Source organism: Molothrus ater, chromosome 3 (assembly GCF_012460135.2).
Source record: "Molothrus ater isolate BHLD 08-10-18 breed brown headed cowbird chromosome 3, BPBGC_Mater_1.1, whole genome shotgun sequence".
Lineage (NCBI taxonomy): Eukaryota > Metazoa > Chordata > Aves > Passeriformes > Icteridae > Molothrus > Molothrus ater.
Window position 1 is genome coordinate 11,924,288 of NC_050480.2, and position 144,179 is coordinate 12,068,466.

At 41.7% G+C, this 144,179-nt stretch overlaps 1 protein-coding gene across 1 annotated transcript; it reads left to right on the plus strand.

Annotated features, from left to right (window-relative positions):
* The first annotated feature begins 2,358 nt into the window (after positions 1–2,358).
* FSHR (follicle stimulating hormone receptor) lies at positions 2,359–82,680 on the plus strand. Its single transcript, XM_036380588.2, has 10 exons — positions 2,359–2,531; positions 32,154–32,225; positions 56,142–56,216; positions 56,607–56,681; positions 64,721–64,792; positions 66,977–67,054; positions 70,469–70,537; positions 70,645–70,719; positions 75,517–75,702; positions 81,453–82,680. The coding sequence occupies exons 1-10, from the start codon at positions 2,374–2,376 to the stop codon at positions 82,678–82,680; spliced, it is 2,088 nt and encodes a 695-aa protein (XP_036236481.1). The 5' UTR covers positions 2,359–2,373.
* The last annotated feature ends 61,499 nt before the right edge of the window (positions 82,681–144,179 follow it).

The following is a 144,179-nucleotide window of genomic DNA, read 5'->3' on the forward strand; positions in this document are numbered from 1 at the left end:
ACTTATTATAGTTTTGGTTTCCACTAATTAATTGGAAAAATCCCTTGTAATCATTGTGATATTTTTTGATCTCCTGACTTTTGCATATAGAAGAATTATTGCTATCATTTGAAACAACTTTCATGGTTTGATATATGAATCCCAAAGTTAAGCAAATTATGATGTCTTCATATCAGTGAAAATTGTTTTGACATTCAGAGAATGTTACCACTTTTTCAACCATGTCATAAATATTACTATCCATTTCATCAGTATACCATGACCATTTATACTGATGTATTTCAGTATGAAGAGATACAGCTTAAATTCCTTTTTATCCAAATACTCTTGTACCTTTTATATGCCTGAAACTTCACATTTCGTATTTTGGGGATTTTTTCAGCCTGCTTTTAGTCTATGACCGCAGGAGTTAAGGACTTTGTATTGAAAAGACAAAACCTCAAAAGCCTCAAATGATTTGTCTTCCTGGCATTTGTTTAAATCCTGAAGTGTGTCATTATTCCAACTTTCAGTGGGCCACAGCAGAAATTTAAATAGGAATTTGTTTGATCATAGGGTGCAATTCTGCAGTTTTCATCCCATTGAGGATGAAGGTGACTGAAGGTTTTACTTATTTCAGAAGACCTTGTAGGTTTAAGATCTTTCAAAGGAAAGGGAAGACAGAGAGATAAGGAAAAAGTCGGTCAGTAAGGTTTTAGAAATTCTTTTTTTCCTGGCAGTCACAGTCTTTCTCATGAAACTTAGAAAAATGGACTCTGTTTTACACATACAACTAAAAGAATACTCTTGCAACTTGCTTTAAGCCTACCATTGTTAGAAAATGATTGTCATGATTTTTTTTTACTTTTTTTTCTATGTGAATCTAAATTCTCGTCTTGAGTAGGCTTAAATGACTGGGGGGAAAATAACAAATATTTGGTGCAACTGGGGTAAGTCTTAAGTTTAAGAATTATTGTAATTATTTTAAAAAATATTAATTAGTTCCCTTAAGAAACATCTATATTATGAAGCTTGTTTTAAAAATGAGAATGATGGAAACTTTTGGTCACACAGTTCAGAGAAAACAGGCTGTCTTTTGTCTCATTATGTTTGTTAATGCTTTTTTATTATGAAAGAAAAGAAAAAAAAAACAGCCATTTAAAAAACTATGACAAACAAGCTAACAGCAGCTTTTAACAAGATTAAGAAATCCTTCCAAGCAATGGGAAGGATTAAAGGTGAGTCAGGTTCAACAGAATCACCCATAGCTCCCTCACTTATTTAAAATGCACATGATTTATAAGCTCTGTGTGTCTGAAACAGCTATTTATAGTTTAAAAGAAAAACAAACAAACAAAACACTCAAAAAAAGCAAACAAAAACAAAATCACCACAAAAAATAACCCTTTATGTCAAAATGCTCATTTCAGGTGTCTTGTAGAGAAGTTCTGGTTCCAGGCAATGGCCTGGTGCAGCTTGACTCAGTGACAGCAAAGAGTTCACAGGGCCCCTTCCTCAAGGATTAATATTTGTAGTGAGATAATTTAGCGCAGTCAAAAAAAGTAAAAAAAAATAAATATGGACTCAAAGACAAGATTCAACATCCAAGCCTTCTGATGATATTCTTGAGGCTGTTTTCCTCCTGTTGTGCCACAGATAGTCATCTGGCAATATTTCTAGGATTTCTGTTCTAGATGATGAAATTAGTTTACCAGTCCACAGGGACAATTTGGATTGTGGAGTTTTCTTCTGTTTGGATTCCAATAAAGGTGCCAAAGGGAAAAAGGAGATGAATCAGCAACTGCATGAAAAATAATCACAGCTGTGAGAAATAAGGCATTATTTAGCTCTGGCTCCAGGTCTGTAGAGCTCTTACCCCATGAAGTAGACTATATAAAATACTACCACCTTACTTTTGCCTAGGAGAAATACAAAAGCAGGGGTCCTTGGATCTATGGGAGCATAAATAGTGCTATAAATAGAGTGCTTCTCCTTCAGGGACAAAAAGGGTCTGGGCTGTAGAAAGTAAAAATGCTTTGTTGTCCCTTGGTCTCACGAAGGAAGACATGAAAAATAGTGTAGCTGAGAAGGAAGAACCTTTCCCCAGCATGTTAAAAGAGCCCTGGTTAGTACAGCTGGGCCCCCTGATTTCAACACCACTTGAAATACAAAATACTCACGCCATGAAAAATCAGCATTTCCCATCTCTGTCCCCACTCCAGCGCCATAAGGAATGTGGGGTCACAAAGTGAAACTTGCTGAGAAGTCATCCCCTAAGAGCCACATGGTTTGTCCCAGCTTTTGGGGCGGATCTTCCACCCAGGGAGCTGGCCTGGGAGGTCTCTACGTCCTTCCCTTCCCAATAAAGGGACGGGCACAGATGTGAAGGCAGAGATGTGTCCAGCCCTCTCCTGCCTGCTGCTGCTGCTGCTCCTGGCAGGCTGCCTGGGATGCCAGCACCACTCCTGCTGCTGCCTGGGCAGGGTCTTCATCTGCCAGGAGAGCCAGGTGGTCCAGGTTCCCCGGGACATCCCTGCCAACACCACCGAGCTGTAAGTAGGGAGAGGGAGCGGTTGGGAGCAGCAGCCTTGTGGTTGGGAGCAGCAGCCTTGTGGCTGGCTCTCCAAAGGAGCTGCTGCTTGGCCAGCCAAAGGTCAGGTTTGAAGGGAGTCACTTGGGAGACTCCAAGCCCGCTGCTTGCAGAACACAGCCGTTCCTCTGATGCTCACTCAGCTACACCTTGAAACTCCTCTCCATCTCTCTGATCGTGCTCATTTTAAGGTCTCTGTTAAGAAAGGATTTTGTACGTTATAATATGAAGTGCAGGCTAAATTTGAAACAAGCATCCTTGGTGCTGTGACAGTAATTTGAAGCATAAAGTCTAAGCTTTCTTTACAGCTTTGCTTTTAGCGTTGTCGGAACGTGCAGAGCAACTTGTCTGCCCCAAACATGTCGATGATGAGTGTTTGTTTGTACTGCAGGAGCTTTCCAAAGGTTTGTGCTTGTTTGCCAAGAAGCAACTTAATGTTTTCCCTTTGAAATCTCAAAGGCATTGCAGAAAGGACTCTGATAAACATTCAGAGAGGGATCCTCCTCCACCAGAGGAGCGGCGTGGCTGTGGTTGGAGAGAGTGAACAATGTGAAGATAGAGGAGGGGTTTTTTCTGTCTTAAAGATTTTCATTATTTTTCATAAAAGTAATGTGAGCAATAAAAAAATAATGTGTGGCAGCTTTTTTCTGGGTCAGTAGCACAGGCAGGCAAAGGAGCTTGAGCAATGGCAAGTATCTAACTGCAAGTGATTGTTTTCATTTTAATAGTTTGAAGGCAAATATCACCCTTTGCCAACACCCCCACAGACATCTGGCATTGTTACAACCTAAAGCAAAACCAAAAGGAGTAATCCTGGATAAAGCCTTTGGTTAATAAGTGGCGTGGCAAGTTTGAAGGGAGGATACAATGAAGAATGATGTGTCACTGGTAAAAAAATATACCCCCATCCCAGTTTCATACACCACAGTATATCCATGGTTATTATGCCACAGTTTTCTTAGGGTAGAAGTTTTGTTTTCTTCAGAAGGAGGGGTTGTTATGCTCACTGACTAAGTAGACTGCAGTGAAAACTTGAGAGAAATGTCTGAATTAACCACGAAAGGTCAGTAAAAGTTTAAATCATTCTCACAACTAGAGGAAAAACTAATCCATCTGTGATTTAGGTCATCTAAATCTTGAGTGCACCCTGCTCCAGGCATGTACAGCTAATTTTGTTTAATTTTGCTTTGATTGTTTCTTTAGATTACACAGTTAAGGTCTGCCTTCTAGGGATTAAGCAAAAGCATTTTTAATTATTTCTGCAAAGAAGTAGAGTATCACTGAAAAGCACCTGTTAGTAAAATGGGATTTGTTTTCTCCTTGTTAACTTCTCGAGAGTTTGTTGAGGATGCTAATTTGTGTGTTCTTAGCACGAGTGCTATTCTCTGAAACAGGCAGAATACAACATTAGTGTGACAGAAAACAGCAAACAAATCCTTTCTTCTGCCAGTGCTGTGCAAATACTGGACTTAGAATCTCTCAACTTGACTCTCTTCTCACTTTCTCAAAATAAACCAGCTTTTGGTTTCTCAGGAAGTAATTCAGGTCCCGTTCCATTAGTATAACCCTGGGACCGATTTCAGCATGCCTTAAAAATTTGAAAACTGCCTAGAGTAGCTTTGAATATACCAAACCTTAGCATTACCAAAGGCAGATACATTAGCTGAAGAGCTATCAAGTGTCAAATAAATCTTAGATTTTTCCTTCAGGAGCAAAGGGGAACTCTTAGAAAAGTGCTTTCCTCTGCATCTCTCCACTGAGTGCCCAGTGGGGTGATTCAGGTGACTAAAATAGGTTTTACTGCTCCAGATGACACTGCAGGTACACTCCTGGTAGCAGGAAAATCTTGCTTTATGTTTTCTTAGTGTTAATGGGTGAAAAGAGTTTTTTTGATTAGTGTACCAACTTAAGCACAGAAGGCCATGGTGTCTAAGAACCCTGTACAGGACACAAGCAGAGACTTCTTGCTGCATACAGATCCTACAAGGTACTTTTTTCACCTAAGAGCTCATTCTGGGAGTCTGGATGCAGCCTGGTTTATTTAATATAAAGGAGAGGGGTTCAGTACACTTACAGCTCTTCACCTTCCCTTATGTGATCTTGATAGCTTTCCTAAGTTATCTTAGAGTCCTTCCCTCGTGCCTTTAAAATGTTGAACAGCATGCTGGTGAATGCTTTAGAGTGAGAACAGGAGCCTGATCAGCCTCAAGCACTTCTCCCTTTGCTGTGTGTTTCTATTTCACTACAGCTGTGTCTGAAGTTGGGACACTGGCATGTGGCAGCCAGCTCAGACACTTGGTAGGAAAACTCATGATAAAGGTAAAAATAGGGCCCTCCCTAACAATTATCTCTTTGCCATTGCTGAATTGCTTTTAATTGTTATTATTTTTTAGTGTTTGAGAGTTGGTCCTGAGCACATGCTGCTATGAGGGATTTCTTTGTGGCTGGCTTCCCAACAGAGAGAGCTTGGGCTCCAAGGGAAACTCAAGCTCTGCAGTGTGGTGCATGAGACAGGGGTTTGTTCCTGCCTGGATTAACATCCGCTGTAGCAAGGGTGCTGCAGAGGGAAGGCTGGTAGCCTCTCAAGGTGATTTCATTTTGTACTTACCTCATGGAAACAGAGCAGGCATCAGAATCCACATGCTTCCATCACTCTAATTTCTGCCACTTCTACTTTTTCACTTACAGGCCAAAATCTCATGATAGGATAATTACAGCTTGGTTTGTCCATTGCTTTTTGCAGATTTCCAAGCATTCTGCAGCTGGCATGTTCTGAGTGTTTACAGGGGAGCCTGTGGTTATTAGCTGCTTTGCTTTATAATCTTTGCCTGGATAGAAGAATTTTTGGTATTTTTTTATACATACCAAAATGCCTGAGAGATGGCTCTGACTTACAGTTTTGGAGTCAATCCATTAGAAACCAGGGACCAGCAGTTCAGATGGGAAATGTAGGCTTACCTGTGTCAAGTATTAACAATTATTTGTCTCTAGGGAAGAGAGGAGGGAGTGACTCAGTAGCAATTGCAGGCAGTTTGCTGCTTGAAGATCTATTCCAGCCTTAAAATCCAGTGTCAAGTTTTGTAATCCATCATCAGTATTCAGTAGGATTTCATTTATTCATAAGAGGTCTTGCTTTGTAATGCAAACAAAAATAACATTCTCAGAAGGGATCCTTCTTAAGATTTAACAAACTAAGTAGAAACATTTGGATAACACCAAGTAACAGGAAAACAGGAAATGGTCTCAAGCTATGCCAAGGGCTTATTAGGTTCAATATTAGGAAAAATTTCTTCCCTGAAAGGGTCATCAGGCATTGGAATGGGCTGCCCAGGGAAGTGGTGGAATCACTGTGGCTGTGGCACTTGGGGACACGGTTGAGTGGTGAACAAGGTGGTGCTGGCTTCACGGTTGGACTCAATTATCTGGGAGTTCTTTTGCAGCCATAATGATTCCATGATTCTAGGAGGCAGTTTAGCCATTGTCAGAGCAGTTTAGAGCTATGTTATATAGAGTGTTTTCTCCCAAGCATCTGCAAACTATAAACAGCAGGGTTTTTTACTTGCTCTCTGCATAGGTGTTTTTTTTTACAATTGCTCAAGGATATTTACTTTAGACTATCAAGTCAAGGCTGAGTAGATGTCTGAGCACTAAAACATCAGCTGCCTAGAAATAGCAAGTCCTGTGTTGTGTACTGAGTGAGTCAGATGTGCTTCCCAGCGACAGAAGCTGCAAATTATGTGAATTGTAGCTGCAACACTGTTATTGACAGATGCAATTAGGATGTTTCTTTATTCTTTCACACTTAGAGTTGAAATTACACTGAAACCTGCAAACAGCTACACTTCTTGCTTGGCTGTTTATACTGATGGACTGACCTTAACCTAAGAAAGGCAAGGTGTGAGAGGATAAAGTAAACTCGCAAAATTAAGACCTATGAAGCTTTGAACTCTCTGTGTTGTGGTGGTTAATCTTACAGTCAATCAATAAACCCACATTTTTTCAGGAATGAGATGAGAATGTTTTCACAGCAGACCATATTGAGAACGTATTACATGCTGACTAAAGCCTTTTTAATTATTTTAGTTTTTAATTCAAACCAACTTTGCATCTGTTAGAGTTACGTTCTTCTCTTCCTGAATTTATGATCAGTTCCTACTTTGAAACAGAAAACAACAGAGTTGCTGTAAGATTGCTGTCTGTATATCAGTGCAGTTGTCCAATCCTTAGGCTGGATTCTTATTTAACATTTTAATTGGGAGGATAAAAAGAAATGGGCAGATCATAAAAGAGGAAGAGAAAGAAACAGAGGAAATTTTCACAAAAGGATAATAAACTCAGCAGGACCAAAGATACATATATTTACACAAACATTCCATTTCTAAACCTCCAGGAGCTTTTGAACACAAGGAGTTGTGCTGCACACAATGGAAACTGCTTTACAGGGCAGTACTCTGCTGGCTTACTCCTGATGCTATATATAAATTTTTGCACGTGGCTCCCACCTTACTTATAGGGTCTGCAGCTTGATGCATGTATGAGAGAGGGATGGCCAAGTCTGAAGATGTATAATTATCTATATATATATATATATATGTATATACACACACACATGTATGTATGTGTAAAATATATCTTTGGAATGAAAGTGCATTCGCTTAAAATTTAATGACTTGCTAAACCACTGAGCTTTTGGCAGGGAAACAGATGAAAGCCAAGACTTGATTTTGTTTGCATGCAGCATTGGGAGGGTACCAAGCTGATGCCCTTCACTGGGGTCAGCTACAGAGAGATTCTCTCAGTGTATAAATTCTGTTTTTTCCAGCAGTCTCTGTTATACACATGCACACACACACACATAAACCAGCCTGTGTCACATCCCCACACATCTGAAACCAGGCAAAATGGGCTCCTGGGCTGATGAGCTGAAATAAAGCCTCTCTGTTAGACATTTTAGATATGTTCTGGTTCAGTTCCTACAAAGAATCAAAACGTGCCTAGTGAATGAGATAATAATAAATGTTTTTCTAAAGTATTTGGAAGATTAAAGTAGTCATTTGTGAGGGTTACATTTTCTTGTCTCAAATATGGTGTCTTCATCTTGTGTGCCTCCCCATTCAAGTCATTAATATAGTTAAAAACCCAGGAGAGTTTGACAGTAATGTTATTCATGAGATGGGATCTGGTAAATCTGAAGTTAGTGTTGAGGCACAGCAGGAAAAACAAAAGCTCTACTAAGATCTGAAATTAGTAGTTTTAAACTAAAATGTGGCAAAAATGGGGAAGCTAGTTAGCCTAGGGGACTCTGCAAAGTAGGATGGAAGTCTGTCTTTTGCTTCTCCAACAAGAACACTAATAACTAGAGCAGATTTGAGGAGTCATGAATTCACTGGTGTCATGCAGCAGTTAATTTCCTTTGCTCTGAATGGTGTGTTAGGCTAAACACTTCAACAGTATGGATGATTTCCTGGCTTCATTTACTCCCCTTACGACAGTTTCTCACAACTCATCAGTTTTCACTCGGCAGAAGTAAAACACTGTATTTCAGACTTTGTTGCCTTCTCGTGTCTAATACTGCGATGTATTAACTCCATCTCTCATCCCATGCAGGGACACTTTGGCACAGGGAATCCTATTGAGTATCACTCAAAGATGACTGCTGCTAGCTGGGAGAGCAGAGCATACTCAGGGCTCTAGGGAAATGCTTTCACAAGTTTGAGTGACATTAAAGTGCTTATGTGGCTCAGTCTCAGCTTCAATGAGCTGCCTTTCCATCCCTCACATGGGGAGCTGAGGGTATTTATGAAGAGAGGGATGCAGACAGGGCTATGTGTGGGTGCCACTGATGCTCTGACCCAGCTGCTGTACTGTAAGAGCTACCAAGCCAGGCCAGTTCTCGTGTTATCCTTGTATTTGTCCATGCAGTTGTGCTTTCAACTCCTCAGTCAGGTTTATACATAGCATCTTGGGAATTTGAGTTAATTTTCTAGATCAGACACTTAGCAGATTCATATCAGCATTGCAGTTTTGAAGAGTAAAGCTTATTATCTTCCTCAATATCCCAGGCCATGCCACTTAAATTAAAAAAAAAAAATAAAAATTAAAAAAAGCTTCTCAAATACTTGATAATCCCAGATAAATTTCTGAGATGATTTCTGGAGAAGAGATCCCCAGTGGGACAGTGCCTTTAAAAGCTGCAAATCACATTCCTCTGGAAGAGTGTCACACATAAAATGTGTCACCTGATAAGCCAGCCAGAGCCAGTCTGCTGTGCACCTCCAGGGTTTTCTTTGCAGATGCTGAGGGGGTCTCATCAGGCTGACATGTCACTGGAAACACTGCTTGTGTGAGAGTTTAACAAGGGTGGCAGGAGAGAGTGGATGAGGAATGCCACAAAAACAGGAAAAGAGTTGCCCAGAGGAGAGATTATAAGTAAAAATATACATCCCAAAGGGAGATGTGTTCTAACTGCCAGCAGTGTGTGTGCAGGAGGGGGTCCTGCAGAGGCAAGCAGAGTTATCTACCAACAAAAAATAAGCAAACCTGTGAGACGTGCAGCTGAGGAGCCAAAGAAACCCATGCAGAGTTCAACATGCCTCACTGTCTCCTCTCCTGCAGGCAGTTTAGTTTAGTTAGTTCTGCTTAACTTTCCCAAGTCCTTGTGCAGGCAAGTTAACAGATAATTGGGGTAGGCTCACAGTTAATTTAAATTGTCATAGCTTCATTAGCTTCAGTGGAAAGAACGCCATTCATTTTCACCATCTGGCAGTGGGGAGGTCTCTCAGCCATGTGCTGTTCGTTTTGGCAGCAGCTGATTGGGAATGAGCGTGTTTGTCTCTGTGTGTGTGTGTGTGTGTGTGTGTCCAGTAAACAAGATAGTTTAGGCACAAAAGGCAGGTATTATTTTTCATAGCAGTCTATTAGTTTTACACAGTGAGGGGCAAGCACTCTGGTAGAAAAAGCCACTTTTCTTTGTTTAAGACCTTGACCTTTTTAGACAAAATCTGTAAATTATTTCACACACTTTGCCTGTGGTTTGATTGGGCTGCTCTTATTAGCAGTGAAATTTAAGTCATTAAAATGAAGCTTATTTCAAATTATAGGTCAGACCAAGCATGGATTTCATGTAAAAGTATAGAAAATTATTTCTTGTAATTGTCTCACGTACACTATAATAAGGAGCCTGATTTCTGCCTTTTACTCAGGTGTAATTTCTTTGATCTTGAGGGTCTAAGGTCAGAAAAGCTTGTGGTTTGTTTACTTTTGCTCAATGTTTTCCTCCAACTATCCTTAGGTCTTTCAGGAGCTCAGCCTGGAAGGTAGGGATGCTTTTTATCTCCCATTACCTTATCAAGCCACCTACAATCATTTGCTCCTGGGTAGCTGGAGGAGAACTTACAGACTGTTATTATATGCAGAGGGAGATATGTGTCTCAGTGAAATGAAAACAGCCTCCAACCCAACTCAGCTGAACAAATCCTTGCTTCTCATAAGTATATTGAGCTTGCTGAGCCTCCCTCTTTGCCTGGACTAACTAAATAATGCTGTATCCTTAAAAGTAACATACTCAGATCTTCCTGTAGATAGGACAGCCTCATTTTAAGCATATACCCACTAGGTGAGCTGCAGGCTGAAGCTTTCAGCTCTGCTCACTCTCTTATCATCCAAGAATGATATTACTGGTCAGCATTTTAACGTATTTGCCTGGAAATTCTGGTTTGTGAATGCCTATGGAGCATGATTCTGAGAATGGTCCTATTGGCACAAAGTTTCCCCATATCCACATACATGAGGATGTACTTTCTGATATGAATCCTTGCCCAAATACAGCCAGTTAATTGGAATTTATTTGTAAATATTTATTAGTCAGGAATCTGTGAATCTTCAGTGATTTTCCAAAAACACTCTGTGCATAAACATGCAGTGGGGAAAAATTCCAAGTTTTCAGTGTTTCATTCATCTTTTGTTTGAGAGTGGAGCAAGGGGGGAATATACTTTCAAATGAAGATCAGAAGATTCTATTTTTTTAAATTTGAAATACTAGCATGCAATGAAGGACTGGATGGACTGTGTGAAGATTGGAAAGGAAAGCGGTGCTTGTTTTCTCAGGAGATTTTTCTGCTGTCCTATATTTTTGTTCCAAAATTTTGGGATACCATGGTATACTTATAAAGACATCTTCCCTCCCTCTTACCCCAAAACCAAATCCTACCCCAAGAAGTGTGTCCACACACCTGTGTATGTGCACAGGGTGTCTGTGTTTTTCTTCCTACGTCAGTTTGGCCCTGGGCAAAGAGGATCAGATTGGAAAACACCAGCGTGGATCTATAGCTGTAACTCCTAAAATGGCCCAGGCTGAGATGAGAGTAACAATGGTAGGAGGGACCCTCTGCCTGTCCCTTTTCCCCAAAACCAGGAGCATGGGATGGGAAGAACTTATATGTGGTTATTTGAGATTGGTTTTCTTCACTGAAAAGGATGTCACAAAGGCAGGGTAAGAATTACAATGGTTTTCTTTTGGACACACCTTTGGGAGCCTTTTAATGGTTTTATATTCTGTGCTATGTCTTGTGCTTAGAAATAATCTCTGGTGTAACAGCCCTGCCTACACTTGGCTTTGAGAGGTTTGGATTTCAGGGCTTACCTTCAGGGTAAGCTTTGATTTCTTTTTTTCACCATCACATGGTATAACCACATTAGGCTACTGCCTTTAGTAGCCCAATAGGCATTTTTGAGGGCCAGACCCTTTGTAAAAGGGAATCCTATTCTGTGGAATTCATACCTGTGACAGCCACAGACATTCACTGAGATAAGAAAGGACATCTGTCTCCAGCAGTGGAAGCACCACCTGTGCTGCTTCCTCTGGCATCTCCAGTCTCTCCACAGCTTTAAAAAAAGAACACCAACAGCCAAATCCATTTTTTGCTTCTTGACAACTGCTGGGAAGCAATCAATTCTGAAGAGTCTTTCCTTGGAGTCCAGTCTCCCAGCAAGAATATTTGTAGACACACATAAATTTCTGAGCAGGGAAGGTATAAGTAGAGGGGCTATAAACCCATGGAAAGACAGTGGCTTGATGCTAAAAAACTTCTCTTGTCCCCAAAGTTTTCTTTGGCCAACAGCGCTGCTATGGAAATTTTTGCTTTTCGTTTTTGGCAAGTAAGGAGTCATAAAAGCAGCACAGGCTGTGCTAGGAAATAACAGCAGACCAAGAGCTGCCTTGGCAGAACAACTTTCTAGGTGGAATTACTGGTTTGGGGAAATACTCGCTGCATCCGAATCCCACGAGCTGCAATTTCCTATCTGCAGTATATTGTTGCCATGGCAGATGAAGCCCAGACCTCATTCTCCAGTCCTTTGAAATCAGCATTAGTGGCCCCTGTGAGGGAATACCCTACAAGAAAATCCAGGGTCTGATTCCACAGGCATTCATACACATCCTAATTGCTTGCCCAGGCTGCTCCACTGCTTCCCGGTGGGACAAATCGCAGGTGCAAAAGTACCTGTCTTCACTGATTTGCAGATTCAGGACTTTGTGCTATTGCAGTAGGCAGGAAACCACTGTGGGGAAAAATAAAATGGGCATTGAACACACAAATGAAATAATTTTTTAAAAGTTTGCATTTGTTTTAAATTATTAGGGGAGATTTTAATTGTTTTAATGGGCCATGTGGAATTGGTAAAACTGTCTTAGGGCTCACAAAGTTTTCTATCTTAACAGATTTCACAACATTCCTGGTAAGTATGTAAACACAATTTTATCCTTTACAGTAACAGCAAAGCTATGGGTTGCAAGAGACGAGCAATTTCCCAAGAGTACAGGGTTTAACCCAGTGGCTTAGCCTCACCTTATTCACCAGACTGTTCTCCTATAGCAATATGTTTCCCTTTTCCAAATAGCAAACAAAAAGAAATTACCTCTTGCATATTTGTATTTCTTTCTAATAACTATTTCTCAGCAGAGAAAGTTATAACTCTACTATTTTTTAATATAAAGTGAGGTGTAAAGTTTCAAGGCTTTTTCCCTCAAAGGCATCTTTATTAACTTGGTACATCTGCATCATCACCTTTTCCACTTTCTTCCTTTCTGTATTTTCTTGTGTCTGTTTCTGTCACTGTATTAGAAGAGCAGCATTTCACAGCAGTGTTACAGCCAGTAATTTAAAGAGAGCTGAGGTGGAGATTTTGTGAGTATTTCAATTATGGCTAACGGTTGGCTCCGTTATGGTCAGTAGGGCTGCCTATGGAGCACTAATTGGAAGGTTCTCACCCTTTTATGAGTTTAATTGCTCTCTGTATATTTCCCCTTAGCTAAAGATCTTCATAAATGCATGAATGTTGCATCCACAGGAATTTTTTAGTATATGTTTACAGTATTCATATAACAAACAAACAATATTTCTTTGACTTCATTTCTCTACATGTTATGCTGCGTTATGTCAGCATAACACAGCATAACATAGAGAAATGAAGGAAGTCAAGGAATATTGTTTGCTTGTTATATGAATATGGGCCTACACTCCAGAAATCATGTTGGTTATATGAATATGGGCCCACACCCCAGAAATCATGTTGGTTTTTGAACACTTTAAAAATTGGAGCATGTCCATCCTGAGCTTAACAGAGCACTGTACAGGCTGGACAAGGAGCCAGCAGTATCCATGAAGTTCCCACTGAGGAGTGGATTGATTCCCATTCCCTTGCATGTACTGATGTCCTGGTCTGGTGGGGACAGTGTGTAGCCTCAGGGCTGTGATCCAGCGCCAGCTCAGGCTTTGCCATTTTGTTTGTCTGTTGAGAGGTGTGGACGCTGTCTGGAAGAGACGCTCTGGCGACACTGGGAATCAGGGAAACTGGGTCTTTGTTCAAGGCTTTGAAAGCCTTTGCCTTTTTTTCACCCTGGGTGTCAGGCTGCCAAGAGCTGGCCTTGGTTCTAGGTGTGGATTCATCTCTCGAGTGTCCTCCAGGCTGAGGTGGTTATCAGCTGAAACAGGCAATGAGGCAAGGGGCGCCTCAGGAGTTCCTGCTTGCGTCTCCTTGAAGATTTTCTGCATTCCACAGAAAGCTTGTTAACCTCTGATCTGGTGGGGTGGCAGACTGCTATTTTTATTAGGCTGGCTTGCCAGCCAGCTAGAGTACATCTCTACAATGTCCATTGTGTAAAGGAGTTTATAGATTTCTGTAAAACACCACATGCTGGTATCCTGCTTTTATGAACAGCTTTGGGCTCCAGCCTGTGTTGCATAGCAACACTCAGGGTTTTGTTACTCTGAACTCAGATGATTCAGGATGGCTCTCGATCCTAGAAGCCCAAAAGTCCCAGAAACCTTGAGCTTCAATAAGATGCCAACCGCTTTTCTAAAAATGGCCCAAAGAAGGAAAAAGGTACACCCAGACTATGTGGAGGTCTAAATTTCACCTTCAACATCAAGTATAACATCGGTGTAGGAGTTTCCATGGCTTTGAGCTCCTCCCTAGTGGAAGGTCTTTTTCCAACCTCAGTATCTGTATTTCAGCAGCTGCCTAATAGAAGCCCCTGCCCATGTTTCCACTGCCAGCCTGCCTAGGAGCATGCTTTCCAAGCTATGCCCAGCTTGCATGGTCATCTGAATTGTCTTTGCCCTTGCTGATCTTATTGAAGAAGAGGTGATGGAAAATATTGCCCAGAAAGAAAACAGTGTCAAACCAATCACTAATCATTCCCTGCTATCTCCATGCTGAAATAGCAATACTCACTCTGAGGCTACTTCTGCCAGATAAAGGATAATCACCTAAAACATCTGTGTGCCTTGGAACATTACCCTTGAGTGAAGGAGATAGGAAAATCAAAAAGCATAAGCACAGGCAGAAAATATTTTGGTTGTGGCTTTCTATATTTTCAATGCTTCCTATATAGAAGAGGCTGTGATGCTTAATTTCTTTTTTGCCTCCTTGACAGTAAGACCAGTTTTCCTCAGGGTAACCAGCCCCCTGAGCTGGTAGACCAAGGTGAGAGAAAATAGACCCCCTGTAATCTAGGAGGAAGTAATTAGTGATATGCTGGGCCACCTGAAAACTCACAAGACCATGGCACCAGATGTGATTCACTCAAAGGCACCAAGGGAGCTGGTGGAAGGGCTCACCAAGCCACTCTCCCTCATTTACCATCAGTCCTGCTTAACCAGGGAAGTCCCAGACAGCTGGAGGTTGGACAATGTCACATCCATCCACAGGAAGAGCTAGAAGGAGCATCCAGGAGACTACAGGCCTGTCAGCCTGATCTTGGTGCCAGGGAAGGTTATGGGAGAGATCACCTTGAGTGTGATCACAAGTGCTCACAGTGTGAGCACATACAGGAGAGCTAAGGAACCAGGCCCAGTCAGCAGGGCTTTAGGAAAGGCATGTCCTGTCTGCCCCAGCTTGGTTGTTATGACCCATGGGGGATGAGGGAAAGCCTGTGGATATAGTCTGCCTAGACTTCAGTAGAGTCTTTAATGCTGTCTCCCGTGGCATTCTTCCAGAAAAGCTGGCAGCCCACAGCTTGGATGGGTGCACTCTTGGCTGGGTAAGAGCAGGCTGGACCCAGGGAGTGGTGGTAAACAAGGTGCCCAGTGGTGTCCCCCAGGGCTCAGTACGGGGGCCAGTCCTGTTCAATATCCTTATTAATGATCTGGATGAGGGTATCAAGAGCACCCTCAATGAGAGACAACACCAAGCTGGGTGGGAGTGTTGATCTGATGGAGGGCAGGAAGCTCTACAAAGGGATCTGTACAGGCAGGATAGATGGGCTGAGACCAACAGTGTGAGGTTAAGCAAGACCAGGTTCTGGTCCTCCTCTTAGACCACAACAACCCCATGAAGTGCTAAAGAGTGGGGGCAGCGTGGCTGAAAACTGCCCCGCAGAAAAGGACCTGGGGGTGCTGGTTGGCAGCACTGAACATGAGCCAGGTGTGCCCAGGTGGCCAGGAAGGCCAATGGCATCCTGGCCTGTCTCAGGAATGGCGTGGCCAGCAGGACCAGGGCAGGGATTGTCCCCCTGTACTTGGCACTGGTGAGGCCACACCTGAAGTGCTGTGTCCAGTTCTGGGCCCCTCACTACACAGAGACATTGAGGGGCTGGAGAGACTCCAGAGAAGGGCAATGGAGAGGGAGTCCAAAACCAGCAGAGAATTTTCTTTTAAACAATGCAGCCTTGTAAACAAAGCCCTGGGAAATAAACATCCTTTACAACTGTCAAACTCAGAGCAAATGTTCATTTTCTCATTGCCAGAAGCATTTCTTAATCTGAGAAAGTGAGACAGAATGGCTGTGATCATACCTACTCTTTGAGCAATCCATTTGCAAGAATAGATATGAATGTCACACTGAAAAAAAAAAAAAAAGAAATAGTTGGCTATTGAGGTGAATAATCAAAAGGGGTGAAATAACAAGCACTGAATCTAACCCAACAGGTCAAAGGGTATAAATTAGCAGCACATTTTCTTGACAAAGTAATCAGCTACAAAATCCATGCATTCTCACATTTTTTTCCAAGGCCAACTTGTCTTTGAAACTTAAAAGACTTTTTGCCATGTAAAACAGAGGGAAAGGATAGGAGATTCTGCAAGGAAGCTGCAATTAGAGTAGAGTAATGTTGCAGACCTTTGAAATAAATCTGAGGGAACACATAATGGTTCTCGAAGGGTGAGTGTGAAACTTCACAGGGACGTTTCAGGTTCAGTGGTTGATGCTGACTGTCATTTTTTCTTGCCCTTAAGCTAAGCCAAACATGGTTAACCAAGCCTCTTGCAGCAAATTCTATCAGCTAGATAAGATGTGCAGCACTTAATGTACAGAACGTTGGCTGATTGTGGATGTCGCCGGAGAAGAATGTGAGGCCAACTCATTTTTTTGTTAGAAACTCTGATTGGGACAATTCCATGTCAGCATGAAGAGATTATCACTGCACCACTGATTGGTCAACCTCTGTTCCCATTATTCAGGTTTCTGCATGCAATAAATTGTCTGTCCAGTACATATTGAAAAATCAGTGGAAGAATTCCTATTGATTTCCCTAGGATTGTGTCATAATATTGGGCCCAGTCTTTTACTGCATTGCTTTAGCACTTGGTCATCAGCACTGAAGTGTCAGCTAACAGAAGCCAAGGACTTGTGGCAATGTTTTTCTCATGTGACTCATGAATGGATGTTTAGAATAAAATGAGATCATTAGAAATAGCCAACTTCTTATACAACTTATACCCTTTAATTACCTTCTGTCACAGCAAGTTATCATTGTTTTTAATTTAGCAGATGCCCTCAGACTGGAAAAATGTGCTGTTTCATCCCTGCCAGAAATGTTGGTTTGGTTTTGTTTTTTTTTTAATTTTAATATGAGACATCAAGGAGATGGAAGGAGAGCAGGGGTTTCAAGCACCCTGACATCCAGTACTGTATCTTATGTTTCCCTAACTCTCTCTTCAAGGTGAGCAGTCAAGATAAGCCAATGATCTGCAGGCCATCTAATTTGTTTTTCCATCATTTTCTTAAGTTGTCTTATGTGCAATAATCATTACAGTGTAAGTGACTCTGCTGGGAAAATCAATTCTTCCTCACTGAATAGAAAATAAATTACACTATGCTTGAATCATAATTTGTATTTTGTTTATTTTGTTGGACTTGAAGTTAACCACTGGGTACTTTGCCCAGGAAAGTTCTGTGTCATCTGGCAAAGGCACTATAAACATTAAGGAATCTACTTCCGATCGAAATGTAATAAAAAATCTTCATGGATTTACACTGAATTTTCTGTCAGATGTTCAATATTACGTCCTTGAACACTATAGTCTCTGAATATTTATTAGCAAGATGGAAGTCTATTCCAGATAGGCTTTGAACCACGCTCACCACTGGAGCATGTGAATGACTTTCAGTAGTACATCTGTCATAAATTCTATTATTACAAGATTACTATTCCTCTTCTGCTGTTTATCTATAATTCAACCACAACAATGAAAAAGACTCTTATGTGCTATTCATGAGCACAAATCCCACATAACTGATGCCAGCTTTTCAACCTGAGGATGAATGGGAGTCAGCAGAGGTTATCAGCACCTTGCATTGTTCTCACACATCCAGGGCGTTATCCCATAGTGTGCCAAAAACCTCTTCAGTTTTACTATGTATGATAAAATAAATTCAGGACTGCTGGTTTGTACTTTGCTTAAATTAAACAAGAAGTTTCATTGGAGGGGAAGAAAAGGGGGCTGGGGTTGTTTAAGTGCTTTAATTTTCTGTGTGGCATTTATTCCTCAGAGCAGGTGCTCAGGGTGTTCAGGATAAAACCCCTGTGATCAAAGGGGAGTGCTCCTCAGTGACCAGGTCCTCCCATTAATAAGACACTGCAGCTTCCCAGGAGCAAAGTCCCTTTGGAAAAAAGAATCCAACAAAACAAACAACAAAGGATAAAAGGGAAAACAAGGTGCCTGTGTGCACCTATCCCCTCCCATTGCCCAAAGCCTGATTGAAGTTAATTCACCGTCCCTTGTTCCTCTCCAATGGATAACCCTTGGCTGAGCACTGGGGTTAGAGAAAACTTCCGTGGTGATCTCCAGCACCCTTTCCTAACCTACTCCATGGAAATAGACTTTTCCAGTGATCTGACCAAGAATCTCTTCACCTGAGCATTAAATCCCATGTATAATGCAGGATACTTGGTGCTTGCTTATCTATTTAGTTCTGTCCTCCCTGTAAATTCCTACATTTATCTTCAGGGAAAAAAAAATTATTTTTGGGTTTTATTTATTATTTTGTTTTTGTTTTTTTTTCCTTCTGGGGAAAAGGAAAGGGAGTCTGTGTTTATGTTTGGATAACCTGGAGTATTTTCAGTATCCAGCTCTGTGTACAGCTGTTCTGGGAGAGATACTGAAAAGCTGCAAGTGGATTCTTTTGCCATCTTATCACATTCAGACAAGAGAAGACACCCCTTGGCTTATAATGATAAGCTACAGCCTTGATCGATTTGATCTGTGCTTTTGTTCTTCTTCATAATCTGAGCTATTGATTCTATTTATTAAAACTAATTTAAAAAACACAAGCCCTGAGTGCTCTGCTGTTCCAGATCAGGCTGCTCCAGGCAGTCTGATCTGAAGCTAATCCATTCACTGCTGATTTATTTTCACTTTGTTTTCAAGCAGAGTTCTGTTCTGTTTCTTTTTTTCTTTTTCTTTTTTTTTTTTTTTTCTTGGTTCTCTGTTTGTCTCTGAGAAAAAAGGCATTTTGTGTCACACCTCTAGTGCAAGCAGGGACACTTAGATTCCTTTTTCTGATATATGGACTGAATTCAGCAAAGTTTACCTGACTCTTTTTCACACAGGTTTTTGTTCAGAAGGTGGCCTACTGTGTATTGTTCTCTGTGGTCTTAAATCAAAGCACTACCTTTATGCTAGAAAAAAAAAATATTTCCTTAAAACCACTCAATCTTGCCATCTTGAAGTTCATGGGAATCACCATGTTCCTAAACTAAGGGCCAGCAAGGGAAATCTTTTCCCTGTACTTCCTGGGAAGCACAGGTTTGTCTAAGGGCTGGTTGATAGTTCTCTAAAAATAAATACCTTTATTCAGACTTAGATAAACAGAATGAAGCCCTTATTATTCCAAACAGATTAAAAGAGGAATCTTAAGGAGACTGACACTTTTCAGCACCAAGTTGGCTTTGAGTTTCTGGGCAAAGATCAGCACTTAGTGACTTTGTGGCATTTTATTTACTGTAGGGGCATTTTGTTAGTGATGCAATTGGGCCTTTTTCCCCCAGTTTTAACACAATTATTTAAATCTTTAACCTCCAAATTATTTGGCTGGTTCAAAGCTCTCTGAGTGTCCAGCTTGTGCAGGGACTGCATATTGTGCCTACTGCATCTTTCAGTGTTTGCTGCTGTAATGTATTCTTTCCACAGTAAAAAAAAAACAACTCATATTCAGTTCCTAATTCATGCTGAGGTCTGCTTGGTCATCCTCACAGTCTAAAGTCTGCAATCTCTTTTGCAGCATGTCAGAATTATCAGCTGGAATCAATCAGGCAAAACATAAGCCTTGATATTGTCATGAAGGAAACAGGCACAAGGTAATATAGAGTAATATCCTCTGAAGCCTTGGTCTGGCTTTGAAAACACTGGGCTTTACTTCAGAATCAATTTGGACACAGCAAGATGGAGTCAGTGTTGCTGAATATATCTCTGCAGGTCAGAAATGCCTTATGTAGTGCATTAGGAAGTTATCTTTGTTTTGACTTGGGAGCCACAGGTAGATTATTGACGGGATACTTGCTATAACCAATATTTAAGCAAAACCACAGCTGTTCAGATGCAGTAAGAAAGAAACTCCCCACAGCTTGTTTACAACATGATCTTGCCCCAAACCTTCACAGTTGTTGTATAGCCCAGAGAGCATCTTCTGCAAGGGGTCAGCAACTCAAATTTGACCCACCAGCTCCAGCTGAGGCCATGCTATTCCCAGTTTCCACTTCCTTGTCCAGGGTCTCCAGGCAGGGTTACAGCCCAGCAAAGGCAGATCATGGTAAGTTTTTCCTTCTGTAGGAAGGGTCCCCCTCCTTTGCCTGCTCTCTCCCTGCAATATCAGCTGTGGCTGTATGTGAATCAAGCATCCTATGCACTACAGGGAGTCTTGGGAACTGCTAAGGGTAGCTTAAGAATAAGAGAAGCATTCAAGATACTTTAACACAGTACTCCTCCAGCCTCCAAATAATTTCATCCCAGGGGGTTGCCTGGAATTTGTGTTGAAGCATCAGTCCTTGCCCACCCTCTCCAGGACGTCTGTGGACCTCTAAGCTTTCCATGCCAAAAAGTAAATTGGTTATTCCTCTTGCAAAAGTCATATCATGTCTTTGGTCAGCATTAGTGCCCTCCTCTTTACCTTTCCCAATAATCAAATACACTTTATGAGATGGAAGGGATCAGAACTGCACCCTCTGTTTTAACAGAGAAGTGCACCTTCTGTTTTACAGAGAAGGGAGAGGAAAGTTTTAGAAAAAGAGTGCAGCAAACAAGTGACACAAAACCCTTAAGCATTTAGACTATTATGAGCTTCAATTTGCTTTCTAGTCCACCTCCCAAAGAGGGCCTGGGAGAAGAGTAAGGGGCAACCTGAGACTTTGCACTGGCAGTTCAACTGGCCTGATTTTACAAAGATTATCAAAATTACCTAGGAAAAGAATTTGTGGAGAGCTGAAACATTCTTTTAATATTTCCATTATTAGGGTATGCTGAACTGTTCTTGTCACATTTATTTTTGGTTGTGTCTCGTGGAGCCAGTTCTGTGCAGTTAAATAGGAGTCTGAATGAGGTGCTGAAAGCATTAAATCCTATCAGCAAGTGCCACATCCACATGCCTTTTTTTACCCTGTTTTATGCAAGGAGATGCCTATCAGAGTCATTTAGAGAGCTGATGTCACAGTCAAATCAAGAAATATGATGGAAGGGTGTGTAGGAAGGGGGCAGAAGTCTCATCCACTGAGGTTAGATGTTGCAAAGAATATATATTTTCCCAGGCATAACTGCTAAACTCTTTCTTAGAGGTCTTCCATAATCTGCAGCTGTGCCACGAGCAGGTCAAGTTTCTCCCATCTCTATTTCACTCTTCTATCACCCTTTTTAGGAGGACCATGTATGTTTATTATTTTCAAGTGCTCTATGGAGGGTTCATGTTTGAGAAGCAGTCTGAAGGGGAAAGCAGGAAACGCATCTTTATTCTGAACACAACCTAGCATTCAGTTGCCAGTGTGGTCAAGGTGGCCTCTTTCTGAAACAATACTGCTCACCTTCAAATACAATAAAGATCCATGCTTGACAACAGTGCAGGCTTTGTCCTGTGTATTACTGAGAAGAGGCCTGTCAGTCTTAAAGGAAATAGTACAATTAGTATTTTTAAGGATAGTGGCACACTAGCTGCCATGCTATATTTAGTCAGGAGCATCATCTTAATATGGAAAAATAAATCCATGGCTAATGGAAGGTAGATAGATAAATTCAGCTTTTTGCAGTGGCAAGGTAATTCCTGCTAAAATAATAGGAAAATGTAATTATTCATTTTGTTTTGTACAAGGAGAAGTAAGGAGAATTCCTTGCTTTTTCATTCCCTATCAAATTGATGATGTCTATGGGGAAGGGACCTCAATAACAGAGAAGGACTGTGAGGCAGAAGAGACACTCTCAGGAGAGTGCAGGACAATATTGGCAGAGTCCAGGCACCTGCAGTTGATATCCCTGTGATTGTTTCCCTCAGCAATCTCCATGAGATGAGCTGAGAAAGGTTCTTGACATGGAGTTCTGTGACTGGGAAGAGGACCAGTGATATGGGAGTGTGTGGTGAGCAATGGCAGTGAGCAGGAATTTTTACAGGACTTGAATAAAATGTGCAAAGTGCATTAAATTGAGAGGACTGTGAGCTCTTTTACAATTACAGGAACCCGTTGCTCACTTTAATGTCATGGCTACTCCCATTCTCGGTGTGCTTTGTGGCTCACCCCCTTTCACATGCAGCAGCAATTCCAAGAGCAAGCCCCTGAAAGATGCAGCAGAGATTCAGATTAGAGGAAGGCATGACCAGAGGAGATTTCCTTTTTCTGCATGGTGTTGGAGTGACCAAAGTTGAGGATTTTTTCCGCTTTGTCACTTTAGTGTTATTTCAAAACTTAAGCATTTAAAATTTAAATGTGTGCTTTGGTAGTTAAAAAGAAGTAAACTCTCCCCTTGCCATGGTGCTGGAGAAGCAGGAGCATGGGGCACAGGCCCAGTATATTTCTGCATTTCAGGATAGCTGTGTCAGCACAAGTCTGGTGCCCTGGGAAGAGCAGAGTAGGTGCTGTTTGCCTCTGGGACCCCTCCTTCCAGAGAAGCTGTTTTCCCAAGAATTCCAGTTGAGTTAGTTGTGTTTGACACTCACACTGCTCTTTGGAAAATACAGCACGTAGTAGATAGCAGAGAGAATATTTACTTTTGCAAAGCTTATATTCAGATAGGAAAGAGGAGTTCAGTGTCTCAGTGCTGTTTCTTAAATGGTTTCTGACTGCTCTGGCACTGGGAGTATCTGATGTCTCATTACAACTTCAAACAAGCCTTTGCATGTATCCAAATTAATCCAAATATTTGGTGGGGACCCTGCTACTTCTTAGACTGTGTGCTAAGTAGGGAATGTAACAGTGAGTGTCTTTCTTTTTATTTCATTAATATTCTGGGATATTTGTTTCATTAATATTCTGGGATATGTTCAGCTGTGTCCCATGAAGCAGCACAGGTATAGTGCCTATGAAGATATGGATGGGAAAGGAGATAAAAGCACTCTAGTTGTTTCTAATGAATTTATCAAGATAAAGTGACACAGGTACAAATAATTAATTTGGTGTTTTTCCTATCCAGTGATGGTTCAGCAGGAAGTTCTGCAGAAAAGCTTCCTTTTCTCTTTTACCTTTCCTAAGGCACCCAGCTCAGAACTGAAGTCTCGGGTTGCTGTTGATAATTGCAGCCCCGAGATGCGTAGGGTGTCTCTGTTTCGGCCCGCGCTGTTGAAGAATGACTCTGGACTCTTCACTTTTCAGTCTTGAAGTTGTTTATTAATTCTTATCTATAAAATTTTCTTTCTGCCCAGCCGAGATCTGCTCAGCAGGGCAGCCATGAGCACTCTGACCACCCCCGAGGCGGTGTCGTCCTTTTATACTAAAAACTATGTATAACACATTTACACTTAATTCCCAATACCTATCACTGTGTTAGACAGTGCACTTCTACTCTAAACCAATCCCAAAGTGCCAACATCACTGCAGAAAATGGAGACCAAGAAGAAGAAGAAGGAAGGCTAGACACACCCAAGTTCTCCATCTTTGTCCCTATAACTCCCATACCAAAAATCCTAAAATCTACATTTTCACCCTGTGATAAAATTATTATTCTTATACTATTCAAACCTCTGTGACTTTCAGATCCTCATACAAAGCTGGCAACTTGCTCCAGGGGTCAAAATCAAATCCCCAGGTGTTCTGGGCTGCATGCCAGGGTCTCTGAGCCCCCCGGCGGTGTCCTCAGCAACTCTGGACACCTGGAGGGATGTGCTGAGTTCTGACACTGAAGGGATTTTGTCCCTGGAGGATTTGTCTCAGTCCACGAAAATAACATCATGTATGGTGGCCCTGCCAACATAGAAAGTCCCGAAGTTTTAGAGGCAGAAACACTACACACAAAGAACACTTGTCACCTTTCAGGTATGACCTCAGACAATGAACAAACCCCACTTCTCTCCCTGCTGTGAAGTAAGATCTTTTTTGACTCATTCTTGGGACAGGAAGAGTCTAAGTGACTGGCTGTGTGTGAGCAGGATGGCTATTCTTGGACTGAATCAAAAGAGGGGAAGAAAGTTGTGAAGACAATACCTAAAAAGCTTCTCATCTATTGGACTGTGGACACTTTCCAGAACTGTATTTGCCTTGACAAGCTGCCCATGGGAAAGAACACAAAGTGAAACATTCTTTTTGCAAGAACACAATACCCAGTACTTGTACAATGCTCCTTTTGTTAGGAAAATATGCAGAGATATTAATTTAGAGCTATTAACATAAATAGATGTATCACCAAGAATGTTGCTCAGAGTGAATGAATTTTTCATGGCTCCTCCTCACCATAAAGATGGTTGCAGATATCAAGGTCAGGTTTTAAGGAAGCTGTACATTCATCACATGCTGTACATTTCTCAAAGGCCCCCTGTAAGTAAGCTGTGAGGAACAAGGATGTGCTCTTCTAAAAGTAACATAGTGTCTTACAGGATAATCAAAACTAATAAAAGTACAGCTATTTGTAAAAATAAAGCAATCTCTATTTCCTGGCTCTCTGTAACCAAGACAGGATAACTTCATTCACTGGTGTTATTTGTCTTGCACAGAACACTTTTCACAGCATGCCTTTGACATTAATAGAAGCAATTTTAGCTGTGCTTTCAAGCTTACTGCTGGTCTTTTTTGTGGTAACTCATTCCAAGCAGTTAAACTCTTCCCAGATGCAAACATGATAACTGTGATTCTGCTCAGAGGCCTAAAGAGGACTTGTTTGTTGCAATTTGTGCTCAGCAGCAAACCCTTCTTCTCTCTGAGTGTATATACTGTAGAGGAATCCAGAGCTCCAGCTTTGCTTTGCTACAGCTCTGGGGAAGCTTAAAGCAGGGAGGAGATCCTTCCTGCCAAGACAACGTTGCTTTGCCTGCTTTACCTGATGTCATTGTGTAGCTACTGCTACTTGCACCTAAATCTTCAACAGAATTGATTGTCAGGGACTTTACAAAGTCAGTTAACACACACAGGCAGCTGGTCTGAATAATCACAACTCTTGTGCATGTCCAGCTTTGCCTCAGTGTAAATCAACACAAGCTAAATACACTGAAATAACTACGATATGTGTAGACCATTAATGAGTAAAAGTCTTGGTGTTGCATTCCTTTTTCTGATTAGGAGTTTTGCCATCTCCCCCTTTTTTTTTTTCCTGTTCCTCCATATCCAGATTCCTCCCACCTTATTCGAGCAGAGCTATTTAAAAGCATCTTGGAACTTTATTTTTAACTGGCTGCACGTGTGACCTCAGAAGGAAGCTATCTGCTGTGCCCTGGGGGATGAGGCAGCGCTACTGAGGACAGTGTGTGCTTTGTCCAGAAATGAAAAGGCTATCAGTGCTGAGACTAAACATGCCTTGGCTTTGGAAAACTAGCCCAGGGAGGAGGGAGAGTAAGCTTTACAGGCCCGTTGCTTGACCACTTTTACAGTCTTTTAGATGCTTGGTTGTTTTGTTGGTTTTTTTGTGGGTTTCTTTTTTTTTTTTCTCAACAGTTTTCTGCTTCCTTATCTCTCCTTATCAGCTGTTAGCTGCCTACTGGCACTGTGGGCAATTAATTAGCTGACCTAAGCAAGGTCCTCGGGGAAAAACAAATCCCACAGCAAATTTGCTGTGTGCCTGTGGGAGCAGCATCACAGCTCTGCTGAGAAAACAGACCTGTTGTTATCCAAGTGAAAAGGGCATTGGGGGTGTGATCTTGAAATGCTTCCCTGCAGCTTTTTGTGGCTGGGGGGCATTATTACACTGGGTAAGTGTTAACTAAATTTAGAATAGGAATGCAATCAGTACTGTTGATTATCCTTTTAATCTAATTCCAAGAAGAAAAGGAAATTGATTTTTATGGGAGGCCTGATAAAGATTAAGAAGTGATTTTTCATCAGCTGCTGCACTTATTCCTTTTAGACTCAGACCTGCAAAGCAGATGGACATCACTAATAATTTTATCAACACAGTTCTAATTGTATTTACTTTCTCTGTACAATACTTTATTTAATTGCTCACAAACCAAAATATTTTATTTTTCATAGACGCCCTTTACATCTCTCCCAGACCTGAAGAGATTGCCAAGTAGCCTTCCTGAAAGGAGGACACGTTCCCTCCCAGATTAACCCTACATTTTCTGTCTTCTTCATAAAATGTGCACTGCCTAGATTTTCCTTGGAATACTCACCTTTACCAGCTTTTATTATCCCACAAGAGGAATAAAACAGCTGCACTGTCTAGATAACTTCTTCCTCAAGCATTCAAAAGGGATGAGGCGCTGACTTAAGCACATTAGGTGGATGCAGTGATCAGATGCTTCAATCCAGATTGTGCATGTTAGCAAGCGATTATGCTCTTTCTCTCATAAATCCATTTACATGTGTATGAAGTAGGGCCTCTCAGACACTCAAATCCATAGATCATGTCTCAGTTGAACAAATGAATTGCAAAGCTCTTCCTCCGTTATTCAAGTGTGCCTGAGCTATCAGGGTCCACTCTTTGAAATGAATCTGTAGTTACACGAAGAGTCATTATTAGAGAAATATTCTGCTTGGCTTTGGGTTTCTCTTAAGATAATGCCATATCTCTCTGAAAAGATGAGCCAGCAGGGTGGTGAGAGATGTTTTTTGTCACTACCTGTGCCATTCCTCACGATCCTGCTTTACTCAGCTTTACAAAGTCCCTACTTCAGAATCCCATGGAATTGAGGTGACTAATACAAATCTTTTCCCATTCTTAAATTAAAGCCTCATGAGTGTTGGAAATAGCTTAGCAGCATGATATGAATGCACTCTAAAGACTTTAAAACTAAAAAGCAAATAAACCCAAGCTTTTTGCATTTAGCTTGATGGGGTTTGAAGCCTGATGTTTAGCATCCAATTTATGACTTTTGTAATTCTCTCTGCCTGCTGTTAAGAAAGGGAAAACATAGCTTTGTCTGAAAGCACCTACAGGCTACTTAATAGATACCAGAGATTTTCCACCTAGGCAGCTGAGTAAGAGAAATACTTCAATGTTCATACATATCTACATATGCCCCTTCCCTGTGAGATGTTCACTAGAACCAGGCCTCCCCAGTCACAGTGAAGTCAGATGACAGTGTGAACCCATTTCAGTGAGCTGGAGGCTTACAAATGTTCTTCATAAATTTAAATTAAATCACATTCCACTCTAAGGAATCTCATTATTCATTCTGGTGAGAATTAGGACAGAAGTTTAGGGCCAAAGTGGCACAGATCAATTGATTTACACCATCTGGGATGTGGTCTGCAGTATCTATTTGTCTCCTATTATACAACATGAAAAGCAAAATAGTCCTTCACTGTTGTATTGACTAATCAAGCAAAAACAGAAAAAAACCCACCCCACCAGGATGCAGGATCTTGTTGATTTGTGCATTTAATCAAGAGCACGTTAAATAGGTCATAGAATCATTTTGCCTTCCCCTGATGTAAAGCAAAAATTCTTCTGTTGCCTGTGAAGGAACCTCCAAAGCAAGAAGAAAAAACAAAGAAACAACAAAGAAACAACCAAAAAGAATTACAGAGAGTAAATTAAATTTCACTGTAAATCTTTGTTTGACAAAATGCACATTGCAGCAGAGGATTAGAAGGTGATAGCATCAGTCTATTAGCTCAGAGATTAAAGTAAAAATGTTCTTCAAAATCCTATCACATTTAATTCTTTGGAACCAAAGTTGGTGATTTAGCATTATGGTCACTGAATCTTTCTGGCTTTTTCTTTTATTTTCCTTTGGTCTTTAAGTTATAAAGTTTATAGTATCTGCTTGATATCGTTCATTTTAACGTCAAGAATTTGCAATTTACATGAGGCAGAGAAGATAATTCTACAATGCACACACTTTTCTGATTAACTGTGTGTGACTTAAGTAGATCTAAGAAATGTGTTTTAACGAGTGTTTTGAAAGACCTAAATTCAGCCAGGCTTTATGATGCAGAAATTGTTTTATTTTTTTTAAACCAGTCTAATTTCTGATAATCAGTGCAGTTCTTTGTTGTGCAAGGTTATTGCCAGTGGCAGGGACAAGGAAGGGAGCTGGGAGGAGGGGACACAAAAGCAATGTGGGAGCAAGTTCTGGTGGAAAATTTGTGCCAAAGAGCACCTTATTAATTGCTCAAGAAAAACTTGTGGGACCAGGGTCTGAGAATTCTTTTGATGAATATGTCAAATGCACCATTCTGAACACAAATGGCTAACCTCACAAACACAGTGTAGCTACATTGGCTTCACTCCACAGGTTTCCTTTGCACTTTTTTTTCAGAGACAATTAGCAGAAATTACCTGTATAGGTCCACTTTTTTAATCTTCTGATTTTACAAGCCTTTTAATCACCCGTACCTTGAGCATCAAGTATTTGAATAAGGATATCCAGTCCTCCATCCTTTCATTAAGAGGTCAATCTCCTTTCTATCACTGGAATCATGTGGGGCTGCATGAGAGAACATTAATTTTTTTGAAGATTTTTTTTCCTTTGTGTCTTATGCTCCTCCTGTCTGAACTACTTCAGCTGAAGAAGACTCTATTTTAAGAAAAGATCAATAAATCTCTTCATAACTGGAAATGTTAGAGGGTTATTCCAGAACATTTTAGCAGTACCTGCTAATTTCTGTTCTTTGCATTATGTCCTCTACAGGCTTTGAGATTAATTTGTCACTGTGATATTTCTGTGGTACTGGACACAGCCATACAGAAACAAGATGCATTTCTATTGTTTGTTCTTCATAGTGGTATAAAGTGCAAGTCATCTGTGTCAGTGGCTTCATATTAACCAAGATGCTACTGTTTTAAACATCAGGTTAAAATGTCCTATATAAATAAACAAATCTATAGGAGATCTGTCCTCATCTTGACAGGTCTAGCTTTAAGTTGTAACATTTTTTTTAGTAGCTTTATAATAGAGGAGTTTACTCAAACCCATTCATGGGACAAATGAAAGTGATACAATAGAGATATGTAAAACAATTAAAAATGAGAAATGGAAAGAAGCTGTGGGAATTTTGTATGTTCAGTCCAGAGAAATATAGAAAGTATGAGTGTGATTGTAAAACTGGAGCAGATAGCTTCAGTTCCTACCTGTGAGGGACTCTTGAGGAGTTTTTCTCAATAATCACTTTCAACAGATATTTAAGTCAGGATTTAGAAACCTCTTCTGGATATCATTGAAGCAATGGGCCAGACTGAAATCTATCCTTTTACCTAGTTAATAACAGTGACTAATATTGCCATTTTTATATTTCCAGCTATGAATATTGCCTTCACACAATGCAGGATAACCATGTGACCATTTGGGGCTTATTTCCATTTCCATGCTTCCTGCTGTGTCATTTATTAAGTTTTTGGTGGCGCCAACACTGGAGTTTCTCACTGGGACTTTCTCATGCCTTGCGTTGGGCACCTGGCTCTGGGTTTTCAATTCCACACCAGTCACTGAATGTTTAGGTCTTTCAATGATTTCCTTGCTGGTAACTAAGTGCCAACATAAATTTTTAGGACCAAACACTGCATTTCTGTCTCAAGTACACATTTTTTTAAAGGAAGCTTTTCTTTACTTGCTTCTCTTGACATGAAACATGCTTGAGCAAAGGTGGGCTGTATTCATTTATTTGACCCTAAAATAGTGCCAGAAACAAAACCTAGGAAATGCTTTCCATTTATTTTCTCCATGTAGCTCAGAAAGAATTGGTACTGAACAGCCAGTATCTCATGTTAAGTACAGATTGATTCTTGGAGACTAATTGGTGAGATTTATTGACACTAAAGGATTTGGCTAGTTATAATAGATTCTATTCATTATACAGTTGATAATTCAATGAGTAGCTGATTCTAATTTTCACTGTTAGTTATGCCTTTAAGTCTGACTTTCTACAGCTCACGCAGAGAAGTTTAAAAACAATTAACCTTAATTTTTTTTTTTTAAGTGGAATATGAGATTTCAGCTATTAAACTTCAATTCTGTTTTAACTGCTTCAGGGCATTAGACACGTGGATCCTGAATTCTGGCACCTTATTAACACAGGATATCAGGATCCTCAACAAAGAAACTCAAGGTCTGATTTTTAGTTTTATGCAGATGAGGCTTTTCTCATATCAGTAACCCCATCCATGAATGAGGCTCCCTCCTTTTCATTAGTTTCTGCATCAGACTATAACTTCTTGTTGTGGTGAAGCACAGCATAGGCCAATGTTTAATTAAAAATTGCAAACGTCCTGATGACCTGTGACTGCAGAGAGAGGATTCATTTTAGCACATTGCCATAAAAAAAATGATTGGTGGCTTTTCAGACAAAGCCCTTTTTTTAGGGCTCGGAAATTAGGCGTGCATTTCGACAAAGCAGAGTTTGAGAGAGATTTCAAAGCAGATCAAAGTTAAAGGGTTTCCTGATGGTTCAGCTTTGTAGCACTAAGCCTGCTGGGTGTTCTGCAAGGATCCATTGTACCCATCCACTCTGAAAGCACAGCCACAGCTTTGCATGCATTACACCAGCCCCATTTTCAGTCAGGTTTTACAAATTGCCTAATCCAGGTTAGGCCTTTTCTGGAAGCTCTTTTATCCTTCTAACATTTGCATAATGATCTCAATACTGTAATTCTTGTGTGACAGTGTGTTGAAGCTCTTTCTGATTTACATTAACGATAGTACAAGAATAATGAAATACCAAATTGACTTCATCATCTTTCACAACTGAGAATACCATAAATTTCAATGTTTAAAAAGTGTGGGACCAAGTTCACTCCTGGTGTAATCACTATGACATCTCTGGAACTAGGTGAGGTATGCATTGACTTTTTCTGCTTAAGTAAATATTAACTCATAAGGGGGTAGATTCTATTAAAGACCTACAATTAAAAAATGTGAACTTGTCACGTAGGTACTCTGAGAGAACAATAGGTTTTCTCCCCTAAAATTTTGATTAAAACATGATAATCTCGCAGTAAAATTCTCAGCTAATTATCTGAAATAAAACATAGATGAGGATTGCATGAATACTTTATGTGAATGGTAAAGAAGTAAGTCTCTAGTTTTCAGGCATTGTGTTAAAATTTGCAGGACTGAACAGCAGGTAATAGCAGGCTGAGTTCTCATTTCTGTCCTCCTGCAGACCTTACAACCAAACAGCCATGCAAAGCCAGTTCTGAGATGATGAAAATTAGGGGTGGTCTGGCAGATATGCTCACTAAATAAAATAATTCCATAGTAATGCAGAAAAAAATTAATCTCCACTTCCACAGAAAAATAGACTATGAAACTAAATCCCAGGGGTGATGTAGGTATGTAACATGTTCATGTGTGTAGCTTGGGAGGGTGTTTTTTAAAATAAAGGAAAAAAAAACTTTTCAACGACTGTCTCTCAATGCAACCAATATTATCTGATGGCTTGTGAACAGCAGGTCAGGTTAACATATGCATTTGTTTGTGCTAGCTTCTTATCAATGATTAAACATGTGAAAGAAAACAATCATGCAGATGACACCTTATTTCTCTGAGTAGTAGAAACCCTATATATCATTTGCTGAGTTCTATCAGAATTTTTTCTAGTCCTTTTTGTTAATTGAGAATAAAGGAGATAATTCTAGGTTAACAAAAATCCTTACACTTCAAATATTTCAAATGGGTATTTCAAATGGGTTTTCTTCATAAAGCATATTCTGTACCTTTTAAAAATGATAAAAATGTTGTCCTGGTGCATGTGTGATCAAGTATTCCAAAGTCCCAATTTTGTAGCATATTATGAACTAATTAGAAGAGAGACTGTGAGAAGCCATAAAGTTATTAAAGTTGCAATGATGGGAGACAGTAGCTGACTCCTCAAATTATCTGTGCAGCAAGCAGATCAGGGAATTTTCCTGAATGAGCGTGGATGGAGCACTTTACAGCCTTGAGTAAGCACCTCATCCCAGTCTGGCTCCACAGGGCTGCTTCATCCTGTGCTTCAGCATCACTCAGAAGAGCAGTTGAGATGAGAAAGATGCTGTTCCCTCTCAGCAAACAGAGAAGCTGCAAGTCTGGATTTCCTCGTGTAGCAAAAAGGGAAATGGCAACTACTAATGATGCTTTTTCCCCTGAGGAGCCCCAGTGCTGTGCTGTAATTTTGGATGTCACAGCTGTATTTAGATGCCAAAGCCTTCAGCCATAAGACCATCCTTGTGCCTGTGAGAAAGGCTTCTCCTGTGCTGGCAAGGCTACTTCGCAGTCCTGTGTTGTGAATAGTAAGTAACCACCCTGTTTTCTTTATTTTCAGGAGATTTGTCCTCACCAAGATGAGAGTCATTCCCAAAGGAGCTTTCACAGGACTTGTTGACCTAGAGAAAATGTATGTATTGTGTTAATATTTACTAGGAAACAACTATTTTACTCCAAGCAGCACTTTCTGATTGCAACTCCTTTTACAGCCTGTTAGCAAGTTCCTATCACTGAGCTTCATATAGTTTTATCTTTCTGTCTAAAGTAAAAAAATGGAATGCTTTTTTTTATTGACACCTTCCAGAACAATGTTGTCATAAATACATTTTCATATCAGCAACCGGGCAGTCTTCAGTCAATGGGCTGGTTGAGCATGGAGTGTCATTGCAGTTAATAAATACAGTGCCATAGCAGAAGACCACAGGAAACTGAATATTTTGTGAGTTTTGGAATGAAGCAGTTGGAAAGATTAGGGAGGAAAGAGCTCCTGTTAATAACAGGTCAGCTAATTCTCTCTTCACTAATGAATTAACTAAATAGGATTGTTTTGTGCATGCTCAGAGGCAGCTGGCAGGATGCATGAGAGAATTTTCTTACAGGTGATAGATCCAAAAATCTTAGTACACAAAGAGTGTAAGCAGCTCATTTCTGTGAATTTTAGTGATCAGCCTGGAGGTACAATTATGAGCACCTTTGATGAACAGATGTATCTTACATTCATTAGTATGCTATTGTGGAGGCATTGCAGCTCCACCACCAGAAGGGAAAACCCTGTGTGACATGTTTCCTACTTCTCTTTAACAACAGGAAATCTATGGCTTAGCTGGTGCTAGCACCAAAAATTATAATCCTCACTGTCCAACCTGAACTATTCTGCCTCATGTACGATATTTCTGAAATATCTCATATATGGACAAAGCCCATTTTGCTTAGAAACAGAACAGCACTTGCACCCTGACAGGAGGGGATCACAAATAGGCTGTTCACCCAGGAGCAGTCTGAGTGGGAGTGAGGAAATATACTTAAAATGCAGTACCTTTTTCAGTGCTGTGTGTGCAATGGCAGAACTCCAAAGGACATTTCTCTGCATCATTCCTACCCTTCTCCCTTGTACTCTTGCATGAATAAGGGATTTAGCAAGAAGGTGGTGAGGGTTCGTTTTAGCCTTGTCCTAATGGAAAATCATTGAGCACTTTGGACTGTGAAGTGGGCTGCAAAGTGCATTGTGAGCTGCTTCTGTTATCTTTAATTACTCAGAAACCATATGTCAGATGTGTATAAAGGCATTGAATGGGATGTTTCTAAGTGGTGATTTATTGTTAACCAAAAAATTATCTATGGAAATGGACTCAATTTGAAAATACATCCATCTACTAGTAGTACATGGAGGAGAAATGGGGACAGTAAGTTTATAGCAAAATTTCCTTGAAAATAAAAGTGTGATAAATATGTAAATGAGGCCAATCAACATCAACAAAACTGTGGTATTTGCAGATGATATAGCAAACAGATAAAATTTGAAATAGCTCACAAATCCTAAACCTAGCCCATAAAACATTCATCAGAAATATTCATGATAACGTAGGGACAAAAAAAGTGGGTAATCAAATAATAGATTTGCATATAAAAACACAGCCTTTGTATGAAAGCCTTTTTACTCTTGCAAGATCATGCACAGAAAGAAAGATTAAGCAAACTGTAGCCTATTTAAGGAAAACAGCTATTAATAATGTGATACCTCCATATGGTAAAATGTGGATGGCCTGATGTATACAAATGAGACACTTCAATGTAGTGTATGTGTGTGCTCCCCTAGAACTGAGTAGGCTAAAAATGAAGAGTGACAATATTTCCTGAACGTGTTACTGAAGAAAAACAGCATCTTCTTCAGTCCAGCATAGCTGCACTCGTGATTTTAATCACTAATACATCATTCCTAAGTGTGTTTCTGAGAACAGGATGGGTGTTAAAGCCCAGAATTTGGAGGGCAATGGTGGTCTTTGGAATTATCCCTAGGGAATGAAGCAGTTGATTGCAAGTTGGAAATGTGATGGTCAGAGGCCATCTTGGGCATTGCCGGGGCCTCTAGCTGGTCAGAGTGACCCCGAGAAGAGTTCCAAGGTCTCTTTTCACAGCCCAACGCTTGAAGAAGGAGTCAGGGCTCTTCATTTCTCGGTCTCAAGGTTGTTTATTGTATCTCATCTATAAAAATTCTTCCTCCTGACCTGCCGAGGTCTGCTCAGCAAGACAGTCCGAGGGATTCTGCCTGCCCCAGGGGCTGTGTTATGTCTTTATCCTAAAAACTATGTGTACAATGTTTACAATTACTTTCCAATACCTATCACCTGTGTTAGACAGTGAGCTTCTACTCTAAACCAATCCAAAAGTGCCAACATCACAGCAGAAGATGGAGGCCAAGAAGAAGAAGGAGAAAGGCTGGACACGCCCAGATCCCTCCATCTTGCCCCGCTGAATCCCCATTCCAGAAACCCCAAAATCTACTTTTTCACCCCGTGATAACTTCACTATTATTCTACCTAAACTGTTGGGGCTTGCTGATCTTCATATAAGGTTGGTAATTTGCTCCATGGGTCATAATCAAAACCACAGGCATCTTGGGCTCTGTGCCAGGGCTTCTGAGCCCCCTGGCAGGGGTCTTGGCTGCTCAGGACAGCCAGAGGGATGTCCTGGGTTCCCACAGGGCATAGCAGACTTTGGCCTGCTTAGGACACTGGTTCAGAGAGTCCTTTAGGAAAGACTCCTGAATAACAAAAAAGTTCAGGAAGGCTTCAAGGAGGAGATCTTAAAGGCACAGAAGTAGTGTCTTTATGTGCTGAAAGATGAGCTATTGGGTAAGAAGATCAACACAGAGCTTTCTCAGCAACCCAGGGAAAAAATAGTTTATGACCCTTGGAAAGGTCAGGCAACTCAGGAAGAATACAAGGATGTCATTAGGTCATGTAGAGAGAAAATTAGAGAGGCAAAAGCTCAGTTAGAATTCAATCTGGCCACTGCTGTGAAAGGAAATAAAAGGGGGTTTATAAATATATTAATGGCAAAAGAAGGGCCAAGGAAAATCTCACTCCTTTAGTGGACCCAGGGGGAAATACTGGCACTAAGGATGAGGAAAACACTGAGGTGTTTATGCTTTCTTGATTTCTTAATGCTTTCTTTGCCTCAACCTTTAACAGAAAGACTGGTTATCCGCAGAACATCTCCTGAAAGGAGGCTGTAGCCAGGTGGGGCTTGGCCTCTTCTCCCAGGCAAATAGAACAAGAGGGAATGTCCTCAAGGTTTGCCAGGGGAGGTCAAGTTTGGACCAGGGAGAATGTCAGAATTTCCAGAAAGGGTTTTAAGGCATTGGAATAGGCTGCCCATGGAAGTGGTAGAGTCACCACCCCTGAAGGTGTTCAAGAAATGACTGGACATCACAGGTTTACTTGACATGGTGGTGTTTGGTCAAAGGTTGGACTTGATGATTTTAGAGGTCTCAGTGATCCTTGAGGGACCCTTCCAAGTCAGAATATCCTGTGAAATATCTGTCTTTTCCAACCTTAATGGTTTTATGATTCTAGGCTAAATCAGAGATGAGTCCTCCCTAAGAATACTAACTCTCTTATATTTTCCTTCAAAGTGAATGAAGGCTTTTGAATTTTCTGGTTTTCAAAGAAAAATAATTCATTTATATTTTCCTGCTTTCACTATGCATTTTAGTATCTTCCCAAACATTTAAACTGCTGAGACCTTTAAATATATGTATTTTGCCAGAAAACGTCAAATACTTTTCAGTCAGAGTATCCAGGCAATTCTCAATTTTTTTCTATTTGGACTGTCAAGGACTTTCCAGAATGGACACTAATGACCATGATTCATAAAGGAAATACTAGTGTGACTTGGAAATGTGGGCATGGAGGTGTTGATCTGACCTCTCTGATGAAGCTCCAGTTTTAGTAACCAAGACAAAATCTTTTGGGTTTCACCTGATTTTTTTTTTAATTTGGCAATATTGTCATTGGAATACTTTTGCCTTTTTTTATTCTTTTAAGAGTGAGAGCCCATTTGAACCATTTTCTAGTTTGTCATTATCTTCTCAACCATCTAAATTCCTTCAGTTGCTGACAAAACATGAAATGACCATTCTGCAGACTGTCATATGGTGCAACAACTTTCCTGAAGTATGTTCTGGGAGAAGGATCTTTGCTTCTTAAATAAAATGTTTGAAGTTATGAAATAAACTTACAGGCTCTAAATATCAGAGGCTTCTCTTACTAAACATGCAACTTGAATTTTCCTACAGAAAACCCTTTCAGAATCCCACAGGTCTGAGGAACAGCCTTGCCATCTTGTTGCCAGCAGCTCTCCAACTTCTGCACAACTCTGGCTTCATGTCAATTTAGCAAATAGGTGTTCAGGAAAGCAGATTGGTTATTTTTGCTACATGTTTAGTCTACTCCTAGGCCTTAGACAATTGGAACGTGGCAGTTCTTCTGGACTTCTGCTTAACCAACTTATTTACACTCCCAGAACTAATTAACCCTCCAGTTACTAAATTAAAAAGCAGTCCCATGCAGGCACACACCTGGAAAAATCAATCTGACATGCTCAGCAGCAGCTGTGTCATCCTCAACCTGCACAGAAAGAGCTTAATTTGGAGTAGAGACAGTCAGAAGCAACACTAAGTCTCTCCTTTTCTGTTTCTGAGTTTCCTGCTGTTACTATGAGGCAAAGTAGATTTGTGAATCTTGATCTAACAAGGCTTGATTTGGGCATTATATATATAGGAAGCTTGATCTGATTGTGTTACCCTGTGCAAGCAAAAGAGGCTTCATGTCTGTACCCTGAGGCACAATCCCCTTGAAAATTCATCATCAGTTATTTGTTCTTTTTTGAAGGGTTTAAGCTAAAACATAATGCTTTGGTTCATCATTTGCTCTCAAACCCAACCTATGTGCAGCCTAAGGAAACTCAGCTGTGAGGATGAAGTACTTCTGGAACTAGAAGATGTCACAGAGGGGAAAAAAGCACCATTACTGGCCCTGTTTTTATTTTGGAGTAATTGGAGGGAAGCATTTTTATAGGAGATGCTGGCAAAGACACATTTTAAGAGCATGAACCATGGTATGGACAACAGAGCTTGATGAGCTAAACCCATAATGAGCTCTGGAGATCATGGAAAGCTAAAGCTTCTAGGGTGGAGGGAAGCCACCAGAGCTGACACTCCTGGAAAAGAAAGTTTTCTGTCCATGGAAAACAGCAGCTATCTACTGCTTCTTCATGAATTGGTAGAGAAAACTAGCCCTGAATTACGTATTTACTAAATTACTTAGTGCATTCAAGATTTTCTGGTTTTCTCTTTGTTAAGACTCCATTGATAGTTCCTAAGGACAAATGCTGCTGCTCTGTGACCTAAACACACAAGCACCAGCTTATTTCACAAACAACAACCAACCTAATGGATGATGATAAAACCTCTCCAGTTTGCCCCTCTAGGCTAAAAGGCAAGTCCCACTTCCTTTGACTCAGTTGGATCACACTGAGTGATCACACTGAGATCACCTTTTATGTTTTGTCTAAACTCAGAGGAGTTACTTGTGGGTAATGGAGACCAGAAGAGAGAATTTTGAATCAAGGGGTGTCTCTCTTTCTGTGGCTGGGGAAGGACCAGAATTCTTGGCTTGGTTGTAAGTCTCACCTAGAAAATTTGGCAGAACACGGAGACTTCACTTTCTCTAGCAAGTTATAACAACCTGGCAAATTGATGCATTCACCATCCAGACCTTCTTCAGCAGTAGCAATCAGGCTGCCTGGGCTAGCAAGGGGCTAACCCATCCCATGTGCTCCTAAAATCAGCCTCATTAAGCTCCTGCAGGTGACTCTGTGACACTTTTCAGCGTAGAGCACAAGAATGTGGGAGGGAAGGGGGGAAGGCAGAAATCACAGGATCACCTAAGGACGAGCAGGCTGTGTCTTTTGCTACCAAGAAAGCTGTTCAGCATTTCACAGCTTCTCCAGTTTTTCTTTTATTGTGTGCTGCCTCATTTGATATGCAAAAGACCAGGCTTAAATAAGTTCATTTCTTAAAATGAGAAAATGGTTATGATTAAGTGTAGCCAAAGCATTTGGAAATTTTATCTAGGCAGGAGTTGCTTTCTACCTTTTGTTGCATCATTTGGATTAACCTGCTTTTTATTTTTTTTGCAAGTGGAAAATATGGATTTTAGGATCTGCTGTGATATATAAGTTAAATAGTGCATGCTTATAAAAGTATTTATTTACATCCCTAAGGTGAAAGTGGTACACAGACCATTCTGTGTACCAAAATACCTACTGAATAAGGTAAAAGTCATCCTTTGGTAGCAAATACTCCAGGGTATATTCTCAAGGTGCAGCTCTATGGATATTAAATTCTAATTTACATTATAGGAACTTCTGTGTAACTTCCAGCATCTTGAGGGCAGGCCGTGAAAATAAGTATGCTGCTTAATGCATTTAAATTAGTCTATGCATTTTCTCTCAGGGAACAGAGGACTACTGTTCAAAACCACTAAGGCAAGTAACCAACATAGGCAAAGAAATTTAAAATCCAGGCAGTTATCCCAAAGAATAAATGTTTGAATGGGGCCGTTGCTGTGATGTGGGGCTTTCCCTGCAGCCCTGGACGAGTCAGCAAGCTGGTGGTCGGGCAGGGAGCAATCACAGGAGGCCTCCTGGTTCCTGCAGCTGGACTTGCAAGTCCCAGATGTCCCTACCACAGGTGACATTCTTTGATTGTGATCAGTGGGCTGGAACAGGGCTTTTCCTCAGAGGAGGGGTTGGTGGCACTTCAGGCCTCTGGTCCATTCCAAGATGGATCCAGCAGAATCACATGAGAAAGCTTGTCCTCAGGCAGACGTGCAGTTCAGGCTGTGTCAGTCTTCTTTTGCCCCCTCTGCCCTTTGAGCTGGGTTCCCACAAATGGCATGTGGAAGGTGAGCAGCCACAGGAGCTTCTCCCAGGGCTCCTGTTTCCATGGTGGTGGTGGAGGAGCCAGGCAGAGCAGTGCCTGTGCCGCTGTCTCTCCGTGAGCTGCTGGGGTAATTCTCCTTCCCCAGGCTGTGCCATTGCTTCAGACCACCCTCCATTGCTGCAGCCTTTGGAAACATCACCCCTGGACAGCCAACTTTTGTGTTTGGGGTGAAAATATAGGAAGCCTGCTGTTCTAAATTCAGCTTATTTCATACCAGGAGAAGCTATGCCTTCTGTTCTAAACACAACAGGCAGTGAAGGAAGGCTGGGTGGCTTTATTACAATCTATAAACCTTTTGCTGCATCATCACTTGGTATTCTGCTTTTCCCTGCCAAAGCTTAACTGTGGAAGAGATCTTCCACTTGCAGTTACTGTTGTCATCCCTTGCACAACTAAAAAAACTGAAGGAGAAATTTATTATCCATGTCAGTTACTCACTGCCGATGTCAAAGAGCAGAGATTTAATTACAGTTTTTGCTACATTTCAGGGAAAGATAATCTGATCTCACGATTTTTCTAATGCTTGGATGGAACAAAATTACAAATAAAGTGAAAACCCTTAGAAGAAGAAGCTAGGAAATGTAAAATCAATTAATAGTGTTCATATCAACATTTTCTAAATTTTCTATTCAAAAAGTCACAGAAAAACACACTAATATTTGCATATTTTAATTGAAACACATCAGAGCACAAGAAAGAAGTATTCCATAATTCTTTCTATGTGGTTTACTATCTTGATGCTTGCTTTCTTTGATAAAATAAATTTAGAAAGAAAATACATTTTGTCATTACTTGCTTTTGTTGAGCAAGAATGAGCTTTGTGGTAATGAACTGTTAGCAGAATCTTTATTTGTTAACTGCACTGGTGTGAAGCCAGCATTAAGGACTGAAGTATTTAATGGGAGAATCATCTTGCACATCATCTCAGGTCCCTGTTTTACAGCTGTCTAGACAGAGAGAGAGAAAAAAAAAAAAGGAACCAACTTGTCTGAATGTATGCTAAATGCTTTAATGCCTTTCCCCAGTGACATACTGTTCAGATTACCTGAATTCATAAAACATGAAACGTGGGCAAATGCTTGTGTGAGTTCCCACTCTGTTTCAGGAGGAAGCTTTGATCCAGTGTTCTTCTGCCTTCCTCCATCCTAATAAAATAGATAAAACTAAATGTGTGCTAAATTAAGATAGCCTTTTTGCATATATAAATGTAGGATCTCAAGTAGCCTCATTCATCCAAAATGAGATTTGAGGGTGAAAGGCACAGTTCTTAAAGAAAGTCTCACTCCAGTGGAAGAAAAAAAAATCCAACCCAAAAAACCAACCAAACAAACACCACCTCTGCAATTGAAAATGTTGTGAATTATCAATATAATTTTCTCAATTAGTAAGATTATTTCTCAGTTGGCTTGCCCTGCTCTTGGACAGTTTGCTGGGCTTCCCCTGCCACCATTTCAGCTGTGCCAGACAAGCTGTAGGTTCAGCATCACATGGAGACAACTCCTTCCCCTGGACCACAAAGGTTTGCAAGGCAGCCCCAGTCCAGGTCCTTGCATTTGAGGCATGAAGCTGATTATTGTGACTGGCAGACCTAGCAAGGAGCCTCAGGACTGATGGCCATCCTGTGGTGCAGAATTAATCCCATCATCTTTCTTCCTTTCTCCCGGGGGCATGGGCAGAGCATGCTGAGGAGGCTGCTATGTCTGCTTTCTGGCCAGCTTTTGGGCATCCATCTCAGGTGCTTTTGGGTGGGTTTTTTGTTCCAAGAGGGAAGGATGGATGCTGGCAAAATCAAAAATTTTTCCCCAAAATCTGTCACTTCTTCAGTTTTCATCTCTTTCCTCCAGAAGATTCCCTCTATTTGGAAAGAATGGAAGTTTCAATTTGTATTTTATCATGAGATTCGTGTGATTTCAAGTTAGAATAAATGACCATCTAAGTGACTTTGTAAATATAAAAATACATATTTACTAATTAAGTTAAAATAATTCTTAAGGTGGCAGAGTGGTACATTTATTAAATTTATTTGCATATACCACAGAACCAAGAACTCAAAATTGCCAGTTCTATTTACATTTTACATTTTGAAATATAATTCATCACTCATACATGGCAAAATATATGTTTTTTCTCATATGATGTGTTAGAATATTGTCCTGAATTAAATAATTATCTTTTTCATTATAAAATCAATATATTCATTCTAATATCCCTAAATGATTTTCAAAAAATGTTCTCCTTTGTGTGTTTGTTTCATATTAACTCCCAAAGTTCTTGATAGAATTCAGAATTAAAATGTACTGACTTGTAAACAGAACTGTAAATACAAAATTAAGGTTTTTCAGGAAAAAAAAAAAAGAAAAAATAGGTATTTTCTAGCTATTAAAAAAGGTTTTTATAGGATTTTTTTCTGTTAATCTTGTTGAGTGTACTGTAACTGTACCAGTGAGTGAATGCTAAAGGTGTGACCTCCTTGAAATTGTGCCAAATTTGCTCTAAATGGGATTTGCCTCAATTGTTATTGTTGCCACTACTAAATATTGTTTGTAGAAAGAAGCAGTCTGGCACCAGATTGGAAATGGCAATTCCATTTCAGGAGGATTTCAGAAAGATCTTCCTATATTAATTTAATCCAGCTTTCTCGTTTATTTTAGGAATAATGCTAGTGGAATTGACATGTTGCAATGAAGGAGTGTTTCCCATTGCTATACAAATGCTGATATAAACCTCAGCATTTATGGAAAACAAATGTTGAGATGAAGTCAAGACATTTATTTTCTAGGCAGGAGATGTTGATTCTCTGACAACATTATATTGCACAGCCTTTATTTTTATTATGCCAAATGATTGATGTGGATTTAATCATTAGTTCGATGGCTCCTTTGCTCAGTGGAGAGGCAACTGGGCATTTTATCATTATTAGTGAGCTGCATTTTGATTTTTCTATCAAAGGCTCTGCTGGTCCTAATTCATCCCAGGTGTAAAACCAGAGATTCATTTTGCCCATTGTTTGTTTTGTGACCAAGCCAAGAACAATTTGCACACAAAATACTGTGAATATTTGTTTTGATATGTAGAGCAGGAGCCTGGTTTGGATGAAGACTCCCATATATGTATGTGATTCTTTAAAAATAAATAAGAGTGGGGTACCTTTTGTGACTAAACTACTCACCACATGGCAGAATATATATACTTAAATACATGAATGTGTGCTGGTACATACATAGAGACTAGTCTGGGAAACATTTAAATTGCTAGGATTTAGAATGGTAGACAGATACTAAGCCAGAAAATATTTTGAATGCTTGGGGAGCCAACACCACAGATGGAAATTACAAATGGTTGTGAGAGAAATGCAGAAAGCTGGAGAGCTCTTGTTGTCTGTAAGTTTTCCAGAGTAGTCAGCAGAAGGCTGGGAGCTGGGGACAGGGACAGAACCTTGTTTGTGAGAGCTGCTGATGTCACTTTCTGAAGGAGGACATTCAAGAGAACATTTCTGGAAAAACTGTGAGATAGTTCATGCACATGGAGAATATATTTTGTCCACCTCATAGGGTGCTTCCTCCTCTGAGCAGAACAAATTCATGTAATAAATAGGGAGTTTGTCAGCCAGGAATGGTCTCTCCACTTTGTCTTGCGCTTGGCAGTTTCTTCACTAAAAGCAGGAATAATGCAGAATTTCATGTGGGGGCAGAATTAAAACAGTTTTTGTAATTTGGAAGCATTGTTTGTTTCTGTCTTGCTTTTCTGCTCAAGAGCACAAAGATTTACATCTTTATCTGGAAGTGTTTATCCTTCCTAGTGTAATTATGAAGTGAAGGTGCTCATTAGACATGTCTAATCCCTTTGTCAATCTTATCTTTTATTTGGAATGAGGTTTTTACAGTGATCTGGTTTTCATCTTTATTCCCCACATTTTTAAGGCTTCTTGTGCTGGATTTTTAAGATTTATGCTTTTCCCATCTGTGCTGTGAGAAGGGGTGAGCACGACGCAGTGAAAAAAACGTGCTTATTTATTATTTCTGTTTCCAATGAGATGAGGCTCTCTAGGAGAGCTGGCAGCAGCAGGGCTCCCTGGAGGAAGGGCTGTGGGGTATTTCCTTTGTGGGATAAAGGGGCTGCAAATGGTAGGAGAGTTAGAGGCCAGAGATGGAAATGTGTCACTCAAGGTCTGCCCTGGAGAGCAGGGAGCAGCCCCAGGGGTGGTGGACAGGATTTACAGGAGGTCTGAGCAGAGCTTGCTGCCCCAAGCCATTGAGGATCTTGGCCCTTCAGTGTTTAGAGATGGACTGCACAAAAGAGGGGAGCAAACATTTCAGCAGGGCCTGTCCCAACAGGACAAGGAGTAGTGGTTTTAAACTAAAAGAGGGTGGATTTAGATTGCATATAAGGCAGAAGCTTTTTTCTGTTTGCGTGCTGAGCCACTGGAATGTGCTGCCCAGGGAGGTGGTGGATGAGCCATCCCTGGCAACATTTAAGGTCAGGTTGTTCTGGTCTCTGAGCAACCTGGTCTAGTGGATGTCCCTCTGGGAAGGTGGACTGGATGACCTTGAAAAGTTCCTTCCAACCTGTACTATTCTATGATTCTGTGAACTCCAAACCTCCAAAGGCATTGGATGTCAGGCTAGGGAGGATATAAAATCTTCCCAGTTCTCTTCCAATATCCTGTAAAGTTTTTCTGCTTTGAAGTTAATTATCCTAGTTGATATTCTAATAAAAGCTGCCTTTTTTGAGCTTAAAGCCCTCTCATCCTTCTTTGAGACATCCTGTGCAGAGGAAGGTCAAGACACATTGCCTCAAAACTCGTGACTTGAAGTGTCCTCGCACGGCACTGTCCAGACTGTTTTGTCATTACATTTTCACCATCCTGGCTCCTCCATTCCCTGATCCTGACCCTCTGTTGGGGGACCCACTGCCACGAGCTGAGGCTGAAGGCACATTTGAAGCAGAGGAGTAAACTCCAGGGAGCAACAGAGGACAGAGCCAGGAGGCAATTAATTTCTACAGAGGAAAGAAAATGGATTTCAGTTCATCTGTGACAGCCATGTGCCCAGGCATAATTGACAACACAAACTGTTTATTTAAAAATAAGCTTGGTTTTGCCTGTGTTTCTTGGTAGCAGACCTAAACACACTAACAAGTAAAGTGGTTTTTCACAAGCCTTCATCTGTCAATATCAAGGATCCTGTTTTGTATTCCCAGGACCCAGAGTAGCTCTGAGCAGCACATTATATTTCCATCCCACTGTGCTGCCAGGCACTGTGCTTTCAGGGTAACAGATAACATGTTAACGACTGAAACAGGCTGTAAAAATGAGGGGGGAATTGTGTCAGCAGGGGCAATCACTCAGGTCTCCAGACAGAGGGCCTCCTAATGGGACCTCAGCCAAGCACTGTACAGGTTTAATTCCCAGGCAGCACCTTCCTGTGAACTAGACAGTCTCCAGGTTTCAGGCACCTTTCCCACACAGGGAGATTGATTTCATATTGATAAAAATCTAGGACATTACTGTTCTTGATTTTGGTGGTGTGCTGTCAGCATCTGTCCCAGCAATGTGACAGTAAGGTATCTTTTCATCTGCACACATAGGGATGCTTCTATTCCCCATATTTTGTGGATCTGTTGGCAGGCTGAAAGCTCTCTGCACTCAAGGGGCAAAGCTCTCATTTGCCACGACTCCTTTGGTTCACAGGAGACTGAGTAATGGCAGAGCAATAATTGTTCTTTGGGGAGGACCACCATTCTTTGAGGAACACCATCCAGGAACCCTCTCTTCCTCTTGTTGCTGTTATTCACTCTCAGTAGCCGTTTTTTAAATCTGTGGAGTTTACTCCAGCTCTTACTCCAGCGCTGACCTTGTCTAATCATATTGATTGTTAGTAACTGAAGGCTAATTAGCAAGCAAGTTGCTATGGCAATTCTTGAGTCACACATATAAAGAGAAAATACTGCTAAAACAACCAGTGCATGGTGACTATCAGCATAGTTAAACAAATTAAAAATTATAATTCATTCAGATGTATGCTAGAATTCAAATGAAGACCTAATACGCTACAAGGAAGTTTTTCCCTTGCTACCACATTTTCTTCTTTCGTGGTAGTTTTTTTTTTTTTTTTTTTTGTTGGTTTTTTTTTTTCCTTTTATTTGTATGTTGAATGAGTTATACATAATTTCAGGACTAAATGACAAAGTAGGCTTTGGGTTGTTCTCCACCCCCACCAGGCAGCCCACACAAAATATGTCACAACAAGTTTGGTGTGACAGGAGAATGGCTCAGGCAGAGGGTAATAGGACTTGGAACCCCCCAGATTTCTGGGTCATTTGTTCATATCCAGTCTGCATGTGTGTGATGAATGTTTTATTTTCACTTGGGTAGGCTGATGGCTGGCATACCAGGAGAGGGTGAGCTCAGCCTGTGCCCTCAGGAGATGGTGATTCATTGCAAGCTCAGGCTGCCACAGCTGGCTGTCAGCAGCAGCAGCCTCTCTTGGCCAGACTTTGAAATGGGGTCTCAGTGGGTGTCCAGGCTCCTTTGTGGGGCACTGTGGGAAGGCTTGATTGCTTTGGCCATGCTGTGCCTCATCTGTGGATAAATGGAAGATTTTTGCCATCCACATCAATAAAGTCTTTTTACCTCACTTTTAACTAAATGTGACCTAAAAGAAAACCAAGTGTGTTTCTCCCTGTTTAGAGGGGGCCTTCCTTCTTTTCCTTTGGCACCTTCCTAAGTAATCATGTCCCTGACACATCTGAGCTCTCCTAACAGGTCTCCATCTGTACATTTTTAAGGAGGAGGATATGAAAGCTTGCTTCCTGGTGCCACCCTTCTGGGCTCTTTGAATGATGAGGCAAAATGGATTTAGGAGAGTTGCAGGTCTAGATGGGAGAGGGTCGTGTCCTGAGCTCAGGTCATACCCTGAACTCCAGGGGAGTTTCTCTGCCCCTCTCAGTCTTCAGTGGATGAATGTCCTCAAATTGACTTTAGCAGCACACAGAGAAAAAAGTGAGCAGAAGTGGAGTTGTTTTGTAGCATTAATCTCTTTTAACAGGTCTAATCGATAAATATTCTCTGTGTGGCTTCTTGGGACTTGCATGCTCACAGAGGTTCATTCATTTAACTGAAAATAAGTTATAAAATTTATTGGAACTGCCTGCCAGTTGAAAAAAGACAACAACAACAAACAAACACACACACACACACACAAGAAAACAAATACAAAATAAAATCAAAATACACAAATATGTTTGAATTCATTAGGACCAACTGAATCCAAAACATCTGATGTGGGGCTTTGTGTGGTCCTGAAGTTAAATAGGTGCCACTGTCCTGACCCTGCCATTTTGAAGTACCAATTGCATGATTTCAGGGCAAAGAGAAAAATTAAAACCCCACGTACTTGAGCTGCTGCATAATCTGTCCTCACCAAAGGTGTTCAGGTGGAGCACAGGGGATTCACTTGGGGAATCTCTTTGCCAGAGCCATTCTGCAGACCCATCTTGGAACCAGTGGAAAGAGTACAATGCCACCCTATTAATTTTGTGTAGAGGAACGTGGTGTGTGCTGGTGCTGCTGGCTGCTTTCTGTTTGCTGGATCTTTCTGCATGTAAGAAAAATGCTCTTCTGTCCAGGCATCTGGTCCACATTTCAGTAATTTCAAGATAAGTATCTTTTAGAGAGAATTCTGATCATGTTCCATAATATTATGTTATATCAGTTTCTTCATTTTGCCACTAAAATAATTCAAAAATGCATGGTTTTTTCCCATCTGGTGGAAAAAGAAACAGTGCATCATTTTTCTTTTAGTTTTAATTCAGTATTTAACATTCCTTTAAATCTGAGCTAATTTGCTGTCACAGGATTGCCTTTAAGTTTGTGTACTTCTGTGTTCTGTGTATTGAGCTGTGTGCTTTCTAGAGAAAACACTTATTCATAATTGCAGGAAAATATGCACTCCTCTAAAATGTAGAATGCTAATGTAAATACATATCCACTATTAAAATCAATGCATTTTCATTCCTTCTGCTGCTGAGTCTGAAATCTTCTTCAGTCTCAACTAAAGCAGTGATATTTATCAGAAATGATGGATTTAATTTAATTTATTTATTTTTTAAGTGTGTTTCATCATCATGACTTTTCCAAATGGTGATTTTTGTGGTTTGGGATCTCTTTGGGAATTGTTTTTCCCCCTTATCAGCAGTGTTTTCTCAGAGGGTTTTAGTGGAAATACAAAAAGGTTTTGCCAGGCTTGAGTGCTGTGAAAACACTGTAAGTTCCATTTTATTTACATCAGTACAGGAATTCAGACAGAAAAAATATCATAAGTATATGCAATACTGTTCAGCAAAAGAATAGACACAGCAACTTCTAAGGAAAACGTGTTGTTTTTTTTGTTTTTTTTTAATTCAAACCACATTTGTTTTTCCGTCTCCTTCTTTAGTGCTGTGGCTAGGGAGGAAGATTCCTCTTTTTCCTTGATGAGGAAGGAAGAGCTAATTCCAATAAGGCTTTTTTGCATCATCTGCAGGTCACACTTCCTTCTATGTCCCAGGACAGAGGGGAGGAGAATGGTTCCCAGGCAGATCAAAGTACTCTGACACAGGAGGAACAGGTTGTTCCCAAGTGGCTGAAAATTGCCTCTGGGTCTTGCCTCATTCCTATGGAATGGTTCTTCCTGAGGGCTCCCATCAAAGGGCTGGATCCAGCCTGAGGATTTCTTGTGAAAGCCCCACAAGAGCAGAAAGCCTTTGTATGTTTAGTGCTTCTCCAGAGCAGGGTACAGAACAGCCTCCTTGGAAATGGGGTGAGGTGTGCAGAAAGGCAGTTGCTGCCTGCTTTCAGTGAGTAAGAACCATCCTGTGCCCATGGATTTATTATTTTTATTGCTTTTATTGGAGTATTGTGTGTATACACACACAAACACAGAAACATATTATTATTATTATTATAGTGAATTTTGGCCCAAGCTTTATGACATCTTCCCTTTCCCCCTGTTAAGAGTTTCTTATCTGTGTGCAGCCTTGCAGAGTTTGCTGATAAGGTTTGTAACTCAGGTGGAAGCATAGGCTTTTCCAAGGTTTCATAGTGGACAGCTGTTTAGTTATTTGTAAATTAAGACTCTGGGTATCTTGATTCAGGCTCCTCTTTGCTGCCACTTGGCAAAAGGGGTAGGGACTGTGTGCAATTCCCATGTTTCCATGTCATCTCTGCATCCTCCAATACAGAACCTGCAGATTTGGGGTTAGCAGTAATTTTTTCTGCTCATGATGATATTCATAATTAAATAAATGAGTCTTGTTGCACATTTGTTTTGAAAAGCTTTTGATTTAGTAGCTTCTAAGTGGTGTGTGTTTTTTCTCTGGCAGCCTGTTGCAAGGCAGAGGTTTGGATTTAACTTTGGAAGCATAAAAGAATATCCTTTTCCTTGGTTAGGCTGTATGTAATCATACAAACATTTATGCAGTACCATCTTAGCTGAGCCTGGTGCCAAAGCTCAAGGATAAGAGTTTGTAGGGTTCAGTTAGACACAAAACATAAGGACAGTAAGTTGCTTTTGTGGAAGGGAAGAATGAATGCAACTACAATGAGGAGACAAGGAAATCTCTGTGCTGGAAAAGAATATTTCACAGGGAGAACTCTTAACATTGAATAACAGAAACCTAAATCCTTTCAGGAGAACATTTGAAAGATGTGGGGCATGGTGCTGGCAGCTGTTCAATGATGTCTATATTTATAATTGGCATTAAGATTAGACAATGCTAATATTTTTCTTATGATGGGTCAAGTCATGGAGATTTATTTTAACTGAAATGAAATGTACTGTGTGTGTGTATGTACTGTATGATTTGCTCTGGTGAATAATACTCAGTGTTCTGGGAGGATTTTTAAAGCAAAAATTGAGGAGCAAGAACAATTTTTTTTTAGAATTTCCTATCTTAGCTAAAATGTTTAATTGTGCCTATCTGAGGCACTTGTTATTCTGGATATTCCTGTTTCTGTAATGTATTTGAATTAGTAATGAACTGTCCTCCAGAGGCCTCTCATGAATGTGTCTTCCTTAAAGCATTTCAAAACTGTCTACTGAAGTATCTGGGAGCATCTGCTCCAGGAGGATCTGTTTGGAAAGGCTGCCACTAGACTTTGGGTTCTGGAAGCCACATGTTCTCCCAGCCCAAGATAGTCTGCCTATTGATTTTTTCCCAGAAATTATTTGCTGCACTTCCTCGTTCAGCTGCTCTCCTGAATGATTTTCTCCAATGCAATTTCTTCATCTCCCCAGGTCATCTTAATAAACTATTCATCATTAGCTGGCTACTACAGCCAAGAGAGGAGTAATAAAAGATAAGTGGCAATAAATGCTGCGTTCCCATTTCCATGGCAGGAGTTACAACTTAGGAATATCAGCATCTCTGAAAGAGAAGGTCCCTTCCTGTGCTGAACACCCATCTTTGTCTGCCAGTGTGGTCTCGACATCCTCTGGAGCCCATCACGCCTGAGGGGAAAAAGTGCCATTGACTGAGTGGGTGTTTCTGTTTTACACACATTTTTCTGTCTTCCCTGCAAGCCTTCATAGCCAAAGACAAAATTTAGTAATTCCTGAAGTGGGGGGCAGCAGATATGTCTGTCCCAGGGGCTGGAGAGCACCGAGTTCTGAGCCCCATCTCTCTGGGCTGCCTGTGTGGAGCCAGATTTCTGTGCAAAGTTGTCATTTCCTCCAAAGACCCTTTTTCTTGTTTGACCCTACAAAGTTTCATGCATTTTCAGCATTGCTGGCAATAAACTGAAAGGAGTGTAATACACTCCCTTAGTGCTGGAGTATGAGGAGATATCTGTCCCCCCAAACTGTACTGATTATAAAATCAATTCTTGTAATGATGTAGCTTCGTCTGTTGGATCTGGTTGTTATCAGTCCCAATTCTGCAGACTAATCGTGTGCTTTTTCAGATTAGAGAGACCAATTTAAAACCTTTACATGGACAATTAATTTGATGCAACCAAACTCTCCACAGACTTTCATCTGGATTGCTGGCATGGTGCTAAAGCACAGATAGAAATAAAATCCCATTTGCTTCTGTCTGCCGTGCAGAAATTTGCATTTTTATTTTTTTTTCCCAAGCTTGCAGGGATTTCTTTGAGAACATGGTTTCCTGCCCTTTGGAGAAGACAGGAAGGCACAGCATTGGCAGCTCCTGATAATCTCCCTCAAAGACTGATGCACTATCTGGCTCCAAATGTGGAGTTGCCATTAGTGTGCAGTTGGTTAAATGGGTTTTCCACTTATTTAGGAAGGCAAATACAACACATGTGTGTATCTTCAGCAAAGTAAAGAGATGCTGAGAAGAGTCAGTCCTTGATTTCATTTCTGAAACATCAATATCTGCTAAGAGATATTACCCTGTAACTCCCTGGTGTTCAATAAATCATGGCAGAGAGACAAGTTTTTCATGTTCACAAGGAAAAGTGACAGGAGAAAGTGTCAACTATCTATTTTTTAAAGGTCAAAAGTCTCTAATATTTTTAAGAAAAATGGCTTTTCTTTTGTAACCTGTTTAAATCAATGTAGTATCATTTTGCTGTCACTTCAGAGGCAAGTTTTCAAAAGTAGATTTTAGACTGGCTTGTTTCTGATCAGTCTGAAGAAATAAGAGTCACTCCATCCATGACAGAGAGACAGAGGAGACAGAGGTAGCCAGGTGTTTAATTTTTCAGTTCAGACACGTCTCAGGCAGGTCCCGTGGGGGCTCACCCAGTGAATGCTGGGCAGGATTGCCTGGGCAGCACCACATTTACTTGTGAAACTGACATGAATTGTGGCATCAGTCAAAGCACTGAGTAAAACTGACCTGGAAAATTGCTCTAAAGAGCATTTATATTTATAGAAAGGGGAGGAAATAAGCATTGCTGGCCTTTTTTCCCTTCTCCTTTCCCTTAAATGAACACAATGCTGTTGATTTGTAGCAGTACAGAGAGCACAGTGAGGCCACCTGTTCTGGGAATCAGTACCTTGAACCTCCAGTATCACTGCTGATTTCAGAGTGAAAGAAAAGCATTCCTGGGAATCCACAGGACAGCTATGCCACAGAAAAACTGCATCAAAGGTGAAGGAGAATAGCCAATAAATACCCAATTATAATGTATCACAGGAAATACAAGGTGAACAGATCAAGTGTATAGCCTGCGTACATACCTGCTCTGGAAGGGAATTTAAGGAAGGCTGTAGGAGTTTACAGGGATGGAGTCACCACCAGGTCCTGTGTGCCTGCAGAGGGGTGAAATCCCTTCTTCACACCATGTGCCACATCTGTGTGCAAGGTGCACACACCAAGCAAGGACCAGAGAAGCCTCGACAGACAGGGCAGTCCCCCCTGCTATTCCACCACAAGGAGAAGAAATGCAGAAATCCATAAATCCCACATTTACTGTGGCCATCAGACAACCCAACTCAGCAGGTGGGCAGCAGTTTCTCTCTGTCATTCCTGCTACAGGAGCTACAAGGTCTGCATGCTCAAAATCACACATGCCTGAGCATTGTGTGAGGGGCTAATGCTGGTCCAAGCTGCCCTTCTGCCTCTTGTGTGATCTGCTCTTCTTTTGACACGACTTAGCACTCACTGATCTCTGTTATCTGTACACAGGCATGCATATATAAGCACACAATTTTTTAAAACAGTCATATTTCCAAGCAGGAGAAGAAATTACCTTATACCCTATCCCTGCATGCTCCACTCTGATCCTAAAAGGAATTCCTATGATAAAAGACACAAACTTCCAGTCTATTATTCTTTTGTTATTTTGAAACATTAGGCCACTTGGCCCCAAGTTTGTGAGTTTAATACAGTCTTGTTTTTTCTGTAAGACTTTGGTTAGCCTAAGAGACTTTTCCTTCAGTGGACTACAGAGAAACTGCCATGAACCCTAAATCCTTTGCTAACAGAATTGTTTAAAAGGCCATTTTGATGTATCTTGATTTTTACAGGTTGCACTCTGGGTGCAGCTGGTTTGAAGAGGAATCCTTCCTCTGGATCACACTGGGCTCTGCCACAGATGTCACAAAGTTGTACCCCCGGCCTTGCCTAAGGGCCGCTTTGCAGGCAGATTAAATGATTTTCCATCTCTCTCTCCTCTAACACAGCTCTGACTGTCACATGTGGAAATTATACACTGCACTCAGTTGCTGGGGAATGGGTAATAGTGATTCCAGTTTGCTGCTTTAGTGGCAAATTAGAGGAGGTCCCTTAATCATGTGATGTCACATCTTAAGAGTGTTACATTCAAAGAATCAAAGAGTCTTACATTCTCTTTGCAGAAAAATAAAAACTGTTGTCCTTTGTGCCTTTGGAAAATGCATCTATTGAATGTTTTTTCATCTTTTAGACTGTATTTGAGTGAACAATTTATGCTTTCAAGGATCACTGGTGATTTCAACTCTGCATGCAGTGAAAACTAAGCTCAGGCAGATGCCTAAGCGCTTTGCAACCAGTGGGTGGTTTGGATATTTGGGGGTGTTTTTTAAGAAATTGCCCCTGATTTTTTTGCACACCATCTATTCCAAGGCTTGTCTGTTTCAGAAGTGATGCTGGGATTGCTGGCTGGATTTCCTGCCAGAGCTACCAGTAGCACTAATAGTGTCATTCATTCCAAACAAACAACGTAATAACAGCCCTATCTTCTCTCTTGATGACATATAATCAGATTTGCATTATGAGCAATCTTCTGTTTGTGTGTATTTATACTGCAAGACAAAACACTTGCACAAACACTTGCCAGCAATCCCTTTTTTTCTCTTTGTAGCTGCTGCCTCAGGTGTTATTTGCTCTCCTCTGCAGAGGATCTGAGTCTGCTGAGGTGGTTGTTTGATGTGAGCAGCAGTGGTTTGCACTTTTAATGTCATGGATGCCTGTATCCTAGACAGTGTTGTTTGAGATTTCCAGGGGCAGGTGTGCACTTTTTGCTAGGTATGAATAAATAGATCACACAAATTATGCAACAAAACCCCAGATTAGTGCTGCCTATTGTCCACAGTGTGTGCCTGATCTCCTCAACAGAATGGTTTTACTTTATTTATCCTTCTTATCTGAACGACAGCCCTATCAGATTTCTGTGCAGCCCAAAACTGGGATTCATCTTCAAAGAACAATGAAGAGCAAGGTCATCACCACCAGGATTTTCTGGAGAGACTATAGCAGAGGGTACAGCTCATTGCAAGGGACAGAGGGTCTTTTCCCTCACCACTGCAATCCCCTGAACACAGAGGATGCAGCCCAGCACCAGGAGGGTTACTGCCTTCTGCCACTGTCAGTTTTCCCTTCTGTTCCTTTTACTGGTCCTGAGATGCTCATAACCTCATTAGCTGAAAAAGAGGTTTGCTTCAGCTGGAAGAAAAAAAAATGTCATTGTAAATGGACATATTTATATATGTCCATGTTTTCAATACCTGTTTAAAAAAACTAAGCCTGTTGCCTGTGTACCTGTGAATGGGAATGTTAAAATGAAGGCCAAGTCATTTCCCACATCTCTGACAGCCCCCTCACACAGGTGTTATTTAATTCTGTTTAAAACACAATCTCTAAAAAACCTACTATTTTGAAAACCTCATCTTGCAAAAACACTTTAGAGATTCCTATCTTCCTTCTTCTCTTCATTCCTTTCTCCACCATGAATTCTCCAAGCCTTCCAGAGTGCCATGGCCTGCTGGTGCCCCAGCATAATCAGATCTGTATCTTCCATTTCTTGAATCAAAACAAAGCCAATAACCTACCACACTCACAGGAAGCCAAAACACTCTTCTGATGCAGAACCATTCGTTTTTAAGCAATCTATTAAAAAAGCTGTGTCATCCAAGTTGTTCCAAAGTTAGATAGCAGATTGGATCATAAAAAATTATTACCCTCAGCAGCACTATCTGCTGGGTGAGGTCACAACTGTATTATGGTATCTTAATAATCCTTTTTTCCCTGTGTAAGGCCAACACATCTGCAACTTTTTTTCCCTGAACTTCTTAGTGGCATGAAGTATCTCCTGGCTAAATGTATTCTTTGGTATTAAATGTGATGTTTTTTCTGAAGATTTTCTTTTTTCTAGAAAAGTGATTTTTAGATTGTGTGGAATGGCAAATATACACCTGACCACCCAAAAAGAGCATGATGAAAACCAAACCAAACCTTAAAAGTGTGAGACACCTCCCACCTTGTTAAATCATTGAGACTGTAGTTAGGCAAGAGAATTTTATATTGTCATATAAATACCTCATAGGGAGTGTTTGCTTCTATTCTATTCTATTCTATTCTATTCTATTCTATTCTATTCTATTCTATTCTATTCTATTCTATTCTATTCTATTCTATTCTTCTGGATATTTCTACTTATATCTTGTAATTATTTTTAAAGCAAACAGGAAGATGATAAAGACTCTTTGAAGTATCCCTTGCAATGGCTGTGTATCTCACATGGCATGAAGGAATCCTTGTTTCCAGGGATTTTGTTGCTGCTGAAAATGAAGTAATAAAGAGGAACACACTCCCATATGAGCTGGTGGCTCAGCACTGCTAAACAAACCCAGTCCTCCATGCACCCTGCCAAGCACCTATTGTCAATCCTCATGTACTTTTATTTTCTTATTCTCCAGCCAGTTCAGAGCTCCTGGAGCAGAGCAGGGTTGGATTTCTTCATTAAAAAAAAAAAAAAAAACAACAACTTGAGGAAACAGAAGGGAGAACTTCTTATTAAACTAAAAAATATTAAACCACCAAGGCATTTTTTAAAACTGAAAAGGTCAGGTGAAAAACACGTCTTCTTTTGCAAGAATTCTGTTTGTCTTAAATGGGCAGGTAATCTGTCAGGTATGGTTCAGCTGTTACTTAGAAGAGAGTGGAATAGATTTATATTCCTCTGATTAATTTTTCTGATTATTTTTTGGCTGTGCACCTGACATTGCAATCTCTTGTTTTACCTCAGGCCTATTTGAATCTATTTGCAACCATCATAATTTCAGAAGAACCAGATACCCAGGAACAAGTGTCATCCCGTTTCCAATCTATTTATCCAAGGTTTCATTGCAAAGATGTGTGCAGTTACCTTATGATTAAAATGCAATAGACCATGACAATATCACTGAATTACAACTGTATTACAAATTTTACTTCCTAAAGCTGACCTCAGCCTGAGAAAATAACATTTTGGCACCATTTCCAAAAAAATGGCAGTGAGGAATCTTTTGGCATGGCTGTCTTTACCTCGACCTTTCTGGTCAGTGCCAGGATAAGTGATGTGACTGGGACTGGGGACACTGCAGTAATGCCCACTTGATTCACCAGGGGAAATCCTGAGCTCTAAATTACAGCAGAGCATGAGCCCACAGATTAAGGAAGCAAAGAAAGATATGTTCTGGACTAGCAGGAAATGCATTCTGTTGTGGTGATAGCAGTAAAACTGGCCATTTGTATTCTGCAGTTCTCTGGCTGTAAGGGAGCATTAACTGTACAGACCATGTCAAATGAGGTTTGCTCCAAGGTGTGGAAGACTTCTTCACTTCTGTGGTCTCCAACTGCTGCTAACAAGGGCACATCTGCTGGTGGCTTAATTTTAATCTCTGTTCTTCCCATTGAGTCAAGACAGCAGTGTCCTGTTGCTGAAGTTGTGTAATATTTCTTGGAAACTTTTTAGTTGTCTTTGTTTTCAGTCACCTTCACCTCCTCTTTTCTTCACTGAGTTAAAAGGTTTCATTAAATTTCTCTCTGTAATTAGTGATGTCAGAAGGCCAGTTGCCCATGATGGATAGACCCTGACTTCTAATGCACAGGGAATGGTGACAGCAGGACATGCAGGGCTGATGTTGCAGATACAAACTCCAGCCTCAGATCTCTGTTCCTGACTGTTGTTGTTGCTTGCCCCTTGTACTCATCAGAATTTCTGTTTTCTTATCTGATATCCACCTTGTTTTAAAAACTCAGCAGTAATCTGAGAAGCAGTTCCTTGTGAATTTTTCACTTCTCCATTTTCTGCTTCACCATGACTTGAAATATCTTGACTTCTAAATTATTTTTCAGAGAGATCTCACAGAATGATGCCTTGGAGGTCATAGAAGCAAATGTGTTTTCCAACCTTCCCAAACTACATGAAATGTAAGTAATGAGCAATCTAAATGCAAAGGAGACAATTATAAAGATTCATTATAGGCAAGTATCAAAGGTTTTGCAGTTTAGTTCAGGTAAGCACTGAAGAATTTGTAACATTATAGGAGCATTTGAAATCTCCCTTTGTCTTTTCCATCTTCTTATCTAGCTGCCCCTTTCTTTACCTGCTCAGGCAAAAATTTATCCTCTGATCACTGCCAGGATCAAAAAGTGGTGGGGTCTGCCTGTCCATGGTAGGCTGCTCCCTGAAATCATCCAGATCTTCTGCTGCCAAAAAGAAAACCTCAGCGTATTGTTCCACTGCATCATGGGACAAACACAATTTTAAGATCAATTTATTGATTTATTTTTCTCTGATGTTTCATTTCCTCTTTACAGAAGAATTGAGAAAGCCAACAACCTCGTGTACATCGATAAAGATGCCTTCCAACACCTTCCAAGCCTCAGATATTTGTAAGATCTTTTGCTCTTTACAACTCCTAGAGTCACTTTCAATTACACACCTGTGTGTTTGTCCAGCTGGTGCTGAGCACTTTGGGTGATAAGACAGGATGATCCCCTCTCCTCACTGCCAGTTGCACATTATCAAGACACATTTTCATGCCTGCACATTCCGCAGAAAAGCTGAAGATAAAACTTCCACAGAGGAGTCTCACACACAAGTTCCTCAAGCCTTTCTAAGCAAGAGGTTGAAAATGAGTGATGAGAAGAGGAGCTGGAGCTTTCTTACATCAATAAAAACAAATTTAGGTTGAAATTCCTCCTGGGAGCTTAGAGACAAAAATAAAATCTCTCATCTATCTTTGCTATGGTGCTGCCTTCCATTATATGTCTCACACATGATGTTAAATATTCAGATTATTTTTTCTTTGGCAAAGATGGTGTTACAGCCATGGTCTTCATAAGTGCCTGATGTGAGATGATTAGATCCCCAAAATACAAACATATAGCTGTATACAGATACAAAATAATTGTATACAAAATAAAGCTGTATGTACAGCTTTATTTCCTCAGCCAGCCTCATCAGGAATGTGATTTGCACTGCTGTGGTTGCCACATCTGCTTCTGTGGAGTTGCCATCAAAATTCAGTGGTAACTGAATGCATCCTTACAGGTGTTAGTGTTCAAAACCACATAATCACATCAGCAATTATATGCGGTGCTTTTTATTTAAGAGCTCTGGGAATTGGGGTAGTTTCCACCTAAATCTGATTCCGACCATACTTTCAAGGTGAACGTGTTTTATACTCTATCATTATATAACTTTCGTGTTAATTATCAAACTTATATTGTTCTATTGTATACAGATTTCAGCTAAACATAGCCCCCTTTAAATTTCCAACATAGCTTCTCATGATTCTTCTTATGGTTATATAATAATTATATTTAATTACTAAACAATCAGCACATCTAACAATTATATCTTTTATCATGCTGCTTACGCAGGTGCAGTGATCTGAGAAAACACAAAGCCTAATATTTTCAAAGACTAATTTAAACATTTTCCAGGGCTCCACTATCACAGGAAGCTGGTTACTCAAATATATTTTCACTGCTTTTAGCACATGGTTTTAATGTGACAGATGATCTTTCCTCTGCTCTAGAACCCCAATGAAGTCCAGTGAACTCCATTTAAAACTAGTTGATTTTAATGGTGGCAGCTTATACAGCTCAAATGGTGCCCTTTGGTGAGCAGGATACCAGTTTCTTCACCCAGCAGGATACCAACTTAACTTTTGTATGTCCACCAACCTGAACACATAAACCCCATCTGATTTTCCTGACTGACACAAGAAACCTTACTCATGCAAGAAGCCTTGTTTTTCTTACTCATGCAAGAAGCCTGGTCATGGTTTGTACATTTCAGTACATAAAAGGAAACATTTAGAGATTTGGTTAGAGATTTTATAAAGACAGTGTGAAATCAGGTCAGTGGTTTGATAAGCATAGCTCCCAGTAAGCCAAGGAGTGTTTAAAGTCTCTGAAAATCACTAGTATCTGACAGGTTCTGGGCTCAAAAATGCCAAGGGGCATTGCTTTGAATTTTTACTTTAAGATTTGAGATTTAAGACTTGGACTTTAGGAGATAAGGTGTATTTAGCACTACAGAAGCCATTACAGTTTAAACCCTCATTGAACTGGAATATGTGTCTAGATTTGGAGTAGGATTTTTGCTCTTCCCAGTATTTTGACCAATTCCCACTTTATCAAATTCATCAGGCACCTTGGTAAACTTTAAATTTTGTGTTTGCATAACTGAAACACAGATTTTCTCTTGACAGTGGGGAAATAAAGCTCTAAGTTTGCATTGTCATGGGGAGATGTCATGTCCCATTTCAAGCCTGAGTCATTCAGCAGTGACTGCTGTCCTTGAGTAGCTCTGGCCACCTAAGAACAAAACCACAGCATTTGTTTATCCCATGTGAAATCCCCAGAACAAGGTGCTGTGGGGAGTCCAGTTGTCAGATGTACAGATGGGTGGAAAGAATGAGAGTACATTTATCTCACATGAAATCAAAGCAGAAATGTGAACATACTAAAGAGCACACAGTGAGCATTTAAATATGGGACACAGAAATCATAGGTGAAGGTAAATTCACACTTTAAATATCTGAAATAGTGAAAGTTTTTCTCTTGGCACTAGTGGATGTTGAACACTTGTAAACACTTGTCATTCCACGTTCTCATGCATGTTTACTCAAACATTCAAAGATTCCAATCCTATGACCTATAGAAGCAACAGGTTGAAAATACAGAGGATTTCTTGTCTACCTGACCCTTCCCCTATACTCTTCAGCTACTCTATACGCTTCAGCTACTCTTCCCCTATACTCTACTTGCTATTTAGCAAGTAAAACTTTAGCAAGTTTTACTTGCTAAATGCAGAGGAAACTGCATTTTGAAGTTTTTTCAAGGTTTTTTCTCCTGTGAGCATGGAGGGTTAGAAGAGACTCTCCAGCTGCTTTATCCTATTTCTTCCCAGATCTACTTCATATATCCCATTAATTAGGTGCTTATTGAAATTCCTGATGCTCTTCACTGTTCCCTGCTTTCCTCCATTTTCCAGGAGAGGCATTTCTAGAAACTTAATGATTTGGTAACTAGGAGACTTCTCTAGTTTATTCACAGCCCCTTAATTCATGTTCATCCTTGTGCCAAAGCTTTTCTGTGATTTATGTTCATAAAATCCATCTTTGGTTCTTACTTCACTAATGGATTCATGCTGCATCCCCTCTGTGCCTTCATTTTAGGAGGTAAAACCCCCCAGCCTTGCATGATTCTAGAGAGTACAAAAGGGGCAGGTTCCACGGCTGGGAGCTTCTGAAGAGATGAATGTGGGGTTTGTTCTAATAGCAAGGGTTGAGGAAGATGTGCTGGGGGTATAAATCTGTGCAATATTGTTGGCTTCAGTGGAGCTACAGCATTTCCCAGCACAGGGACTGGGAGCAGGACACAAAGTTCTTGCTGGGGACTTTCTGCATCCAGTGAGCTGGGTGTGATGCTGAGTAACATCATGATCAAATCAACATGCTCAGATCACCTCTCTTTGTGTTCTCCCTTGCATTTCTGGAGGAAAGATGCCATTTTTTCCATCCCCTGGCTTCACTGACTGGTGCTTGCCCTTTTGGAAACTGAATAGGCAGAGAGCTTTGCTGTTTGAAAGGGTAGGATGGTTAATTTAATGAGAACGCAGAAACCTTGATGGAAGGCTGTAAAACACCATCTGATAAAGGTAACCCAGTCCTCATATTCACCTGCCTGTGACATGCCAGGAAGAGGCAGTACTGAAAATATAAGGTAAAGTGTCGAGGAGTTAATAGATTGATGGATTTTCTGTTCTGTTTTTTGGTGGTTGTTCAGGGTTTTTTATGCAATACACAAGCAAAAGGTTGTAAACATGGGGGACTATAGTTTAAAATAATTCATAAAAGGGTAAAGCATCTGTGTGGAGCAGCTATTGCAGAAATGATAAAAATTTTAAGGCCATGAAAGGAAACTTGTAAAACCCGGAAACTTGTAAAACCTGGAAACTTGTAAACCTGTACATCACTGCCTAATTTTCGCATTAATTGCTGTAAGTTAGGAAGGAATAGCACATGGTTTTGTCAATATCTTGTCACATAACAGATTAGGTGATTCTGTCTGACTGTGTAAGGAAGTACAGAGAGACCAAGCTGCAACCAGCATCTCAAAGCACAAGGGACTTGGGTACCTGCCCATCCTTGGAGCATTGTGGTTCTTCTGAAGCTCCCAGCTATGGGGACAGTCTGGCAGGGTACAAGACACATGCTCTGATTCCTTACACAGTTCTGGAGCTGTAGCAGAACTCTTAAAACACAATGCAGAAAAACTTTCAGAAAAAAAAATTATATTTACTGGTGCTTTTAGTTCAGAAAACACAGAAAAAAAAAATCAGTCTCAATGTCCAAAACTGAGTCCAGGTACAGCCCATTAGTTTAATGACCTTTGCAACACATTGTTTGCAAGGCTTTCTCTGTGTTTCTACAAAAATAGTTGCAAAGCCACTGGGTCATGTTTATGGGCAGGCAAGAAGCTCTAGCTAGCCTTGTCAGTCCCCTCATCAGTTTCATGGGCTCATTATGGCCACCAGCTGTTGAATATTAATATGCTTTTATCTCTGTCAACTTGGAGACAAATACATTTCCTCCCAGCCCCTTTGGCACTCCCTTTGTCTCCTGCATCATCATTACCAGTATGGCAAAAAGACAAAGGAGAGGAAAATGCTGAAAAAAACACAGAGCTGAACAGCCTAAACCTTCTAGAAACAGGCAACCTTAATTTTCTCACCAGTCTTTTAGAAGCAGTGAAGAGAACTGCTAATTGGTTTTCTTGGGTATATGCCAGAGAGACAGACTGCTTCAAAATGGTAACTTACTGACCTTTTCATGGGTACAAGATTATTTATCTGGCTCTCATCAGGGAGACCTGTGGCATAGTCTCCTTAATAATGTACTGATGGCTTTTCAAACTCATTTTCTTTCCAAAATTAGTTCTCAGTTGCAATCTATGTCCTTTGGTTAATTTTTGAGGGGTGTCCATGTCCTGTATGAAGCAATCTCAGCTTACAATACAAAGATTTGAATGTAACAGTCCTTTCAGGTTATTTTTGAGGGCATACAGCTGAATTCTTGGAGGGGAGGGAAAATGTAGGTCCCAAAATTGTAGGTTTTACTTGCAGAAGGAGCAGAGCCCAACTCCAAAGTCTTTCAGCAACTTGTGCCCGTCTGGTGCTTCCTAGAGACAAATCTGCATTTGCTGCATGTCCAGCAAACCCCACAGAACTCCTGGCCCTTTTCTTGGAGTTGACTCTTCAATAAAAAGAAGTGATGCTCCACTCCTTCCTTTGGCCTCACAGTTACAGACCTTTCCCCAGGAGTGAGGGCTGCAGATTTAAGAAGCCTGGGATACCTGAATCAGAGGAATGTCCTGCTGCACTCAGGCTCACAGGCACCATCAAGTGACCAGTGTGACTAAGGGACCCAAAGACAATGCTTCCTGAGTGAAGTTGTGTTTATCTCTACCTACCTTGAGATTGCAATTTAGCAAATACCCACAGTAAATTGATGAGGTGAACTGTGTTCCCAGATTTGTCAGAATAGCTCCTACAATTTGGCACAAAAAAAAAAAAAAAAAAAAAAACAGACAAATTGCTATATCTGGAGATAAGCAGCCAGAATCTTCCAGGAATTAGTTTCTGAATTTTTTTTTTTCTCTGCTGATTGTGGTGCTCTGTTTTCTTAAGTGCTGACTCTAGTAAGCCTTTTCAGAAAGACAATTAATACCTTGGAAAGCAGCCATCAGCAGTCTGTAAAAAAAATAAAAATATTCTCACCAAGCTGTTTATGCATGGCAAGGGGGGACTCAGTTATAACACAGATTAAAGAGGACACTTGTTTAAAGTGAGGTTACTAAGGATGTATACATTGTACGGCAAATATATTGACAAAGCTGTCCTGCAGGAAAGATATTCAGTAAATTGGATTATCTACATTCTAAAAAGATTATCTACTTTAAGGCCTCTGGAGATTTGCTGGTGGAATAAAAAGAGAGGGAAGATCTAGGCTGAAGTCTAGCTAAATATTTTTTTCAGTTCTTTTTTCTGCTTTTAATTAAAAGAACATCCTCTCCTGCTCCTCATCACCATTCTGTGCAATCAGTGCCTTGTACCACCTGTGGATTTACTTCAATATGTAATGATTTGTCAAAGATGCTTTCCTCTTCATCTCATGCTGCTCAGTTGACACCAGTGAAAATTGAGCCCTGAACACTTTGGAATCACTGCAAAGATCAGAACTAACCCAAGGCATTGGGGATGGTTTTTCTTCCATGTGTGGTGAAAGCCCTGATAGCCAATGTGGAATTTTGATATGCTGGGATTAAGTTGCCCTTGGGAGCAGGGTTTGAATAGCAGATGCTGGAGCCCTGTCACCTTTCATTGCTGCACCATGAGGACTGGGATTTTCATGGGAAAGGACTGCAGAAAGAAAAGCTTCTTATGTCTTCTCTGCCCTGCAGTAGCCACACACTGCTTGGCAGCAGTCTCCTCCTTCATTTTCCTGCTAAGGGAAATGTATGCCATCATTTGTGTTTAAAAGGGGCTTTTTAAAATAGAATTGCACCAATTTTTAGCATATGACTCATTTAAAATTAAAGGCAGCTTTCCACCAAAACCCTGTATATCTCCAGTAATTTAGAGAGTGTATTTTAAAATATTGTAAGGGGGAGTTACAGGTTCTTCTCCTATTGCTTCTAATTTTTTTTTGGCGAAGTCCTTTTATGAAGTGTAAGTGCAGAAATGTTTTAAGTAACAAGGGCCTTGTATAATCCACCTGTTTCATTAATCATGCTTTCTATTTAACTATATGTAATAGTTGTTCTTAGGCATTTTTGTGGAGCTTTCTTGGTCACACATGACAGCTGTTATTTATAAGTTAATGCAATGTTAGACCACTCTGAATCCTGAGATGAAACAGTCTTGACATTTCAGCAACTTTCCCAAATTGACTTCTTGAATATTCACTAATACTACTTTAATTTTTCCCTGCATGTGAACTATTATTGCTTTCTGTTACAAGATGAGACAGATCAAAGTTGGCTTTTCAGCATCTGAGGATACCCAGATACCATCTCAGGGAGCTCAGAGCAGTGAATGACTTTTTTATGGACTTATGTGTCACCCAAAGTTCCCAAATGTAGGATTTGATTGTCACATGGAGGTGTTCAGTTTCAGTTCAAATTATGAAACCTGAAAGACTGCAACTCTCCTGAAATAATATAGGTTAATAAAAAAATATCATATGAACAATGTTACCTTTTTCCAGTCTCATCCAGTCCTTTGATCACAATTCAGCTACTCAGGAACGATTCTGTTTTAAAAAAATAAATAAAAGGAAAAAAATCTGATCTAATAATAAAAGAATGTTGTTCTAAGTGCCAGGATAACAAAAAAACTTACATATCCTGTGTTCTTTAAGAAAGCAATATTCTCAGTGAAAGGTTACCTTCTTTACCATCTCGTATATTGAAAACACTAAGATATAATAAAAACTTTCAAGAATCCATATTTTCTCTTTGTTTGGTGGGGTAATCATGAGACTTTTTGGTGTCTGGGAAAAGCTCCCAGATGTTCAGAGGTCAGTCCAGTCCAACTCCTCCCTCCAGCACTGAGCCCTCCTCCCAGCCATCAGCAGCCACCAGTCATCTCCTGCTGCATGGCAACATCACATTTTTCCTGACCTTGCCACTGCTCTGGATAACAAATTTTGACTAAATTAGATGTGATCCATCTCTCTGGATACCTGTGGCCTCACTGGCTGTGAGCACAGGGTTGTCCTTCAGAAACAGCAGTTCTGGGGTGGTGTTTCATGGACAGGAGCCACAGTGCAGAGACCAGTGATGGTCAGGGCAGAGGGAGGGTGAAGGTATCTAAGGACAGAGGCTTGGGTCCATTTCCAGCTGCACAAACTGCTGAAATGTTCTCATGGTTTTGGTTCCTCACTATCAAAGGTCCTGGGGAGTAAAATGTCCTGATTCTCTCCTAATTTCATCAATTAATTTTCCCCTGGAATTAACGTGTCCTCTATTATAGTAGAAGGTTAAAATTATGGTGGGTTGATACTTTTGCCTTTAAACATCTACCATGAAAATAATTATAACATGTCAGTGCAGTTGATTTCTTAGAATATGTTGGGAAATTAATATGGACAATTTACTGAGAACATCAGGAGGGACTGTGTTATCATCCAAAGTAGGGTTTCTCCCTTTACCTCTATCGGTAGAATTCAGCTTGTACTTTGGACAAAAAGCTTTTGAAATTACAATGTCAAGTTTCCTACTGGGAAACCCCACTTTTGTGGCTAAACTCTGCCTTTTGTGACAATCATTTTAAGTCCAATATTCTTTCTTCTTCATTAATTGCTGCCTTCTTTCCAGGGGCAGACTGAATAATCTTCATCTTCTCTTCCCCTTAGGTTAATATCAAACACTGGCCTTCGGTTTTTACCTGCTGTCCACAAGGTTCACTCTTTCCAGAAAGTTTTGCTGTAAGTTTGAACATTTGCTTTTCACCTTTTGAAAGCTGCCTTTGAGTGTTCTTCTGCTCCAGCAAAACCTTTCAAGACATGATTCGCCATGTGTTCATTTATTGGCTCTGCTAGTGTAGTGTTGATTGTGATTTTGCAGACATTGATGATCAGAAGGTCTCAGTTCTCCCCAGGTCTCCCTTCTACAAAGCATTGGAACTTGCACTTTACAGACCACTCTTCCTTTAACTGCAGTGTGAGCACATGCCTGGGTGGCCCAGGGGACAGATAACAGCCTTTGACTCCTCTTTCAGAGTTGAAATCCAAACCAGGATGGTGGCAGTGGAAATTTGTTGTCACCTGTTGAAAATTTTCTGACCTGCATGGGAAGAGTCACTGATCTCAGAGCTGAGTTCCATCAGAAGTGGCCACATCACAAAGAAAAGAAAAATAACAACAACAGCAGCAAACCACACCAAAACCCAAACTCAGGGGATCTACCATACCCTTTTACATTTTCCTCCATCAGTAAAACTGTCCAGAAAATAAAAAATTTTTACAATGGAAAACTCCAATGCCAATGAGGAAAAAATAATTGTGCAAAATTTTGTGTGAAAACAGGCTGTTAATTTCCTAAAGCATTTCTTCTGCAGAAAAAATGCATATCAGAAAAACTTGGTTTCTTTTTCACTGAAAAATATTTTGACATACATTTCTCAGTAAGTTCCTAGTGTAACTGAAAACATTCTTTTGGACAAGATTTATTGTTAATTCACATACAAATTTCTGCATCTTCAGATGTTTGATGAGAAGATTTCAGCCTGCAGAAACATTAATCCTGCAATTATTAATGGCTATCTTAGTAATAGCCATTAATATCAATAAAAATGCATGTAAAACATAGAGGGGATAACTGACTATAGTGTACAGACATATAAGATAAGAAATCCATTTCAGGAATACATTTGAAGTTCTTAATTCTGAGAACTTCAGTTCATTGCTCCTCGAAACCATCAAGGAAATGCAACAGCTATGGCACAACAGGGACTTTCACCTGTACATCTTTGTGTTTATCATCAGTCTTAATGAGACAGGAATTATTGTGTCCTGTACCAGGAAGAGCTTTGAATCTTTTAGGTGCAACTCCTTACTTCCCTGTAAGAATAAATAGACCTTGATACTGATTGAGTCCCAAACTAGACCTCAGTTCAAACCTTGGACCCTTTGAGGTCAATAAGAGAATTCCCTTTGGCTTCAGCTGTGCCAATATTTAAGTCCCAAAGACAGATCTTGAAATTTATAAAGGGCAGAGCTTTAGTAGAGGGATACAGTTCACTTGCATGGATGCTGTGTTCCCTCCCTATTCCTGCCCCTGCTGCCCTCAGTTTGCTGAATGAAGCCTCTGTGTAAGTGTCACTCTGTGCAGAGTTGTGGCTGCATGGAGCTGTCAGCATGAGATAATTTTGGAACCGCACTTAATTTCAAGCTTTGCAGATAATTAATTTTGTGCCGTGCTTTCCAACAGAAACAGCATGGAAACAGCAATATCCCCAGTCTAAATTATGAGTAACATTATTTAACTTCTTTGAGGCCTATATTGAGCCAGCAACAGAAGGTTCCTTTTTTTTTTTTTTGTATCAGTCACAACTGAGGAAAGACAGAAATTCTTATTTGTCCATTCAACAAATTGTACTGACAGGGGTCCTGCATTTAAGTTCTTAAGCACATACAAAGCTTATAAGCACCCCTGTTGACATGAGCTGGGGAATGATTCATGGGCTGGTAGGTGCCCTGCTGAATCAGGCCAGAAAGGCTAATGGCTTTCCTCCTTCTGGCTGAGAGGCTGGGAGAAGGGGTGGCCTTGCAGCCCCTCCAATTGCATTTTCTGGGGAGTGTGTTTGCTGGAGGAGCTATTTCATCCACCTCAGGGTTATAGACCTGAGCTTATATGCATTTTAATGTCTTCAGCCTATTTGGGAGGAAAGTATGGGGGTGTTGGAAATGTTTTGCTCCAGCCTTTTTTATCAGGAAGGTTTGTGCTCTGCAGGAGAAAAATGTCTTGGAAACTTTGGTTATTACCCTCTGTCTGCAGTACTTCCTCAGATTGAACATAAGGGGAAAATACTGTGTTTGAAGCAGCATATTGTATTGAAAGGCTTGTAGAAGTAGAAAAAGGTGTCGTTTCTATTGTATTTTATTTTTCAGAGATATTCAAGACAATATCAATATACGTACAATTGAAAGAAATTCATTCATGGGCCTGAGTTCTGAAAGTGTGATTCTGTGAGTAGACATAGCAAATTCATTATTCTCCTTGTTAGCTCATTTCTTTTCCAGAACAGGGTCAAGGATAGCAGGAGTTGGGCACTTTTTCATACACTTCCAAATTCAATTTGAGATTTTACATCTCTCCTTGCCCCTGAGATCTCTGTATTCTGTTTCCCTGCCATGAAACAAATGAATGCTTTTGGGGTTTTTTGTTTTTTGTTTTTTTTTTGTTGTGTTCTATTCCTGCTCTTTATTTTAGAAGCACATCAGAGAGTGAATTTAGTAATTACCAATGCCAAGGTTAAACACCTACAGCTACAGTTCTCTGCGATACAAATTGTGTTCAAAAGGATGGCACGACTCATAAATATTTACAGTCAGACACATCACTCAAAGACATTTATTACTTGGGCAGAATGTATGAAGATGTTGTGGAAATGTGGTTTCTTGTACACAATGTTAATGCATTGGTACAAGTGTGTTCTCAATGCAGTTTGGAGCTGCGTGGTTTGCTGGCCCTACATTTGATTTCAGCAGTCATGTATTTTAATGAACTAGCTGGCTTCTTTGATCCTTTCTCTGTATATCAAAACATGCTGTTTGCTTGCTAACAAGCTGCCTTCTTTTTACTTAGCCAGTGGCCAGACTGGGAAAAATTCCCACCATGTGGTTTACCTGGCACACTGAGAGAGAAAAGCGAGGTTTGAATTGACTGAGCTCACGTCGATTCTGGGGGAGCAAGGTCGGACCATCAATAACCAAGAGAAGTCACTTGGCTTTATCTCTCCCTTTTCCCTATCAGTTATGCACAAGCTCTCTATACTTGTCTGAAGTTTTAAACACACACACACACACACACACACACACACACATATACACACAGACTTTTTTCAAGTATATATTTCCAAAGCACTGCACAACAAATTCTATGTTTGTTTTCATGATACCACTGGAGGGTAAGATAAATATCCCGGAGTTTTGCTGTGTTTTGATCTCTCTTTGCCACTTGAGCAGCTTGAATTTTGGTTTCCCCTTTGTCCCCAAAATGTTTCATTGCTTATATCAGGAAGAAATTCTTTACCAGGTTGCCCAGAGAAGATGTGGATGCCCCATCCCTGGAAGTGCCAAAGGTCAGGCTGGACAGAGCTTTGTGCAGGCTGGTCTAGGCAAGGTGTTGATGTCCATGGCAGGGGATTTGGGTGATCTTTAGGGCCCTTCCAGCCCAAATTTTCTTTGATTCTGTGATTGTCCCACACTCACCAGTGTGTGCAGGAGTAGCAAGAGCTGTGTGAGCAGACCTGGCCTCCAGCACCCTGATCAGACAATGTCCTAACTTTAGTTCTCCCCAGACCAATTTGAGACCGAGGCCCTGCATGCACCCTTTGAGAGTCCCTGATTAGGCTTTCCTTGTGCTGTGGGGAACTTAGTTCATTTTAGGCACAAATATGCCATTTTTCTATACAAAACTGAAGTCCCAGCAACTCAGCAGTCACAGCAACATCATTTAGTGCAAGCAGGCATATCAAGATGATTGAATCATCCAGGACCCACTGAACCCCCACATTCTAGGAAGAAACCATTTTAATAGGCTTAGCTATGGAACGCTCCAAGCATATTTCCACCAGTAAGTTGGATTTAATCTTATGCTATGCATGGGATCAGCACAGGTGGAAACTGAGGAGACATTTGGTAATGAAGTGCTAGAAATTTGTGGAAGAAATCCACCTTGCTTCCAGGTCTGCATGCAACTTAGGCTCTAAGATAGATCTTTCCAGTCCTGAAATAGGGTGCAAATGGTACCTCAGGGACAGTGACCTCTTGCACTGGGTGAATTTTGGAGTTTTAAAAATCTGCTCTAGCCATGAAATGATAAGGAAAAGTTCCCATGTCCGGGCTCTGATCTCTGTCTCCATTGTCACCTTGCTAATGTTAGAGTTAGTGGAGTCAGTAAGGATGCTGGTTGAAGTGAGAGGAGAATATGCCTCAATAGGAATTCATCTATGTGTACTATAATGAGGTCTCAGGATTTGGGTAATTTTTTTTGCTCTTTTTACTACTCAGATGCTATTAGCCAGGTGACAGGAGTATATAGTCCACACTGTGTGGTTACAGTGACTGTTTTACAACCTTAGTATCTCATTGCATTAACATCATGTTCAGTGAGAGAATGCAGCAAGTGCTAATAGTGTGATTAAAAACATATCTATCAGCCTGGCAGCTACAAATTTATAAGATCAATGTAATATAATAAATGTTTCAAATGCTCTAAGCAGGGACCTGTCTCTCCTCCGTGCCTGCTCACTCATGTCTAATGGTGCTGGCAAGTGAAGGGGACGGTGACAGCTCTCCTGATCCAGCCTGACAGACATGATAGACACAGAGCTATGTGCATCTGCCTGTCATGGTCAAAAGAGCAATCCTTTCAGCCAGACCCATGACTGATTTCCGTGCTGACCTTAGCTCACCACCTCAGACCTCAGATAAGTGGGTCACTTGTATGCTCAGCTTTCAAAGTGAATTAGAAAAGAGTCCAGGTTGGCTGACAGTTTAATTAAATCAGGCCATTTCTGCCATCAATCAGCCCTGTCACTGCCTGTTGGAGAGGGCGTGAGCTGCAGAGTGACGTTTGAGGCGAGCTGAAAGATTGCACCATAAAGATGATAAATAGAACTGACCTCAATGTAAATTTTTAGCACCGTGAAGGGACAGAAGGAAGGTCATTAAACATTAATTAGCTAATGCACCAGAGTAAAAACTTGGCAGAGAGCCCCAGGAGCTTCAATTGCCAGGTTCACTACCTGTGGCCTCCTCCTGGGGAAAGGAGCCTGGGGAGGTAGGGCTGGGCAGACAGGGAGTGTAATCTGTCAAGGCAGCAGTGTAGGAGGAATCACCCACCTGCTTCCTGGGCAGTTTGGCTGCCCCCTGTGCCCTCCTGCCTGGCTCAGTGAGCATCAGCCCCCCTCCTCCACCTGCCTGGCTGTGGATGTCAGCCCATGGCACACAGCAGGCTTTTTTCCCTAATAACTGGCAAAGGTGAGGCTGTGGCCCAGCATTTCAAAAGCATCTTGCTAAGAGTGAAGCTGAGTGGCACTGACAGCACCGACAGGAAAGATTCTGGTCTCCCTGGCTCCTCTGCTGCCTTCCCAGTGGAGCCATGAGCAGCACCAGCATCTTCACCAGCTCTGACTTTACTCTGGAACTTACTCCAGCTGCCATCTCTCATGGTAGCACTCATCCACCCTATTCATGTCTGCCCCCTCCAAAGCCTGCCTGCACTACTGGAGTCCTACAGGCTAGGATTTGTAAAAACTTCACCATTTCAATGTCCATTTAGTGATTTTGTTTGAGATTCCCTGTTTTGAATTGCATACATTTTAGTCATGAAGCATAAATAAGAACACAACTCTCTTTTCCTTTTCTCTGTTGCAGATGGCTCAATAAAAATGGAATTCAGGACATTGAGGATCATGCATTTAATGGAACATATCTGGATGAGCTGTAACTATTTCTGTTGTTTGCAATTCTGAAAAATGAAGTTAGTAACTTCTGCAAGACTTTTTTTTTAAGTCTCAGATTGTTTCAGCATAAAATATTGTGTTTTTCAGAAATCTAAGTGATAATCACAACCTAGAAAAATTACCAAATGAGGTCTTCCAGGGAGCCAATGGACCTGTTGTTTTGTAAGTAGCAGTTGGATAACATTTTTCTCATTACTGACTCCTTAGAAAAGGTCAGAGAAGAACATATGAATGCCAGTCTGGATTTCAACATCTTGCAAACCTTGGAGGCCAAGACCAGAGGTCTAGCTCTGAATTTTTAAAAAAAGAAGCCATAACTGAAATATCAGTCTAGAACTTTTATTTTCACTTTGTTCTCAGGTTTTTGAGAGTATTGAAGGCTGAGAGATTTAGATCCAGGTTCATAAACTGGATCAAGAGTGGAGTCATTCTGCTTTGTTTTTTCTGCTAAAAAAAAAGGCTTTTTCGTTTTCTGTTTGAGCAAAATCAAGACCAGGTGAGTGGTTCTTAGTGCTGAAATCTGAATTACTTGCCACTGAAGATCTGCCCCTGCATCTGTACAGCTTGATTCTGAAGCAAAATTCCCATCCTACAGGGATGGGAATTGGGATAGGTATGAGATACATCCCACACAGTTACAGCAGGATGTTCTTGGTGGGTGATGAGCTGGGATTTGAGAACTCAGCAGTAGAAATTCAGCAGTAGGATGCTCATGGATCTCAGCCACCATTACCTCAAGCCACAGTTTGCCATAGGCTCCAAAAATATATGAGCTTGCACAGCTGCCTGTGTTTCTGAGCACAACCCACCACATGTAAGGGCTGCAAGAGAGATGCGAGGTTCTTTTTTCATCTCACGGATTCATTGGAACCTCTCTCTCTTTGCATCCACCCTCGTTGTCCAGAAAGGGCTAAAAGTCACCCTGAACAAGTGAGAGGGGTTATTGGAGCTGCTGGAAGATTTTGCACAGATGCTAGAGTGGTTACACATCTGAAAAGGATGGAGAAAAAATGTCTGATTAACCTTCAGTTGAGTCCAGAGCTCATATGAGGGCCTCATTTTCCACTGTGTGATGGTCAGTGCACCTGTGATGTAAAGAGCTGGGCTTACTGCACTCTGCTCCCCTTCCATTGTTTCTTCAAAGCATCTTCTTTTATTGGAAAAGGCTGACACTGGAGCATCTTTGAATCAGTAATATCTTAGGTGTTTCTTTGGGAAATCATTGTTTCCTGTAGCAAAAAGTAAGTGCATTTTCTTTGCAGGCTATACTTGATACAATCATATTCTGGAGGTTTATCAAATTGATTTGCCTGTAGTTGAAATTCATTTGATAGTTCAATTTCTAACACTGAGTTATTTGTGTAAAAAGTTTTCTGTTCCATTACCAATACCATGGATGGGAAATTACCTTTTTATCCTGGCTGAGATCATGAGAGAAGAGCCTTCTTACTCATCCATCACCAGGATTTGCTTTCACTTGTGGAAATGATTGACCCATAATCATATCTTTGCTGGGACAAATCATATTTTTGCTGTTGCTGCAATCAAATCCATGTTGCAGACTGCAGTGTTCTAATAGAATGAATATCAAGGTGGTTTAACTCTTGATCTTCCTGAACCAGAGTTAAGGAGTCAATTAATGCCAACTTCTATTTTATAATTCATCATATTAAAGTAATGTGAAAGAAACACAAACACAAATAGACAGCACCAATCACAGGCCTTGTGCAGGCTACAGAGCTTCACAAATTAATTCCTCTCTCAGACTTACAGCTCTTGGCTGAATTAGAATCTCTCTTTGGGAAAGACATCAAATTTTGAGTTAAAGGATTTCAGCATTGACAGTAGGCCAGGAAATCAAATAGCTAATAAACCCCACAACTATACATATTCCTTCCATACAGATATACACTCTGTTTCCAACTTGAAGTTTCATAGCTTCAATTTTCAGCTGCACTATTTCATTTAATTGTCTGCAGCTCCTCTCAGAGCTGTCGTGGCTTGCACCAGCCTTTGCTGGTGTCCTTAGTTCTCTGGCTGTGTCCTGGCTCAGTGCAGAGCGAGGCATGGCTGCGGCCCATCCCACCCTTGCAGTTTTTCTTCATTGGTAATCCCACATGTGGAGGCTGCAGGAGAGCTCCAGTAGATCCCAGCTCCTCAGCTGAGCCCCTGAAGTGCAGCAGAGATCAGTTTAGATACAAGCACAAAGAAAATTGTTCTCCCCAGTCTGCCTATCCTGCTCTGATTTCTGCTCCAGGAGCTATTTTCGCCATTTCTGTAGGTGTCTTTCAGACCTCATTAGCTGGTCAGTACTTCTGCTAATCCAACAGAGACTCCCAGAAGGAAAGGGAAGTGATTGGAGGAGAAGGTAGATTCATTTTGCTGTTCCTGCACCAGCTGCTGTCAAGGCTGATGACTCACAGCCAAGCAACAATAACACAAGAACACGTATTTCAATTGCTGATGCCTTCTGGTTTGATTTCCTAGTGCCACTTTATAATCTTGTTCATCAGGCTTATTTAATTTATCAAGCCTCTAACTAGAGAACAGCATCCCAAAGAACCTCTGTGCTGAGGTGTGTGTGCTAACTCAGTGGAGTAATTTACTAAACCACCTGCACAATGTCTGTGTTTGCTTTTTGGGGCTTTTCAGTGGTGTATCCATAGCTGTCCCTCACAGACATACTGAAAAAACCCCACAGGGGTATGAAAAGCCCTTTCCCTAATTCACATCTGTTTATGTGTTATAATGAGCATAAAAAGAAAAGTTTCTTAAATAAGAAGTAACAAGTTTTTGTGGGAAAACTATTGAATATCTTTCAGACCATTTAGAGATGATGAAAGATTCAGAAAACTTTTAGGTATTTTTAAGTGCTATCCCTATTCATATTTATTTCCACACAGTGTAAAATCAATTTGGATGCAGTAATGCTTTTTAGCTAATAAGCCAAAGGAAACTTTTTTTTTCTGTGCTCTTGTTCAGAACTAAGAAGTTACACATTCTCTTAATGATGCCATGAGAAATGCTGTCTGTGGATTTAAGCAGAAACCTGCTGTTTAGTTTTTGACTCATGAGCACACACTCTGGTGACAGCTTTCATTAGGCAGAGCACTGAGGGCAGCAGTCAGCACGAGTGAAAATTGAGGCTGCTCATTGCAGCCTAATTGCCTCTCCAAGCATCTAAGGTAGAAATCGATGGCCCAAAATTTCTCATCGGCTGCCAGGTTTAGCTCCTGTAGAAACAGGCCCAGGACCTCAGGACCTCTTCTGTGAGAGGTGTGGCTTCTCTCAGCCTGCCCTGCAGAAGTTCACAGCACTTTGGAATACACCAGTCTGTCTTTTGTAAAAGCCACGGCCCCAGCTGGGGCAGTGGAGTGGGGTTTGTGTTTGCTCCTCTCTGCCACAGCCCATTGTCCAGCTGTTGAAGGTGACACATTCCTTCAGAGCCTGGATGTGAAGCCTCAACTGTGGGCACAGGATGGACACAAAGATCATCTTAACCATTTTACAAACTGCTTCATCATCTGCATATGAAATTCTTAGGCTTGGCTGGTGCTCAAGCAGAGCCCTTTCCTGGTACTAATTTTTCTTTCTAGACCAGAGAACAGAGGTGCAAATGTGTGTGTGGTACATAGCAACCATCTAAACTTTATTACATGCTGCTAAAACCTGCTCTCCCCCTCAAATGGCATAACTCTCCTGTATTAATGTGATAATAAAAACAATTTGTGCATGTTGGGTGAGAGATCAAATAAAATGTCCGGACATCACACTGTCAAAGATGAACTGGAAACTGTACCTTTGAGGGGACATGGAGAAAACTGGAAATATTGTCTGTCCAATTCCTTGATTAGGGAGAATTCTTTTCTTGGAGAATAAAGAGCAGAGCAGCCTCAGCAAACACTGCATCCTGGATCAGTCTCAGGCTGTGAGAGCACAGGGCTTAAAGGAGGAAGAGTGATTTTGTGCAATTCACTTTTACCTTTGCTCTTCAGAGGAAGGAGTTGATCTCAGGCTCTCATGATCTGAGGGACATGGTTTGTGTCCCAGTAAGGGAAATGCAGAGATGTTTTGGCCCAGCTGCTACAGTCTGGAGCTATGGGGATGGATTTTCTCTTAGCTTGGAGATGGAGCACCCCTGGTCCTCCTTCCCTTCCTTCACTTTCATGGCACAAGTCAAGATTAAGTGTATGCAGAACATGTTTCCTTTTAAAAGCCCTTTTAATGCTCTCTTTAGTTCATTCATGGCTGCTGATTCTATCACTGCCTCTGATAGCCTGCCCCACAGTAACTGCCTTCACATAAACACATCTCTCCCAACCTCCTGCAGTCGTGCCCCTTCCTTTGCTTCAGTCTCTGCTATATTTGTTCTCTAAACCTCCAAGAAGGTTTTGTTGGGATTTTTTTGTTCCTAACAGGCTGAACAATGCCACCCCTGTCTCTCTTTAATGTTTTTCTTCCTAATGAGTACAAAATCTGATATCCCCAACCTGTATTCACATGTGAGTTTCTCTCTTTGTGTTTATTGCCTTTTCCACAGCAGCCTTCCCATGATGTGATGTTCATATAGCAAACTTCTATTGTGATTTCATCAGCCATGTTTTTTGTCCTTTAACAGTATTATGGGATGATTGCTGCAATTTCTGGGTATTTACTAAACCCAGCATCATATTGCAGTAATAGTTTATATGCCTGCTAATTTTTATCCAGAACATTATGGTATTTTTTTCTTTTGTTCTCACAGACTAACACCACTTGATTGTTGTTTGCAATGGATATTACTTCAGTTTGCTGGAGGAACACCTAATTTAGCACTGGATCATCTTTTCAGTGTAGATTTCCAGCTGATCTGTTTCCAGTCACTACTCAGAGAATGAGTAGAACAGTCTAAAACACATATCCATTGTTTAGCAGAAGTAAATTTGCTTTTTACCAAGATTTTCATATGTTTTCTTAAAGGGATATTTCCAGCACGAAAATCAGTTTCCTGCCAAGTCATGGATTAGAACTCATTAAGAAGCTAAGAGCAAGGTCTACATACAATTTAAAAAAGCTTCCTGACTTAAGCAAATTTAGATCTTTGATTGAGGCAAACTTCACCTATCCTAGCCATTGCTGTGCATTTACAAACTGGAAAAGACAAAAGTAAGTGATTTAATTTGTTTTTCTTTCTGGTGCTTTTCAGCAGTTGATAGTGAATTAAATAAAATTCCTCAAAATGTGGATAGGAAAGGTCTCTTCAGTGCAGGTAAGTAAATGGATGGAAATAAATGAATACACAATACAGGCAGGTTTATGCATGCTACACAGTGCACTGCCTCTCCATTGCAGGAAATTATTAAATTTTTATGTCATCAGCACTTTCCCCAGACACAACTCTGCCCTCACCTGTCATAAATCCATCTTTCACTGGAACCAGCCTGGAGCCACACTGAAGACATTAACCAGGAAACATTTGATAACTCTTTCAGAAGGTAACTGAAGCGAAGGCTGTATTAGTAGAGAAGCTGCTCAACACTTGTTCATCAGTCCAGGAGGGCAACAGGGCCACTGAGTGATCCCACACTCTTCCTTCTGAAAGCCTCGTTGATGTTGGAGCACTGCCCAGCCAAGCATCACAGATACATTATCTGTTGAGTTCACATTCACAGCAATTTGGGACATTTTTTCTGAGCAGATCCATTTCACACAAATCAACAGAGCATGGTGGGAGGCTAAGGTGCCTTTTTAGACTCCAAAGGCAATTTTCCATGCTGTTTTTAATTTTCCATTACCAAGCTGCTGTGAGGCTTTAGGTAACAGGGATTCTCATTGAGTATTTTCCTCTCAGTCATGCAGTCTTGAAATGTTCACGTTTAGTAGTTAATGAACCTCCTGAATCTGTGCCACTGGAAAACATGAGGAACTGGTACCTACAAAACCCCTTGGTATTGTTTGAAATTCTTCCTTCACTAGATGTCCTGAAAGGCTTGGACTTTGCCAGGAGAGAAAGAAAATTATGAACCACGGTTACAATTCAAGACATCATTTTCAGAAGTGGCATAAAACTTCAAAGAAAAGTAAAACCATGCAGAGAAAGCATAAACTGTTAGTGGCTTCTATTTTAATTAACTTTAATAGACCCTTTTTTTACTTTTAGCATTGTATTGTCTCCAAACAAGGGAAGATAATGGAGTTCACTGATAGCTAATAAATATCATCTACATGTGTTTATAAAACTGTGTTAAGAGCACAAGTGTGATGGTGGAGACTGTAGTGATGACAGAAGTATCACAGAATCCATCACCCATTTTTGATCCAAAATGCTAAGTTTTCACTAGAACAGAACTAGATCAGCAGGCGACGTTTTCACACACTTGTGCAGTCTTATGCAGACACGGTGGCTGGTGGTTTCTAAGCAGAAATGGGTCCAGTCCTTCCAGAACTGGTGGCAAAGTGTTATTATCCAATGAAAACATGTTTAGTTCTGGATGTGCAAAGGAACACTGATATCACTCTGATTCATATTTTCAAAGGTATTTGGCTTCTGGGCTGCTTGAGCCTAATCAGGACCCAAATCCCAGAATCCACCCCTTAAATTAGGCAACTGGACTTTTCAAAAACAAAGAGTTGCTATTGAAGGGAAGCTACAGGAGGAAATAGTCCTGACCCTGTGGTAAGGTCTCAGTATCTAGTCCTCTCATCTGGGCTTTGGAAAACTTCCATGCCATATAATTGAAGTCCACAGCACTCACTTCCCCCTTAGTACAGCCCCGCTTTTGGAAGCCTTTCCCTGGCTAGCAAGAAGGCAAGGAGAACACAACACAGCCCTTTCCACAGCCTGGGTTAGTGTAATTTTGCAAAGAAATGCCAAGGAACCTGTGAAGAGCTCACATAGCCCCAGTGCGGATGTTCGAGGCTGGACTGGAGCACCACGCCATGGTGGGGCTGCTTCTGGAGCAAGTCTGGTCACAACTCCACCTCCTGTGTCAGCAGAACCAAATTGAGCATATTTATCCATGCCTTTAACAGTTACCATTTGTATTTTCTACCAAACATTAGGCATAAATGCAAAATTATGAGAGCCTATTACTTAGAAGAACTCTTCCTGTCAGCTTCTTTTTAACACAATTAAAAATTTTCATTTCTTTCACACAGCTATGTCTCTTGTACTGAACTTGGTGTGAAGCTGAGATCCTCTCTTCAGATTAAAGAGAGAAAGTGGATGCATGTGTTTGGTTTGAAGACTGAAAGTATTACCATACACTTCAGCAGAGATTAGTCACACATACAGTAGCTACACCCTCTTTCATTTCAAAGCAGTTTTCATGACAGCTGGCACAAGCTGTGTGTGCACTGAAGGCTGCTCAGGCTGTTTAGAAGTTATTAATAGTTTGCATAGTGCTTGATCACACAATGTGTAATATTCCTTTGGTGAGAGCTGTGCTTGGCTCAGAGCAGCAGGCATTGCATGTGGTGGTGGGAGCTCCGGTGTCACCTGGCTTGACGTGCACCTTCACAGGAGAGGGTCATTCCTTGTGGCCATTTGGCTCACTAAATACTTCCAGGCAGTCCAGGGAGTACAAAAAGTGCATTTCTAAGGATCACAGCAGCAGCTGGTGTTCACATGAGAACTCTGGGAAGGAATTAAGTCAGGGATGTGCAGGCCCCTTTCTGGCTGCCTGTTCATGTTTGATTTCCCCTTTTTGAGACTTCTGCAGCACTCAAATCCCTAGATAAAATAAGTTACCATAGTGGATCATGCTCAATCACCTCTCCAAAAACTGTCTACAGCAGCAAACAGGTGCTGTTGTGATAATGGAAAGCTTAAATCTGTTACAGCAACAGTGCTTTCTAAGTTTTGGAGGATGTCACATCAAGCACAGTTCTGCCAGACTAAGAAATACAATTAAAACATAAGACAGTTTTGATTTTTTTTTCTCATTCCGATAAGGGTTACATGCTAAATATTGACCTGTAGTTTGAATAATGTGGTGCTGGCCTAAGAAAAGGTAAGCTGCATTCTTAAGACAAGTCTAGTACAGCATGTTGAACTCCCCTCACGTTTTTCTGTGACTGGAAAATAATATCCTTGAAGTATGGATAGGGCAGAGGCCGGATGTTAAAACCCTCAACTTGACATAGGCCATTAGGAACTTCAGCAAGATTTTGGCTTTCTTTGACATAAAGATCACCTTCTGCCCAAAAGAATGGCATTGATATGACTCTGTCCTTACACTTGATCGTTATTCTTTGGAGGAGCTGTCACTTGAAATCCTACTTTTTCAAAAAATGTGGCAGCATCAGGAATGGTGTTTGGGCCTCATCTCACAAGAACATACTATCAGTTGCTCACAACTCACTTAATGGCACTTTTTGGTGAGGATGATTGGCTTGAGATAGGACTTATTACAGAACACAGGTCAAGACTATTTATTCTGCTGAGCATGTTTCTCAGCACACAACATCCTGCTGCCAGCAGATCCAGATAAGGTGCATAAAATAACAACTTAAATAACAACTTGTACAAAGGTAGTAATTTTTGTTTATTTTTGCCAGAGCACTCTGCCAATTTCAATTTTGTTCTCTAAGTTGCCCTTTCTGCAGTTTATTTTTCTAGTTTACTTGAGAAAAATAATATTGAACAGTAAGGAAAGTTTACAAAGAGAGGGAATGAATTAACTGTGTGATGACACCCATGGTTGCAATAAGAAGCAAGGACCCACACATCCCTTGGGAAGTAATGTTTTAACTTGTTGCTCTGAGTGCACTGCACAGCCCTAAGGGTGAGAAAGAGAGGGCAAAGATATGACAAAGAGTCAGTATCAGAGGATGGCTCTTCCTTCCCTTGGGAGTTTCATCCTACCTGCTCCCAATACAGAGAACCAGCAGGACACTCCCCATTGCCCTTCCCTGGAGCAAACACCTTATTCCTTGGGACCCTGCTTTTATTTGGGACACTGGCTGTAAAAGTAAGGCAAGAATTAATGAATTGTAATCATCAGAAATATTTAATTGTCCTTACAAATCACTCTTGCCTGGGTATTTATTTAAGTCCAGGCAGTACCTCCAAAATTTTAGAAAAAGTTTATTTTTGCCTCATGCTGAGAAATGATTGGCTGACAAACATTTCCCTCAGTTCATTTTCAAAAAACCACCAATTGCTGTAGCTTTCAGTGCCCCCAAGTGCCTGTTGCACTAAAAAATGAGGAACTTTTTCTCTGTTATTGCTCCTTGGAAGCCTTTATTCCCTTTCAGCCGGAGAACTGTTGATATATTGATCAATACTCTGGACCCTTCACTCATCCTTATGCGAGTAGAACACAGGAGAGCAAAATGTAATGCCTTGTTATTGCTACTGTGACCTTCCTAGTGAATATTTGACCTCACAGAAAATCAGTTTTCTCACTCAGTTGACAGGCAAGATAAAAAATATTGATAATAGTAGAGGATGTTCAGAATCTCATAGGAAATGTCCCTCACCTTCTGGTACTGGACCTTCATTAGTTTTCCTTTCTTGCAGACCCTTTAAACTCAATTTTCAGAAGATGTAGTGAGTGCAGAAAGTCAAAAGGTAAAATTAGGTTACAAAGAAGAATTCTCCCTTTTAAGCTGCTACCAGTTGTTAAAAATTTAACTTTACTTGCCTAGAGAGTTCTTCTCTCAGCTGTACTCAGAGTCAGCATGGAAGATAAGCTGGGATCCTGTCGTAGAAATTACACACCTAAACTGCAGTCTGGCTTGTAGCTGATGTAGGCAGAGCTGAACTGGGTTGGTTTTACAACAAAATGTCAAGTGTTTTATTCCATAACTCAGATTAGGTCTGCATCCAAAACTGTGGATGCAAGTTCATGGGACAACCAAATTCTAAGGCAGCCAAAGAGCTGTTTTAAAAACTCACCATTCATTTCATGTTTATATTTGATATTTCTTGATATTTATGATCTTGTTGGAGCTGATCATCTTTCTATCATCTTTCTATCATCAGCCAAAATATTTGTTTCTTCTGTAGGTCTATGCATGGAGAAGGGCACAGAGCTAATACTCTACAAAATAAAGCCAAACACAAAACTATCAAAAATGCTAGTATTTACTTGTGCTACTTTAAAATCTTAAAATGTTTTAAAAATGCTTTCTGACAGAAACAAATGCAACTACTGTTTCCATTAAAATGTTCAGTTTGCTTTGGTTTGGTTTGGTTTGGTTTGGTTTGGTTTGGTTTGGTTTGGTTTTGCTTCACTTCACTTGATTTCTAATCCATTTATTTTAAAAAACAGTTTTTAAGATAAATGGTCTCCTGTGCTTTGTGTTTCTGTTGGCATCTGTCATCTAGAGATTATCTGGAATCCTGCATGAATTTATTTTTGCTATTTACTTGTGTTACTGGCTAATCACTAATACGATATGAAATACTAAAAAAGAACAGCACAAAATGGAGTTATGTGCTCTGACAGAGTTACAATATGGTGGTGGTCAAAACCTTTAGAAAAGAGGGAATTTGAGAATTCCCAGCTGACTTGAGTCCTTCCTCAAATCTCAGTCTCACACTGGTGTTCATTGTCATGCATTGCCCCCCCCATGCTTGTCAGTGACAGCTTAGGTGAGAAATTCATTTCAGATGAGGAAGGCGTCTTACAGAGTGTGTTATCCAGGTGGATAACTGCATCCTGAGCGTTAGGCAAACATTAGGTTTTCCTTCCCCGTGCAGTTTATGATGTTTCCAAGTCATTTACATGTTCTTGTAGTATTTTATAAATAGGGACCAGCCGCACTATTAATTTCAGGCTCCAGGGTAATCTATATAATCAGCTAACCAGAAAAACTGTGCTGTTAATGGAAACTGGAGGATTTTGTGTTTGTTTTTTGCCTCATACTGTGTTTCTTATCTTCCAACTCTACTCTTTTTACAATTTCAGGACCGAATTACATCCCATATGTAGCATATCTCAGGTGAAGCAAGACTTTGAGGAGAAGCCTGGCAAAAAACTACAGAGAAGGTCTGCAGCTGAAGATTATTTTTCCAACTATGGCATAGGATTTGACCCAGCAGAGAATGAATTTGACTATGGTTTATGCAATGAAGTAGTTAATGTAGCCTGCTCTCCTAAACCTGATGCTTTCAACCCATGTGAAGATATCATGGGATACAACATTCTGAGAGTCCTGATATGGTTCATCAACATTTTAGCCATTACTGGGAACACTGTTGTCCTCATTATTTTAATAAGCAGTCAATACAAACTCACCGTTCCTCGCTTTCTGATGTGCAACCTTGCCTTTGCAGACCTCTGCATAGGGATCTACCTGCTGTTTATTGCCTCTGTAGACATCCAGACCAAAAGCCAGTACTACAACTATGCCATAGACTGGCAGACCGGGGCAGGATGCAACGCTGCAGGGTTTTTCACGGTGTTTGCCAGCGAGCTGTCGGTGTACACGCTGACGGTGATCACCCTGGAGCGCTGGCACACCATCACCTACGCCATGCAGCTGCACCGCAAGGTGCGCCTGCGCCACGCCGTGACCATCATGGTTTTTGGCTGGGTGTTTGCCTTCACAGTAGCGCTCCTTCCCATATTTGGGGTCAGCAGCTACATGAAGGTCAGCATCTGCCTGCCCATGGATATAGAGACACCCTTTGCCCAGGCTTACGTTATGTTTCTCCTGGTGCTGAACGTGCTCGCGTTCGTGGTCATCTGTGTCTGCTACACCTGCATCTACTTCACCGTGCGCAACCCCAACGTTGTCTCCTCCAACAGCGACACCAAGATCGCCAAGCGCATGGCCATACTCATCTTCACCGACTTCCTCTGCATGGCACCAATATCCTTCTTTGCCATATCTGCCTCACTCAAGGTTCCTCTCATCACAGTGTCCAACTCCAAGATCCTGCTGGTTTTGTTTTACCCCATCAACTCCTGCGCTAACCCTTTCCTCTACGCCATTTTCACCAAGACTTTCCGCAGGGATTTCTTCATTCTCCTGAGCAAGTTTGGTTGCTGTGAAATGCAAGCTCAGATTTACAGAACAGAGATCTCCTCGTCTGCTCATACTTTCCACACAAGAAATGGCCATTGCCCCCCTGCATCAAAAAACGGTGATGGCACTATTTATTCTTTGGTTCCCCTGAACCACTTGAACTGAATTGCTTGCATAAATTTGTGTCTGAGGCAGTGTGCTAATCACTTGCAAGTATGTGAATTTGAATAATGACTTCAGCATAACATGCAAGCTTGTTTTTTATGAAAAGAAAATTCTTTCCAATTCCCTATTTTTTTGTTCAATGAACAACCATCAGAATATCATCTTCATCAGTTCTTGAAGAACAAAGTGCCGAAGTGTTCATGTAGAAATGTCTTTAGAAATAAATGAGATCATAAACTGGTATCTCCCACCATGCAGGCAGAGATTCCCTTCATTCTAGGGAGGTGTTAGTTGCTTATTGAGAATTAAGTGGTGGTTATATACAGTTAAAAAAAAAAGTAGAATTAATTTCTTTTCCTGTGAATTGTGTTATAGCAATACAGATAATTAGCTTTTTTCATTAATCACATCTCCTGGGGTTACAGGAGACAGAAGGCCAATTTAAGCCCTCCTCCAGCACAGGCTTGCTAGGAATGAGAATATCTCATGATGTTTCCATTTCTGTTGAGCACAGCAGGGAGGCAGGAGGCATCTCCAGCTATGCTGGATCTTTGCAGTTCCACACTGTGTGGACCTGTCTTACCCTGCACAGAAGTGTCACTTTGAGTGGTGTTTGTGTTGGTTTAGATTGGCAGGCTCAGAGAAACCTGTTTCCTCTGAGCTTGTATTAAAGAGCTGGTTTGGTTTAGGGTTTGTTTTCAAGGTAAGAAAGAGCAAGAATGAGGGCAAGAGAAAATCCTTATAATCAAAAGGGTGTTCTTTAAAGTTGTTTTCACAAAGTTGAATTCATTTGTGTGTCTGGAAGCCTTGGATATGCCAGCATGGGCCGATGGGCTGCTCCACCAAGACATGTGAGTCAGGTTTGCCATATAACAGCATCTGTGTATTATACTGCCTGGGCTGCACAGAGAACAATGGCACTAGATGTGGCTTTTAAATCCCTGCACAAAAGTTCATATGTAATCCTAATTTTTTGTATACTCCTTTTAGGATTTCTCCTTCCCTTCTAAAAGGAAATCCTTTGTGCACACATTATTACATGCTGGTCCAGATTGGAAGACCTGAAATAAATCACAAGCTGCATATGTTGAAATAACAACCCCCCAAAGAAAGAAAGTTAAAAAGAATAAAGAAAAAAAAATTTAATCAAGATTTTCTGATTTTACAGGGGTTTTTACTAACACCTCAATGAATGTAGACTTTTTACATGATTTGAATATCTAATTTTTGCATGGCTCATCATTCCAAATTACAACAAAGATTCATGGATGGGTAGGGTTTTCTCATGCTGATTATGTGTCTGTGTGTGGATATGTGGGCATAAAGAAAACACCAGGAGAGCAGTCTGGGCTTCATTCCCATCTCACAAACAACTCACAGTTCTGCCCCATGAAATTATAAAAGCTTGGAGTCTCCATGGTTAAATGTGATGGTCTTTAAATGTTTCCTACCTACAGCTCATAAAATTTCAGTAGCAAATCTTGATGCTTCTATCCATAATTTCCTCTGTCATCAGTTTCACATTTCAGCATCTGAATCTTATGTGAATAACAACAGGAGGTGATTATTCATTCAGTCCTAGGCAGGGAAGGAACTATCAGCTCCCTAGTGCATAAAACAGGGGAGATCAAAGACAGTGTGTTTTGGCAGGGGAAATTTCATTACTCAACACAAGTAACACTCCCTCCAAGATCCAGGAAAAGGAAGAATGAAAGAGAAAAGTGGAAAAGACACTTCATCTCTGGGAAGATCATCTGACTACTCAGAGGAATCATTTTTTTTTCACAAATGCTTTATGACATATACTGTGTGCTGGTGTGCAGCCATTAAAACCCATCCTGATGGAAGTGACTGAATGATGATGTTCCAAAATGACAAATAATGTAGTTCTATTTTTAAAGGGTCCTGAATCTATTATGTTCCTAAAAATGAGGGATGTTCTTTGGCAAATACTACCCCACTTTTGATGATAAATATGCAAAATTCTTGCAGCATGCCATGTCACACTTTTTTTGGCTGAGCTCTGTCCATTTACCAGGAATGAGACCTGGCAGCTCAGGAAAATACAGGCACAGTAGTCTAGAAGCCAGTCTAGTAAATCCTCTCACAGATACATCAGGCACATGAGCTTGATACAGACCATCTACTTCATGCAAACCCATTGCCCGGACATTTGCAGAATCAGAACACAGTTAAATATGTTTTTTCTAATTAACATCCCTGAAAAGAAACCTTGCAGTGTTGTGTCTTGTACCCAGAGTCAGACCGTGGCCTGAGATTGAGCCACCTAGCCCATGGGCTTTCCTCCAGAGGACACATGAGCTGATTCTTGAGGGGCAGGTAAAGCCTGCAAAATTGGACACCATGCCCCATGTAGAACATGTCATCCTGCCCACACAGGCTGCTCAGGAGCTCTGGTGGCAGCTCCAAAGCTGAGAGATTGACTGTGCAGTTACCAAGACAAAATTCTCCCTCTTCCAGTCCGTAGATCTCCTTGGCTTTAGCTATTCTTTTGATTTTAATTTTAAAAATCTTCCAGATTGTGAAGGACACTGTGTCTTTCCCTGTGTGAGATATTGGTCTTTTTGTATCATTTTTTTATTTGAAGAAAAAAAAATACCTCAGGATACATTTTGTCCATGCTTGTAATGTACAAAAAAGCCTGCTGGTGTTTGGTGTGGGTTTCCTCAGCTCTTGAACATGTTTATGTTGCAATCTCTAAGCTATTTTACATTTCCCTTTCCGAAATCTATTTTAATAAAACCAATATCAAAGCAGAGTGCCTTGAGAACAAGTGTGTGGCCAGAGATATGTTGACAAAGTATGCAATAAATGTTGCTGCTTATCTGGAGAGTTCCATTTGTGCAGTGCAGCCCCCACAGTCAGGTCACTGTGACCTACAGATGAGAGACTCTGCAGAGAAAACCCTCCTGGAGAGTTAACAAAGCACAGAAAGGTGTGCTTGAAACCTCTTCAGCAAATAATACAGGAGGTCTGACCTGTCTTTGTTTTAACAAATCTCTTGTATTAACCCATATTTCTTAGGAAATAAGATATTAACCATTGACAGAACTCAGACAGGCGTGTTTTTTCTCTTTAATTCATATGAACAACTCTTCTTATGTGATGCATTCTAATTTTTCCCCCTCATTTTTAGAGCCAGAGCTTGTAATTCTCTTTTGTTTAGTATTTTGCTCAAACAAATAAGAGTGTGTCTGTGTGCTCACATATGCTCATGTGAGTAGGAGAGACAGACCAAAGGTAATGAGGAAACTGAATCAAAGCCTAGCTCTGATTCACAGGAAAAAAAACCTGATAATTTGTCTATTATGGGTAGAACTGACATTCATTGTGGCAATTCATTGCATTTTAGTCTTCACCAAGCCCCCAAAAAGGCTGAGTTAAAGAGTTATGATTCTGTTTGCCCTTATGGTGCCATCACCAGAGTGACAAAAAAGAGACTGTGCTGGCAGTCAGGACACAAAAAGCAACTTCTTGATATTTTTGATAGAAATATCATCCCTTCAGGCATGTACCTTGTGGAGAACCCAAACCTGACCTCCCCAATAAACATTCATCAGGTGTTGTGATGGGAAATGAGAAATGGGGCCACTTCAGCTTGGCAGACTAAAAGCAGCATCACAAAAATTACCACCATGGGTAAAGGTAATAGGAGCATCAGGAGCACCTGGTCAAAAGTGCCAATAAAAACAAAATCCTGACTTGGTAGAGAAAATGAACCATGATCCATTTTCTTTACAACTTTGCTCTGGGGGTTACACAGATATGCCAAGCAGAGTTGCTCATTAGAAGGCAGGTCTGTGTTTGAGCTTGTTAAGAATTCAAGATGAGATTTGCATCCCATTTAGCAAGTCTTCAAATCATTTGACCACATTTCTTTCCTGTAGATTCCCTCCTAATCATTCCACTGAGGACACAGCAGATAATCTTACATTTAATTTATGCAGCCTTGTTGTTAAGAAGAGTTAATAATGCGAAATGATTTATCCTCAAGGAATAATTTAACCATCCCTCCCCTCCCTGAATGAAAGAACAGAAAATAAAGGTAGGTCTGGTTCAAATGGTCAAGCAAGAACATACAAACCTCCTCACAGATTTGCATCTTTAATGTGGGCATATGCAATCTCCCATAGTGTATGCAAATGGGAATTGCACATACACACTCTTCTTCCCTGAGAGCTTTTGTCTGAGTGCTTGGCTACAAGCACATATTTGAAAGTCTGGGCGTTGTTGCTTTAAAATATTCAAGTACAGGAGTAGGATTTTATAGCTGTCATCTGGATAATTAAACTCTTCATTAACAGTTGTTCACAAACCAGTAGGTGACCTTTAATTAGGGATAAAAGTACTCAGGAATGGATTTCAAACATTAAGAAACTGCAGAGGAGCCCTTTTCCCTCCACTTCTCCAAGACCATTGAAAACCTTTTGTAAAGCGTTGATTTTCTGAGAGAAATTATGCTGGTGAGACAAAAATATGTTTCCAGGCCCAGCTCATCAGATATATGCTTTGTTTAACCGTGCTGTAATTAAAATATTGTATTTTCTGTTTTCTGCCTCATGCAGAGTTTGCCATGTGTTACCTGGGTCTTTGTTACCCCAGCCTGAACACCTGCACCAAGTCATATCTCCACCAAAAAAGAACAGGAAAAATCAACAAGTTCACAATGAGAGCAGTGCACAGATGGGAACGTGCTGTATTTGTGAGTGGGTGGAAGATTGCAGGGCAGAATTGAGCAATATGGACATTTCTGTTGAGTCATTTGAATATCCAGTGCTAAAATTCTGCATTAAAGGGGCAGTTTAGCTGAAGTATAGTTCCCAGGAAGAAAGCAATAGAAATTTGCATGGAAAAATCCTATGGAGAGATAAAATTTAAAGTTAAAGTTAAAGTCAGTGGGGTTTAAAAGCAAAATATTGATATGAGAGAGTATGTGCTGTCTCTGGAAAAAGAGATAGCAGCTCCTTTAGGGGCCATCCAGGCACCACATTGCACCAGTCACCTTTGCACTGCAACTCTGTGTATTTATGGTGAGCTACAAATGCCTGATTAGCTTTAAATGCTCACAATTTGTTCTTTTCTTGGCTGTGCTGTGTGGACAGGCACATACCCCTTGGACAGCTATACTCCTGCCTCTTCATTGCCTCAGCTTTACCCCATCTTGTCCCTTTCCACAATGATGGTTTGTGAGTGTGCTTGGAAGTGCTCTGCTTTTACCTGCAGTCATGTAAGGAACAGAATCCACATCCCTTAGAAACACTTCTTCAGAAATCAGCAGTTGAAAGACCAGAACTCTGCTCGTAGCTCTCTGTTCTGGGTGCACAAATCATTTTATGCTGCCCTCCAGGTTCTCTGTCTCTGCTTTTTGGTTATTTGAGTGACTGTTATGAGGATAACTGGCCCTTTGCCAAGCTTGAGACATTCTGCTTTGAAATTGTCGTTGTTTGAGCCAAAAATCGCCAAAAATCAGGGTGATATGAACAGATCCCTCTCTCTGACTCTACATATTCCCTGGACTTTGCTGGGGGAAAAAAAACCCTAATTTTTACATAGATGATTCACAATTTTCTTCTTCCACATTGCCAGCTGCATTTTTGTCTTGTCTCACAGATGTCATGGTGGCATGAGGCAATCCTAAGTGCCCTGAGGAGGCTGCAGAAGGATGAGGGAGAAAACATAGTCTGGATAAAATGGGGACACCAAAAGCTAGAAAAGCACACCCACATTAGAGCAGTTTTTAAATGACCCCCAAATGCTCCAAGAACTACCAAAACCCACATCAAAGAAAAGCCCAAAGCCATTCTATTTTTTCATTCCTGCCACCAAGGCCTGCAGTCAGAGAGGATTCACTGATCCAAGGGGTCTCTGAGTATAACCATGGGATCTGTCTGTCAGGAGGCTGTGCCAAATACCAAGTTCAGCAATGGCACCAGAAACAGTGATTTTGCTCAGTGCTGTACCTGTCCTGAAAGACTGTTTCTCTGCAGAGTTAATAGCCTGGACTGGGCAAAAAAATTGCATTGAACTAGGCTTTTTTCTAGAGGAGGCATATCCATGGTAGTGTTTTCAACCACATCAATCTAATCAAGGTTTGGGGTGGTTTTTTTCCCAGCAACTTCTCCTGCTACCCAACATTACATTTCTTTTGGAATGCTTGTTCCTTCCTTCCTTCCTTCCTTCCTTCCTTCCTTCCTTCCTTCCTTCCTTCCTTCCTTCCTTCCTTCCTTCCTTCCTTCCTTCCTTCCTTCCTTCCTTCCTTCCTTCCTTCCTTCCTTCCTTCCTTCCTTCCTTCCTTCCTTCCTTCCTTCCTTCCTTCCTTCCTTCCTTCCTTCCTTCCTTCCTTCCAAAACCACTGCTGCCCACGACCACCACTTTTAGTACCAGTTTTCCTTCCTTCTGTGGATGGTGGCATCTTTACGTGTGATTGCAATGGAGTCCACCAAAACACTCATTAGTCACTGAAAAAGCCTTCAAGGCATCAGTACTCTATTTTCTCCCATCAAGGTGGTTTTTATCTTCATGGGAACACTCAGAATATTTTTTCCACACACCTAATACCATCATAGCTAGCACTCAGCTTCAGTGTCTGTCCTACAGCACACCATTATGCAGACATGATCTCGGTGGTGCTTTTGGTCTCAGTTTCACCATCCTTTCTGCACTCGTGTAAACCAGGCAAGTGTCATCATTCTCAGATCCTCACAAGAGACCTCCCACTTTGAATGTCCAAGCTGTAGGTGCTAGTCCTGCTTTGATGTTCACCACAAGAGACCTGCCTTCGTCCCTGAGGACGGCGAGCTGTGTAGTCATGAGAAGCTGAGGAGGAAATTGGTGCCCTGTGCTCAGAACAGACTCACCCTTGCTCAAACACCTCAAAGGACACGAGAAGGGCAGCTAAATTTCACATGTAAACATATGTAATTACAATTTTGCCTCTCCCCTTGTTGCTGTAGATAAACCTCCATGTATCACACAGCAGCACCAGTGTTGTGTCCCAGAACTCACAGTGCTGGAGCTGCAGTGTGTAAAGCACAGTGGGACCTCTCCTGTAAAACATGCATGCATGCATTTGTCACCAGGAGTCAATAAAGGTCTCTAAGAGTTAACTAGTTAGGCAATCAGACAATTAATTATGCACCTAATTAGGTCTGACCTAATTTCTGGAAAATAACCATCCAGGAATCCTTTGGTTCGCTTCCTCTCTCAGAATAATTAATCAGCAAATACATTTCCTTTCTGTGAAGAGTCCCCCTGTGAGTTGCAGACCAAGTGGCTTCTGGTTCCTTCTTTCATAATTAAAGACCCTTTGTCACTTTGTTCAAAAGGTGAGAAGCACCACCAGAGCTGTGTCTGGCTTCCCCTTGCCAAGCAGGCACAGATGGCAGTGCCCGAGGCTGCGAGCGAGGAGCTGAGGCTGTTTGCATAATGCAATCTCCACACTTCCCTCAGCTCTGCAAAGCTCCAGTTAACACTTGCATGTAGACAAGGTAGGCTGAGACCTCCTGAGGGACCTCAGTTGTCCAGGATTCATGGACATTCATGGGGACAACTCTGCACTTTGATGGCTTGGGGTTTTTAGCATCCCTTTAGTCTTGGGAAAATGTTTAAAGGAAGAGTTTTACACTAGACAAGATGATGATCTGCACTATTTTAATTAATACTTGCTGACACAAAGGCAGGTCTCCAGCAGTGCCCTTCTTACCCTCGTGGTTTTGTTCCCCTCCCAAAAGACCAAAAGGATGAAAATGCTTTTGAAAGGTAAGTCTGGAGAAGCACTCACTGGTACTAGGGTGAGGAGCACTGCAAATAAGGGAGGGAGGTAAAGGAGGGAGAGAGGGAAGGAGGGAAATGGATGGATGGATGGATGGATGGATGGATGGATGGATGGATGGATGGATGGATGGATGGATGGATGGATGGATGGATGGAGTCTAGGAAAACAAGGTGCACTTAACAGGAGCTTTTGCCACATTTCAGAAGTAGAATGATTTTCTTAAGGCTGTAACCAGAAACCAGGTGGTATTGAAGCAAAATCTTCCATGAACATGGCTGTCTGAGGAGAGACTCTTAGTGAGGCTTTCAAAGGTTTTATACTTCTTTTTAATGTTGGCAAACTCTGAGGGAAAAGTGTTGGGGAAGGAGGGAAGAGGATGACAAGGAGAATGAAATTTCTCTTACTTAAAATAAACCTATAAAAATAATTCTTACTAGGGGAGTGAAAAGATTTGCACTGAGGTGGCTCATAAAAAAAAAAAAAAAGCAATGTTTAATTTTTTAAGCTGGGCCTCCTAGAGAGAGCAGTGCTCTGCACAGAGACCAATATCCATCCCTGTTCAGGGAACCAGCACGAGGACTATTTCCACAAAAAATGACCTTTTAAAGTGGGGCTGACATGATGTGTAAGTTTTGTGCTGGCCCTCTGCACTGCAGCAAATTGCATGTTGAGGAGGGAAGGCTTGTCTTTCACCCATGACAAATGTCCCTTGGCTGCCCTGTCACCCCCAGCCCCTCCTAACACACATTTGTTTATGTGCACCTCGGGCTCCAGGGCTCTGCATCACACAATAGCACCAGAGCTATTTAAAACACACTCTTTTAAAGTAAAATGCGTGGTAAAATCCTTCCCCAAAAGACAGGTGACTCCTGCCTATTGCCTGAGATCAGGGCAGCCTTTTTTGAGCTGAAAATCACAGAAAGGTGGCAGACAGGCTACAGGGACACCTGAGCTTTTATCTGTTCAAGCTGTATGAATAAAATTAAAAAAAATTAAAAAAAAATTTAAAAAACAGAGGGAAGAAAGCAAAGGGAAAGAATGTTTGATTTGAGTGTCTCAACTCTCAGCCTCCTCAAGCCAACACCCTTCCCTCTTCAAGAGGGTGGTTGAAGGGCTGGAAGATCATGAAACCCCCAGCAAATCTATCTTGTGGGCTTGTCATTGCTTCTGACATGGATTTGTATCTGCTCTTACTTAGAAACAAACCAAATGAACTCCTCTGTTGAATTACAGCCAAATTTACATGCATACACAAAAAACAGCCTTCATGTTTCATCACCAAGCACCACTTTCACCATCACTACATGCAATCATCTCACTGCCTCATCACTCTAGGTTTTATCTCTATATTTCCTTACAGTTTTCTTGAAAGAAATCTTTTCCTAATCAAGCCCTTCCCAGTGCCAGAAAGCCTGTCTGCAATAAGCCACTCCTGCAGTCCTCCCATGTCTGCTCAGGGCAGGGATATCTCCACTAGTGGCAGAGTAAACTCTCTCCCTGCCTCATTCCTGCACAGGACAGGCAGTCCAGGACCCCATCCCTCTCTGCTCCCTGGCCAATGACATCAAATATCAGCAATCACAGCAGGGTCTGGAGACTGATTCAAGCCTCTAGTTCACCCCTCAGAGGTCACCAGAGCTCTGTGCAGCCTGGCAAACCCAACAATGGATATGCAAGGCGTGCTCTCCCCAGACAGAGCGGTAGGTGCTGCAAAATGAGAGCAAGACCTTGGTGCTTTTGCAGAATTGCTTTTGTTCACGCTCTGCAGCAGAGCAACTGGCAGAGAAAGGCATGTGAAATAAGTGAGCACATATTTAATGCCCACACCTGCTGTGTGGGCATTAAAGTCAAACAGACGGTGGGGGCTGCGTGGAGGAGAGCAGGCAGCAGGCTGGAGAGTCCCTGCCCTCCCCTCTGCTTCACACAGGTCCCTTGTCCTAGGGAGAATTTTTTTATACAGATGTGTATGATGAGCAAGAGAGCAGGAGTGGAGCTCAGGAAATGAGGAAATGAGCATGTTGTGCTTTGCTAGGGCACTTTTCCTGCTCCTTGCTCCTTGCTAAGAACCAGGACACCAAAAGGCAGTGCTTGAACACCATTAACTACTCAAGGGCACGATGTGCAGGGTCCATGAGAGCAAGCTGAGCTCCACAGCTACTCAAGGGCCCTGGCTTTGGGTGGGGGGAGAGTTTCCCCCCAGGTGTACATATTCTTTGTGCACAGCATTTTAAAAGCTAAAGCATGCACTTGTGCAGAGCAGGAGAAAGCACACAGTCAGTCTGGCCACAAGAGCAGGAGGCACTTGCAGCTCTGCTATCATTTCAGCTCTTCTTGTCTCCTTTACTGCTCACCAAGTTGCAGCCCATTTCTGTAATTCCCTTCTGTGCTCTCCTCCACCACCTCCCAAGGCATACGTGTCCCCTTTCCCTCTTTTTTGCTCAAGTGATTTCTGTTTCTGCCCTTTCCCTGCCTCTTACATTTCTTTGAACCAGGCTGGATGTTTAACTTCTGGCAGGAATATTCTGTGCTCCTCAAGCATACAGGAGAGGGGAGACTGGAGAGGCTCAAGGCAGAAAGCCTGGGCTTGATCAAAAGACTGATGGGTGGGACAATTTCTTCTGAGGGGCGGAGAAGGAGAAGGAGAAGGAGAAGGAGAAGGAGAAGGAGAAGGAGAAGGAGAAGGAGAAGGAGAAGGAGAAGGAGAAGGAGAAGGAGAAGGAGAAGGAGAAGGAGAAGGAGAAGGAGAAGTAGTTTGGGATAGACTTTTGAAACCAAAGACTGAACCCCTCAGAAGGACTTGGTTTATGTACATTATGATGGAGAGGCAGAGATGCTAGCTGTTATGAAAACACTGTCACATTATTTACAGGACATTGGCTGGCATTTTCCAGCTAATAAGAGGAATAGTAAAGAAAGCTGCTGTGCTTTAAAAGCACTGCCAGATAAAAAATAAACACTGCTAAGCAGCCTCCAGCCACAAAATCAGGCTGACTGGATGTATAAACCCCACACTCCACAGGTGGCCCAGCCAAGCTCCTAGGATTGAGAAGCTGCTCCAGAAAGCAGAAATGCCAGTTTCTGGGAAATTGCTGTGAACACAAAATTTTCCCCTCCTCACATTCCTATCTCTTAGCACATTTGCTTTCTGCCTGCTAAGCCCTGTGGGCAGAGAGCAAGGGAACAGCAGCCACAGATGGGCACCTGGCAAAGGGTGAGGTGGGGCCAGAGGACAGGCCAAGCTTGTGCAGTGCTCCTCATCTCTCTGAGAGCACCCTGGGGCTTTGTGACCACCTGCTATTTCTGTACCTGGAAAGTTTTGCCACGGTTTCTTATCCATTCCCTTAATGGGATTAACTCACTGTTGCATAGAATACCCAGTCTCAGCCATCCATATTCATAATTCAGAAACTTCCTTTTCCTCTTCAAGTAGAAAGCAGCTGCCCTGGATTTTTACAGTACCCAGTGTTTAGCATATGAATGGGATGGCATTAGCTACCCTGCTGCTCAGTAGCTGTTTGTCCATCCAGACTCCACCTGTGCATGCCCAGGAATGGATCTCAGGCTTTCTAAGAGCAGGGAGTATCTCCTTCTCCTTTTTCATGCCTCAGCCTCACCAAATTTTTCTGGACCGCTCATTTAACCCTTTCTCTTCCCATGACTGAGGGAGAAGCAGCTGCTGCCCTCTTCCTCCAGATTTCTCTTAGACCAAAATTATGCCTCCCAGAGCTTTTTCTATTTTATCTGGAAGAAGGATGTGACATTTTAGTGTAGCTTAATGAGAATGTGCACATGGTACCAAAAGAAAAAGCAGGTCTGGCTTCTTGCTTTGAGGTTAGACACCAACAGTCTTCACATAGCAACACACACCCTATATTCAGTCAAGCTTCCATTGACCTCTGAGCCAGTTTGGACAAATGGCATAAACTTTTCTGCAGAGACTTAAGGTCCTGACACTTTTGAGATTGTTGCAAAGTAAAATGTAGTGACTTGTACAGCTGCTTGGGTCAAAGATGGATTTTGACCCCTGATTTATTTTTCCATCTTAGAAAGTAAGGTTCCACAGAGTTGCAGAGAGGGCTTTTTTGTTTACTAACCAGTTCAATCAGTAAAAAAAATGTGGATTAGCAAATCCTATGCTTTCATACCCCAGGAACATGTGCTCATTATACCAGAGAACTTCTGACCTTGCAAGGCTTTTAGGCGAGGCATTTAAACAAAACATTCCACCACCTTTTTCGTAGTAATGCCCATGTGCTGGCTGCCATCAGGACATGCTGGGCACCTCTTTTTCTCCTCTGTTTGGTCCTCAGGGACTCCAGCATTCCTGGCACACGTGCAGAAGCTGGAAATGCTCACTCACTGCTCTGCTTCCTGCATGTCTTTGATCAGTTTCAGGCCATCACATCCCAGAGGAGTTTATCATGATGGACTTTCACAGCAGTCACTTTGTGCTAGTGGAACTGTAAAAATATTAATAAATTCTGGGCTTGCTTTGTGGCAATACAATAGGCTTTTATGCCCAAGGCTCAGGCTCAGAGAAGGACATGAAAACCAAGGCTGAGCAGCAGGAGCTGACAGAAGTTTCTGAGTAACTGCAAACTTTTGAACAGCACAAAAATCAGACGTTTTGCCTATGGGAATACAGAAGAGCTTGCAGCCAGGAAAGCTGGCATAGAAATGATGGGCATGGCCCGTGGCAACATCGGGCTCCTGGGGCAATCCAGGCACAAACAGAGCAGGCACTTCATCCCAAAGAGATGGGTGAGCAGCACTCCAAAGGGCACATCCAACCTGCTGGGGTAGCTTACCCTTGTCCTGGCCTCTGGGGAGTGTTCCAAGCTGCTGAACATCGTGGGGAATGTTTCCCATTGCCCACAGAGACAGTGACGTTTTCATTCCATGCCTCATGGACCTCAGGCTTGCAAGGTAGTGGAAAGGACAGGCTTTCATTCCTGGGAAATGTCTGAACTCTCCCACAGAGGGCACAGACTGGAGGGCACAGCAGCTGCCTCCTGCTGCAGCTTCTGGCTCAGGAGAGAGCTGTGGAGCCAGAGGTGAGGTGAAAGAGCCATGTGGGACAGGTCCATCTCAGGAAGCCAATCCCACAGTGCTCACTCTGCCTCATTCACAGAATGCCTTGCAGGGAAGATTTGCCTGGACCCACCATCACTCCCAGATGGTAAACTGCAGGCAGAGCAGCCTCTGGCATGCCACTGTCTCCTCCTGCTCCCCCCATCCAGGTCAGCCCTGTGCCAGGGAGGTTCCTGCTCGGTGCTGCTGTGCCTGGGAAATGAGTTTGTCTGAGGCTGACACTGTGGTGTGCTCCCACACACAGCTGCACAGGGAGCTATTTAACTGCACAGACAGCACTGAGGCACAGACTGCCATGGCTGTTTTCTTTCTGAAGTGAAAAAAGGAGCATTACATCATGCCTATACCGAGAAACAGTCCTCCCTTAAGGACAACAGCACAAAGTTTAACTCAAAATGCATGATTAAAATGTGTGAATAAAGTGCAAGGATGCTCACAGGTAGGGAAGGGAGAGGCTGGATTCTTCCACCCTGGCTTGTGACCGTGCCCTCATTATTCCTCTGCTTCCCAGCTGTGGGAGACAACTGTTTGGAGTTAGGATGGGATGTGCAAGGAAATTTTTGTGGTCCCATCTATGGAAAAGCAGGGAGACACCCAGCATCTCCTGGGGGTCTGAGGAAAGCAAAGGAATGTGAGGGTCCCTGAAGTGCACATTCAGTTTTGGCATGGGAGGGTGAGAGGGAACTTCAGGGGATGCTCACATGGTTGGGCTTCACCCATGGCCAACCCTGCAAACCCATCCCTGGAGGGAATTCAGCACAGGCAGGTGATGAGAATTTAACCCCTTTGCAACCATTCTGCAGGTGCTCAGCACTTTGCTGCCTTCTGCGTGTCAACTGGAATATGCACAGGAAAAAAAAGAGCTGTAACAGGGCTGAGTCAGACCATTGGCACCATGGCTGTAGTTTCTCCTGTGCTGTGTAGAAGCCCCCAAATTTTAATTCCACTGCCCCTACTGTTGAAGCTGACAGGATGCATTTAATACCAGGTGAGGAGCTGGAGACAGTGCTGCACATGTGAAGCAAGCTCCTTGCAGGAGCCTGACAGAAGAGATTCGCTCACAGCAAAAAGGCAGATTTCATCCTGATGCATCTTTGGTCATGTACTGCTGAAAATATGTCATTTTGTTCCTGTCTCTCCTCTGTCTCAAATAAATATTGCACTCAGAAGAAAATCTAGAGAAACATATTATTTCCAGCCCTGTAAGAGATGCAGATTCACTTCAGGATTTCTCTCTCTGCACTGGCAAAGACTTACACTGTGCTTTCAAAGACCTTTTTTAAGCATTTTTGGGTTTTTCCACTTATGGGACAAAAGATTAATTGTATCAATAAAAAGACAAGGTGCTCTGTGAGTCAGTTCTGCTATACTGAGGTTACAACTCCTGTATAGAGGTCAGCTCTCTGAGGTCCCAGTAACTCCTACAAAACACTCCACATGCTCAGGAGGAAGAAGAACCTCTGAGTTTCCTTGTGAACACTGTGGAAATAAGTATTTTCCATATGTCCTTGGACAAGAGTTGATGCCCAGGTTATAAATTTGAATAGAGGCAGCTTAAATGGGCTGCAGGGCTGGTGATCTCCCTTAGTTTGCTTAATGATATCAGATACACTTTGGTGCTTACACTTAGAAACTGGTGTTAAGTCTTCTTTAATAAGAAAACTTATTTTGATTTTTCTGCATTGCTACCTGTACTACCATAATCTATTGATAAAATAGCAAGAATATAAGTATCTTATATTGGCCTAACATGTTCACACTATTTATTAATTATAACAATGCAAGAGACGATTTATTTGAAAAAATTGATAAAAGCCTGAAAATTAAAACAGCAGCAGCAAAACTCCCACAAAATGAATCTTAAAACACCACCATGTTCCTGGAGCTATTACTGGAAAGGTTGTCATGTTTGTGTGAAATCCTGGGGAGGGAATGTATGCAAGCATTCTGCTCATCATGAACCCCAAACACCCACAACACTGCTAGATTCAATGTAATAATACGATCTGAAAGGAAAAAAACTGCAAGCAAACTGAACAACCCTTCAATGCTTTTTGACACCCATAAGGGAAAGGTGCCCAGAGAATGTTGTTTTACCACCCAACACACCAGACCCACAACAATCAACCACTAGGCTCCAAGGAAAACATAATGCCAGGTTGCCAACAACAGCAAAACTGACCACAGAAGGAAGAAGTCAGTGTCTGAGGAACAAGGGCTCTCTGTGGGATGGTTGCTCCCATTGAAGTTGTACCTCTGGTCTCCAGCACCATGGACAGAGGCTCTGCCCTGGAAAATATTTATTTCTTCTTAGAAGCAGTGTTATTGAGCATCCATTCTGCTGAGGAATGTACTTGGGGGTTTGTGTAGCAGGAAAATCAGAACATGAAATAGAATTCCTGGTTTGCTGCCTTTCTCACTGCGTGCAGACTCCAGACTCGTTCCAATGGGATTGCCTGAATTGTATTAATCAGTAATTATTAAAGTAATCAGTAAAGGAATATCTGCAACAAAAAGTGTGCTTTATTCATATGCTCATAACATATGTGGTTTTATATCCCAGAGGGTGGTTGGGCACTGGAACAGCTCCCCAGGGCAGTGGTCACAGCACCAAGCCTGACAGAGCTCAAGAAGCATTTGGACAATGGTCTCAGATACTTGGAGTGACTCTTGGGGTGTCCTGTGCAGGGCCAGGAACTGGACTGAATGATCCTGATGGGTCCATTCCAACTCAGCATATTCTGGGGTTCCTCAATATTTCCTTCCTGTCACTGATCTTGTGAGGGTACTGAAAGCTTGAAGACAAAGGACATTCTGCCTCACATCACATAAATATAATTTACCCTATGAACATACAGAGTGCCACCCTAACAACACAATCAGAGTGCAGGGTTAACCTTAAACCCAGAAAGGGACAAAACTGAGCAACTCATTGCCTGGTGTAAATCAAGGTGTAAACCCAGGCTGAACCATCCAGTTCTCATCAGGTATGCACAGAGCGCTTTTCAGATAGCTGGAAGACTATATTCTTCTTAGGGCTAGCTCAAGGCTCCTTGGCTGTTTTGCTGCCTCAAGGATGAGGACAGAAATAACAAATGCAGACACAAAGCAGAATCGCAGCGAGAGCCCTCCAGATCCACCCAGCACTGTTCCCCCTGGCTAAACAAAACCAGACTGATTTTTTTAAAAAATTCTTTCTTCTTTTTTATCTACTTGATTGGAGGGTCATAGGCAGAAATAGATTTTTTTAGAAATATTGCTACATATAGCATTATTGTTTTTCTTCTAGAACTTGAAGTGACTGGCCTGTCTTTATTGGAACAGATGCTCTATCGCATCGAAATCTTGTATTAATTAATTGTCTCCCTACAATTAATCAGTGTGTCCATTCCTATAGGCAGGTTGGAGAATTGTGGTTTACAGACCTGGGCAGCCTTCCACATTCAGCGCATTGTGGGTATGAAAAACACAAGGAAAGAAATGGTCTGGTACATAACAAATATCTAACAGGGACTGGCATGGAGTCTATTCTATCAGCTCCTGCATGTGAGCTCTGAAGAATGAAGGCCCAGAACACTTGCCATGTGGATTTTATTAATGATCATGAAACAAATCAATGGAGATTCTGACACAAGAAATTTGTGCTGCTCTGGAGGCAGCTAAATTATTCCACTTGCAATTTTTGCTGAAGATTTGCAGTCACTAAGAGATCTCAAAGAAAGCCCTGCTGGAGCTAGAACCAGAAACCAGTTGAGTATCACATGACTTTTGGGTATGATGGAAAATCTCTCTCACTGCTGGGTAGAAGAGAGTTACTGAGTTTAAATATTTCAAGCTGCAACCATAAGAAGAAAGAAATTCAGACATATTTGTCTTTGCTTCATGACACAGGGAGAGAGGGAGAGAGAGAAAAAGAAAGGGGAAAAAAAAAGGAAGAAAACTATCTGAGCTGTTGGCAAATTGTGCTAAAAGGGTTTGTTACTGTTAGCAGAGCCTGACTCAGTGTAAAGAGAATGCTTTAAATGTGTGAATATATTCAGCACATCTGCATGTGAGCCCCAGTTGTTTATGGTGGCTGCCCCCTGAGGACAGACACTCCCTGCAGCCTGAGCTGCATGAAGCTGCAAACCCCTCTTCCCAGAGGGAGCACATCTCCTCATCTCCAGCAGAGACGTTCTGCAGAGATGCTCTGCCAGCTCAGAGGCAAAGGCAGACACATTAATGATGTATTAGTGCACCAAAAACTGTTCTAGGATTCAAAGCTGCACTCCAGTGATGTAGTTTAACCACAGGAGGCTTGTGCTGAGTATTGAGGTTACACGAGGATTTTTCTTTCAGAAATAATCTCACTCTCAGTTTATTTTGCTGGGTTTCAGGGTTTTGTTGGATAACTTAGGAAATTGTGAGTTTGTATTTTTTTTTTCTCAGTTTTGTGTTTTATCTGAAAATTTATAAGAAATTTGTTTCAGGTCAGATCAAAATATTCACATTTACCTGAAAAATGCCACAGGAACACTCTAGGAAACATATACATTCTGGAAGAGGTAAAAAGTCATATTTGACCTAAAACTCAAATGTTTTGGATATAGATTTCTGTTGGATATAGTTTTCTGTTATATAATCAGGCCTTATAGTTTAAGCAAAATTTGTGTTGTTTAGATGGAAAACACCATGTTTTGTGGAAATTTTAAAAAGTAATGTAAAGCATTGAAAAAATTCTTTTGTTTCAAAAATAAATAATAAATTAAAAGCAATTCTTCAAAAACTGTGGGTTTTTCAGTAAATTAATTGTCGGTGATTTTTCTCTTTTTTCCCTTTTTTCAGTTGGTTGCTAATTAACAGCAATGAGAAATTCCTGGTACCACAAAGAGGAAAGGTCATAAAAATTGCTGTGATCACTGTTGTAAGCACCCAGCACAAGTCATCAATAATTGTAATGGTCTCAAGAAAAGCCACAAGTTAGTCCTGCCTTACAGATGGCAAACATGAGGCACAGATCCTGAAATCACCTTGCTGTGGTCAGGCAGGACATCTAAAATTGATCAAGCAGCACAGCCCAGGAGGAGTGGAGCTGTGGGGAGAAAAATCTGAAGAGGTCCAGGATATTTGTGCTGGGTTCAAAGCACCCACATGGACAGCCCTTGCTGTGTGTTTATTTCTACTCTGGGCCCATAAAGCTGGACCCACATTCACAAGCAGAGTGCAGCAGGTGCATGCTCTGACAAGGCCACATGGTCCAAAACCACTCCCCAGTGGGAAGCAAAAGTAGAGTGAGGAGAAATGGACAGAAAATTCATTTCAAAACACACTTCAGTTCTGCTTGAAGATGCTAATGCAGATACTGTGTTGTGTGTCCTAAGAGAGCCCAGGTCTCTCTGAAATGCTAATTCTGGACTCACTTATATAATTTTCTCACTTCTAACTTGCAAGAGGTCTATTGTGAAATGGTTTGAGTGTTTCAATAGTACTAGCCAAAAAATGTAAGTTTCAGGAGTAGTCACAGTCTCAGTCAGTCAACAGTTACTACTCACTGCCAGAAGAGGTAGCCTGTCCCAATTCTGTTTTTCAAACACAGTTTTCTTGGTAACATCACCATCATCATAATTATCTTAAATGGGTTTGAAAGCACATACCAATAAAATAATAATAAAAACTGATACAAAATCAAATAGCCATGAGTGAATCAAGGGCAAGTTCAGACTGGAAATCAAAAAAATGGTTCTGATTAATGAAAAAATGAAACTGAAATAGCTTACATAGAAGATAGTGGGAACTGGGACCTCTCACTGTTTTAAAATGAGGATGATATATTAATGGGATTATAAAGAAGGGACTAAGACACGGGATTGCTGTATCAATCCTAAAACTTCCAAATTCTCAATATCTGCAGAGTAGGGAGTGGATCAGATCTCACTTGTTAATAGTGCTTGTTCACACCCTATTTATTCTGCACTTACACATGCCTCAAATCTCTGAGTAGCAGCACAGGGGTGTGGGAACTTCTTTTGCTTTTTTCTTCCTCTTTATACAACACATACAATGTGGGTTCTAAAGGGCTGGTCTTTTTCCACCTTCTTCTGGAGCACAAGAGCTTGTCCACAGGAGAGAGTGCAGTGTGTGCTCGGTGATATTAAACTCCTCCAGGTGGCCATCTACCATTTTTCCCCATTAGTTCAGGATTAAACTCATAATCTGGTTTGGAATCAAACTTGTTTTTCTACACATCACTTTGCAACAATCATTGTTTCCTGGCTGACTGTTTTTAGTTTCTTTGCTTTCCATCTTTTTATGTTGCTTGGTATGGGCCCTTTTTCAGGGCAGTCTGGGATTTTTCTCCAGCTAAAACTTCACCCTTGGAAATCCTGGGACTCTGGAAATGGCCCCAGGTGTCCTGTGACACACTGCATTTGGAGGTTTTGGTCTTTCACCACATTTCTTCAGTTTATTTTGTTGCAGGCTAAGCAAGCAATAAGTGTAAGAGCCAAAGGGATGCTGAGACAACTACTGAGAGTTTTGACCACGACCTTGTGTCTGCAGTGAGTGGAGATCCAAAATAGGGCTGAACTCTGGCCAAACCCGGGCTCTGAGAGCAGGTCTGTGACCCAGTGCAGGTTTTTAAATTCCTATCTACACCAATAATTTATTCTGGGAGCACCACTGTGTGGCACATTTCTCCTGGAAGGTACAATCCGAAGGAGAAGGCAGTGAGGAGCACAGATCATGTCTGATGTTAAAGGGTTGTGGTAGTAGAGAGAAGGGGACCATCTCTTCTTTACATTTCTCATGGATTTTGCCAGTGGTGGATAATGTCAAAGTACCAGGGAGCACTTTGTGCAGTGCATTATTTAAAGTATGCATTTTTTTGTGGTAACTGTTGCAAGGAGGAAGCAGGGATGGGTAAAATGTGCTATGGAAACAGTATGTGGAGAAATTATCAGTATGTACACAATGATAATATTAGGCAGTAAAGGTGCTACCAAAATTGATTGATATGCCTTAATAATGCCTTTCCACTTTCCTAAGGGAGTCAGAAAACAAATGGAGCCAAGACTGCTCTGTGTTGGAGATGATATTTTGTAAGTTCATATTTCTTTTCAATCACTTTCTAGGAAAGGATTTTGCATCGAGGGTGTAATCTTCTCCTAAAGAACTCTCCTAGTGTGCTTCCCTTTATGAACCAACATTGGCTGTTATTAAAACACATATTTATTTACATGGAACTGAAAACACTCTTGTTTCACTTGGCTTCTACAAGTATATGGTTATGGTAAATGTATCAGGTCACTGTGCTCTTTGCATGAGATTATCTCTTTTTAGATCCTGCTCACAAATATAGGAATAGATTAGAGCAAAATATACTTTAATACATAGCAAAATGCAAAGTACTTCAAAATAAAATCATTCTTTTCCAACTGTTTTTTTTTTTTGTTGTTGTTTGGTTGGTTGGTTTTTTGATGAGTTTTGCCTGAGTTTGATTTCATAAAAGTCAGATGGGTATTCTGAAGTTTTTGCCATACAGAGACTTTTATTGCAGGGATGAAGATTGTAAAGGTGGCTGGAGATCTCAGAGCTGAGCACTTGTGTTCAAAACAAAGAACCAGCTTCCCATAATGGCAAAGTTACGTCTGTACAGAATCATTAAAATTCTGCAGGAGAAAAAATATGGTGAGATTCTGTCAGTGTAAGCAGCACTACCAATGAATGCTTTGCCCAAAAACCCAACCCTCCACAACAATTAACTGCCCTTAAACCCAAACCTGACAGCAGATTCCCAGCTTTTTGCCAGCTGAGCTTACTCACCTCCTCAGACTGACGCCCCTGCTCATTTAAACCAGTGAGATATTCCTCATTTCTAAAGGCCAGGAAGGCACTGCTGACAGTGGTACCTGCTTGGCACAGACAACCTCACCCAGCCCCACCTGCAGCAAACTTACAGCTTGGGCTGAGTCCCCTGGGAAGGTAACTAAGCATGAGTAGAAGCTCGAGTGACCCCAGCATAAGATGGATGAGAAAAGAAAGAAAAGCCTGCTTTAACATATTTCTGTCCATCCTGAGTAATACTGCTCCACCCCTGTCCTTAGTCTTTTCTTCTGCTGCATTACAGAGCTGCCTTTTACCAGCAGCTTCTCCTCTACCTAGGGTAGGATTCATACAGTAAACAGCTTGCCTCTTAGCCTTGGTTTAATGAGACATACCCTAGTAATAAAAACAACTTTAACCTCTCTTTTTTAAAAAAAGGCCTACCATGATATCTCCAGACTACTGTTTCCATCAATATGGCAAGTTCCTGCTGCTTTCCAGAAATCAAAATGTACTGTGTTGACATCATTAAGATGAGTAAATTGATATTTCATAAACCTAAAGCAATACTTCAGCTATGATTTTTCTTTCATTACTTATGGATCCTCTTCTATTTTCACACGAAGTCTCCTTCAGAGAGTTGCTAGATTAATTAGTCTGTAATTTGCTGGGTCATTCGATTTACCCTTTTAAATTGTGACATAATATTAGCTCTGGCATCCCTCAGCCCTCTTGCTCCAAGACTTGCCAGAAATCAGCACAAGCAGTTCATAAATCTCCTCAGGCAACACTTCCAATGCTTCTGGATACAAGCACTGTAAATCCTGAGATTTTAAAATGTTTCACTTCAGTAGTTGCTGTTTAACATCCTCCTTAATTAAGAACAGAAGAGAAAGTGTTACCACACATGTTCTTTACATGAAACCATCGTTTCCCTTCTCTCTGGGCAAAGAACAAACAATTATTGAACAGTCCTGAGGCAAAGCTTTTGAGGAGAAGCAATATCTTTGTTGGACTATCAAATAGTTTTGACCATGCTGATAGCAGGTATAATAAAAGATTTTATCACTGCCTGAAAAATCTGCTTTACTTCCTCCATCTTTAAGCTACCCGTGGTTCCAACAGCACCCTCATAACAAAGATTTCAGTTTTTTAGTATCAAGATAATTTTATCATTCTTCTCTATGACTCTCCATGTACCAATGCTAAGGTTTCATCAGTTCCTCAGGCTGTTCAGCACTGTCTTTAGCCTCTTTCATCAATATTCTGAATTTAATGTTAAATTTAAGAGCTCCACATTCCAATTTCCTACTGGGAATGTGTATGGATGTGCATGCACCGATTTGGTTTCACTTACAATCACTGCCCCTCCTTCTCATCAGCAGGAGGTTGTGGCCTGGTTTTCCCCCACTGCTGAATTGCAGGGGCTTGAAATTTAATAAACATTTCCTGAAGAGTTTTCTATTACTGTGTGTACTCTGGTGTTTCAATTTTTCTCATTATGATTTTGTCTTTTGAGAATTATCTCTTTTTAAAGCAGAGAGGAAATTGCTGGATATGTCTGCCTTCCAGTCAGGATCAGCAAATGCCACTGGGGTTTTCTTAATGATATTAAAAATACATTTGGGGTTTTTTTGTGCTTAGAAAACTACCTATCATATTTAGAAGCGCTAAGGTTATGGTGTGAATGGAAGAATGTACATGTGCTTCAAAATTTGGCCTCCTTTGCTTATTCCCTCTGCTGAAGTCCATTGGGTTATAAGGGGATGGTGCCCTCTTGGTGACCTCCCAGCCCTTCTGTACCTATCCTACATGCAAGAACTCTTAGCCTTTCAGAAATGGGTCACTCTGGGGTACAAATGGCCCTTTTGACAGAGAGAGCTGCTTCCAGCCTATCACAAGCACCCAAAACACACACACCTCTCTGCACAAGTTAATGTTTCTACAGAGGTCATGCCCAGTATTTGGGCACTCCAGGTATTTTGGGCTTCCAACCAGCTGTCAGTACCCCTGAGAGCATCCAATTTCTTTCAGTGTGTAATTCCTCTTATTTATTGCCCAAGCTTCTTGTGTTGATAGGAAGGCTGCTACAGATCTGCTTTTCTTTAAATGCCTCTTTAAGTGCTCTGGTTCTCCACGTTGCTGTAACCTTAAGTAACACAGTGGAAGCAAATGTGCTGTGTTAGTGCTCCTTAATCCTCTCTCATTTGGGTCAAGAGAAAAATCTTTGGGGTCACTTTGGTCAGGCAGCTCCCCAGAAGATGGACAGCTGTCTCAGACCAAGGCACACATCTCCCTGCCACCCCGCTGGTGGCAGTGCCAACACACCCAGGGATGAAACTCTCCCTGCCTCACTTAGAAGGCACTTAAACACAATGGTGTAGACAATCATGCCCAAACCCCTTCTTAAATATACTTCCTCCTGTATCTTCATGTTTCTAATATTCATTTCATGATGCTTAAGCCCAGCTATCCCCTCCTCCTCCCAAGTGCATTCACTGCAGAAATCTTCTGGATGCCCATATAGCACAGTGACATGGACCTATTACACTGAAATTATTAACAGTGCGGCTTCTGCTGACGACTATTTGTGCAATTCACTGCAGTAGCACATGAGAAGTGCCTCCAGCCTCATTAATCACATCATTTCCCTGGGATGGTAGGCATTATGACCACCAGGATACAACCTGCTTCTCCTCTAATATCTGCAGGTTATGGGCAAGCCACCTCATAATGATGCAAACTCACAGCATCAAGAGGGGCCTGAAGGACTAAATATTCATTCTGCATTATATGAAACCCACATGGAGAGCTCTACCCTCCCCCAAGCACTGTTCCTCCTGGTCTCCCTGCTGTTATAAATAAACTGCATGCTGGCTATGCTGCCTTCACAAACTGGTGTTCCTCAGGCTGCTCTTCACAGCCTTGGGATGAGCTGCAGAGATTAGCTCCGGGTGTGCAGCCCTCAGGGATGTACTCTTGTCAGCTTTTCTCTCTCTTTTTCTGCAGGGGAGAGGAAATTTGACAAGTCCATGTAGTCCTGATAACAAAGCCATTATGGGAAATGGAGTGAGAGTGGTGCTGCTTGCTGTGTTGTGCCTCCCTCTGCTCCCTCGGTGCTTTTGAACCTATTTAAATTCTCTCCCGTGTCCACAGACCAAGTGTGGCACACAGCACCCTTGCAAAGGCCTCCTCACATTCACAGGGTGAAACATGGACAAGTCAGTGCAAAATATTGACTGGGCTGGAGAGCCTGGCTCACTCACTGAGGCATCTTGCAAGTTTTAGCAAAGCCACCTGGAAAAAGTGTTGGTGTTTTAAGGCAGCAGTGGGATAAACATTCCCCTGGCTCTCTACAGCAAGCAAACATTATCTTCAGCAGGACAGAGTTGCAGATAATCAGTTCACTGTGAATTCTTAGTACAACACAGTGGCCCTGGACAAATGCAGTCATTAGGTGCATGATTAAAGAGTACTGATAGAAGCAGTGAGCTTAGATTTTCTCTGCATATGGGACTTACCAATCTGTGATGAAAATGCAGCATCTGTCACTCAAAAAAACTCTGAAAAGTTGGAAGAGATTACAAGAAATTTCCTGACAATTATTGGGGGATTTGAAAGTATACTTATAAAGAACCAACTCCAGGAGCTCCAGCTATTTATCCCATCAGGCCTGAGGGGTTATTGGGTAGGTTCTAAAACTTCCTATCTAGCAGTCAAATGCATCAAATACCAAATGGCCAGAACCCGAGGCTACAAAAAAATGGTGACAAAAATCCATTGTGCCATTTTTAAACAATATTTGTACTTAATCACCAGATCAATTTTCCAAGGGTAAATTCGATTCTCCACCACAGCAAAATATTGCATAAAATGGGGAGGGGTTGGCTTGGATTCACTTAAAATTCAAGTAAGAACTAACTCAGGCCAGTCTTGTGGTGGTTGCTTTGGGCTTTCCAGCATGTGGAATTTCTGTTCCTGACCTGCAGAAGAGGCAGAGAGCTGTCCTGTCTCCTGCCACAGCCAGGGCAGATCCCTCCATGGGAAACCTCAGCAGGCACAGAAAGAGACCACAGCCACAGCATCCCCTTCTCCTGCCACTGCAGGGGAGCTCCTCCAGGTCAGGTATGAGTCTTTTCATGCCCTCACTCCTTTTTATTTCCTTTCCTTCAATACAAGGTGCTCTAACACTCCCAAACTTACACCCCATGGGGCTCAGCTCCTTCTACACCTACCACACACTGGCATATTTTTCCTTGAAGTGGGTAATACAGATCTTTTGTCACTCTGCATCCCTGCCTGTGGCAACAGGCTTGGGCTCACAGCTTCTGTAAGAAAACCAGACAACATCAAAAGGGAAATAGCAAAACTGCCTATTCATTCCCACCTGACTCTTCCTGGGGTGACAGGTGGCAGGGACACTCAGCTGTCCTCCCTCTCCTGTTTGCCTGGTAGGACAGAGCCTCCCTTTTAGGATCCTGTTTACACACACACACACACACACACACACACACACACACACTCAGGAAGGTCAAAGCAAACCTACTGCAGGCAGGAGACAATGCACATAATTCAAAGCACATTCAGTCTGCAGGAAGATGCTGAGGTGCTTCAGGGTCCTAAGACACTGGCTCTGCTAAGATTTAGCTGGCATGACAGAGGACACGGCCTTCTCCACCCGCCTGTCCTCTCTGTTTATCCCCAGCACTGAAGCACAAGTGCAGGTGATGGGGAAGTTCTAATTCCTGGTGCCACAGTTCACTGCCTCGAGAGTTAATCCAAACTGCAATTGATTGTGTAAGCAATTAATAAGACAGAGTGATAACTGCAGCACTCACTGCAGAGAGGATGAAGGCAGGCCAAGTTATGACCCTGCTGGAAGAAGTCTCCAGCCAGAGGAGGGAACAGCCTGATAATCACTTAAATCTTTCCCCCATGAATCACTGGAGTTTGTGCAGCAGAGTCTTTAATTCACTATAATTTAATTCTCTGAGGCATAAAGCACAGAGATCTACAGCCACTTAAAACCCCTGAGTGAGAGCATCCAGGCATGCTATGAATTTTCCCACCTCTTCACACCTCCAGTTCAATTTCTGCCTCTCACACAGACGTGCACCCAGAGCCATATACCTGCTTTGCAGGCTCAGAATGCTGCAATGCCCCAAGGAGAGGTCTGGCCACTCAATGGCTCATCACTTTGACCAGAAATGGGGTTTTTTAAAACCTGTACATGTGACTCCTGCCCTGCTTAGCTGATTACATCCTTTTACCAGTCCTGCTGTGAGAGGTGCATTTTCTCCTGTTTCTGTGATTAGGTGGGAAGTGCTCACCTTTCTCATTTGGACTTGATATTGTTTTCTGCAGAGATTTTTTTTACTTGATGCACGTATACAGCAGAGTTCCAGCTGATATAAAGTTGTAAATTTTGAATGCATATGTTAAAATTTGAGTATCCTTAATAAGGTATGGATCATCAGCACTTCTGTTTTTCTGTATCACTAAAAACTACCATGAAGACTAAGGCAGCAAGGTTTGGAATTGTTATTTTAATCATTATGGGTATTTTATGTAAGAATTGTTATTTTAGATGCATATTACTGAATACATACCTGAACCTAACTGGGTTTTAAGGATAAAATCTTCTGATTTGTCTTTTATTCAAATCAATTAATATTTATGTTTTATAGAAGGCTAAAGCTAGGCTTTAAGATGAATGAATGAATTCTTCCTATTTAAATCTATAACTTGCAAAATTACCCTCATCTTGTCACAGAAAGTTGCTTCTTTTAAACTGTAAGGGTTGTGCTTCCCTGTGCACTCCTTTATAGGGAAAATATGGTGATGGTGAGGAAATGTTTAACTCCAATAGAATTTCATCAATCTCAGGAAAGTTACTATGCTTTTATGTTTACTTCAGAAATCTGGGTTGGATATTAGGCTGACTATTTTTAAGAGTTTTTTTTCATACATCAGCAGTATATCACTCCAAGCTTGTAGAATTATCACAATGCAAAAGTGGCTGATATTTACCAGTCAGGAATTTACAGTCATATATGTAAATCCTTCCCTAATGCAATGAGTAATTCTGTCTGTCCTTATCTGATCCCTTATAGAAGAGGAAATGTTGAAACTAAACCCGTAATATCACTTTAGAAATGTCAGCTGCAATTGAAAAGCAATCAGCAAACCAGGTTAATCAGCTATTTCCAAATTCCCTGAACCAACATTTTCCTCTGAAAACCCAGTGCTGGCTTGCAAGAAGAGGAAAAACAAATTGGCCCACAATTCCCACAGCAGCTGATGAACCTCAGACAGTTTGCAGTAGAGCTCTGTTGGCTCATCAGCTCCCACCTCTGCCACAGCAAACTTCCAAAGCCCAAGCAGTGCTGGAGTGCAGATCTGTAGCCCACCAGCACTTCTGCAGCCCTCACCCCTGCCCCTCTTCTCTCTCCAGGGCTGAGGACCCCCAGGCTGGCATTTTCTGCAGGGTGGGAGCAGGGAGTGAGGAGAAGCTTGGGCAGTCACCTGGTCCTGCTGTTCCAAAAGCCTTCAGAGCCCAGGGACTGAGCCTCTCCTAACAAAGACTTTGATTTTGTCCTGATTCCACCACAGCTCCCTGCTGACAGATACTGTGAACAAGCTCCTACAGCTTGTCTCCCTTTTCTGATTAAAAGCATTATCTTTATGTGAGGCTAGTATTTAAGGCATCAGATTGGAGGCCAGCCATGACTAAGTGACAATCCTTGCCAGATAAGTATCCTGGAAGTTTTGCAGAGGGTTTGCTCTTCTGAAACAAACTGTAATGACACCATAAATAAAGAGCACCCCATGGGAGGGCTCAGATTGGATTTCAGCCTTAGCTGGGTGATAAAAGGGTAGCACCTTTTAACTAGGATATGAAAAAACCTTTCTGTAAGGGTTCCTCCAGAAATGAAATCCAATAAACACACACAATTAAAAGAGAGAGAGAGAGAGAAAAGCAGAAGGCTGTGCAAGGACAGTTTTCCTAGGGAGAGTGGAGGTAATAAGAGAATATGTAAAATACCCAGATATAAGAAAAGACACGTGAGCACATCAATCCCTTTAAACCCTAATCCTCAAGTAAATTCTAGTCTTTTTCTTACTTCTTAAAATAGAAGCAGATCTTTAACCACATCAGAGGAGTAGATAATAACCACCAGGGACTCAGAGGAACTTGACTACCAACAGTAAAATTCTCCTCTCTATAAGAAACAGCAGAATTTTAGCCTTCCAAACATTAATAGGGAATGGGATAGGGGAAATCATAGTCTGCCTGAGGGGAGTATTTTTTCTGGGTGGGTTGGTAATAGTTTTTTTCCAGCCTGCACCACTCAACTCATTGGTTCTCTTCTTTCATAAATTTCTATCTCTGGCTTTACACTGAACTAGACCTCATGAACAAAGGTGATCTAACAAAAAATAATACACTTCACACTAGTAAAATCAAACATTCAAAATGTTGTGTGGGAGAGGAGAAGCACATCTGTAGAAAAAAGAACTTCTCTCCCATACATCCATATAAATGAATGATTTTATAATGTAAAGAGAGGTCTACCACTGCTAAGCCTTGTCAATGAGATCAGAGACAGGGCCCTGCTGTCTGCTCCTTAAAGTATATTATTTTTTGTTGGATCACCTTTGCTCATAACATGGCCATTGAGAATTTAATGTTCTCACATATTTCACTGTCAGACTTTATTGCACATTCACGAAGGAAAGTAATTTCATCAAGTGATAGACTATGAACGATACTAAATATAGATTTATTGGAAATTCTGGTGGAAGGTAAGAGAATTCTTTCTGCCAGCTGGAATAGAGAGCTACAGCCAAGATATTTTCTTACCTGTCTATCATTCTCAGTGTAAAGAAAATGATGAGTGATAGTTCTAAAATCAGATTATCACAGCCATTCCTATAAGCTTATTTTTCAGTACCCAGTTTTTTGCCTTACTTCTGGAAGAAAAATCAGTCTGTAGACTAAATATTTGGTCAGAATTTACTGATTACAGAAAATTACTGTGGGAATAGAAAAAAATTGCCTTTGCAATGAAGTCCAGTTTCTGCATCTCTACAGAACACAGTAATATATTTGTTAAGATAGTAACATAGTACCATATTAAAAAGTTGGTAACATGTGAGGATGACCATGGCTCTGAACTATCAGTGTGTTGTTGTTTGTTTTGAAGAAAGTTCAGCACGCACTGAAACTTGCTTTGGGCAGCATTTAAAGTGAGGACAGGACTGACTTTAGTGGATTAGAACCCAAATTTGATAAATTTAATGTTTTCCTTCTAATACACCATGGGCTTATCTTAAAATAATCCCCAGAATATTTTATTTCCTATTCTTTCTGCTGCTGTTTCCTTTTCACATGCCCTGGTTCACCCACTGATGCCTCACATGTTTGCATTCCTGCCCTGCAGGTTCACTCTCAATGGGCTATTCCTAAAACAAGATACAGTTCCACACGCTGCACTGTATCCAGTGGCACACCTCTGATTCCCAGGGCCAGGAGAAGACAACTTGAACAAAGATGCCAAGTATTTCACAATGCTCTCCCTGTTCTATCACTTCTTTGTGGCCAGATAGAAGCATCCCTCTAATGTGAAAAGAGCTGCAAGACTCAGCCATCCACGTGAAACTTTGCCTGGATGTGGCTGAAAATGCTTGTGCAAGCCCTCAGGAGGCCAGAGCTTGACTTGAGAGCCCCTTTCTGCCTCTGAGGAAGAAATATTGTGGTTCACAAAGAGCCTAGGTCCCCTCCAGTGCCTGAGGGATGTGAGCAGCAGAGTTTCATTGCTCACTGCAGGCAGCCTCAGGGCTGGCCTTGCCGGGCCACTCAGGGGCTCTTCAGCTCACTGCCTGTGACAGTGACCAAGAGCAAAGGCTCCCAGGAGAGCAGAGAAACAGAGAGGAGCAGACAGAACTGAATCCAGTCCCCAGGGATGCCTCAAGGAGGGATCTCTGAGCTGCCTCCCTTGTGGTGCCTCCCTTCTCTGCCTGCCAATCTCCTTCCCACCAGAGCATCCCATGGACTCGGCAGCAAGGAAAGGAGGATCCCAGGCTCTTTTGTTTGCCCCTTTTTCTTCTAAGATATTTGGTTGAGACCTTCATGGCAGAAAGAGAGGAAGCTGATTGCTTGTGTTCGTTGCTGCTCTGTGGAGGAGAAAGCAGAGAATCACAAGGGAACAGATGTGCAAGAGTGGGAAGGAGTAGGTGACCCAGAGCTGAACCACAGGGGACAAAGGCAGTGACAGAGTGTGTGTGATAATCAGAGAACTGTGAAATTGGGGGAAAAAAAAAGAAAATAAAAAGAAAAAAAAAGAGAAGAAAAAAAAAAAGAGTGAAAGAAAATAGTGAAGAACAAGAACATAAGGTGCCACTGCTTACTCCAAAGCCAAAAGCTCCAGCCAGCTGTAGAAGGAATTGTCACCCCTCTAGCAGCAATACCCCACTCACAGATTTTGATCTCTAAGTCAACCACACGCTATTTTTATTGATAATTACTCAGCTCAAGGCTATGAAACTGAAGTTATAAGCTGATACATAGACATAGGGAATTAATTTTAGAGCATTTTAAGGAATCAGTAGTATGTCAGGAATATGATTCTTTGTCTCCACTATCTTGCACCTCAGTTGTGCACAGCCCTTGCACACTAATAGGTTTGAGGAAAAACTTGATGCTTTTGAAATGCAGAGAAGGAGGTTTTGGCCTACTGTTTTGGGTGTTTAGATGACATTCATTATCCAGTCCACTGTCCCATCATTCTTATTGTCTGCTATATCAGACAATAAGAATTTTGATCATCCAGTTTGAAAACCCTATAAAATAGAATTTATTTCATTTCACTTCTAAGAGCTAGAATAATTAAGGTTTTTATTTCATTCCCTTTTCATGAAGTCAGGAATACACCTGAGTGCATCTACCTCAGATTTTATCACATGAGTTAATTAATTTAATTTGAACTAAGCTACCACATTGATAAAGGGCTCCAAATATCATTTCCAGACCAGTAAAGCTGATGTTTTATCAGCTAAGGCTCTGCCTTGAGCCCCAGATATGCCCACCTAAAGACTCCATTTAAAGAAGGAGCTCTATCACTATCACAGGTGGCCCCAGAGACCCTTTGATGGGTGAATGCCACTTGCTCATTTCCCTCCATACCACCAATTTTACCTTTATCATCAGATACTCTCTTTCATGGGGATGGTGAATCTATCCCAAAGTCAGCATCTTTATTTGAGCCACAGCCAGAACTGTGAGAAGATCTCCAGAAATTCACAATTCCTGACTCAGCTCCCCAGCTAAATCTGACTGGTACCACTAGAGGAAAACACCAGTTATAAGACAGAGGCAAAGATGCACAAACCAAGTTAAGGGGAACAAGCTCTTCTGTTTAAAAGTCAGTATTCAAAGTACTCAGGTGCTAATTTATTTTACCTGGAGCCTGTACAAGAAAGGGTTTGAGCTCCACCTGGAGACGTTAGAGCACAGCTGAAAGGAGTGACAGGTTGACAGAGCACCACAGTGTCCTTCTAATACCCACCCAAGGATCAGGCAGTCAGATCTCATCCTTTCCATCTGTCACTGTGACAGCCCAGTCATCTTCAGAGGCTTCCTTGAACTCTCACACTTCCCACACAATGGGGTCAAATAACAGTTACTTCAGTTAATGGCATCTACTGACACACCTGATGACAGCACCATTTCCAACAGCACCCAGGGAAGAGATAAGTTCTGTGCAGAGATAGTGCTCATAAACCAAACAAATTGCATAATGCAGGCCAAATAGCTGAAGGGCTGTCTAGCTGCCAGATTTCACAGCCACTGGGTAGCCTGGGGGCATGTGCAGTAGCCACCAAATCTGACCTACACCCAGTCAGGGTCAGCTCACAGCCTGGGAAAGAAAAATGAATGTTGCAACAGCCTGACTCTGTCAAAAGGGGTTTTATTACAGAATTTTATCTGGGGGAGATGTGTTCTGAGAAGAACAGAAGATGCTTAGAAGTATTTTCAAAGAGAAAGTGACAAACAAATCCTTGCAGGGAGGGATTAGGGAAGGGGGAGAAAATATAGGATGGGCACAAGGAGAAAATGGGATGTGAGACAGGTTGAAAATGGGACGTGAGATGGGTTGAAAAACACAGAGAACTCCCATGTAGAACAGAGGGGAACATGAGGAGAAGCTCCTTTTAAGAAGAGATTTTTAAGAAGAGCTTAAAAACAATGTGAGGGTAGGGAGCCAAGCAAGATAGGAAGAATAACAGCATAGAAACTTTCATGTTCTCCTTTCCTCTATCTGACAAACAAAAGGATGGGGAGTTCCTGTAAGATCTTGGACCTAGGTGTCCTTGAATCCTACAGGGTTTCTGCTCCCTCTTGTGAGCTGGACTTTGGAAGGCACATCCATGTGACATTACACTCATGTCCTGCATGTGCTGTATGTGCTGTGTTCCCACCCTTGGAAGGCCCCTGGGCCTCATCCTTGCAGCTCCACAGGCTTAGATCTGGAAAATCATTTCCTACCTGTCCTAGACTGAGTTGTACACTGAAACCATGTTTCTAATTAGGGACTTAATCCACGAGTGTTCACCTTAGCTCTGGCACATCTCTGTCAGGAGGGAAAAACGAGAGCTGCTCTCAGCAGCAGCTGAACTCCACCAGCCAGGGATCAGCTCTTGGGGACAGGGCCAAAGGGGCTGCAAGAGGCAGGCAGAGAGGGACCTGCATCAAGTACTCAGAGAGCTATCACCACCTCCATGGAGTAAAATAGGCAGGACTTTTCAAATGAGGAAACTGGTCTGTGGCAGATTTTTGAATGTGTTTCACTACCAGTAGAGTATAAACAGAAGAGGGTGGAGAACACTCAAAAATTACATGGACTTTTCACCCTGTTGTAGCATGAACTGAAAATATGGATGGTAATTACAGCTCCCTGTATTATCCTCGCTCTTACAAATAACAATTTTATTCCCACGAGAGGGAAGGAGGGATTGATTTGCAAAGTGAAGAGCTGAGGTTGGTTGATGGAACTTTTAAATTCAGGAAAAGACACGTCTTGAAAGTCAGAAACTGGTAAATGAATGTAAATCCACATAAGACCTTAATTCCACTCAGTTGGAATGATGCCTCAGGACTCCCTTATCACTTTACCGTGACTCTGCTTTTGAACTGAGCTGATCATGAGCCCACATCCCCAGACCTGCAGGCTGCCACTTTCTGCACAGACAGACCAGCACAGCTGCTGAATGCAGAGCACCCTTTCCCTCCTACAGCCCCACAGCCTTTTGCATGCAAGGCCACTGACACTGCACTTTCCTTGCTCTCATCACACCAGCAGCCCCTGATCCCTCCCCACCACTGCTGGCACACCCTTGGCCAAAAAAGTGCCGTGCCTTCCTATTTCCACAGCTGTGGTGAAATTGGAAAAGGCACACTCATTCTTTCTAGGGACCCACCAACATCTTTCCTGGCACAGTGGTCAGGCAGAGGGTTGTGGCTTTCCCAGATCATTTCAGGTGGAGCTGCTCCAAAGTGCCTGCTCTCTATGCAATGCAACTGCCCGCAAATGCAGCTGGTGTGCTTGCCACTGCCAGGTTCAGGGAGGCCAGCTCACATTTGCATGTCTATGCTGTGCTACTGAGCTTGCAGAAATGTGGTATTTATAGGTACAGACCTTCTGGGAGGACCCAAGCTTGCTGAGATATTGAGCAGAGTCAGCTAAGTTTCTCATTTGATCTAATTTGAAACTTGCTTGTAAAAGAGTGTAGCAAAAAGTTTTATGACATATTAAGCTGTGTGAGTTTGCAGGCTTTTTAGGACCTAATATATAGTGGGGGGAAAGAAGCAGGGAAGGGAGTAGCAAGATAAATTATAATGAAGTCTGAAATGCAGTTAGATATTTCATACACAAAGGAGATGGTTGTGCCAAACTGCCCTTCTGGGCACGGTCTTTTCCTGATGCAGCACATGCAGCTCTGACCTGGAGAGAAAGCTGAGATTTAAATTATTTCCTAATTAAATTAGGAAGAAGAGTTTAAGTGCAATTTACATTTGTACTGCAGAAGAAGGGGCTGGAGGCATGTTTCCATTTGAGAGCCATATGAGCCCGGTCTGGGAATTGCTGCTCTTGGGGCATGCCCGGTGTGTAATGCCCCAGGAGCTGTCACCCAGGCTGAGGGTGTCACTGTGCTGCCACAAGGCAAGCAATTGATTTGGTCATTGAATATCCCCCTGTCCCATGGTGCAGGATGGTACTGGTGGCAATTTTTGCATTAGAAGCACATCACCATTTTCCTGAGGATATAGAGGGGAATTAAAGCCAAGTGCCTCCATCCTAAGCGTTTGTGAATAAAGACTCTTCTTTCCCTATAAAGACTTTAAAAAGCATTTCCACCCCCAGGACTGCCCCCTTCTCTCTTCAGAGGCACTGTGTGATGTTTTGTGTCATGAAGCACGGCACTGGGTACTGTCTGTCAGGTCATGTTAAGCTAAAGGAGTGGCCTGCAGCAGAGACTCAGAGCAATTCCCAATAAATTGTCAGCAGACTGGAAAGCAAGAGTTGCCCATAATTTGAATTTCATGCCAACTCGTCACGGAAATCTTATGTGACAGTTTGATGTGCCCAAGAGCTTGCTCAAATAGATGCCTGCATGCTCAGAAATTCTGTATTAGCTGCATCTTGTTGCCCACACGGCTTGCTGGACACTCGCTGCACACCTTAACATTGCTCTCCCAGCACCATGAGTGTTTAAAATAAAGCTCATCAGTAGTTTAGAGGGCCCAGCTTCTAATTGTAACAGCTGTGTAGAAGAGCAAAGCTGGAACTGAGCTTTAATTTGGCAACAGGAAAAAACAAATTGAGATGGTTTTGTCCTGGCTCGAACAAGGCATATGCGCGCCATCCCTCTGGGCTGCCACTCTGGTTTAGGCTCTGGTTTAGGCCCAGGAGAGCTTCCTCTGGCCTCTCCAGGAGGCAAACACTTCTGCAGCATCTGCTCCAAGTCTGCAGGAGCTCTATCCAGCCTGGGTCATAGTAAAACTCCACTATTCACACAGGAGAAGAAATGAAGGCAGTACAGAACTCTGTCAGCTGCTGGGAGAAAACACCAAGGTCGTTGCAAGGAGCTGTGGTCTCTACACCCAAGGGTCTGTAATCAAGGAGTTTCTTGTGGGTAGCACGGCCTAGGAGAGCTTTTAAAAGGGATTTAAAGGAAAATACTGAGGGGGTTTATGAATTTTTACAGGAAGTGTATTCAGGAATGAAAGGCAGCATGGGAGAAGACAGGGAAGCATTTTCAGTGCCAGTAAGACAAAGGTATTGGAGGCTGCTGCCTTGGGCAGGAGAGGCACGAGTGACATCTTAATGAGAGATAATACTTAAGGGTAAGATCTGTCATTTGCTGGAGTGAGGACACATAACAAGTGTATTTACTGCTTGACAGCAAAGGGAGAGCTGTGGAGAAAGATAAAATGAAATACATAGCCTTAGGGATTGGTTAAGAAAACTCTCTCTGCCACAGCACCAGGGACTGATTACCTGCAAGACGTAAATAATGGACAGTGCTTTCCCATTTTGCATACCTTGCATGGATGAGAATGAAACTGAGAGTCTTTCACTCAGAACAATCCCTGATGAATTCTGTCCTTCTCACATCATTTCACAGAACAGCTAGAACACCTCCAGGACATTCTGGTTTGCTCTCCAGACTTTTTGGGTTATGTCTGTTCAAGCTTTTAATTCGAGCATGAGCAAATTCTCCAGGTTCCATTTGCTGCAAAGGAGCTGCCAGTGGCTCATTCCAGCCAACATTTGTATTCACTGCAACCTGAACTCCTTTTTCGGCCACCAATTGATTAGCTAGTTGAGGGAGAAAGCAAATCTCAAAACCATCAAGAACCTCTGACCAAAACACTCAGAGATCCTTCAAGCTTTGTACAACACCACCATAAATTCAATTCACAAGCCAAGTTAAATGATAACAAACTACTTAACCTCAGCTGGCACCTTTCCTGAACTTTTACTTATGGGAAAATCTAGCAGCCTCATGAACAGATCTGAGACTGGGCTTCCAAGCACAAATACAGCACTACTGTAACTGCTGGGATGGTTTCTTCTGCACCTAATTGTTCTTGAAAGGTGAGACACCACGTGCACCTAAAGGTGAAAGTGCATCTAAGATAAATGGCAATCTCTGATCTCTCCTGCTGACACAAGGCAGAAAGTATGTGCCAGCTCTTTGTTCAAGACAATAAGCAGAGGGCAAGTGGCAACTCCTCATTTTTCCAGGGAGCACAGAAGGTGTTTTTGTCTCACATTGCCAATGAACAGGTTGAATCTGTTTATGATGCCTTGTAGAAGGCAGGTGGTATCTGCTCGGGGTGCCAAGGAACAGGTAAGTGGCATCTGCTCATCATGTTACCCAACTGTGAGTCAATTAACATTAGGTTGGATGTTTAAAATGCTTTAAAATGTTGAAATTAGAAGCCAATTATAGATCAAAAAATAAAACGGCAAAAAAATAAAAGCGAGATTTTTATCCCTAATTGTTTATCTCTGACAGTCTGGAGACCATCTCACTGACATTCCTCAACTTATTGCAGGTTACTGTCAAAACCAAACTCCTTTGGGGACACCTCCTGCAAAGTTTTGTCACACAGCTGCACTGATGAACCCAAGAAACTGAGCTAAGGAGCAGTGTCTGTGGAGGCAAAATTCTGCAGGACTTGCAGTGGGTAGTGTGGTCTGGTCCCTCTCTGCATCCCCTTTTTTTTCATAGTTTTGACATATGAAAACCCCAAATGCTAAACACATCTCATGTTTTTTCTTCATGGTAGTAAACGGCAGAAGGCCATAAAGAGGGAACCCAGAGCTTTCTTAGTGACATGCACGCTCATGAATGGCCTTCAGACAAACTCATATCCTTGGACAGAACCTAATTTTCCCACATACCCTCTCCCAAATGCAGAAACAGTGGGAGAAAACTTCAGGCAAAATTATACTGAGCAACAAATTATTTTCTCAAAAATCAAAATTGAATATTTCCCTCAGTAGCCAAAGCTGCACTTCTAGGTTATTTAATTCTTTTCTAGCACTACCAGTTCCTTTCATCAGCTTCCCAGGCTGTTTCCAAAAGGATGGATACACTTATTCAGCTTGTGTCCTGGAAGATGAGAATTGTTTGAGCACCTTGCTTTGCCTACCAGATCTCCCCTCTGTGTCTTTCAGCTCTGGCTGGGGCTCACCCAAACACCTCCCAGGGCTCATTTGGGAAGGGGCAGCTTGTTCCAGCCCCAGCAGCAATTTGTTTACACTTTGAGAAGACATTTCAGCAGACATGGAATTTAAATACAGGCCAAAAAGGGGTGGAACAAATGCTACACCAGTGATTCAGGTAGTCAAACACTGCCTTTTCATGGCCAGTACTCCCTTTGGAGGCTGCAGGAGGCTTCAGCCAATGCTGGAGGTTACTGGTGGGGAACAAAGCTCAAGCCCAGTTATTAATCCCATTGATTTTATAAGATCACACAAACCCTGTGCTGAGACCCTAGAGAAGCCCACTCATTTTCTGAGTCCCTAGAACAACCATCCAGGAGAAATATTTATTACAGTGAAAATAAACTCCCACAGACTCTTCCATTTCTACTTCAAAAATGTGATTAAAAACTGGAGGCAGTTGCCCAGTTTGAAGGGTTGTATAAACCTTCAACCTTTTAATTAAATGCTTTATGTGTTAGCAAAACCACAATTATTTCAGGGGATGGTTAAGACCCTGACTTGTAATGTGAGCTCAGCTCACCACCTTTTCAGGACTATAGGAACAGACAGAAAGGATAGACTGCTTAATTTTTTGATAAAAGATAAGAAAAAGTGAAATTAGCTTAAGCCTTCAGGTTCTGACATGTTCTCACACTTCTGCTACAAGCCAAACCATATCTACATTTAATAAGGAATAACACATTAAATTATACAGGTTCAGTCCACTATTAGACAGACAACCAATATAAGGCTAAATAGAGCTGACAAAATCAAGCAGAAGCAGCATTAGCACATCCTTTTCATGAAACATCAGTATGCACCAGCTCTGGTAGTCTGTGATTTACAGTATAACTGAACATTACCTGCATTTGACAAACACACATTTGAGGCCATCAGCTCAAATGAATTTCAATGCCTTCAGAGGAATAACTCCATTTATTGTTCTTTTAGTCTTTGAATACACATGTCCTCATCAAGTGAACTACACCCAGCGTTCTTGAATGTGATGTTTCCTCATGACTGTACAGCAATAATTATTGCTATGGAGTGGAAGCAATTCTGAAAGATGCTTTGAAATTTTAAGGTGCCGATTATAATTATGCGTTCCCAGCAGTTTAGGAAGAAAACAGGTCCTTCAGCTTGACATCAGCTCCCTTCAGCCCCTGCTCCCAGCCTCAGTGCTCTAAACACGCACAGACACACTCCAATAAACAGGAAACAAATCTTATTATGCTAGCAGGAGGGCCAGGGGCTCTGATTTTTTGATCTCTAAGATGCTATTTGGGGACTGAAGGGGCATGTGAAGAGAATAGCAAGTTGGAGTACCAATAAAAACTCCTAAAGGTATTTTAAATCCCTTGCATGAGCTGATAAGTTCTTGGAGGAAGGGCAGCATTTTGCTTCCCTTTTTGAGGTTTGCCTGTTTGCTGCACTGCAAGCTGTGCCACACATTCTGGAGGAATGGAGGAGTGTAACCTGAGCTCTTGCCCAGAGCTGTTCAGAGCCATGGCTGCCTCCCCTCAGCAGGATCACAAGGTACAAAAAAGTCCTTGGCCTCCCTTCCCTGTCCATCAAATACTCTTCCTGCTTCCTGCCTTTTCCAGGGGTGAGCAGAGAGAACAGGAGACCAGAAGCTGTCATGGTTCAAGCTCTCTGGAAGAAATCACAGCATGAGTCAAGCTCTCCCACCACTCCCAGAATTACATCTCTGCTTGCAATGATAGTGCCAATATTATGCTTCCACACCTCCCAAATACCAGAAAAATAAACTTGAGCAATCCAAAGCTAAATAGAAATAAAATGCAGGCTTTGTGCACACAGTGAATTATTTATATATTTTTTAAAAATCATTCTTTGAGGGCAGCTGCTGCATTCAGCTTGGATTTCAGATAACTCAAAAAAACTTAAGCACCCTCATTTATATTCTTAACAGTTATTCATTGCAGCCATGTTGATTTCCCATGATGTTTGATATTGGCTACAACAAAGTTTTGTCTGGACAGATTAGTGCAAAGGATTGTTCTTCATGCAAGCATACGTTTATCCCCACGAGTAAAAAAATTCACCCGGCAAACAAGATCATATGTGATTAATTATTTAGCAAATGCTATCTTCCAGTCTTCCCATTTGAGAATTTTAAATTACCCAGCCAGAAGCCAGAAACTACTCAGTTTAAGGTAGCTGTTCCTGTTACACAAAGGTAACAGGAGACAGTGAGACTGAACTGTCTGAAATCAACATAAAATCTTTAGAACACTTAGCTCAGACTGGGGAAAAAAAACATTTAAGAATACATTGACAGAAAAACTCTCTCGTTTCAGCAATGCCATGGCTGCAAAAATCAAGGAATGCTGATGCCATGTAAGTCATTACTGCAATATGGCACAACACATTTTTCTGCAGTGCTGATGTAAAAACAGGATTGTCACCCACACATTTCTCTACCTATCACTGCCAAAGGTACCAAGTCCTGTGTTTCCACATGCATATTCCTTGACACTGACTGTGACTTGAAATGTACATGGAGCCACTTTTTAAGCCCAGCTGGAGGGAAGCCACTTCTCTACTCACCATAGAAATGGGCTGAAACTGCACAAGAGCCACCACATCTCTGCTCCTATCTCCATGAGCTGCCAGATGGGTACACATCCAGGCACTGCCTGCACTACTCACACTGGGAGCTGGTTTATTTTCTCAGCCTGTACTACATCTGTACTAACATCTGTTCTGCAGGATGAACCCGCTTTCCATGTCCTGCATAAAATGGATCTCGCTGCCCCAAGGCTGAAACTCAAGGGATTTTTCTTGATGATGACCCTCAAATTCATCCCAGATTGAACCACCTGGCAGAGTTATCTGCATTAGTACTTCTCCACATTCCCTAATCTGATCCATTTCTGTGGTTTGTAACTCACCAAATAAATAATTTCAGATTAAAATCCTCCACAGTGAAAAGGAGGCATTGCTGTGGAACTCTGTGACAGTAACCTTTGTGATAGTAACCACCTTTGTGGTAGAAACTACATCTAATCCTGAAAAACGAAATCAAGGAATTATGTGTAGAACGGTTTTATAGTCAGGAAAAAGGCTGACAGTCTCAGGATATTAAAATTGAGTTTTGATGGTTTTTATTTCTGTCTCAGCAGTTACTGCCTTTTGTTAGAAATCCTGGTTGGTTGTCATCCCAGTGTCTTTTTCCCCTATCCCTTTAACTTATCAGAAAATTATGTGGGTTTTTAAAGTTGTATGTTTTCACAAGTTTGGTCCGAATTCTCATTGCTAACTATGAAAATTAAATGTTTCTTGGGTGACCATTGATGATTTACAGAGGCTTCTTCAGAAGCAACTAACCCACCATTTGCCTAATTCTCTGGCACCACTAGAAACAGCTGTTCCTTTCACTGGTTAGAATGAAAGAGTAGCAAAAACCTATTGTGGGGGCGGGGGAAAGTGCTTACCTCTTCAATAGACGATTTAGGGGACAGAGGTCTTCAGAATATCTTCAGAACAACCAGACAACCAGCCAATTTCCTAAAGTGCCTTAATCCTGCTTCTGTCTTATTTCTTTGCGGGGCAGATGGTCACAGAATTTAGTGGGGAGTTTTAATCCCTGTAGCAAGTGTTCTTGCTGCCCTGTGCAAATATTGCTACTATTCAGGTAGGTTCCCCCTCATCTAAGCCAAGAAAATGGCTTTCCTCTGTAGGAGCAAGAGGGAAAGTTTAGCTGATGCCTTGAGACCCATCAGCCATAACAAAACTGATCCCCTCCTCTGGTTCAATTCAGGACACCAGAGCACTCCTTAGACATTTGAATATTACTTCTGCAGGTCTTAGAATAATTCAGTCTTTTGCCTTCCTTCCCCTAAGGCATATTTAATATATCCTCTCTGTAAGTCATTCAAAGGCTCCCAGAAATTACTTCAGAGCCTGTGTGAGGCTCACTGGGCTGCAGAAAGTGGCCTGAGGCCATTCCACCTGGTGCTGTGATTCTGCCTGATTTTGCAGTCCAAAATCCACATTGGGTTGGTAACTGCTGGGAATATGTGTCAGTGTGGATGCTCAACAGCTGTTGAGGAAACTCCTGTAACCAGAATGGATCTTATGCATTACAAATTTTATTTGCTAAGTTTTAACCCACAGCTCTGATGGGGAGGTTTCTTCCAGAGCAGTATCAATTCTGAATAGTTCTGTTTCTGGCTTTTCTGCAGCCCACAGACATGTAAAAACCATGTCATCCTGCAGATTTCTTTATGGTTTCAGCAGCATCTCCAGGCTGTTTATTTGGAAAAGTATTTTGCAGTGGTTTTGAGGGAGCCAGCCATCTGGACACCCTCACTGAGCACTGAACACTGTATAACAAGAAGACACATAGCAAGAGGCATTTCTGAACTTCCAGCATGCTGCTTGACAAGAGCTGATCTATTTGCAAGAAGTGCCTACAGGAACTATTTGCACCATCTTCAAGGTCACACTCAGGCACCTTGATCCAGGCCAAATGCAGGCACTCCATTGTCAGAACTCAGCACATCCCTCCAGGTGTCCACAGTTGCTGAGGACCCCACTGGGGGACTCAGAGACCCTGGCATGCAGCCCAGAGCACCTGGGGATTTGATTTTGACCCGTGGAGAAAATTACCAGCTTTGTATGAGGACCTGAAAGTCACAGAAGTTCGAATAGTATAATAATAAAGTTATCACAGAGTGAAAATGTAGATTTTAGGATTTTTGGTATGGGCGTTATGGGGACAAGATGGAGGAACTTGGGCGTGTCTAGCCTTTCTTCTTCCTCTTCTTGGTCTCCATTTTCTGCAGTGATGTGGGATTGGTTTAGAGTAGAAGTGCACTGTCTAACACAGGTGATAGGTATTGGGAATTAAGTGTAAATGTGTTATACGTAGTTTGTAGTATAAAATGACAACACTGCCTCAGGGGTGGTCAGAGTGCCTTTGGCTGCCCTGCTGAGCAGATCTCGGCTGGGCAGAAAGAAAATTTTATAGACAAGAATTAATAAACAACTTCAAGACCGAAAAGTGAAGAGCTCTGACTCGTTCTTCAGACGCGCAGGCTGAAACAGAGACATTCCACACATCTCGGGGCTGCAATTAACAACCAAAATCCCAAGACTCCATTAGCTTCATATATTAATTGTAATTCCTCTCAAATATTCCTAGATTATCCCAGTTTTATCTGGAGCTGGGTCACAAAACTGAGATGGAAACTGAGCAGCCACACAATCCTGCAGTGCCAAGGAAAAGCCAAGAGTGTCCCCACAGATTGTTTATTCCTTGCTCTCCTGCAGAAGGAGCAGGGATTCATGAGGCTGTGAGATGAGCTCCACCTACATGATGAGGATCATGGCTGGGTGATACCAGCTCAAGGCATCTCAACACCCAATTTTCAGAAGGGTTAGAGCCTCCCTGCCCCCTTGAAAATCTGTACCCCCTCCCCACCCTTGTCAAGCAGACTCCCAGTGGCTCTGGCAATGAGGGCACCACCAGGTGTCTAGGAAGGCACAGGAGCCATGGTGACAGAAGGCTGGAGCTTGTGCAGCTCCAGCTGAGAGCAACAGTCTGGGTGTGCTGAGAACCAAACTCCCATGCCTCCATCTGGGTATGCAGATGGGGATATTTTTAACCTCTTTCCCTGAACTGCATTTCATGATCAGTAAAGTGGAGTTATTGCATGTCCAGGTGAATGGCATAAAAATAAGTGCCTTAATATTTGTGAAGCATTTAGGTACAGTAGCAATGAACATTAAAGGAGAGCCCAGGAGGAAAATAACAACTGTTATTTTCAATTGCTGAGTTAGGTTTGAATGGTGTGTGCAAATAATTCATGGGGCTGCTCAGGGAGCAATGAGAAAAACAGAACTAGAAAACATGCACTCATTCTTTGAGCACCCCTCTTCTGTGCACTGAAGATAGGGAGAACCTGTGGAAAAATAGTGTGCGGGCATGTACATATTGCACAGAAACTCAGTATTTGGATTTGGACAGGCAGCCTAATTCTCTAACTTCTCCTTTTACAGGAAGGGGACGTAAAATAGTAGAGTAAGCAGGTGAAATTAAAGAAATTATATCAGACAGGTGTTTTCATCACACCTAAAACTCTTTTTGCCCATCCATCCATACCACAAATATGGCTTTGAAGCACTTCAGTCCCCAATAGTATAGAAATGTTTGCTTCAAGTTCAGTATTCTGGTGTAAATTAATATCATTTAGTCCTCAAGACAGCAGAAACAAGGAAGGAAAGAAACTTGATTCTAAACAGACTTGTGCTACGTCCTTTGTTGTTGAAGGAGGTTAGCCAGTGTTCAAGGACATTTGGTAAAGCAACTCTATACAGAGAAGAAATGCTCCAACATACATCAAGATTTTTTTCTTTGCCTTTCTAACTGGTTAAAACATGTATTTGTACTAAATGTTTTGTGCTTTGAAGTGCCAACCTCTTGTATTTGCTGATGAAATAATATAATTCTGTTGATCTATGCATCATTAATTTATGTTATTCCATTGAAAAAAAAATGCTGGATTTGCTCAAATATTTTATTATCAAGCATTTAACATATGCTGCAAAAGGAAATCCAAACTAGATATTAGTGCAGGAGACAGACCTGAAAGAGCAGGTGCTCATGTTCTGTTCTGAGTCATTAAAATCAGTGGAATTGCTGGGATTTATTTCAACAGGACCAGGCCAGCACATTCATAGAGGAAGGATGGCTTTATGCAAAAGGCACCCACAGGCCCATTCTCTATTTTTAGTCCTGACACAGAGCCTCATTGCCATCCTGATTTAAGTCACCTAATCTGTGGTGCAGCAATATTAATCTTGTGCTTTATAAGCTCACCTGGCTCCACCACAAATTACTGTAAACCCCTTTAGAAGGCTTAACACATTTCTGGCTTTCAGTGATCACACTCAAATCCACAGGCCAGGAACAAAACACATCACAAAAGCTCAAAATCCAAGGAAATGATAGTGATAGTGCAGAAAGAAACACCAGCTGCTAATGCCAAGAGGAGCACACAATTTTCCTTCTTTAGAACCTTTCAGCCACCAAACTTTGTCACCTTCCCCACAGGACACATCCTTTCCCATGAAATTGCTGTAGTCCCCAGTCAGGCACAGCACTTCCCAAGTCTGATCTCTTCCCCACTGCATCTCTGCATAGCAAGGCATCAGCACAACCCCTGAAACATGATTTGAGAAGAAGCACTTTGTGTGCATGAGAGCCTGGAAGGTCCAGCCTTAGACCAGCTTCACTGCCTGGAAAGTTGGTATCAACAGGAACAACACATAATACTGAAGTTCTCATTCAAAAAGCTTCTCAAAAGTCTTCATTCAAAGCCACAGCACCTACCCATTTTGATTTTCTAAGTTTTCTTAGTTTTTTTTTTTAATACCACTCGATTTTACTACATTTATTCCATGTCCCTCTTGCATACAAGGTCCTTATCATGTAACTCTCTAACTCATATGTGACTCAATCCACTTCAAATCATAATATTCCCACAAAAGTCAGTGCTGAAAAATGATCCCACTCTTAGTCCACCCTGGCATCAGAAACAGTGGAGTTGTTCTGGCATGACCCTTGGTCTGTGTTTTCTTTATAGACTTAACATGAAACTGCTCCTTCCAGGACACTCCGGATTCTCCCATATGCCAGTACTCTGCTAATTTCCAGTTTTGAATTGCTGCAACACAACTTTATGAGAAATTTAAACCAGTTCACTGGTTGTTATTCATTGCACAGCACACTCTTGGAGTTTACTGGCAGGTTCACAGACACAGGACTCTCCATCCTGCATGCTCTCAGACACATTTCTCTGCTGAATTTGATGAGGCTCATCCAATTTCCTTCAAAAGAGGTGGTTCCTAAATGGTATTTATTTGTTTTTCTGCTTATGAAAATTTTGAAATTCAAATATTTTCCTAGGAAAGCAGTAGATATGCACCCTATTGGGTTTTGTGCAGTAAAATTAAAAAGAGCTTATTTTAAACTTACAATGGTGGTGGTTGTGCTAAAGAGAAGTAAATTATTAAATGAAGGTGACCATAAATCTGTCAGAGTAAACTCTAGAAACCATTACCATAGGGTGGTAAAATGGCTGTGCACTGACTATTGTTTTACTATAACAGCTACCATTAAACTGCAGTTTTATCACCACCATTATTGATTTATTTTCCTGAACTTCCAGAATACAACCCTGTTAAAATCCTAATTCAGAGTGTATTTCTTCTTTGTTGGCACTGAAAGAAGAATATCAGGACTTTCCCCTTAGGTCAGAGGTAATTGTGTCACACTGGGCTGCAAAGAGCCCAACAAAATAATATCTGAGCTTTCACCTGGAAGTGAAACTCTGGGCAGGAATTATGCCCTCAGATGACACAGAAAATGAGAGGAATGTGTTGGGTGTTTCTGCCATGAAGCAGGGACGAGGCTGTGACCCCAAAGGAGCTCAGTCACCACAGACCACAGCTGAGGAGCTCAGCCTGGACACCTGCTGGCCAGGCTGACCAGAAACGTGATAATACCAGCCAAAATTATCCCTATCCATGGCACCTGAACTTGTCCAAAAGGGGTGGTGAAAATGCCTGGTCACCCTGCCAGCAAAGCCTTGTAACAGACTTGCCACCTTGAGGGGCATTCTTGGAGGTTTCCTGGACTCAGCTAGCCAGGCTGGAAATGGATGCTGAGTTCCCAAGGTCAGCTGCTGGAGAAACTCAGAGCATCAAGAAAAAGGTTAATTTTGGCCTATCACACCTAAGCTTTGCAGAGTTGTAGACCAAGCAATTAAATCAGTGCAGAAAAACCAGATAATTACCCAACTCTGTCATAAGCCCTTCTTTTATATAAACACTGATGGCTGTGGGAGGAGTCTTCCTCTATTCATCCATGAGCATATTACACAAAACTCTCATTTAAACCACCCTAAATTTTCTATTAACAATGCCAAGGCCAGCAGTGTATCTACACAAACAGACAAACTAATGAGAAAAAACCAAGTGCAGGGTCATCAGATGATAGATCTCTGCTACTGCTGGAAAAGCAAAAAAAAAAGGTATCTGGCTAGGTAGGAGAGAAAACTGCTCTGCCTGTGCTACTCTTTCTATTGCAGTGCCCTTTATATATGCAGGCTGAGAGGAATGCATCATAAAAGGTGACATTTTATAACGGCAGTTTGTAAATTTTACAGAAGCTTACTGCCTGTAAATCACACAGCTTATACCCTCACTGACTTTATTACTGCAAACCCAACCGTGGATAAACTCCAATGCCAGTTTACTTTAAATTTATCTTTTTTATTCAGACCTAACTGAGGTCTTTTAATATTCCTCTTCTTCTAATGATAAAGCCATCTTGATAATCTTATTTTCTTGACAGACATTTTGAAGGACTCTATTGTATCTTGAAAAAGCAATTCCTGGTTTGGGTAGTTCCTATCTTAGCATGTACTTCTGCTGTCAAAAGATGTGCTTTTCCTCTTTTTTTCAATTACATGCATTTATTTGTAGTCCAAATCCTCTCATCACCTAACCCACTGACTTGCTTCACAGCCAGACATCACAGAATGATTTTTACAGGATCTATGCACAAACCTGTCCTTTATTTGGTAACATCCATGTTTATTTCAGAGCAGAGCTACACAATTTACTCTCCCATCTGTGCAGTGGATATTTTCACGGGTAATCTTCTCAGGCATTAATGGAAACCAGTGGCACAAATTCCTTGTGCTTCAGTGAGATTTTGTGAATTTTCTTGTTTTCCAAAGAGCTTTAAGGAGCAGAGTGCCCCAGCAGATGAGTTCCTTCTGTTTTCAGCAGTTCTTATTCTCTGCTTATGGTACTGTTCATACCTCACTTTCAGCCCTGATAAAAGTCAAGGCTACATTCTGCTCAAACCTCTGTTTCAAGGGTGGAGAAGACGACGCTGTTTGGAAACCAAAGAGTGGGGAAAGCTATTTCCACAGAGTGGTTCACAATGCAGCTATTGGAAACTTGAGACCTATTTTCCTTGGCAAGTCGAGCAGATTTGCAGTCAGGTTAGATGTAGTGCTCTCCTCTGGAGCTCAGGGAAGTGCTGGCCGTGCCAAGGTGTTGATTGCAGTGGAAATCTGTCAACATGGAGCAGCAAATGACATGGCCCCTCTTCAGGCTCTGCTGCTGGCTTCATGCCTGCTTGGAATCACATCCCCTTCTAGCAAGGATGCAGTGAAGTTTCCCTGATATACCCTGGCTTACACTGAGGGCTTGGCACCAGAAGCTGGCTGGCATCCAAAGTCTCTCAAGACTCTGAACAGTACCTCATGGCCCCTTTTGGGCTCATGAAACCCTTTGCTCCTTTGCTACAGAACCTCTGCAGTTTTGGCAAAGATGTTTCATCTCATGGATGAAACCACCTCTCCTTGTGCCTGTTCTAGCCAGCAGCATCAAACTTAAAATTCAGTTTTATGGTGCCTTGTTGTCTTTTCATTTATTTACTATGAATAGGGGGGTGTGTTTATTTTGACCAAAATAAACATTAAGTCACATTTTCTCCAAGAGAACAAGCAGCTTCAGCACGTTGAGCTTTGTAGTTTCATGGCCCCTATGCAAACAATAATAATTTGTTAAGATAATTGAGATTTCTGCTACAACTTTGGAGTATAATGGCCTAAAGACACCTTAAAGTGAGATTGAGATGTTTTTAAACAGATTTTTGATCCTACAGATGAAGGGCAATGCCTGCTGGGATATTGCCAAATCCCAGGAGTTAGGTTTTTTGGATGCTGATGCAAACTACCAGCAGATAGTTTGCTAGGTTAGCATGACAGTGACTTTCCCTTCTATCATCACATCCACTGACCAATAACCTCAATATCTTGAGAAGATGTGTGTCAAACACAACAGGAATTCCTTTAGTCCTCCTCCACAGGGATGAACAATCTCTCTGAACACACCACAGAGGACTATGAAGGTGTTCAGTTAATATTTACTGCTGATGCTGAAATGGAGATTTCATTTCCCAGAAGACATCCTCAGAGTATGCACATGCAGAATCCATTTACTTCATCTTTGGTCCTCAGAGATGCATCAACATATAAAGGCATTTAATTGCTGCATTTTAAATGCCCTGCTTGGAGATTAAATATTACACAGAAAAATGGATTCGATAAAACGGAGCACAAATCATTACAATTCCAAAACATAAATCTCTTTGTTACTGCTCTTTTGCTGCTGCTGCAATTTGTTGGCATGTTTTACTGGAGCTGTTTTTGTCTGTTTTTCTTTTAAAGTCTGTACATAGAAAAGAGGATGGAGAATGTAGGTGGAGGGTGAGGGCATTTTTTTTCAGCTGGCTACAGTGAGATGAGGAAATATGTTTGTTTTATAAAATCAGATTTCCACAGGATTCTGGTTCCATATGGGAAATAGAAGGGGTTGGATAATTTGGAAAGGACTTCCTAAAGATATTCCAAAAGAATGAACTTTTGAGATCATCCATTCCATGTGCCAGGACATCTTTTTTTTATATGAAATTTAATCAGCATTGTATAATGACATTACATTTTATATTGCAAATTACATATTGTAATTACCTAATTACACATTGTAAATATATGATTACACGAATTTGCACCAAAATTCATAATTACACTTAATTACACTAATTGCATCAATCTAAACTAATCAACTACAAAATACAAGGAAAACTCATGCAAACAAAGCTAAAAAAAGGAACATTTTGAGAGTGAGCTCACACTCCCAGAATACCCAGAGACATAACATTGCCTTATATCTGGAAATAAAGTCATAAGTAGAGATGTGTGGGAAACAATTTCTCCAATCTTAAGATGTTTTTATGCTCTTAAAGAAATCACTCCTGTTCTGAATTAGGGCAGACACTCCTCCAAATCTTACAAAGATTTAGGAAGGTTGGACTATTGGGGGGCTTTTTTTCCTTTCTGTATAAAATTATAGACTTCTCATCTGCTCCAGATGGAAGGGATTTGGCTTCAGTGAACTGCCAGTTTCTACCAGAAAAGCAGATACATTTGGATGCCAGCTTCACCAGGAGCAGCAAGTGCTTCACTTCGCATCCCTTAAAACCTACTCCTAAATCTCCCACTACAGCAACAGGGCTGGATTTACCTTTGTTGTGCTGAGGGCAATGGTCAGCAGAGAGGATTTAGCACATCCTGGAGCACATCCTTGTTCATTTGAGGTTCGTGTGGCAGCCCAAGTCCTAAAATTCCCTTTCTTACAAAATTAACACTGGCACGTTCCGACTCCATTAGCGTGGATATCACCGTGCATGATCATAATTTACTTTCTTTGCTAATTAGCGGCCCCATTTTTCTGTGGGATGTTTATCATGACTCCAGGAAAGGTTTTAGTCATGGAAACATACACTGCTTTTGATGAATTTTAAGTAATTAAAAACCCATCTTACATATTTATATACGTTTCATTCCTTTGGGGAACAATTCTGAGGAAACTGATGGAATTCCTGCTGATCAGAGACAAAAATAGGCAATTATGGATCATCCCTTTCTTTCCTTCCCTTTTATCACTTCTGTATTGGTAATTAAAACTGTTGTACTGTAAATATGGCTTCACACATCTCAAATGAAGAAGAGCTGTTGCCAATAAGCCTACAGTGTGCCCAGGCAGTGTCACGGTGAAGGAAACAAACCGAGAGATGCAGTGCATTTTCCCATGGATGCACTCTGCAAAGTCCCATTAATACTCATAATTGGATGATGAAGTGGGTGAGAGGATGCTACTCCAAGGCATTTAGAGGTGACACAACTCAGCTCAGGTGTAGAAGATGTGCTTTAAAATGTTGCATCCCAGAAAGAAAATTATCTTTCTGGCAGTTTGTCTTATTTGCCTAATAGATTTGAAAACAGAAAGAGCCTTTGTTCTGCAAGCAGCAAGAGGTGAATGTTTACCCTTTGTCTCTTTGAAATGTCCCCCCCTCCAGAAGCAAGCCAGAATTTTGCAGCAGATATGTTGTGACCCTGGGAATGTCCCTGCTGGCAAGCAGGGGACTGGGAAGGGCTGGAAAACAGCCTCTCAGTCCAAAGCAAAGAAAAGCTCACGTTCCCACACCCCCTATGTACTGCTATCTTTAAAGCCTTTTGTGAGACTCTCAACTTGGTGAGTTGTACAGTGTTATCCTCATTCTCACTGATACAATCGTGCTCTCACATTTAATGAAAACATGAGGGGACATGATGTTTGCTGTTTAACCAGGAGATCCTATCCTGAAAAGACTCGACTCACAGAAAGCCACTACAATAAATATTGCTTATGTTCAAAGCCAGCAACACTTCTTTATCTACTGCCTCTAAACCAGCATCAATCACACAAAGTATTTTCAACTGAGCTAAAATTTATGACGTTTCTATTCAAAGATAGGCAGGCCTGCATTTAAATTTATCCATGTAATCCCAGTCCTTGCTGTGTGTGACATAGTCTTTAAGCACCCACTTACACATTGTATTTTCCAGTGGATTTAAACCCCTTGGAGGTCTTCTGCAGGACATCCCTGCTTGTATGTTAGGCCTTGATCTGCAAGGGGATTTAGGCTCACAGAGCACAAAACCAGGACGTCTTCAAAGTCCCCCCATTAGTTCTACCTTGCCTGGGAGGTGTCCCAGGTTCCCAGAACTTAATTATTCCACATCTGTCAGTAAATATCCTTAAGGCCTCGAGGCATCCTCTGAGGGATGTATGTCCTGATAACTTGGAGAATCTTTGCATCTCCATTCCCAAACACCACTAGAATCCCATTGGGGATCTGGGAGCAAACTCATCATTCCATTGCCTGCTTTCCCTGAAGATAGCTAAAGCACATTTACAGGGTCAATCTTCTCACAAAAGAGAAGCAGAAGAGAAGAGCATTTCCCCATTTCCACAAGAGCTCAGGACTCAGAGGTCTCACAAAAGGTGAGCAGCTCTTCTCTCTGCCCAAAAACATTTGACCTTCTCTCTCCCCTCACACCAATGCTCAAGGCAGATAACAAAGGGAACCTGCTGCTGCTGCTGCTGCTGTGTTTGCCTGGTGAAGCAATTTCACTGTAGTGGAGCCTAATCCAACACATACCAAGGCAGAAATCAAGCTACACCAAGTTTCAGCCTGTCTTGCTGTGACATCCCCAACAGGAGTGGCAGCGCCAGGCACTGAAACCTGCAAGCCCTTCCCTGGATCTAGATCTGACACTTCCCTCCAGCTGAATTTTCTCATGGATTGAGTAGGGTGAAGGAACATTATTTCTTTTGGCAAAGATGGGCACAGAGTCACAGAGATGAAATTATCCAAAGTATCAAATTCAGGTGCCTGTTTGCTCCTCAAAGCATTGCCTTGTTAACTTCAACCTGGGTTAGTTATTTTAGATTCCTCAAACCAGTCCAAGCTGGAGTTACCCACAAGTTACCAGAGGAAAAGAAGGAAACACTTCTAAAGGTGATTTCCCCTACATGCCATGGGTGCTGTCTGCCTGTTCCACACACAACAGACCAGAACAAACTTTCAGACATCACCGGCAGTGGATTTGCACATCAATAAAAATGTGATCTTTGCCTTTCATTCACCTGACACCTCAACTAAAGGCCTCCTTAGTTCTGCCCCACAGATCAAGCTGCTTTGTGAGGTCAGGAGGGAAGCTGATGACTACAGCACTGGAGAAATGGTTTCTGCAGTATTCAGCTCTCACAGCATCACATTTAAATCTGGGTGAATACAAACTGATTTTCATTTTAATGTCTGTTCCTGAAGGAAACATATAATTAGCCAAAGGAAACTTCTCATTGTGATTTTAAACTAGCATAAACACTTTAACACAAAATTAAAAGGTTTTTTTCCTGAACAGATAGTTATTTTATGTAGAAAAATGGATACACTTCCATTGTTTAAAAAAATTAACAAAAGGTAAGCTTATTTCTCAAAAAAAATCTGAAAAATCCATATAAAAATATATTGAACCATGCTGCTAATTGTGGTGAGCTTTCAGACAGTGCCTGTCACCCTCAGGTCTGGGAGTGATGGTATCAGATACCTTTATATGTTCACTTCCTCCTCTGTCATTCTGTGTGCTCTGGACTTCCTGACAAAACCACTGAGAGAAAACTGATCACAAAAACCTCAGCAGCCACTTCTGAGTCCAATGCTGTACCAGGCTGATAATATTGTCAAAAGATGTATGAAGCTATGGGTATTGAGAACACACCTCCAGGGATGAATGCAAAACAACAGGATATTGGCTAGTTCTATGTAAGGCTGTTCTGCATTGTTCTCCAAAAATATCAACTCATTTACCATCAAGAATCAAAAAGGCAGTAATATTTGGAAAGGAAATGAGAGGACTAAAATCCCAGCATTTTTCCAAACCATATTCCTTCATCCCAGGTCATATCTTGGGCATCATGCAGTCCTGCTACCCCTTTTTTCTCCCCAAAAGAGGAAGCTCATGGCTGTGCCCATGTAGGGAATGGCCCTGCAAAGGAGCAAAGTGAAGCAGGTCACACTTCTGCCTGGACAAAGGAGGGCAGAGAGGCCATGTGTGGCAGGCTAAGCTTGGCAATCACGTTCAACCAGAGTAAAGCCAACCTGGAAAGAACAACTACTGCTCATAGCCCAGGAACTAGAGAGCACCTAATGCAATTGTTAGGCAGAGGGTTTAACACACAGAGAAGGAAGTATTGTCTTCACATAATATACAACTAAAGCACAGACCTTGTCACCAAAGGATGTTGAAAGAGCTGAAGGTATAAATAAAAGTTTATCTGAGAGTGTTAAACTGGAGGATTGAGAGGGAAACACCTGCCTTGCTGATGGCTGAAATTTGGGTAGGCACTGTATTTATATATTTTCCCTCCAGATGTTTTCTAAAGTACCTGCTGTAGTCACTGGCAGAGGCAGGGCACTGGAGTGAACTGGTCAGAAGGTGTCCAAAAGGGCAGATGTGGAGTGAAAGCAAGCACAGGGTGCACCCAGCACAGGCAGGGTCCTGTTAGTGCAGGAGATTCTTCTCAGCTCATGCCAAGGGCATTCCAGAGCAGTGCTGAGCTGCGGCAGGGTTAGAGATGGCCGAGAGCCCTTCAGCCCATGAGAAGGCAGCCTGCTTTCACACACACCCCAGCCCCTGCTCACACCCAGAGCCAGCCCTGCCGACCTCAGGGAGCTTTTGCTCCTACGGTGAAGCTCATCCTCATTTCCTTTGTCTCAGCAAAGGCAGACGGCTCAATTTGCATCCAGGTGTAATAACCAATCTGCCTTTCGGGAGAGCCAGCAAAGGAAGCGCCTTAATTCTCCCCGCCGAGGGCTGAAAACCCTGGCAGCAAAGATGAAAGCCACGAGAACCAAAAAGCACTTTCAGAATTTCATCCAATTAAACAGAGACATCCGTGTGCGTTTCTCTCCATAACAAGCAGCAAAAAATGATTAGCCTGCCAGTTAATGGGAGTGCTCATGGCTCACTCCTCTGGCTCAGCCACAAACGAGGCGACAGCGACTGCGGAGTTCGAGTCGTTTTCTTGCAATCACAGCTGGGCAATCAGGCTCCTGCCTTCCTTTCATGGCTAAGCTGGGAAACCGGGGAAGGAGGCAAAAGGATCATTTGGGAGAAGAGGATCATTTACTGCAGCGTGTTTGGGTAAAGCGAGTGTTGCTTTATTATTTTTAAATTGCATCACGCAGCAATTCTAAATGAAATGCTATTTTTCTAACAAATTTTTGTAGATAAGTGCCCCCTACACTGCTCCTTTGCCCAGCCCTGTTCTCAAATTCACCCCACCCTCACAAATAGTTTCAGTCACCCATGAAACTGTGGATTTTGATGAGTAAATTATTTTTCCAAATGTCTTCATCCGAATTTTCCCTAAACTTCTCCGCTCTCATTATTTCAGCATAGCTGGGTTAGAAATAGCATGACCATGCTCTCATTCTTTGGATTTAAAAATAAAAAAAAAAGTATTTTCTTTTCAACCTACAGAAAAATTGTGCCTTTGCACAGTGGCTTTGATCCAAAGCTGTGTGAAACAACAGGAATCTTTCCCTTGACTTCAGTGGTTTGGGGACTTGGCCCTTATGCTTTCACTGAGGAATAAGCAAAAGCTATTACTGTGGCAGTGTGAGATAATTGTTTCTTTCGTCTGTCACGGTGCCCCAGCACACCGAGCCAACAAAGCCCAGCTCACATCTCACTCAGAACAGCCTGAGATGCATTTCAGAAAGGCCTTTGCCAGAGCTTTATCCAATCAAAGCGACAAACATGAGACAAATGTCACTGCTATATTCTGCAGCATCAAACTCCGCTTTATTAACACGTATTCGTGGCATGGCAAAAAAAATCCATGGGCTTGCAAGTCAGTGCTGGTTTGAATACACAAGGCAGTGCAGAAATCATGGAGCTGCTGTCAGCCATGCAATAGAAGCAGAGCTGGTTTTGGGGGGCTGCTGTCAGCCATGCAATAGAAGCAGAGCTGGTTTTGGGGGGCTGCTGGGAGCGAGCTGTGCAGAGGAGCACGGGAGGTTCATCAGGGATCAGGACCGGGAAGATGATTCCACAGAAGCCAAACGCTTGCAATGTGTGGGAAACTCAATAAAAACCTGAATTGGAGCAGACAGCAGGTGCTGATACAGCGACTGGCACTCGCCAGCCAGACATGGACTCCATTTTATTACTTCAATTTGTTTTACTTCCTCGTGCAGCTCATAGTTTTAAAGAGCCTATCTGAGTGAGGCAGGGAGACTGAGGTGCGTATCAGCAAAGCATTCCCATAGCAAGGGTGAGAGAAATAATAACTTCTCATTGAAAACAGTTGCTTCCTGGGGGAAAAAAAAAACCCAGCAGTAATTGAATCCTCATTCTAGAAAGAGTAAAAACCACAAACAAATGTTTTCTGCAACACACCCCTCATTATGAATATGAAGCTTTTTGTGCAAGACAGCGTGCTGCTGTGTGATTGCATGTTTCTGCTGCTGGCTGCTCACACTGAGATCTGGGGAGGTTGAGTCTCTGCTGTTGGAAAATGCTGGCTTAAGGTACCACACACACAGAAACCAGGGAGTGTAAACCTGGAGCATAATGTCAGTGAGTCATACCTCTCCCTAAATCTCCCACTCAGCTGGGGCATGGTATGAATTGTCGGCAGAAATCGAAATCTCAAATGTTATCTTCAGGGAAATGAATTGAAAGGAAACTTGGAAATATGTTGATAAAGACCTATGAAAGGTCTGATCTGGCTCCAGTGATGATTTCACTTCTCCCCAGGAAAATAACAGGAATTTTTACTGCACATCAGGGGGAATGTAGGGAAGCTGGGCATCCAGGATATGGTTTTTAATAAAGGAATCAAACAGAAATGAAACCGTGTTTAGGCTTTTCAGTTGAGCTTTTTATGAGTTCTTTGACTCAGAAATTCCCCACAGATAGGTTTCTCAGTGCTGCCCATAGCACAGCAGGTTAGCTGGGAAACTCAGAACAAAGAAGCTCTCTAAGAAATCAGTGCTTTGGTACATTAGAGGCACTTCCCGTAATTTCTTATATGCAAGAATAGATAGAAACCTCATGCATGAGCACAAAAAGTATATATAAGTGCATTTTCTTCAATAAAGACATTTCCATGTGCTTGATACAAAAATACAAATATTGCAAAGGTTTCCACCAGACATCATGACCTAGAGGATTTGTTGAGGTCGCAAGTGCCACTTTTCCAGATTTCCCTATCTCTTGAGTTCAAGATTCAGTGGGGTATTGTTCAGTTTCAGAACATCCTGTCCCCCTTTCCACTTCCTCCTTCAAACAGAGCCTGTCTTGAGGTAAAAGCATTGCAACATCTTGGGTGTGTGTACCAGGAAGATGTTAGCATGCAGAATTTATGTACGCAGATTTTGTGCATCACCTTCTGAAACACCAGTGACTGATCAGCATCTGAAACACTATTTTGGAGCACAACCCAGTGATGACCTCGTCATCAAGCTTCATTACTACCAATTCTCAAGCTCCCATTGGAAGTATTTGAAGGGGGGAACAAGTACATGGACAGGGCTGATCCTGTCTACCTTCCTAATGACTTTTAACAATGTCCCTCTCCACAGGCTTTCATGGAAAGTAAGTTGTGGTTGTGGGGGTTGCATAAGAACAAACCCCCCTGTTTGAATTATTACTTGATTAAGGGACAAGAAACACAGGTAGCAGTAAAAGGTCATCTCACACATGGGGGAGAAGTCACTAGGAGAGCTCTCCAGCAAACTGGGCTGTGCTGGGTCTGTGCTGTCCAACAAGTGCTGTAGGAAATGGGTGAAGGAAGGAGAAATGGGGTGGAGGGCAAAGGAAGGCAATGGAGTGGCAAAGACTTCTGATGAAACTCAGTGATAAGTTATGAAAGAAAATATTCAGTGTAGTAAGGGTGAATTGTCTATGAAGAGCATCTCCTGAAGACCTTGCCAGACTGAGTGACCAACCAGTAACAGATGAAATGCACTGCAGGTACATATGGAACAAAATATCTGGCTGAAAGAACCCCAGAATCCTAACCTCACTTATAAAATGATGGCTTCTGAGCTGAGCTTAACCCCCACTACCATGATGAGGAAAATCTTGAATTCATGGTAGAGCATAGAATGGTTTGGGTTGGAAAGAACCTTTAAAGTCCAGCCCCCTGCAATGAGCAGAGACATCTTCAGCTAGACCAGGTTGCTCAGAGCCTGGCCCAACCCTGAATATTCCCAGGTGTGGGGCATCTGCCACCCCTGGTCCAGTGGATCAGCAACCTCATCACCAAAAGTTTTTTCCTTATATCCTGTCTGAATATACTCTCTTTTAGTTTAAAACCATCTCCTTGTCCTATCACAGCAAGCCCTACTAAAATGTTTGCCCTCATCTTTCTTATAAGTCCCTTTTAAGCACTAACAAGCTGCAATAAGGTCTCCCTGGAGCCTTCTCTCCTCCAGGCTAAACAATCCCAATTGTCTCAGCCTTTCTCTATCCCTCTGATCCTCTTCGTGGCCTGCCCTGGATTCACCCTACAGGTGCTGTGTATGTTGGGGACCCCAGAGCTGATGCAGCACTGCAGGTGAGGTCTCACCAGGACAGGGCAGAGGGGCTGAATGCCCTCCCTCACCCTGCTGGCCACGCTGCTGTTGATGCAGCACAGGATGCAGTGGTTTTTCTGGGCTATGAGCACAGCACATGTGGCCAGCTCATGTCCAGCTTTTCATCCACCAGCACCCCCCAGTCCATCTTGGCAGGGCTGCTCTCAATCCCCCCATCGCCAGCCTGTGCTGGTACCAGGCTTTGCCCTGACCCAGCATTTTGCCTCTGAGCCTCACTAGACTCCCACTGAGTCCCACTTCTCAGATTTGTCCAGGGCCCTCTGCATGGCACCCCATCTTCTCATGTGTCAACCACACCACTCAGCCTGGTGTCATCAGCACGTTCCTGAGGGTGCACTCACAGATGACTGATAAAAATACAGGTCAATGTTCATTGGAAGTAGGTAAGTAACTCAGAATATATAAATCAGAAGGAAAGAATACAATCAAAACCAATGTGGCCCTGCTATATCTTGAACACTACAAACATTTTTAGGCCATCTGGTAGGAAAAGTCCATAGCCAGAGGGAAGAAGGACAGAAAAAAGGAACTGAAAAATGGATAGCATGTGAACACCGAGATATATTCCATCCACGTCTAAATCTGCTCAGCCCGAGGGACCTTTGTGACAGGTTTTGTAGTCACCACTTTACAGAAGGAAAAACTGATACACAGAGATTTGGTAATTGGCCCAAGGTTACACAGGAAGTCTGAGGCAGAAACAGGTCCGTGCTCAGATCTTCAACTCCTGTCTACAAAACCCAACGTGAAGTGTTGAGACAAGGGAGCTGTTCCCAGAGTGGTACAAATTAGGGCATGGCACATACAGTGTGCCTCACTGTAAGCCTGTAAGTGAATGTTAAATGTGGATTTTGAATGCAATTATTCTGCCCCAGTCACAGAATATGTTTTAAAAGCCGAACTGGCCCATATCAGCTCTCATCACTGAGAATCTCTGTAACCAGCTCACAAATCCAGGGCTACACTTAGGGGATTAAAACTGATCAGGAAGAAAGAAGGAAGGAAAATAGAAAAGAAAGAGAGCAAGAGAAGGAAGGAGAGGAAAGGAAGAAACAGGGAAGGGAAGAAGAAAGAGAGAAAGAAGAGAAAAAGAGAAAGAGAGAGAGGAAGAGAGGAAGGAAGGAAGGAAGGAAGGAAGGAAGGAAGGAAGGAAGGAAGGAAGGAAGGAAGGAAGGAAGGAAGGAAGGAAGGAAGGAAGGAAGGAAGGAAGGAAGGAAGGAAGGAAGGAAGGAAGGAAGGAAGGAAGGAAGGAAGGAAGGAAGGAAGGAAGGAAGGAAGGAAGGAAGGAAGGAAGGAAGGAAGGAAGGAAGGAAGGAAGGAAGGAAGGAAGGAAGGAAGGAAGGAAGGAAGGAAGGAAGGAAGGAAGGAAGGAAGGAAGGAAGGAAGGAAGGAAGGAAGGAAGGAAGGAAGGAAGGAAGGAAGGAAGGAAGGAAGGAAGGAAGGAAGGAAGGAAGGAAGGAAGGAAGGAAGGAAGGAAGGAAGGAAGGAAGGAAGGAAGGAAGGAAGGAAGAAGAAGAAGAAGAAGAAGAAGAAGAAGAAGAAGAAAGCTTACAAATTCTAGTCTTGGTATTTCATAGGGCTAACCTCTCAACAAAGCCCTTTCTCAATTTGAGAAATGTGGGACAGAAAGAATAAGCACAAAAAGATTGCAGGACAAATCCTGCACTGTCACATGCAAGAGGGACTCCATTGAAATTGATGGGACTGTACTGATGAAGTCACAGGGGAAAAAACCAACCTGACATCTGTTGAAAATACTCTTTTTGTTGCAAAATATTGAGATATCCATGTACCTTAGGATGAGGAATAAACAAACGAACAAAATAATACAGTTTTTTCCTTTTAAATCATAAACATTTAATCTGTCTATCCCTAGTATTCAGTGTCTTCTTGTGTAGCAATTTCAAAGTGGGAAATGGGTACTCAAATTGAAAAAAAAAGATGCAGTTATCATCACTGTTCATTTCAATTAGGCTGAAAGATCAGCTGTAATGTCTACAAAAAGGCTGCTGTGGAGCATCCTGATCCTTACTCCACCCAGCAAATGCCCTGCAGAGATTGCTCTGAAGTGCTTCCTGTGGAGATGGTGAGGTTTTGCAGAGGATAAACACAGTTTGGCAAATAGATTTGAAATGACTGATTTACTCAGATTTCCATGTTTACTGGTTTGCCACTGCTATAATTTGTACTTGTTGTCATATCTCATCTGGCCACTTCTGCACATTTTGTCAGTGTGTGTCTTGAGGATTTTTTCTTTTGTAACTTTAGCACCACCACATGGTTTGCAGTGTTTAAAACTCCTGATAAGAATTTTTTTTGCTTTCCTATCTTTTTTTTTCCTTTTTATTTGTTCCGTTTTGGTTTTGCTTTTTGTTTGTTTGGTTGGTTGGTTGGTGTTTTTGGTGGGGGGAGGACTTTTCACACACATTAAGTATTTGAAACCACTTCCTTTGTGAAGCATGTGCAAGATGAAATACCTCACTCCTGAGCTATTAAAATCTGAATTCTCTCTTAGAGTTGTATGGTTTCCATTATTTCCTTCAAAGCTCCTCAAACAAATGCCATTCTGTGCTTAAATGGACTGGCCAAAAACATCTGTAACCCAACATCGAGAACACTCAGCTCCCTTCTGCTTTGCATATTTCTCACAGTGCATTATCCAAAAAATTGGCTAATATTGCAATAAATAACATGTCTTATCTTACAAAGAAAAGGAGAAAGAAGGTGCCCATGCTGATGGCAGCAGTGGATGCCAAAGGGAAGAGATAGAGATGGTGTCTCTAAACAGGCTGAGGAATTTCCCTGCCATCCCCCTTGCTGACACTGAGCACCCATTTCTTCCCAACATGAATAAATATGATGGAGCTTTTTCAATGTTCATGTTGATGAGGCTGTTTCACTGACACATTGTTTTTCTAGATATGTGCCTGTAGCACTGGTGAGTGTTTATGTTCCTCTCCTTGTTCCCTGCATGAATAGACTTGATCAATCTGCTCTGAGTTGGCTGATAAGAAAAAAATTCTATGTAGCTGAATTCTGTTGCATCTCAAACATCTAACAAAAAAATTCAAAGGAAAGGGGAAAAAAAAATGAGGTGAAAGTCAGAGGAGCTGTAACAGGGAAATATTGGTATAGTGGTCACAGGAAAATTTACAGAGTGGGTTTGCTTTAGGGGGAGGAACAAAGATAGATGTGACTAACATTCTGCCTCTTTTGAATAATTAAAAGCCATCTCAAGCTGCACAGTAAATGCAAATGGCAAAGTCAATGTACCATTTATCTCCAAAGTTTGCTGCTCACCAGAGTTATCATTCCCAAGGACTTTCTATCAGTCTTGGATGGCAAAACGTATGATTGTGCTACAGAACCAACCCTCCAATGCACGGGATATTTCCAGGTGCTAAGTGCTGTGGGATGCTCTAACACCTGGCCAAGCTGCCATCCTCTACAGACACAAAATGAGATGCCCTCATGGGTCAAATGGAGCTATACCCTCAAAAGAAGAGGTGCAGACTGCAGTCTCCAGTCTGAAATTACCTGTGAAGTTTAATTTACCACCCTGTTGTATTTATCTCTGTTACATGATCCAAAAATAAAATGTCAGCGCCTGCAATCACCTGAGAAAGACCAGAAAGGCTGGGACTAAGGACTACACAAAAGAGTGAACTATGGGAGAAAAAAAAAACCAAAATAAAGAACCCATATCATTTGAGGTTAAGAGTTTCAGGGTTTTTAATCAAAATGTATGAAAAGCTACTATACCAGTGTGTAGTAGGGGTCTAAACCTCTGGCTAGACTGATGTGTCCAGGACCACAAAGTGCTATTGAAATCAAAGGGCTTCAGGCTGACAGAAAAGTTCTGCCCAGAGGGATTCCATTTAGAGATTAAGACCTTATATTTTAAGTTCCCATCTCTCAGGAGAAAACTCCTTTTACTGAGGATGATAATGACTAACAGTCGTGTTTAGACCATGTTTTAGCATAGGAGGTCATGTTCAGTGTTTCACCTGGACTTCTTTTTCTGGAGTATTTTTCTCTCAGTTCCTGGCAGAGCAGAGATGAGAGGCAACTTACATTTTATTCTACACTGTAATATTACAAGACTTAACAAAATCCTCTTATCTTTACTCTCTCTGCCAGTACAATTTGGACAACTATGACAGCTTTGACTGACCCCCTATGACACATTCCTTCCCTACACAGCCCCTACACAACATTCCTTCAGGTTTCATGTTCTGTCTTTCTCCCCCACATTCAATTTAGCAGAGACTCCTCTGGCTCTGCTGAGGCAGCCAGGGAGAGGCACTGTGCTCCAGCAGATGCAGGACCAGCTCCCAGAAGAAGCTGTGCCCCTGGCTGAGACAGGGGTCAGCAAAAAAGCCAATGCCCCCAAGACAACAAACTGCTGGTAGCTTGGAGCTCGTTTTGA

What these genes read in the sequence shown, in the direction of transcription:
- FSHR (XM_036380588.2), top strand. Translation starts at nt 2,374, where the DNA reads ATGTGTCCAGCCCTCTCCTGCCTGCTGCTGCTGCTGCTCCTGGCAGGC. An exon ending in CCTGCCAACACCACCGAGCT is followed by an intron (nt 2,532 to 32,153) that starts GTAAGTAGGGAG and finishes CTTTATTTTCAG; the next exon opens with GAGATTTGTCCTCACCAAGA. An exon ending in CTTCCCAAACTACATGAAAT is followed by an intron (nt 56,217 to 56,606) that starts GTAAGTAATGAG and finishes TCCTCTTTACAG; the next exon opens with AAGAATTGAGAAAGCCAACA.